Genomic DNA, 125,295 nt, shown 5'->3' with positions numbered 1-125,295 from the left:
ACCATTACAACCAAGAGTAACAGGAGACATGACAACTAAATGTAATGTGGTATCTTGCATGAAATCTTAGAAAAAGGACATTAGACAAAAACAATGGAAATCTGAATAAACTATGGTCTCCAATTAACAATGGGCCTCTCAGGTGGCTCAGGGGTAAAGAATCTGCCTGCCAATGCAAGAGATGCAGGAGACGGGTTCTATCCCTGGGTTGGGAAGATTCCCTGGAGGAAATGTAACCCACTCCAGTATTCTTGTCTGGAAAATCAAATGGACTGAGGAGACTGGCAGGATACAGGCCATGGGGTCTCAGAGTTGGACATGACAGCATGCATACATGCTAGTTAATAGTAATATAACTATACTGATTCATTAACTGTAACAGATGTACTACACTAACATGTTAATAATAAGAGAAGCAAGGTATACAGCATATAACTCCAAGTGTACTACCCTCAGTTTTTACGTAATTCTAGTATTGTTCTAAAAAGTTTTTTTTTTAAAAGACAATCACAATTAAATATACTAAAACTTTCAGCAGTGAACATTTGTAAGGCGTTAAAAATGAAAATACTGAATACTGATTTAACCAAAAACTTTACACTGGGAGACGAGTGTTATGAAGCAGACGGATGGTAGCATAAAAGAAAAACTCTCATTTGCCATAAAAAAGATGTGGCTGATGTCTAAAAGTGATGATTCCAACATTCTACTTAGAAATGTGAAGGTATTTAAATGGCAGAAGAAACAGTGTAGAAAGAGGTTATCTTTGAGGAAAAGGACCAGGGAAATCGTGGTTTGTGGGGCAGGGCACCACTGTGTTTTATGTGTTTCCGATGCTAGTTTGGTTTTCAGACTATGTACATGGAGTGATTTGATGAGATAGACATTAACTTAAAATTCAAAAGACTAAAGTCAATTTTTATCTGCTGACATGCAAAAAGCTTTCAATACTTTAGCAAACCAAAAAGTAAATTTGAAGAACCCACAGAAATAACCTTTGCCGCACTATGAGCTCTATGCTTTGCAGTAAGAGCTCTATGCAGCTGTCATATTGAAGTTATTCTTTTAAAAAGGTGGCAATACACCAATTAATGTCGTTTCTTAAACGCAGGTTTCCTTTGACTGCTTTCTTGACTTGTTTCGTCTTACCAAACTATTCTTTCACCTCATCATAGCTACGTTCCCCAATCTGTGCCTGTCACCTCACTTACCTTCATCTTTTTGGTCTTTAATCATTCAAAATCCTCCCCCACTTCGCTTTCTTACATACACCAACAATCCCTAATCTTGAATAAATCAGACTTTGTCTTGCTTTCTCATGGCTTAAAAAAATGGATATTTTGGTTGACTCCATTTTAAATTCATGATTTCCAAACTTATTTGAAAGTGGGTACTCTTCCATAGCTCTGACTCTTCTCGGTTTCTGTTTTCTAGCCACCTACCACTTTCCTGTGCCCCGTGCCCACTCCCCCACCCTTTTCTTTGGCTTTTCTGCTGGTATTCCCTAATGATGGTTTAATTTTCTATTTCACTGAGAAAATAAAAGCATTCAGGCATTATTTCCCAATAATGGAAATGCCTTCTTTCCCTTCCTTTTTGTTCAGAGGAAGAAACTCCCCCTTTTTTCTGAGGCTCTTTGCACTTACCTGACTTACTCACCTCCATTCTTCCCTTAGATGTTACTTGTATGTGATATTTTGTCCTCAGCAAAGGCATTCATTAATAATCATGGTTTTAAGGAACAGAGCATGTTCACATTCTACCTTGATGACACAACATCTAGTCCTGACTTATGTTTTCATGTATTTTCATCTTGGATGCCCAAAGGTACATCAAAAACATGGTGGGTGGGACAGGGATGGATTGGGAGCCTGAGGTTAGCAGATGCAAACTATTACATGCAGAATGGATACACACAGTCCTACTGCATGTACAGCACAGGGAACTCTATCACTATCCTGTGATAAACTATGGTGGAAACAATATAACATGCCTAGAACTCTCCCATACTATCTCAGTTATTCAAAGCAGAAGTATCCTAAGTCATCAAAGCCAGAAATCAAGGCATCATTCTAGACAACCTTCTTGTTCTTCCCGGATAACCAATCCATTACTTCCGTGCCTGATACAGCAGAGACTGAACAAATACTACATAAGTGAATGAGTGATGCTGGCCCCTTACCATCCCCCTATCTCCCTTATGGCTACCACTGCAGTGTCATGCCCTCACCAGGTGTCTGTATGATTACTGTTCCAACAACTGCTGTCAAGATCTTTTCTCTCCTTTTTTCTCCATTGATTACTACTTCCCTTAATCTACAACATATTTAAGGTTCTTCTATGTGTTTCTGTGTGGAAACAAACTCTCCCTAAGCAACTGCCCCACTTCTCTCTCACCCTTCATTTGTCCCCAAGCTTCTTTAAAAGTCTCTAGTTTTCTGACAAGATTCATTTAACTACAGCATCTTTGTAGTGGGGGTAGATCTAAGCTTTTGCTGGCTGAAAAAAGAAAAAAAACGGATTTTGTCTGCAAGCCTTCTTCCCCTCCATCCCTGATCCTTAGCCTCAGGGCTCTAAGAGCAGATCTTAGGGACAGATTATTCTGTCCCTAAGGACCCTGTTGGGTAAGCCCATTTAGATCCTAGTCAAGCGTACACCCATTGTTTTAAAGCAGCAGTAAAGACTGGTAAAATAGTCAAAATGCAGGTCATTTTGTTCAGACTGAGATTAAATATTCAGTAAACATTTATTGGATGCATAAGAGCTAATATTTATTAAGTACATGCTATTGCTGAGAAAGTCACACAAATTATCTTAAACCCCTGAAGGAGCACCTGAACAGGTACTATTATTACTTTCCATTTTACAAATAAGGAAACTTTAAGTTTTAGAGAAAAATAACTTTCTCTAAGTCAATGATGTAGATTCTTGAACCAGGGTTCAAACAGGCAGACTGGATGCATAATTGTATTTTTCATCACCCCATTACCCTCCCTTGATTGTACCATACTAGGTTCTAGAAGAAACAACAAGCACATAGTCGTTCTTCAAGAAGCGCACAGACTACTCAAAGTAGAAAGACTGCTATAATGCAAGGTAAACATCAGTAAACACAATCTGAAAGGTGCAGAATGTTACCAGAGTCCTGCTAAGAGATCCAGAAGTTCTCTGCTTCCTTCTAGTTAGAAGACTAAAAAGGATATATGGAGGATGTGGACTTCATAGAACACTGAGTAGGATTTAATGAGTTGCTGGTAAAGAGGAAAAAGTTAACTCAGACAAGGCAACATCAACAGCACTGACCCATAAAAGGATAGCGCATTCTCACAAGACGATGATTCTCACAATCATCATTTGATTAAAGCAAAAGGTGGGTGAAAGCACGGAGCAAGATCAAGACAGGAAAAGTGGTTTGAAACTACGTTCTGGATAATTTGGACTTTATCAAGGTCACAAGATCTTGTGAGGAGAAAGAGAAGAAATGAGAAGCGAACAGATTTTGGAACTAGAATCAACTCAAATTGGTCTTAGCAAAAAAAAATCTCAGCTATGTAAATGAAAACATAAGCATTTTGTGCCTCAGTTGCAAGAAGATAAGCACTTTTAACTGAAATTTAGCAGCAAGTGTTGGTTAAAAAGCCTCCTCTCATGCATGCACATGCACATTCATGTACACACACAAGTCCACACACACTTACACATATACTGAGAACCACCTGAAATAAAGATCTAGGAAATACGTATAGGTTAAAATCAAGATAACTCAAGACTTGATTATGGAAGCAACAAGAAGGCAATTTATTGTTCAGTTTTGTTAGATTCTGTCTGACTTTAGTTTTATTAAACAGTTACATATATAAATTTAAAATAGAATTCTTTCCCTCAAAGCAGTCCCTTAAATCAGTTTAATCCCATTAACTGATGTTAATAAAAAAAGAAAAATTTCTGTGTATTAACAAGCGGGCAGCTTCACCTTGTCTTTAATTACAAAGTTTCCATTTGACTCAGTTTATTAAGAAAAATACTTATTCAATTTCTTGAGAATTAAAGTATGTGACAAGAGGAAGGAAGATGAAGATTTTTAATTTTTTCATGTGCATTAAAAGATCAGATAGCAAGCCACAGTTTTCCTGTTTTGTACCATCTTCTATTCTTAGCCACTTCTGAAGTAACAGTATGAAGAAATAAATTCTCTGTATACCAAAGGACTATCTAGAATTCAATGTTTATGATTAGAAGAAGAATTGCTAATATATCTTTTTCCATACAGTTTCAAGGAAGAATGTTTACCTTCAACAGATTTAAGAAAAATCAGTTCAAGATAACGATTTAGATTCTGGGTTTGTTTATCTGTAAAATAAGGAAGTTGTACTAGAGTCTCTAACTTTCCACTTGTGGAATGGTACGAGCGCTCACTACTTGCAAAGCACTGCGCCACCAAGTCTTATACCTGAACTGTATTTGCTTTTGAGAGCAACACCAACAAGTCCCTTTCATTTAGCTTTTAACACTTCACTGGATTTGGAGTGGTAAACAAAAAAAATCGCTGTTGGACATAACTCTCCTTTTCCAGTTTCATGCAATTATCTAAATCTGAACTGCCCAGAGTCACAGCCACTAGCCACATGTGACAACCAATCACTTAACATGTGGCTAGTCTGAATGCATATACAATCAAAGTGTGAAACAGGGGATATAGAACACTTAGCACAAAAAACAGAATGTAAAACATCACAGTAATTTTTAATATACTGGATTGCATGCTAAAATATTTCAGAGCTACTCAGTTAAAAATTAACTTTACCTGTTTCATTTACTCTTTAAAATATGGGTAAAGAAAACTGAAAATTATGTATGTGGCTCACATCGTATTTCTATTGGTCTGTTAACACTAAGGACCTCATCCACAGATCACCGTGACCTCTCCTCATGGCCTTGATTACAAAGGTGGAGTAATCAACAATTCTGATACAACTCCTGTTGTAATTTCTTCCCTCTTCTTGCTATTTCTGTGTCTGGCCAATCGTTTATCTTATTACTTGAAACCATATCCTTCACTGTGAGGATTAGAAATGAAACCTGTTTGATTCTGGATTTTATTCTTTTTTCAATACTTTGAAACAGATTATATCACAGATATGGTAACATATACATTTCCTGCTGGTGGATATGGAAATGTGTCCAAAGATCTCAAGTCAGTGACTGCACTTCCTTTTCACAGCTGTTGTCTTCCCTCCTACCAGTGACCTTCCTTCCTCTAAAACAGGATGACGTTCGCTCCTTCTATCTATAGTCTTGAGTCTTGTTATTCACATGACTGCCCATGCAGGGAGCCATAACAAGAAAGTGAAGTAGACACTTGGCTTCATAACTAGTCACATGCTATAGGACAGAAAAATGAAAATCTCTGTAACTTCCTTAGACATCAAGAAATATTTTTTTAAAGGATTATAATCTTCCATTTTTACTCATCTGATTTCCCTCCTTTAAAGAAACCTGATTTGTTAAGAGACTTATTTTATATTTAAAAGCCACTTATGAAACAATCTACACAAGAAATTGGTAAAACTTTGCTATATCTGAATAATAAAAAGGTTAAAGAGTAGCCAACAATGAAACAAGGGTATGAGATTAATATATATATATATATATGTATAAAAAAGGTGGATAGTTGAAATTACTCATCAAAAATACAATAAAAAACTTATGTTTTAGAAATATTTTAGAAATAATATTTTTATACACATTTATTTTGCTTTAGCCTTGCTTTTACGTTATTAATAGAAGGTGATTTTGATTAGAATTTGACTCTCTAATAGAATAATGTTTATGCTAAAGCTTGGTAAACAACATATTTTAAAGTAGAAAGGCACTTTAGGAATCAGTTTTATACCCTTGTTTTATAGATGGGTCACACAGCTACTGAGTATGTTGACTCCAAGTTCGGTTTGTTCTGCTGTATTATGCTGCTTTAGTCCTTCTTTATCTTTTATCTGGTTAAAGAAAAAAAAATTAAACTCGTATGTTCATAACTAAAAGATTATATTAATGCTCTTGCTGTTCTATTTACTTGGAATCAAAGTATTTTAGTAAGATGTGAAGACTGATGGCTAAAGATGACTGTAGTGCTGAAGAAATTAAATCCTGTATCAGAGGCTCACATAATTTATTTGAAATTTCCAATACTCTCTTTATGTTTTAATAAAAAGATTGTTAAGGGGAATGGAATCTGGAATGGACTCAGGTCTGTTACTCTCTTCAGCTTAAATCCGAAAATATTTATTATTTTATTTGGTGGTCCTGGAGGTTGTTATAAATATATCAGAGCAGAATTGAAGATTTCTGCTTGAATAACTAAGTTACTATCCTATGTGTAAACTGAATATTTGGAAGTAACAAAACTATATACCTAATACTAAAACCTCATTATAGTGGAACTGTTCCCAGTAAGCCTATATTTTGCTCAGTATTAACAAGACAACAAGATAGGATCTGATATATATTAATATGAATTACTCATTTCTTAAAAGTATCTAAGTCACCTCCAAGAGAAGCAACAACAGAAGACTGTACTGTTTCCGATTCAGTTTCTCCTTGTTCTTAAGACGGCAAACATTATTTTGCATCGTCCGGGATTTTTTTTTTTTCTGTTCAATTCATCAAGTCTTTATTATTAACCTATAAGTGTCAGGTATTCTTCTAGGTTCTAGGATTATAAATATGAACAATACCTACAAGAGGCTAAAAATTTCAACTAAAAGAAGTGCACAAACATCGCCTGAGGAGACTCTGCTACGTTAACTGTGTTCAGTAAGCTGTTAGAAAAGACTCAGTTACACATACATCTTACCCTTCCAGAAGGGAGACACAACTGAGGAGCATCTTTAAGAAAAGTCTGATGCTAGTCACAACTTAAATTTTCATCAACATCAAGGATTATATAACTGCCATGTAAACATGATACAGAAATAGGTGAGATGGTTGCCAAAGACAAATTTCACTTTACTTCAAATTTGCTTTGTACCATCATTGGCTATTCATCAAATCACTGGGTATTTTAGCACAGCACTTTTCTCTGTCAACGATGACCACAGATGATCTTTTAGCTTAAAACAACAAAAAAAAGGCAAGGTAAGGAATAAATTAAATATATGCAAAGTCTTAGACTTTGAAGGTAATAGAAGATGAGCAAAATCCATAGGACCTGTAACAGAAACAGATAAATATTTTTTTAATTGTTAAATTGGGCACTTATAATAGGAAAGGATAAAAAACAAGACAACTATTTACTCCTTTACTCAAGACAAAAAGCATCTCTCAAAGATGAACCAAGAGATAAATGTTCTTTGGTTTATGATGATTTTGCAAAAACAAAACTTAATTAACCTTCATTTAGTGACTTAGTAATGAAAGAGTTCAGCTTTTTTGGTCAATTAAAAAATTAATGATCATAGCATCACCTAAATACATCTAAAAGAAAAAGTTTCTTTGTATTAAAATGCTTTCAAAAGACTTCTAATATGTTTACATACCCAAATAATTTGTTACTAATACTTCACAAGGAATATAATTTTATTACTGTAATCACAAAATCATAATTTCTGTACAGGAATGTATAAGTGAACATTAATCAATGCATTGATAATTCACTTCATAAAGAGGGTGAACACACTACAGAACATACTGTAAAGAAAAAATATTGTAAAATTTTCTGGCCTCGCAGTGCACTTTTTAGTGCAAGTATTTAAGACACAATAGTGTTCAATTCAGCAAAGTATTGCAGAATGTCATGCCACAGTCCACTTAATTCAAAGACGGTCAGGACATGCAGCTTGTAATAAAATGTCAGAATATATATTTATAAAAAACCACATGTAATTCATAAAATATATAGTGGTTTATTTAGATGGTTTTTAATGATTTCACTATGGAATTCTGCATAACTGGAACAAGCATCCAAGATCTTCTTAACAGGAATAATCTTCTTGCTAGGCAATGGCTTTGGCCTCAGGTAGGAATGCCTCCCAGTATTTTATCAGCTGTGGATGATAATAAAACATATTCTTATAATCTGTCATATATATATTTCATGAAGCATTAAAAAAATCTAACTAATAATAAATAACATTTACTAAAGTCTGATTCTTAAAGGGACCATCTAAATTCCCTTATACAGCTTATCAATATAATTAGTTTATAAATTACTTAAAAATATTAACTATTCATGGCTAATTTCAATTTCTGTAATAAAAAACACAATTTAAAAAATACCTAAAAAGTTACAATTTATGCAAAACTGTATATATAAAAAGTTTTGCTAGTGTAAACTATATAAGATTACCTTAAATAATAAAACTGCAAAGAGCTTTTCCAATATAAAGTGATAACATCTCCTAATTCAGAGAATATTCACATTTTATGTTATTGCCAGCCAAAAAGAGTGATAAAGAAGGAAGAAAAGAAAACATCCAAGCAAGAAAGCGAAAAAGACACTGGAAAGAATTAGCTGTTGGTCTTTTCTGGATAGTCCAGAAAATAGTACAGATTGACATAAAAAGTAACATTAAGTTTAAAACAATTCTTTTAAAGACAAGCTTATATAAACTAATTTTTCCATTTAAAAAATCTGATTTTATGAACTAAGTACTTAAAATATATTAAAAAAATTGAAGATACAATGTTATCACCTAATTTAAAATTTTATTATATAGTTTTAAAAGAACTGGGGGAAGAAATCCTTCTGTTCAAGATATTAAATAATTTGACATACTACTCAAAGTTACATTAAAGTACACAGGGGAAAAAAATCTCTATTATCTTGTTACAGACTTTTCTTTACTATAACGAAAACCCATGGTTTTCTCTATTTAAGGAGACAAATGCCACTTGTGGTATACAATCAACATGAAACCCAAACTAAAGCAAAAACAATATTCTTTAAAAAACCTTCAAAACTTAGTTTTTAGTTTAAGTTCTAGCTAGTATGAAAGAGAACTTACTATAAGAATATATTTAAACATCTGCAATCAATAGAGAAATAAAACTGGGAAGACAGAGAAAAAAGGAAAAATAGTACAGCATGTTTCTCTAAAGTCTAAAATTGAGAAACCTCTCTCTCTCCTAGGGGTTAGGAGTAGAGGCAAAAAGAACTTCAAAGTGAGTGTTAAGTTGCTCAGTCATGGCCCACTCTCTGTGACCCCATGGTCTGTCCATGGGATTCTCCAGGCAACAATACTGGAGTGGATTGCCATTTCCTTCTCCAGGGGATCTTCCCGATTCAGAATCGAACCTGCATCTCCTGCATTGCAGACTGTTTACCACCTAAGCTACCAGGGGAGCCCCAAGAAGGACTTGAGGATTTCCAGTTACTTTTACTGTACCATTTTATTTTCCCTTTGCTAGCTTTGGTTTTTTCTACTCCATTTATTGCTTCTCAAGTTTAAAAGCTCATTTCATTGGTTATCATCTTTAAAATAAAAAAGTATATCAAAAACAAGTTCTAGAAGTCTGTAAGTTATAAAAAAAAAAAAAATTACCTTACCTGTTGTTGTGTTTGTACTAATGATTCTAAGTACTTGATAATAACAGTTTTAAAATCTTTCACTCGTTCTTTCTGTTGAAATATAATAAATGGGGAAAAAAGCTCCATTAGTACAAAACTAAATTTGATTTTACCACAGTATCACAGCAAAATGTGACCCCGTTGTTAAGAAAAGTGTAAAATTATTATACTTGCCTCAAATCTTCCCACTTCTTTTCGAATTGTTTTAGAGATCTGTTCAAAATCTCTTTCTCCTTGTTGTACTTTTGCCTCCCACTGACAAAAACAAAAGATAAGATTTTTAACTCTTGCCTGGGAAGAATCATTAGAACTAGCTGTTATGACCACTCATTTAATTTATGCCTAAAAATCCTGAAAGCTCACCACTGGCAAGACCCAGTTTGGCATCACTCAAACTTGTATCTAACTTTCCAGTACTGGAAGTGCATTATCAGCTTAATTTCCATTAATATTTTACTATCAGATATACTCAAGATCAGGATATTATAGTGCTTAATGAATTATAATCTCCACATCTTAATTTAGATGAAAAGATTTTGAATATAAAGTTCACCATCAAATAATTCAGCAATGCTAAGAGTATAATCCTCTCATTTCTTTATACAACTTTAAATTATTTCAAAATATATCAATAATATTTGCCTAATTTCAAGAAAACATGTTCACAATTTATATGCCCATGGAAATAATTAGAAAAATTATATGACATACATTTAGAAAACATTTTTGTAATGGTGTAATGTCCAGATTAAAAAAAAAATGCAATTATGGTCTATTGAAGAGCTATTAGTAAACATTAAACTCACTACAGAAACAATGAACGTTGTGATTAGTGACCAATGGAACAGCTAAAAATAAAATAAATCAAGATTTAAGCAATGGAATGATATTTTCCCACTATGTAACCGAAACATTGGTACATACTCTTCAAAGAGCAGGTACATTTACTTTAAGTAATATAAAGGTTGTCCTACCTCTTCAATTTCCTTATTGAAGCATGGCAAAAGAAGTGTATAAATTATAATAAACTTATACAAATTTACTAAAATACCATATATAATACATATATATGGGGGATAATATATAAGTAATTATCTGAAATCAAATTATCTCAAAAGAAAGGTTAATTTAAATGTTTTCCTTGTATGCTTCTTTATCCATTCCATAATTATGTGAAAGTAACAAAGGCTGCTGGAGATTTTTACGATGATCAAAATGTTAAAGTAATTCTAAAACAGTTTACAAATTATGAAAAAAACTGCTAAGTGTTGAATGGTTCAGAAAAAAATTCATGAAAAATTATGCATATATGAATGACTTAATGGAAAACTTGGGTAAAAGAGATAAGTAAAAGCATTTTGTATTAATCACCTCTCTTATTTCATTTTTAGCTTGCTGTATTTTATCTGGTTTGTTAGCAACCATCATTTTTGCTTCAGTTTCACGTTTTTTGAGCAAAGTAATTTGGGCATCTTCCCATTTCTGCCAGCATTTCACTCGATGGTCAAATACACCCTATAAGTGAATGACATAATAATTATTAACTGGGAGCTAACACTGAAATTCTTTCAAAATACCAGAAGTGCTACATACTGAAAACAATAAAACCAAGTATTTATATGCTATTCTTTATACTAAGATACTGAAAATAAACATGCTAATATCAAAAGAAGTAGATTTCCATACTCATTTACATAAAAATAAAAACCCACCCATAACTGGACGAAATATACAAAATCCATTTCACTAGCCTTTAGGGTTTAAAATCTGGCCTATAACAAGGTTTCTAACAGAGTTTTATGCTTTGAAGAAAGACTTTTTAATAGGAAAATGCTGGTATCCATATCTACAATTGAAAGTTTTCCTACTAAAATATCAAAAGCAGATTTAAGTTTTGGAAATATGTCAGAAAATTGAAAATAGGAAATTGGAAAAGCTGTAAGATAACAAAGTAAAGTAAAAATGTGGTGGAAGACATTATCAATAGCAAATAAAAGAAAAGCCAAACAATTTAAAGGTATAACAAAATGGGGAATGGGGGAAAGAGAGAGAGTCTTATGAAAAGGGCAAATGGATGTGCATATCTAGTATGCAGAACCTAATGAAGAAATAGACAAAAAAAAAAAAAAAAAAAGAACAGAAAAATCCAACCAACTCCATGACTTCTTTCAAGGGGTTTGGCAGAGCAAGAACAAGTTACTAGAAGACAGTAATTAGAGATTTCTTTAAAAAAAACAAAAAACAAAAAGCTGATGGACAGGATGGAATACAACAGTAATCCCTTTTCTAACTTGATGTTGAGGATATATTCATATTTTTTTAGTATTTATTAATTGAATAAATGAATCAAACATTAATAGGTGAAACAGTTATCTTCATTTATTCCAAGATAAAGTGTTCTGGATCAAGAAACAGTAAATTAATAAATGTTCTTATAAGAACTTGATGAAGAAGAAAGCACCTAGATTGTGTATTTTCAAAATGAAGGCTTTGGAAAAAATGAAATTTGGATTCGAACACTAGTTTTGTCGCTTAAAACTTTGAGTAAATTCCCAAAATACCCAAAAAATTGGGTAAATTACCCAAAGTCACTTGACTTTGGGTAAATTCATTTAATTTCTATAATCCACAGTTCTCTCAAATATAAAAGAGGAAAATGAGATCTAGATTTATGCACTGGAAATAAAATGAAAAAAGTATATAGCATGCACAGTGACTTAACCTACCAGATGTTTAATAATTAGAAGATACTATTACAGCTTACATATAGTAACATACACACATAAATGTAGTTGATTAGATATCTACTAGAAGTGCACATAATAATAATTTAGTAGGGAAAAAATAATTGGACTGTATTCAGAAAAATACTAGTTCTGTATTTGTGTATTATAAAAATGTGGGCAATAATATTAAAAATTCCAAGTCAACAGATAGTTCTTAAAGACAATACACATTTTAATTAACCAGGACAAGAGACATACTAGACAAGTGGGGTCGCACAGAGTCAGACACGACTGAAGCGACTTAGCAGCAGACAAGTAAGTTAAAAACACTCTTATCTATAGGCATTGAAATCCTTTTACTAGATTTGTCATCTCATATCATTTCTCTTCTCTCAGTAGTGAGTCCTAGTGTCCTCTTTGCTTTTCCTGTTTAAAAGACCATATTAGCCTTAAAACATTTCTCATTATGAATTAATTTTGCTTCAGCCAAATTAAAGTGGGCCAAAATCACAAAAGTAACAAATCTAACACAAATACATTCCCAAAGTCACTATCCTTTAAAAGAAGCAATCCCTGTGCCTTACCATATACACAAATTTTAAAAGTAATTTAAGATTTTTAGGCCTAGTTTCCCTTTAAATGGACAGAGCCATATCAGCTCTTTATTTATAAATTCCTCTGTTCAATAACTAAATTTATTATTTAAAATATTTACCAATACAGGGCAGAAACGAACTAAAATGCCCTTTAATTTTAATATTTGCTTAAGTTCTTAACATGTATCAACGGGCCTTTTCAGTGACATACTACCTGAAACTAATTTGGTCTCTGCCCAGTTTATTTCATAATATTCCAGAACCATCACATGTTTACTGTGGTACAGATACAGGAACAATTTTAAAGGCAAAATGATAAAAGTCTGGTTATGTTAGAAAAAAAAATTAATCTTAACTCCATAAAAATTAACTTTTTCTTCATTTGTCTTTCTACCCTTGTAACACTAGAATATAAAGAGAAAATCAGAACCACACTTAATCTTCTAAAAATGTGATCTTAAAAATCAAATTATTGTTGAGGTTTGACAGAAACCAACAAAATTCTGTAAAGCAATTATCCTTCAATTAAAAAAAATCAAATTATAATGTAATGTAAGCCTCTGCATGGCAAGATACTAATCCACTCTGGTATAAACAGTTTCATCTGTAAGAGGGAAACATTTAGACTGGTGATTCACTTTAGACTCCATACCCCTGGCGATTTTGTGGTACCTATCTGTATGCAAGCTAGTCTAAATTAGATAAGGCTGCAGTTGTAGAGCAGTTTTCCTAGCCAACCAGGAAATTTGAGGCTATAATTTTAATTTTTTCCTATTGTAATTTAATTAATACCATATTCTACTTCAGTGAATCTGAAAGTATGTGGCCCAGATTCCTGGAATCCTGAAAGAATGCTGATTATACAGACAGACAATGAAGATGCTAAACTTCTTGGGGAATCCATCTATTGATTTTTTTAAAAAATCACATTTTATATATTTTATACATTTACTTTCAGAGCAAGAATTCCTTATAAAGAATTCTAGTGCTGAAAACACTGAAAACTACTACCTCAATTCCTGACCCTACTCAAGAGGTTCATAGGAGGCCAACACATGAAAATGTATGTAACGAGTTTACCATTTAATACATGTCAGTTAACAGTACTACCCAAAATGTGGAGTCCCAGATGTCAGAGGCTGTACAAAAGAGGAAAACAGAAATTTTCTGGCTTAAAGGCCAGAACTGGGGAGTATTTTGAGCAGGTGAACTTTTATCTTTTTCTTTAAGACCCCAATTTCTCCTGTTCTCAGCACCCTCACTTTAAGCTAGTTCTCAAAGTACTTTAGCTTCAAAATTACCATCATTTTGAAAAACACTCTCCATATGGATAGAACAAAGGGCTAAATAGTATTAAACAGCTATTAGAAATCAGTAAGACAAAAAAAATTAAAGAAAACTGGGCAAAGGACATAAACAGTTCATAGAAAAAAGAAATACAAAAGGTTTACCGTTTGTAAAAATGCTTACATTCACAATAACTAAAGAAATTAAAACTTATACCTCTTCAGAGAGTAACATGGCAGTGTTCATGGGTATTTAAAATTCATATATCCACTGGTCAAGTAATTCTACTTCTAGGGATTTTATGCCCAAAGAGTTATTATCAAAATACTTAATATTTAATATTAGACTGATCAAATAATTCAAGGTCTATCTATATGATAAATGATGGAATATGATTAACCATTTAAAAGATTACAACATATCTTTACATAAACTGATAAACAGATCTCTTAGAAATGGAGTGGGTAAAAAAGCAGGCAAAGAACTGTGCATATAGTATGCTCCTTTTTGAAGAAGGAAGAGATGAATGGAGAGAAAAAGGTGGTTAAGAAAAAGAGATAGAAAGAAGGAAAAAAAAGAAAATTAGTTTCATACACATGCATGGCTAATTCTGTAAAGACACCTCACAGTATCTGACTGAGGGAAGAGAGATTAGAGGTCTTGGGTAGAAAAGAAATTTACCTTTTAGGGCTGCTAGAATTATTCTATGCATGTATTACTTATTCAAATACAAACAGTTTAAATTTAAAAACAAAAAATAAAGACCATAAAAATGTCATATAAATGTCATTTATAATTTCTCAATTCCTTTATGAAATTGAGTTGGGCTAGGTTTCAGTAGAAAATCAATCTGAAACAGCTTAATGCATCTTAACGTATAACCTGACCACAGACCATACTGATTTAGTATTTCCCAAAGGGTGTTCCATATATGTGCGAGGACATTAAGTGGACAAGGACAGGGATATCACAAACATTATCTCAAAGACTTAGTTGACTGTGGTACATTTTTCAGTGTCAGTGTTCTGTAGGAAACATTCTAGGATGTGAATATAACTGTAACTTCATGAGATGCAAAAATACAGTAAGAAGGTAGAGGCAGTATGAGAAAAGCTGTTTTTGAAGGATGAGCATCCATCACACAGGAAGATTAACACTGAGAGGGAGTCTTCTCCTAGGTTAGCTCTTCTCAGCACGTACTACCTCTCACACAGTGCCAAGTGTCCCTTTTTGAACCCACAGGTTTTTTCTGGAGGTGTTATTCTTTTTAACAGCAGCTCTCATGCTAGTGGGAGTTCTGGAATGAGGTGAGAGCAGGTGGCAGAGAAACAGGAACCATTATCTATAAACTGGACTTCGGTGTATCACTAGTTGCCTGTTTAAAATGAAGTATAAGATCATGGCATCCAGTCCCATCACTTCATGGGAAATAGATGGGGAAACTGTGGAAACAGTGTCAGATTTTATGTTTTTGGGCTCCAAAATCACAGCAGATGGTGACTGCAGCCATGAAATTAAAAGATGCTTACTCCTTGGAAGGAAAGTTATGACCAACCTAGATAGCACATTGAAAAGCAGAGACATTACTTTGCCAACAAAGGTCCATCTAGTCAAGGCTATGGTTTTTCCAGTGGTCATGTACGGATGTGAGAGTTGGACTGTGAAGAAGGCTGAGTGCCAAAGAATTGATACTTTTGAACTGTGGTGTTGGAGAAGACTCTTGAGAGTCCCTTGGACTGCAAGGAGATCCAACCAGTCCATTCTGAAGGAGATCAGTTCTGGGTGTTCTTTGGAAGTAATGATGCTAAAGCTGAAACTCCAGTACTTTGGCCACCTCATGCGAAAAGTTGACTCATTGGAAAAGACTCTGATGCTGGGAGGGATTGGGGGCAGGAGGAGAAGGGGACGACAGAGGATGAGATGGCTGGATGGCATCACGGACTCGATGGACGTGAGTCTGAGTGAACTCCGGGAGTTGGTGATAGACAGGGAGGCCTGGCATGCTGAGATTCATGGGGTCGCAAAGAGTCGGACACGACTGAGTGACTGAGCTGAACTGAATACTCTAACTATCTATATTAACATCTTTAAATAGCTGAAGAGAGAAATTAACCACCAGGATAAAGAGTGACATCTAAGAGTAAATACAAACAAAATTGATAATTTAGCCTAAACCTAAGGAGCCTCTATAAAGTGCTAAGAACCCTCCAGCAATAAACTGTCACTAGCCTGAGAACGGAATCATTTAAAAGATGCATCAGTGTTCTGATTACAGATGAATATCAATTTGATCAGACTTAAGCTGAAAAAATTTTGTGTAAGAAAGCAAGGAACAAGGTTGCATTAACTTTCTAGATGTTTGAATTCAAAGTAAACTTCCAGTTCCCCTTATTCCATAAACTAATGTTCATAACAATACTTCAAAGACACCATAAGATCTTAAAAAGTATATTCCAAAACATGTAACAGACAAAATAACAGTTCAATTATCTGAATATTAGAGATATCTGTAAAAGACTAATTTTTATTAGTTAATAGGTTTACTTTCTCAATTATTCAGAAACTTAAGACTGCTCATCCTCAACCATTACAACTTGAAAACACAGTTCTTTATCTAATCTAGTCCCATGTCATCTATAAATACGTGATGACCACACCAAATGTTTTATCATCTAAATTCACGCTAAAGTCACCGTTAAATGTATTCACGCAACAGTCAGTCAGTTCTGGTTTCGTCTGATTTGTTATAACTTTACTAATGAGAACAGAGTCCAGTGGTAATGTCAGCTCATACTAGAAAGAGTAAACTAATGCTATCAGTTAGTTGCAAACTTCTATATGTAAATATGTAAGTAAGTATGTATTGGTTTTACCGTATTTGGCATCTTTAGATCCCTTAAAAAAAAAATCAATTCTGTCTATGGTATTAAGTCATGGGGAAGAGAATATTAAGTTATGAATAATCATCTTGAAATCATTTTATACATACTAGTATAGTATGTAATTTACATACTTAAATGCATGCCTAATAGGAAACCATATTCTTCTTATAAGCAAAACAGTGAAGTATGAAAAATTCAAGGAAGATTACAAAATAAGGCTTACTTTCACTGCAGCAATAAGACGAATGTAGTCACTAAGTAGTTCTGAAAACATATAAAAGTCAGCAAAAGCTTGTTCTTGATGTAACTGGTCTATCTTCTCCTCAACCTCTGCAAGCTGAGACAAAGCTCTAGATAGAGCAGTATGATCTTCAGAATTACCTAACATGGCAGCACTTTTAGCAAAGGCAGCTGTGTTGGCTGAAAGTTCTGAAATAGAAAAGCATTCATTTTTAGTGTTCACTAGTGAAGTTCTTAAATATTGCATTGATATTTTACATTCTCTTTAAATTTTATCTATTTACAAGCTGCTCAAATATTTTAAAATAACACTGTAAAGCAATATGCTCCAATTAAAAAATAAGAAAAATATTTAAAAATAATAAAAACAGTCATTAAAATGCCTTGGGCATATAAACGTCAACTGTTCAGAGCTCTACTGAAAATTTAGAAGTACACTGCCTATACGCCTAGGGTATAAACTATGTTTAAAAATTTGATATAATAATCTCCCTTCCCATTCTCCTCCTAAGTGCTTCTCTGTCTAGTCCTAAAAAAGACAAAAAATAAATATTTTTATATGAAAAGCACTGGGAACACTCACAATTGATTTGTATTACATTATCTGGCCTTTAAACATGTATTTATCATTGAAAATAACAATTTTTATGAGATTATTATTTAGCACACAGGAAGAAAACAAGGCAAAACTGTATATATAATTCACATAAATCTTATTCTTTTTTCCTTTGTGTGCAACACCAAAGCTTAGTGAAATATTAAGAATTTTTGAATGTGATCATTTTAAACACATCAAACAGAAAAACAGATGTCAAGAACTAACGATTACTTTGCCTGGATTTGCTCTGTTGCTCTGCATTTCATAAAGTTCTCTTAAAGAACCATAAAATGTTCCCTAAGAGAGAATATAAATAGGAAAAACTGTTATAAACCACTTTCAATGAGAAATATATTAGTAGATTTTTGTAATTACTTTTTTTTGCAATGTATTACTGATAATGGCACTTACAAGTAATAAATTATTTACTAAGTGGTTTAGAACGTGTTCTAGAAAGATAATTACTTACTAAGTGTTTCAGAAAGGTAATTCTAGAAGTCATGTATTCTTTAAAAATAAAACCAAAAACACCTCACAATGGAATAAAAAATTAGAACTCAAATTTTTAATGAATTTTAAATACTCCCCTTTCTGGGTTTTTTAATACTGTGGTTGAAAAATGAAGCAAATGCTTCACAGTTCTTTAGGAAATATAGGCACAAAACTACATTTTAAAGACAAATTTCAAGTATCAATTTTTGAATTTCATTCTTTAATTATTAAGAGTTACCAATAAGACATCTTCATTCATTCAGTATATGCTTAACAAAGAGTTAATTATCAAGCAGTTTTAATCTAAAATTCAAAATATACAAACCTAAGATTTTTCTCCTAAACTAGAAGATTAAAATACAAGAAAAAATATTAAGTAACAAAGTTGAAACAGAAAACATCCTCCTAAAACTATTCATTTCACAACTTTAATCATTTTTAATAAAATAAAATATCTGAATTAACTTACAGTGTTAAACATATAAATAACAAGACAAACAAACCTTTTCTATGACAGACCAAGGCTTCCACACTGGCATGAAGTTTCCTAAGTTGCTGATCCAGATTTTCAAATTGCTGCTGCTTTTCTTCAAACCACTAAGAGAAAAATGAAAAATGGAGCTAATTTAGCCACAACAAACCAGTGTAAATTAGGTTACCAATAGCAAGCTACATTCCTTGTTTTAAAGCAACGAATTAACCATGTATAACCATGGTGGTCAACTGATGTGCTGGGAACTACACTCAATAAGCAAATTAATATCCTATTTTCTACTTGTACAGCTTTAAAATGCAATTGTTGGGCTCATTAATTCATCTCATTATTCAAGTCGAAAAATCAGCTCTTACTGCATCCGATTCATTCATCTTGATTGTCATTTTGTTGACAGCGTCGGCAGCCTTGTTCACCATCCTCAATATTCCTGCTCCACTCAGAGCCTGTGTATTAACTGCTCTAGGCAGCTGGAATTGAATGACAAATAAGGGCAAACAAACCGGTTAAAAGCCTAGAGGCTTAACTGGCCACAAAAGGGACTGCCCCCACATAACACCCCCGAAAAAAAAAAAAGAAAAAAAGGAGGTTGTATTTTCTTCACTCTCATACATTTCAATAGTGAGATCTAATTTCTCAAATACACTACTTGTACATTCTCAAAGGAAAACTTAAAAAATAGACTTTCCATTTGTTTTTCTTCTGCACGTTTACATTTAGATAGAACAACACTCTGTTTGTCAAAATATATTAAGAAATTGCCAAGCACTTTAACACTGGCCACCTGTTTGCTAGCAGATATAAACTGTTTAAAAGGAAAAAAGGAGAAAGTCTTGAGAAAAATCTCCTTATGCTTAGTCAGGGCTGTGAGATTTGGAATTTTTTTTTTTTTAACAACTCTGGAGTTCAAGTAGATTAAAAAAAAAGTCTCATATGGTAACAATTAGAGGATAAAATGTGCCAAATATAAAGATCAGCATGTTTATAATTAAAGTTCTTTCAAATCACACATTTCCCTTTCAAAACCTTAATAAGACTATTAGAATGTAGACATACAAACCCACATTCAACTATCTTTAAAATGAGGTCTGAATAAACTTATTTAATGCCTAAGCAATGACTTAGGGTATTCAGAATTAGACTATTTGTAAGCTGTTCTTTTAAATCTGGTTTTAATATATTTCAAGAAAGGGAATAATCATCCTACAATTATTGATATGAAGATATTCTACTATGAATTTAGTTAATTAAAGCTAATTAAAGCACTAAGCAAAAAAACAAAACACAACATATTGTTTTATTCCATTTATTAATGCAGCTGTTTACTGAACACATATACTTATACTTATACCTATACTTATATAAATTACTGATAATCATAAATGAGAACATTTACATATAAAAATTTAAAGCAGAAATAGTACCTCCGAACTTTCTAAGAACTGCCTTAAATCAGGATCCTGTAGTAAAGTTGGATGCTTTACTGTTCTTTGAAGATACCTAGATTTAAGAATAAAATGCTCCTTTATTTATCAGTAGCATCTTATTTTAAATCTTATTTCAACAAAAGAATATTTAAAAATTAAAAAAGATGCCTTCTGTTTGCTTCCTATCAGTTTGCTTTCACTCTGATTATGTAGAATTTTACAGTAATTTAATATTAATAAGCTTTGCATTCATCTTTTGAAAATTCATAATTACATAAAAAGAAAAATTCATAATTATGTAAAAAGAGGCACAGTAGGGGGGTAGGGGCAGGAATGGAGAGAGGTTAAATTACTTACCAAACTTCTCACTGCAAAATATTAGAGTTAGGGTACATATGTAAGTTTGTGAAACAACTCTATCTTTTGGCACGTCAGTATGTCCCCAGTCATTATTATCTATATTCTAGTAATATATATATTACTAATTAGTCCAAACTATTTAATTGTCATCATTACCAAAATGGAGAACAGCCTACCAATTTTTTCCCCCTTGGCAGTAGATTTAAATTATCAAATCAGTTTTGATCCTCATTTGACAAGGACTAAATTTTTTTCAACATTTCTATTTCCAAGGTTTTGCTATTTTTGATGTTTTCCTTATACAACATCACATAAAATAAAAAGTAAAGAGAAAAATCACTACTTAAATCACTATCAGCTTACTTTAGTAATTTTTCTTTACGAGAAAAGGTCAAACCCTGACAGTTACAATACATTACCAATCCTTCTTTCATAAGAAAAAAAATTCCACTATTTCAATCACTGCTACTTATCTAATCCCATTTTTAAAAAATTGCTCTTTCCCCAGATTAATAATTACATGCAGTAATGTTTCTATTATTTTTTTAAATTTTATTTTATTTTTAAACTTTACAACATTGTATTAGTTTTGCCCAACATATAATAATTAATATGCCTTTATTCTATTTATACAGAACAGATTATAGAATATGCCTAAGAGTTTCTGGGAAAAAAAAAAGCTCAAACGTTAACATTTATATATTTTTATATATTTAAATAAAATATTTACCATATATATTTTCACCATATATATATATATACCATAAAAATATTTTTATATATTTAAATAAAATATTTACCATATTAAACTTCATTTTAAGTCATCAGCTCATGTAAGAGGTCATTATAATAGAAGTGGTATTTAATAGATATGTACAGTACAATCTACACTGTGGTTTTAAAAATTATTTATTTGCTGCTTAGTTTATGAAACTAAAAAAAAGTACAGCAGGAACGCTAATCCTGTAAGTTTGAGAAATGCTGGTATTTTTCCACTGGAATTTTACTTAAACACTTTTAACACTGAAGTTGTCCAGTACTACTCTAGCTGAGTTATTAAGTCCAGTACTCTTCCCTGGAAAATCCCATGGACGGAGGAGCCTGGTGGGCTGCAGTCCATGGGGTGCTAAGAGTCGGGCACGACTGAGCAACTTCACTTTCACTTTTCACTTTCATGCACTGGAGAAGGAAACGGCAGCCCACTCCAGTGTTCTTGCCTGGAGAATCCCAGGGATGGGGAAGCCTAGCGGGCTGCCGTCTATGGGGTCGCACAGAGTCGGACACAACTGAAGCGACTTAGCAGCAGCAGCAGCAGGACTGTGTACTGTTTAAGAGCAGTTTGCATAAGTTGTTCATCTGAGTGCACACAACAGCAGATAAACAGCAAGCACTTAAGACATTCATAAAATGAACAAGCAAGGAAGTACACAACCTTTAAGAAAAACTGCAGTACTTCAAACATAAATGGAAATAGCTAATACTACTTATATTCTAAAATAACTTTTTAAAGTGAGTTCTAGTGAGAATTTTTGAGTGAGTTCTATTAAGTGAGAACACTAGTCTCATGCAATATTCCAAGAAAAAGAGTGTTTCTATAACCAAGAAAGTTTGAAATATATTACATACATATTCCTTTAAGATTCATAGTGAATAGCAGCATATTAAATGCTGTGAGAAGTACTGCAGGAAAAAGATCTGGTTTAACTTTGTTAAAGCTTACATTAATAAACCTCAACTGACAGTAAATTTCTTTTTTTCACCTTAAAACATACTAGCATTTTGAGGAATCAACGTTGAAAAAGACAATAAAAAAAGACAATAAAAAGACAATACTGTCTTTTTCTACGTTCTAGAAAAAGACAATAAAACTTTCTTAAGAGTCACATGAAAATAAAGAGTAATCAACCACTTTAAAAAAGTATTAAACTTACATAATGTTAAAATTAAGAAAAGAAACATAAAACGGATTTTTAATTGATTATTTGTAACTATACACCAATTCAGAATTAAGGTCAGAGAAGGTTATAGATACGTAGAAGAAAGATAAAGAACAAAAACAAATGTAGGAAGAATACACTGAAAATACAACGCAAAGAGGTATTGGGGGGAAGAACAAACACTGAAAGAAGACATAAATGAAAGACGCTAGGAACTGATGAAAAGTAAGTATCAGACTCTGCAAGAAGTGGTCAGCAGTTAGTTAAGATTTGTGCTAAGGAAAGGTCATCAGTATATTTACAATCACTAAGGGCTTTCAACTGCTTCCCTGGTGGCTGAGATGGTAAAGAATCTGCCTGCAATACAGGAGACCTGGGTTTGATGCCTGGATCTGGGAGATCCCTTGGCACCCCACTCCAGCATTCTTGCCTGGAGAATTCCATGGACAGAGAAGCCTGGAGGGCTATAGTCCATGGGGTCGCTTTCAAATTTCTACTTACTTACCAACACAAAATAAAGCAGGTTATACAAAATGCTTGAGAGAAACAGAGTTAAAGATATTTCTCTTGCTTTAGACTCAAAGATATGTGCTAACAAAGAGAGACCAAGAAGGCAAAAAGAACCTGTGTCTCTGATGACATTCATTTGATGATGATGAATATCTGATGATATTCAACAAACATATCTTGAGCATTTACTACACATCAGTTACTGTTCTGAGTACTCAGAATGTATCAATGAACAAAAGAGAACAAGATTCCTTTCCTACTAAAGCTTATATTAGAAAAAGAAGACAGACAACAAATCATAAAAATAATGTATGAGATAAGATGGCAAATGCTGTGGAGAAATGAAAGGACAAGTAGAGAAAGGACAAGTAAATGGGATTGGTGAAAGTGAAAGTTGCTCAGTCGTGTCCGACTCTTTGCAACCCCATAGACTATACAGTCCATGGAATTCTCCAGGCCAGAATACTGGAGTGGGTAGCCTATCCCTTCTCCAGGGGATCTTCCCCACTCAAGAATCAAACTGGGGTCTCCTGCATTGCAGGCGGATTCTTTACCAACTGAGCTTACTACGGAAGCCCAATGGGATCAGCGGTTGATGGCAATTTAAATAGAATAGGTCAGAAAAGGTGATACCTGAATGCCTGAATTTTAAACAGGTAATGGAATTAGCCATGCGGATACCCCAGGAGCAAAAGCTTTATAGGCAGTGCCACAGAGGGTAGGGGAGTGAAAACCCAGGTGAGAAAATGCCTGGGATCTATGAGGGGCAGCAAAAAGGTGAGTGTGGCCTAGAGCAAAGTGATCAAGGAAGATATGATATCAAGTACGTAACAGAGTGAGCAGTGCATGTCATGGAAGATTTTATAGATCATTATAAGGATTATGGCTTTTACTGAGTGAAATTAGATGCGTGTATGAGTGGGGATGATGCATAACCACCAGATGACACTGGCGGTTATATTAAAAAAAGAGTAGAGGTACGAGGATGGAAACAGGGAGATCAACGTGGAGTCTACTGGAGTTAATTCCAACGTTTCAACTGGTAGTGAACGGAAGAAAAAACTGTTGTCCAGATATCAAAAGGAAACAACAGGATTTCCTGATGAACTTGATAACATTAAACATCTGCCTACCTCCAAACCTTCTGACATGAGTGGGTTAATCAATCTACACTAACTGTTGAGGCTTTGCCAGCTGGGTTTGCAGGTACTTATTATGATACACTTACATTTTTAGAGAAAAGGAACAATGAATTTAGGTTAAATAACTGGTCCAAGACCTCACAGATAGTGTGCAGTGCATAATGGAGTGCAGGTTTCAACAGAGAAAGGATTCTAAAACCCTATACAGTACTTCATGCTACTTTACATTTCTCAGTTTATATTTACAGAAGTGTATCAGAGAATCCCAGGGATGGTGGAGCCTGGTGGGCTGCTGTCTCTGGGGTCACACAGAGTCAGACACGACTGAAGCGACTTAGCAGCAGTAGCAGCAGCATCCTTACTATAAAACAAACTCAATATGCTCATAAGGTAACACATGAAGCACTCATAAGAAAATCAAGTGAGCTATCTTTAGGATACTTAGAAGATGTAGTTTCTGCTTACTGAGTGTGGCACAGGAGGAATGTTTGGGTTCTTAACCACTCCCTTTCTCTTCTCATATTTTAATACCAGATATTAATCCTTTTGCTCAAGACAGTCATCTGGATTCTCAAAGTTCAACGAATAAATAACTATGTAAATGACTACTAGACCATATATGAAGAAATACATCCTTGACCTGCCGGATCCAACTAGGTCATGTATCCCATAGAAATGCCTAAATATTTAAATTTTAAGAAATGCCACAGAAAACTCACAATAAAAATCATTCCAGTTCCTCTGCTTCTGTACCTTTACACCTGTATTTTCTTTAGTTATCTTTTCTAATGTAGAATGAACTCATAATACGCTTTATCACTACTGCAAATTCTACTAAGGTACTGATAGTATTTAACAAATAATATTTACTAGTCAAGAAACTACCTTCACAAATATACTAGGTCAAGCTTCAATACTTCTGTAAAACTCTCCTCAGTGTTACATAGTGAATGAAGGTACGGTTTAAGTACTATGCAATGCATTCAAGTTAAAAGAAAAGGTGAGTGGAGAACCAAATATGTCCTTGGTACAATAAATCTTCATTAAGTTTCTTATCAAAGATGTCATCCAAAATATTTCAAATTTACTCACAGAAAAACAGGACTGGAAAGGCTTCTCAAAAGGTCATGGTTATACTTTCAGGAAGAACTAAGTGAAATCAAGGCAGTACATTATCTGTCTTTATTCTTAAACAAACTCAGTCTATGACTTCTTTTACCACAGAATCAATTCTAATGCCTAAATTAAACTTCTATTGATGCAATTTAAATCTTTTTCCAGAGTGACTGCTAGTCTCACAGACACAATCTCATCTTTTAAGTCTTCTCTAACATAAGATTTTAAGTTGCACACTAGCTTTTCTTATTATGAATTGTTCAAACCTGACTTTACTGTGGCATTTTTTTAAAACTGAAATAATTTATTACTAAAATCCAGAAATATGTTGTCTCAAAAAGAGTTTTAAAAACTAATTTATATCCTGTAGATATAATATGCTATTTCCTAAAAACTGTCCTTATCTACTCTAACCACTAATTTTAAGCCAAGAGAGAAAATAAAACAAATAAGCAAATTTGATTAAAATTAAAAACAAAAAAAACCTATGAAAGTAGCAAGTACTTTAAATCTAGGTAATTACCAACTATAAGGTGAACTTTAAGATAGTTTTGAACTTGTTTTCTCACATTTTCAGCATAGAAAGGAAGAAATGTTAAGATTCTGGGAGTAGATTCCTCCCATCCATTTCTCTTTGAGTTGGCCACAATGAACACGTCTTCAAAGCTATAGGAAATGTGTCAGGTCAAGAAGTATAAAAGAAGGTACAACATATATATCTATCAACCTTTATTTAACTATACAGTCAGTTCAAGCACTGACTAACCCTTTTGTACTCTCAAGTCACAATCAACTATAAAGAATTGAAGGAGGGAGCATAAACCTAATTTTTCATTGCATTTAATAATATTTCAATATCACTAACTATTCAAAAGAAAAATTAATGTAGATGAAAACAAGTATCACTTTGTTATGAGAATAGAAATGGAACAAGGATACAGTACCATATTTTTTAATGAACCAATTTTCTTTAAAAAAGCTTATAGCACTCTTAAGAGTAATCGAGCAGTACTTCAGAATTTTCATACTTAATAATATACTTGTGCCACTTAGTGGAATCAGACTTATATTACTGAAGTAAAAACATAAGAGTAATAAACATAGCTGATCAGAATTACCTTTCAAGAGCTGCTCTCCGTTTTTCTACAAATTCTGTGGATGATGAATCTTCTTTACCCACCTTGACCTTGGTCATGCCTTTGAAAAAATTGAATGAGATTCATGATTTTCTACTACCGAGAAACATTCTTCTAAAATAATTTCTGCATAATTTGGCTTCCCTGGTGGCTCAGAGATGGTAAAGAATCTACCTGCAATGCAGGAGACCCAGGTTCAATCCCTAGGTTGGGAAGGTCCCCTGGAGAAGGGAATGGCTACCCATGCCAGTATTCTTGCCTGGAGAATTCCACAGACAGAGGAGTCTGGCAGGCTACACAGCTCATGGGGTCACAGAGTCAGACGCAACTGAGTAATTAACACTTTGACTTTCTGAATAATTTAAAATATATTTGAACTTGACAAAAAAGTGTCAAAAATTGTAACTAGTATCCTATGTTTAACAGATTAATATATATACTGGGGCAAGTACTTTTAATGTAAACCATAAAAGAGTACAGCTAAAGCAGAAGTTGAGCTATGTCTGTAGCTTTCCAGTTTGGAATCCTTATTTTACTTGATATATATTATACTCCTGGTAAATTAAAATGTGTTTGATTGCAATATGCATAATGGAGTTCAAATTCATGAGTTTAAGCTCACTTGATATTTTTATCTCTTATGAGCAATAATTAAGTCTTTACTTTTGGTACTAGAAAAATAAGTGTAATCTGTGAATATGCTAAGTATTTCCTCTGCCACAGATTTTAAGAACATGCTCTTGTTTGTTTATCATATCTGGTTTTATAACAGCTGAAATAATGAGCTCTTTCACAGAACCTCTCTGAATTTAAAAAATAAAGTCATATGCAAATTTTTTCTTAGTTAATGTATTCATTTTTAAAAACTGATGGACAACATGAAATTTTAAAAATGACTACTTCTCTACTTGATTTTCTGCCAAGAACTTCACAGAACAACTTGTTATCCACCTTTAATAATTGCTCAAACTTTATGCACACATTTAGAGGAAACTAACTTGACTTTATCTTTTATTTAACTACATTTATTTTTCCTGCTAATCTCTTTACTTGTATCTTTTTTAAGATATAAGTAAAGGCATTTTATATGGTTGCCTCAAATTCTTCCAATCTTTTCAATCCTTTTAATCTAATAATTGGTGGAAGGTTGAAGACTATTAGAGGAAAATATTAGTTTGAAACACAGTAAACTTGGCATGAAAATTGAGTTTTAATTTTTTTTTCCCCCTGGCTCAATGTTTAAAGACTAGTGAATCTAGTCACCAAAATGAGAAAAATTATTTTGTTTTTCCTCTTTTGATATATTAAAAATGGTTGTACAACTTAAAGCTAAAGAAAAAAGGATATTAATAATTAATTTATGATAAATGAAACAAGTTCACTACACAGATAATGGGAGGCCGAAGGATACCACTGCAACAGTTTAGAGAAATAAAATTATTAACTAGACTAGCAGTTCACAAAGCATGGTTAGAATATCTGGAAGCATTTTGAGACCTTTCTGAGGAGTGGCAGGGGATGTGTACAAAAACCTATCTTCATAATATACCATGCTGTTATTTTTGTAATTTTTACTTTCATTCTTTAATGAGAACTCAGTGGAGCTTTCCTAAAGTTATATGATGTGTTGTATTACAAAAGATAGAGTGCAGAAGCAGATGTGAAAATAAAGCTATTTTCTATGAAGTCAGAGATTAAAGATTTTGCAAAACTGTAAAAAAACAAAAAAGCCAAGCCATTCTTATCATTATTTTTTTGCCTTACAAAAATAATTTTTCACAAAAACCTTATTTGTTAATAACAGGTTATGAGTTTATTATTTTTGAGTCAATTAATAAATACAATTTAAAAATTCTCACATGTAAGTATCAAGAGGTATAGCTCCAAAAGCAAAAGCTCTTTAAAGGCCCTTCAATATATCTGAATACACAAGGGGTCTTGAGACCAAAAAGCTGAAGAACTATACTAGATCTTTGAATTTTAAAAATGAGGAAGAATATAAAAATGCTTTTGACTATATCAAGATTTCAAAATCATAAAAGATACAGATAAAACTGCTTTTCAAATCAAATGTTTAAAGAGGAAAAAACAGTAACTTAGAATAAAACTTATTTCAAATATATTTCAGAATAACAATCTTATATATATAAAAAATTGATTAAATAAAAACCTATGACTGGGAAACTGGTTCAAATGGTGGAGAAGGAGGATGTGCACTCAACTTCTCCTGAGAGAACACCAAAAATCTATGACTGAAAAGAAAGAGTGGAAAAAATACTATAAAATTTTAATGGTGGGACAATAGAGGTTTTCCTCTTTTGTAATATTCTTCATATTCTTAACTCAGTAAGGCTTTATTACCTGTAAAAGTGAAATGTTTTTAAATGTTAAATTGAGGTATGTAATAAAATAAGATGAGTTTAAATAGCTCCTTTGTGAGCAAGGCTAAATCAAATCTTTTTGTACAATGTATAGCTGAGCATGGAACATCTCCAAGTCCTCAGAAAAATGTTAATATGCTAATAATATTAAATATTCTCTAAATGTTACTCAGTAATAAGGTTCTAATAACCCTAAAAGGGTTTTTAATTGCTTCCATCTTGCTAAATTCCAACTTAATATTTACAATCATCACATTGTATAAATCAAAATCCTTAGGTATTAGAAAATAAAATTTTTAGCTATACACTCTTCAGTTGATAAATGACTATCACAAATAGAATATTTAAATTCAGTATCTCTTAAGACATTGATATGTCATGATAGTGAGTGATTATGGAATACACAAATCCATACAATTAAAATTGAACGAGTACCAGTAACAAAAATCCATTTTTAAAGATTCATACTTACCTACTATACTCTTTTCTGGAGCTGGTGGCACAATATAACCAACATGTAAATACTTGCTTGCTAATTTGCTATGCAAACCGAGAAAGTCACTAAATCTTCTTTTAACTGAAAATTCACTTTTGCTGAACATGGAAAGAGAAGTCTGCAAGTGAAGAAGAGGTATTTCAAATTTTGAATACTGAACAATTATTTAAAAATTAATGTAATACATAATTGTGAATATGCATACACACACACAGAGGTCTACATAGCAAAAAAAATAGCTAACTATTGTGAAACAAAGATTTCTAACAACTGAAAAAACCCCAAATCACAGTTGTTGCTGGTTTGTTTGTTTTTTTTTACAGAAAACACCTGCTTTATTCTACACTTAACTCATCTCACCGACTCTACCTGTATTTACGCTAATGATTCTTGACCTCTGATCTTTACCTCTAGCCTAGATCTCCACTGGGCTTCAGTCTGATACATAGTCCAAGGGAAAACCTCCATTTAAATTGCACTGCCACCTCAATTTCACCATATTTTCCCCTGCTGGAAAAGTGAAGGGAACTTCTCTGTATTGTTTACTATTCTAGCTTTTGGAAGACAGCCTGACTCCAAGGTACATAAATAAGTATCTGTTTAATGAATTAACAGATTTCACTCCATACTGCGTTCCTCTCTTTGTATTGCCTTTTCTCCAGGATCATTCCAACAACCACAGAGTTCCTCTAGACAAAGACTCAGGTTTCCCTCTTTCCTCACTTCTTACATCCAAGCTCTACTGATCACAGCTCCTATATAACTCAAGAAACCATTTTCTTCACTCATCCCCAAAACCAATTCCTTAGTATTAACTATCACTTCTCACAATAGGACTGCTGCAGACCCCCTGTCTTTAAGATTTGAAGGTCTACAATCCCTTTAAGAATTGCAACTGCCTCAAACTGCCTCAACTAGAGATCCTGACCTTTCTTTTTATCTTGGCCGCACTGTGCAGCACGTGGAATCTTAGTTCCCTGACCAGGGACTGAACTCACACACTCCCCAGCAGTGGAAGCACAGAGTCTTAACCAGTGTTCCACCAGGGAAGTTCCCTGACACTTTTATCCTCCCAATCCAAACTGAGTCAGAGAGAGCTTTCTAGAACAAAAATCTCATTGTGCCACACTCTTGTTTGAACTTCAATGGTTTTCCATCATACAATTCCTAATGTGGCTATTCATAATAAAGGCAGGCTTACTGCCAAACAATTTAACCTGGCACTACTTCCTGCAGGTCCTAGAAAGCACAATGTTTTCTTATTTCTGGCTTTTACACAAGCAAATCCCTTTGCCCCCTCTCCCACCCGCAACACTTCTACTTTGCCTAGATTAGATCCCTTCCTGCATAGCCTCCCAGAACTCTCTCTCTACCAAACCACTCACGACTCACTGTGACTGTTTATATGCAACTTTTACTGGATGATAACCTTGTAAAGACAGTGATCACGTACACTTTAATCACTGTAGTATCCTCATACTACACAGTGAGGGCTCAGTATTTTTTTAGAGGAGCAAAAGGCTTACCTTTGTCGTTACTCTATAAGCCATGTAAGCATTCATGCCATCACCTATAAGAAAAGCCAAGCTATTAAAAATCATAAGCTTAACACACAAGGTAACTATGGAGGTAATATATTAACTTGATTGTGGCAATCATTTCATAAAATATTAAGCTATCACATTATGATAATTGTGATGTGTATAACATCCTAAATACACAAAATTTTTATTTGTCAATTATTTCTCAATAAAGCTGGGAGACAATACAAACCACCAAGCTGCCACAAATTTAAAAATTAGAAGCACCAATTTTAATATTGTAACAATGCATGTAGTTAGGAAAAACAGCACATTAACAACCAAGTTAATTATCAAAAAGTAGCAAGTACAAAATATAATAAATGTTGACTCACCAACTTTCTCTGGATCTGATACACCAATTTCTATATCAAAAACATCTCCATTTGCTTCTTCTTCAATCTAGGAAAATTTTTTTGGTATTAAAGATTCCAATTTGTATTATCATCATAACAGTAGTAAGTATAACTTTTACCATCTATCTTTTATTAGGATCACTGCCACATCAAACAATTTGAGAGTCACTCAGCACTCCATTTCTGAAAATCAATGAAAGCTCTTACATTTCCTGTCTATGTGAAAAATACACACACACAAAAAGACAATAGGAAAAGGATAATTGAGAGAAGCAACAGAAAATCTTGTGTTCCTCTGAGTCCTCAGATGTAAAGAAAACTTCTGGAGGAATACTGTGGAATATTTTTGTTCAATCTTCAGATGCAGATTATGAAAATAATTCCTTAATTATTTTTAGTATTACTATTTTTCAAAGCTGTATCTCTCCTCTTTAAAAACCAGGAAGCAGCCATTACTTTTGCCAGTAGAATCCTACATACTTGCAGAAATTATGATAAGCAACTTGAGCATCATGATCTCTCTAATTACCTAGTAAACACATGTTCTTCTTGAAGCCAATAAAAGCACTACAAAGCTCACTGAGGAAAGAAGCAGGAAAAATGATAAACCTATGAGACTACAGAGAAGCACTTCTTATGCCGTTGTAAGTAAGCAATCCCTGTTAACAGTAGTTCTGAGGGAAAGGTTTGTTATTTTCAAGAAAAAAACACAGGAACTGTTCAATCTTTCAAAATTTAAAAGCAACATTAATATTCTAAGACTTCAGAAAAGTATGTTTTTCTAATGATAATTTTTTTCAAAGTTGCCCTACTGCACAGATTTTTGAAAAGTAAGCCTTATCTGAACTGTAACATATATAAAGCATATAAATCCTAGGTATACAGCTCAATAACTTTTACAAAGTAAACACATCTCTGTAACCAGAACCAAGATCAAGAAAAAACACCATCATTACACCCTAGAAGGCCCTCATGCTTCCTCTCCACTCAGAACACATCCCCTGCTCTGCCAACACAGTGTCAGTCGCTCAGTCCTGTCCGACTCTGCGACCATATGAACTGTAGCCAGCCAGGTGCCCAAGTCCATGGGACTATTACGGTAAGATCACAAATGACAAACTGCCTGACTTGAGAAGGAAAGTGATGTACTCAAGTTATTGGGTTAAAAAGTGTGGGGATAAATTTAGAAACCAAATCACCCAACCTCTTTAGTGTTCTTTTTGGAAATGTCTAAAAGGCTTTGATTACAAATGACGGACAGGAGAGAAACACTGGGTGGGGAACAAAAAAAAGTTATTATTTACATATTAATTTAGAATATAAACATTTTTCCATACCTCATCCCTGGATCTATCAAAGATCACAGGAGCAGACATACTCTTTGATTCAATTCTGGGAGCAATGAGTGTTGTGGGGGTCACAGGTGTGACTGCAGGAGAAGGTTCTGAGGAGAGTATAGGTTCCCTTTCTGGACTGTCCAGAGAAACTTCCTCTGTAGCTTCTAGATATAAATTAAACAAGTTAGTTGAGGATACTGGTAACAAGTAGAGCAGGCAATGAATTATGAAACATTTTTATATAACCCATAATATCAAAATATTATTTTAAAATAATTGTTATAAATAATTTATGAATCCATCCTTAGTGGTTTATTTAAAACTTTAAAACCAACAGTGATTTTGTTGATTTTAGGAAGAATTCCAGTAAGTCAACATAGTTATCTATTCTAGTGGTATAAAGCTAGTAGGAAAGCAATGATGTGAATAATTCCACATTCATTTGTGTTTGGATCTATAATATATCTAATACTTGTGGTAACTTACCTTCCAAAATCTTGTATTCAGGCTAACATTATGATTCTTTTATACACAAACACAAACTTTATAGCGGAAAGCTGCTCAGAACTATCCCAAATGGGATTAAAAATCCGTTATGGGAAGTCCACAAAGTTAGTAATCTAAAGCAATTAACTGCTAAAGATTACTGGATATTAGCTGAATACACAAATATACACAAAGAAATAGGTGTTTAGGTTTGCATTTAAAGTACTTGTTCACTTGAAAAATCTAAAACTAAATATATTTATAAACAAAACAAATCAATAAACTGAGTGTCTAAAAGCTATGTAACATTGTGCTAAATGCAATGAAGAAACACAAAAAGATGTAAAGTACCATACCTGCCCTCAGGGAGTTTATAATCTAGTCAGGAAAATAAGACACAAGCATGTGGAATGTTAAATAATAAAAGACAAATAACAGCCAAGAGAACAATATAAAGAGCATAACAAAACATTTACCTGCTATATGAACTATAGAACAAACCATAATTTGAGTTGAGATGGGAGAGAATAAGCTAGGCTGAGGAAAATAGGGAATATTTTATGAAACTGAACTGAAAAGATCTGAATGGATTTAGAGAAAAAAATGAGGGAAGCATTCCACAAAAGTGAAACACAGTTGACCCTTGAACAACATGGGGGTTAGGGCCACCAACCCTCTACACAGTCAAAACTCTGAGTATAACTTATATCCGGGCCTTCCATATACATGGCTCCTCTGTTTTAGAGGTTCCACATTCTTGGATTCAATCAACCTCCGATTAAGGTGTACTGTAGTATTTATTAATTTTTAAAAATGCGTATTAGTGGACCTGAGCATTTCAAATCCATATTGTTCAGGAATCAGTCATAACTGAGTAAGTTAAAAGCAAAGCCAGAAAAGTAAAATTTATAATCAGTGGCCAAAATAATAACCACAGTTCTGCTGGTTTATAGAACTGATACCAAGAAAAGGCAGGCAGGACTAGATCAGTGAATGAAACAGGACTAGATCAGTGATTTCTAACCTGAGGTTCTTAGATTCTACAAAGTTTGAGAAAGTAGTAACAACAGACAGTAAGCCATTTTAATACCTCAAAAAGTATATCAGTAATAACATGTTATTTACTTGAAGCAGTAAGATATCTCTTGAATTTCTGAGGTATTAAAAATGTCTACTTTGAATTAAAGAGGTACAAACTACTATGCATAAAATAAATAATCTACAAAGATATATTGTACATCACAGAGATTACAGCCAACATTTTAAAACTATAAGTGGAGTATAAACTTGAAAAACTGTAAATCACTATATTGTACACCTGAAACTTACGATACTATGTATCAACTATACCTCAATAAAAAAATAAGTCAAAGTTTTTCTTTTTATACAGAAAAAAGTCCCATATATACTAAGTATAAAGATTAACATTTCCTTGAGAGAGACACTTTGAAGGTAAGTGTAAATTGATTATGTCAATGTCAGCTAAGTAACAGTTCACTCATACCACAGACACCAGAGAATTTTTCAAACAAAGGAATACTTGTTAAACTTTGGATTTGGTATAATCTGCTGAAAAGAGTAAGTAAAATATACTAACTACCCTGGCAGAACCAAGTTCTAAAAGTCTAGGACAATTTCAACACTGGCAACTTGTTCACTCTCACTTACTCCTCTAGGACCGTTTCCTACAATGTGTTCAGTGAAGCTTAGCGCAGGATGGTACTGATGGTGGAAAGGGGCTCTCTAGTTACCCATGTTTGGTGAACATCCTGTAAGTAAGCTAGTAACAGTAACAAAGTCATGCTTGAACTTTTTCTGACGCCACTTCTGACATAATAATAGTATTTGAGATGCTACCCAAAGTATATTGGCATACATACCAATTACAATCTAATCTCATAATGGTTTTAAAATCAGAATGGCTAAGTCACTAGACCAATACCTATAGTTTCTTCTCTTATACAGGTCTTAGGAAACCTAATGATGTCATTATGAAATGTAGCTGAGTTTAAGATAAAAGATAAAGCATAAAAAGTGTCTGCAGATAACAAAAGAAACAGATGGATATTTTTATTGCTTCATCTCTGTTTCTCCTTAAAAACAAAAACACTGACACTGACCATGGATCAATCACTATGTTTAGTATACTCTGCACTAGGTACACTAACACAAAAAAGATTTTTCCAGTTGAGCCTCGTGGGCAAATATTACTGCACAGCCCTGACGTGGCAAACTGTTTGATCAGCAGGGCACACTGTAAACAAGAAAACCATCTTTCCTAGGCAGAGATACAGAGTTCTGCTTTAGAGTTTCAGCACACTCATTAACATAGAATTCTGAGACTTAGAGACTCTTCAATACAATGGATAATCCAAATGTTCTATTTATGACCCTCTACTATTAGAGGAATAACCACAATTTTAGATTAGCAGCTACTTTTGTCATCTTTCAGATTAAAACATAAATGCCATGAAGAAACTTCTAAGGATCTCCTAGGAAAAAGTCAAGGAAAGAAAAGAAAAAGGAGTATTACAATTTTGGTTAACTGTCATACTCTAAGTTGTTAGGTAGCTACAGAACAGGGGAGGGGGTGGCTGGGTAAATGATTGTCTTCACATTTTAATTTTCTGACACGAATTCATAAAATACATGAATTCATCTGCAGTGAAAATTTTTCACACATTAAACAGGAAATTATATGGACCTCTGTCATAGAGGACTGTATTTTTAAATATACTTATATTAAAAAAATACAGGATGGTTTCAATATTCAGCCACTATAAAAGCTGAGGGAGGATACATTATCAAGTTTACATTATCAAGTTTTAACTCAAAGAAAGCCAGTTTAGGTAAATTAAGCTCTCAAACACACAAAGACTTACTATTGCAATTATTTGTGCCATTAATTCTAAGGCAGATGCTGCTTTTTAATAGCCAAACATTAATTTGTATTTAAATTTTAATCTTAAAGCAGGTAATTGTTTTGAAGAGGGTCCAATTTTTTAAAGGTAGAAAGAGACTACACCAAATCCTGCCCCCATATCAAAAATAAATTCCTGAAGCATCAATTTATTCACTTAAAATTGAATCAAAATGGAACCCATGGTAAATACTAAAACATTTTTAAAACAGATTTCAAATATATATAGATTATGAATAAAGTAATTCTTAAGTTCAGAGTTTAATTTTGCTTTGTGAAAAATTGTAAGTAAGAAAGAATATAATCATTGCTATTTCTCAAAGTCTGAATGCCACAACCATTAGTTTGTGTCCAAGTACTGCTCGAAATAATCAAATTATTCATGTGACTTATTTCCAAACGCTTAAAACCAGAAAGGATCACATTCGTGCTTCTCACAACAGTCTTTATTTTTCACAAAGCAAAGTAACTAAAATTTCCTATCCTCCTAAGTCGTTAACAAGAAAAGCCATCAATAGTACTTCACAGAAAATGTTAGTTTTAAGAGAATATTTTGATAGGATATATGCTACAATTGACAATTACTTAAAAAAAGAATAAAGCTATTTACAATTACCTGCAAAAAGATCTTCTCTGTCATCATCTAGCGCAACTTCTGCAGGTTTTGGACCATTGGAGTTTGTACTAATATCTTCTGCAAGAAAGCTAGCTGGATCCGGAGATGATGGACTTGACTGTTAAAAAAATAATTGATAATGGATTGCCATGTTTGTCTGTTATAATTATGTCTCCAGGTACTACAGAAATAGAACATTCTCCTGATAAGCAGAGAAAAAGAATAAGAACATCTATTTACAGTTCCTCCTCTGAGGGTAAGAAATAACCAAAAACACACTTTCACTCACCTCCTTTCTTAACAAGTCACTTAAGATTTAAAACAGAAAATCTTTTCCAGTCACCCAGTTAGCTATACTAATCTGTCAAGTTTAGTTATAATTAACAAAAACAAATTTTAATGTTTTATACAGTATATATAATAGTAAAAATCAGACCTTGCAAATATGTTGCATGAATAAGAAGTTCAAATTAATACTTTAAGAAAAAGGTTTAGCAGTAGTTGACTTAAGACTACAATTATTCTAAAATTTCTGTATTTTCAAACTAAAAAATTCCCAATTATTTACATTTCAACTAAGCTAAAGGAATATTTTTATATTTCTGAAAGTACAAAAATCAGCAAAATGGAATCAACACTGTAAAGCTTTTAGATTTATCACAGTTTCCTTATAATGTTTAAAACCAGTACTTAAAAAAAATACATAACATAAAAAGGAAGCTGTATATAGCACAAGTGCACAGCTATATATTTTCAAAACCCAACACACCTGTGTAGTCAGCACCCAGATCAAGAAAGAGAACATTATCACATCGAGAAGCTCCACTCGTGCTCCCCCCCATTCTTTACCCTCTCCCAACCTAGGCTTCCACCAACAAGGATTCGTTTTTCCTGTTTTTGCTCTTCACAGAACTAGAATCATCCAAAACACATTTTTTTTTTCTGTTTTGTTTTTCTGATCTTAATGCTCTGTATACAAGACTCTTATATTGTCGCATGTAATAATAGAACACTCATCTTTGTTGATGTAAATATTCCACTGTGTAAATACACCACAACTGATCCATTCTGCTGCTGATGAGCACCTAGGTTTTCAAATTTCATTACCAGTTTTTTACCACTACCAGCAGTGCTGTATGAACTGTCCAGCACATGTATCTTTTAGCAAACAGTGAACAAATTTCTGTTTGTTATGTACCTAGGAGTGGAATACCTGAATCACAGGATAGGTAAATGTTCTGCTTTAGAAGATATCGCTAAAAATCTTCTAAAGCAGTTATATAATTTACACTCCCCCCAGTAATATAGGACTTCCCTGTAGCTCAACGGTAAAGGATCTGCCTGCAATGCAGGAGACCAGGGTTCGATCCCTGGGTCAGAAGATCCTCTGGAGAAGGGAATGGCAATGCACTCCAGTATTCCAGCCTGTAGAATCCAATGGACAGAGAAACCCGGAGGGCTACAGTCCATGGGGTTAGAGTTGGACACGACCGTGTGACTAATACACACACACCAGTAATATACAGAGCTTCCAGCTGCTTTATATCCTGTCAACACTTAAATATATTTCATGTTTTCACTTAAGCTATTATGGAGAGTATAAAGTGCACATTACTGTGATCTGAATTGGCATTTTCCTGATGAGTAACGATGGCGAGCAGTTTTTCATATGTTTAACAGACATGTGGATATCTTCCTTTGTGAAGGGTCTCTTTAAGTATTTTCCCTATTTTTCTATTGTTGTTATTCATTTGTAGGAGTTCTTTACATAGTCTAGATAGAAGTTCTAGATATGTATCACATATGTATGGAGAATAAAATTTTCTCCCAGTTTGTACTCTTGCCTTTCCACTTACTTAATGGTACATATTAATGAATAAAGTTATTAATTCAGTTCAGTTCAGTCACTCAGTCATGTCTTCTGAAAGCCCATGAATCGCAGCACGCCAGGCCTCCCTGTCCATCACCAACTCCTGGAGTCCACCCAAACCCATGTCCATTGAGTCGGTGATGCCATCCAGCCATCTCATCCTCTGTCGTCCCCTTCTCCTCCCGCCTTCAATCTTTTCCAGCATCAGGGTCTTTTCAAATGAGTCAGCTCTTCACATCAGGTGGCCAAAGCACTGGAGTTTCAGCTTCAACATCAGTCCTTCCGATCAACACCCAGGACTGATCTCCTTTAGGATGGACTGGTTGGATCTCCTTGCAGTCCAAGGGACTCTCAAGAGTCTTCTCCAACACCACAGTTCAAAAGCATCAATTCTTCAGTGTTCAGCTTTCTTTATAGTCCGACTCTCACATCCAGACATGACCACTGGAAAAACCATAGCCTTGACTAGATGGACCTTTGTTGACAAAGTAATATCTCTGCTTTTTAACATGCTGTCTAGGTTGGTCGTAACTTTCCTTCCAAGGAGTAAGCACCTTTTAATCTCATGGCTGCAATCACCACCTGCAGTGATTTTGGAGCCCCCCAAAATAAAGTCTGACACTGTTTCCACTGTTTCCCCATCTATTTGCCATGAAGTGATGGGACCAGATGCCATGATCTTAGTTTTCTGAATGTTGAGTTTTAAGCCAACTTTTTCACTCTCCTCTTTCACTTTCATCAAGAGGCTCTTCAGTTCTTTTTCACTTTCTGGCATAAGTTATTAAGTAGTAAGGGTAAATTATCAATTTTACTTTAAGGCCATTTCTAATTAATAACATTTGTCTGATCAGTTTTTTGAGTAACGATCCCCTACGGCATAAGGACATTTCTTTACAGCTTTCAAAAACAGTTTAAATTCCTTATGGGAAAATTTTAAAAAGCAGTTTTCTTTTCTCTCAGGAGCTCATTACTACATCTCCAAACTCTCACAAAGGTAGGCGTCAACTCACCTTAGCATGTTTTTCTTGAAGGAACTTAAAAACAAATAAGCTTTTCCTACAAGCTTTTTCCAGAAGATGTTCCTGACAACCCTCTAATTGAGTATGGTTGAGTGGTATATATGCTTCCAATGCATATCTGTTTCTTTTGTCATAATTTCTCTATTACCATTATTATCTATTTATAGACTAACAACTCTGTATGGAAAGAAGAATGTCTTATTTTCTTTCTTTTTACCAGGTTCCTGGCAGCGAACACTCAATGACTATCTGTTAACTCAACTCTAAGAAAATAACTATGAATGTGTGTAAGAAATGACAGTAAGTCTGTCAACCAGACTGTCTACAATAAAGTTTGAAATGCCTTTAAGTATATATACATAAAAATAGCAGAGTGGCTCCAGCACCCATTCACAGAAGAGGAATTGCTGCAATTTGAGGAATAGCTAAAAAAAACATCTACCCCGAACATTACATTTAAAGAAAAACTAAGGGCTTTCTCACTAAGAGCAAGAACAAGGTAAGGATGTCTGCTGTCATTACTGCTTGTCAACATAACGCTGCAAGTCCAAGCTAATGCAGTAAAGATAAAAAAGGAAATAAAATCCAGAAGAACTGACAAAGGCTTCCAGAACTAATAAACAATTATAGCAAGGTTGCAGGATACAACGTTAACCTACAGAAGCTAATTACTTCTATATACCATCAACAAATAGAATTTGAAATTTAAAAAGAAAAAAATACCATTTACATCAGCACCCAAAACAACTAAACACTTAGGAAGAAATCTAACAAAATATGCACAAAATCCCTATGAGTAAAACTAAACAATTCTAATGAACAAAATTAAAGAACTAAATAAATGGAGAGATATTCCATATTCATGAATAGGAAGACTCAATACTGTCAAGATGTCCATTCTTCCTGACTTTGAACCACAGGTTCAATGCAATACCAATCAAAATTCCAGCAAGCTATTTTGTGGGTATCGACAGAATGATGACAAAGTTTACACGAGAAGCACAAAACCCAGAAGAGACAGTACATTACTGAACGAGAAGAACATAGTGGGAGGACTGCAGCTCCTGACCTCAAGACTCACCATGAGGCCACAGGAACTGACACAGCATGGGACAGGTAAAAGAGCAAACAGACCAGTGGGACAGACAGAGAACCTAGAGATAGACTCACTCACTATCAGCAAGTCCTTCACGGATGGCAGTCTTGTGGCCAAGGGGCTTGCATAACTCAATGAAGCCATGAGCCATGCCATGCAGGGCCACCCAAGAAGGACGGGTCATGGTGGAGAGCTCTGACAAAACATGGTCCACTGGAGGAGGGAATGGCAAACCATTCCATTACTCCTGCCTTGAGAACTCTGTGGACATTATGAAAAGTCAAAAAGATATGACACTGGAAGATGAGCCCTTCGGGTCAGAGGGTGTCATATGCTACTGGGGAAGAGTGGAGAAATAGCTCCAAAAAGAAGGAAGAGGCTGGGCCAAAGTGGAAACAACACTCAGTTGTGGGTGTATCTGGTGTTGAGAGGTAAGTCTGATGCTGTAAAGAAGAATAAAGTATAGGACCTGGAATGTTAGGTACATGAATTAAGGTGAACTAGACATGGTCAAGCATGAGATGGTAAGAGTAAACACTGACAACTTAGAAACCAGTGAACTAAAATGGATGGGAATGGGTGAATTTAATTCAGATGACCATCAGGTTTACTTCGGTGGGCAAGAATTCCTCAGAAGACATGGAGTAGCCCTCATTATCAACAAGAGTCTGAAACGCAGTTGGGTACAATCTCAACGACAGAATGATCTCAGTTTGTTTCCAAGGGAAATCACTGAACATCACAGTAATTCAAGTCTATGTCCCAACCACTAATGCTGAAGAAGCTGAAGTTGAACAGTTCTATAAAGACCTACAAGACCTTTTAGAATTAACACCAAAAAGAGATACTTTTTTCATCATATGGGGATTGGAACGCAAAAGTTGGAAGTCAAGAGATACCTGGAGTTAAGAGGCAAGTTTGGCCTTGAAAATGAAGCTGGGCAAAGGCCAACAGAATTTTGTCAAGAGAGCACACCTGTCATAGCAAACGCCCTCTTCCAAAAACAGAAGTGACAACTCTAGACAAGGACATCACCAGAGGGTCAATACTGAAATCAGTCTGATTATATTCTTTGCAGCTGAAGATGGAGACGCTCTCTACAGTCAGCAAAAACAAGACCTGGAGCTGACTGTGACTCAGATCATGAGCTTCATATGGCAAAATTCAGACTTATTAAGAAAGTAGGGAAAACCACTTAGCAGTTTAGGTATAATCTTAATTAACCCCTTCTGACTGTACAGTGGAGGTAACGAATAATTCAAGGGATTAGATCTGATACACAGAGTGCCTGAAAAACTATGGATGGAGGTCAGTAATTACACAGAAAGTGGTGACCAAAAACCAGCCTAAAGAAAAAGAAATTCAAGAAGGCAAAGTGGTTGTCTAAGGAGACGATACAAATAGCAAAGGAAAGAAGAGAAGTGAAAGGCAAGGGAGAAAGGGAAAGAGTTCCACAGAACAGCAAGGAGAGATAAGAAAGCCTTTTTAAGAGAACAATGCAAAGTAATAGAGGAAAACAACAGAATGGAATAGTTTAGAGATCTCTTGAAGAAAATTGGAGATATCAAGCGAACATTTCATGCAAGGATGGGTAGGATAAAGGACAGAAATGGTAAGGACCTAACAGAAGCAGAAGAGATTAAGAAGACATGGCAAGAATACACAGAAGAACTATACAAAAAAAGTCTTAATGACCCAGATAACCACAATGGTGTGGTCACTCACGGAGAGCCAGACCTCCTGGAGTATGAAGTCAAGTGGGCCTTAGGAAGCATTCAGTTCAGTTCAGTTGCTTAGTTGTGTACGACTTTTTTGCATCCCCATGGACTGCAGCACGTCAGGCTTCCTTATCTATTACCAACTCCCAGAGCTTACTTACACTCATCTCCATTGAGTTGGTGATGCCATCCAACCATGTCATCCTCTGTCGTTCCTTCTCCTCCTGCCATCAATCTTTCCCACCATCAGGGTCTTTTCAAATGAGTCAGTTCTTCACATCAGGTGGCCAAAGTACTGGAATTTCAGCTTCAGCATGGGTCCTTCCAATGAACATTCAGGACTGATTTCCTCTAGCATGAACTGGTTGGATCTCCTTGTAGTCCAAGGGACTCTCAAGAGTCTTCTCCAACACCACAATTCAAAAGCATCAATTCTTCAGTGCTCAGCTTTCTTCACAGTCCAATTCTCACATCCATACATGACTACTGGAAAAAACAGAGCTGACTAGATGGACCTTTGCTGGCAAAGTAATGTCTCTGTTTTTTAATATGCTATCTAGGTTGGTCATAACTGTTCTTCCAAGGAGCAAGCGTCTTTAATTTCATGGCTGCAATCACCATCTGCAGTGATTTTGGAGCCCCCAAAAATGAAGTCTGTCACTATTTCCATTATTTTCCCATCTATTTGCCATGAAGTGATGGGACCAGAGGCCATGATCTTAGTTTTCTGAATGTTGAGCTTTTAGCCAACTCTTTCACTTTAATCAAGAGGCTCTTTGGTTCTTCGCTTTCTGCCATATATGAGGCTATTGATATTTCTCCTGGCAATCTTTATTTCAGCTTGTGATTCAACCACCAGCATTTCTCATGATGTACTCTGCATATAAGTTGAATAAGCAGGGTGACAATATATAGCCTTGACGTACTCCTTTCCTCATTTGGAATCAGTCTGTTATTCCATGTCCAGTTCTAACTGTTGCTTCTTGACCTGCATACAGATTTCTCAGAAGGCAAGTCAGGTGGTCTGGTATTCCCATCTCTTCAAGAATTTTCAATTTATTGTGATCCACACAGTCAAAGGCTTTGGCATAGTCAATAAAGCAAAAATAGAAGTTTTTCTTCAACTCTCTTGCTTTTTCGATGATCCAACAGATGTTGGCAATTTGATCTCTGGTTCCTCTGCCTTTTCTAAAACCAGCTTGAAAATCTGAAGTTCACAATTCACGTATTGTTGAAGCCTGGCTTGGAGAATTTTGAGCATTACTTTGCTAGTGTGTGAGATGAGTACAATTGTGTGGTAGTTTGAGCATTCTTTGGCACTGCCTTTCTTTGGGGTGAGAATGAAAACTGACCTTTTCCAGTCCTGTGGCCACTGCTGAGTTTTCCAGATTTGCTAGCATATTGAGTGCAGCACTTTCACAGCATCATCTTTTAGGATTTGAAATAGTTCAACTGGAATTCCATCACCTCCACTAGCTTTGTTCATAGTGATGCTTCTTAAGGCCCACTTGACTTCGCATTCCAGGATGTCTGGCTTAGGTGAGTGATCACACCATCATGGTTATCTGGGTCCTGAAGATCTTTTTTTGTACAGTTTTCCTCTGTATTCTTGCCACCTCTTCTTAATATCTTCTGCTTCTGTTATGTCCATACCATTTCTGTCCTTTATTGAGCCCATCTTTGCATGAAATGTTCCCTTCATATCTCTAATTTTCTTGAAGAGATCTCTAGTCTTTCCCATTCTGTTGTTTTCCTCTATTTCTCTGCACTGATCACTGAAGAAGGCTTTCTTATCTCTCCTTGATATTCTTTGGAAATGGGAATATCTTTCCTTTCCTCCTTTGTCTTTAGCTTCTCTTTTCTCGAGAAGAAAAGCTGTTGTCTGAAGGCCTCCTCAGACAACAATTTTGCCGTTTTGCATTTCTTTTTCTTGGGGATGGTCTTGATCACTGCCTTCTGTACAATGTCACAAACCTCTGTCCATAGTTCTTCACGCACTCTATCTATCAGATCTAATCCCCAGAATGTGTTTGTCACTTCCACTGTATAATTGTAGGGGATTTGATTTAAGTCATACCTGAATGGTCTAGTGGTTTTCCCTACTTTCTTCAATTTAAGTCTGAATTTGGCAATAAGGAGTTCATGGTCTGAGCCACAGTCAGCTCCCAGTCTTGTTTTTGCTGACTGTATAGAGCTTTTCCATCTTTGGCTGCAAAGAATGTAATCAATCTGATTACAGTATTGACCATCTGTGATGTCCGTGTATGGAATCTTCTCTTGTATTGTTGGAAGAGGGTGTTTGCTATGACCAGTGTGTTCTCTTGGCAAAATTATATTAGTCTTTGCCCTGCTTCATTCTGTACTCCAAGGCCAAATCTGCCTGTGACTCCAGGTATCTCTTGACTTCCTACTTTTGCATTCCAGTCCCCTATAATGAAAAGGACATCTTTTTTGAGTATTAGTTCTAGAAGGTCTTATAGGTCTTCATAGAACTGTTCAATTTTAGCTTCTTCAGCATACTGGTTGGGGCACAGATTTGGATTACTGTGATATTGAATGCAAGCATTACTACCAAAGTTAGTGGAGGTGATGGAATTCCAACTGAGCTACTTAAAATCCTGAAGGATAATGCCGTTAAAGTGCTACACTCCATATGCCAGTAAATTTGGAAAAGAAAGCAGTGGCTACAGGACTGGAAAAAGTCAGTTTTCATTTCAATCTCAAAGAAGATCAATGTCAAAGAATTTTCAAATTATCACCCAATTGGGCTCATTTTTCACATGCTAGCAAGGTAATGCTCATAATCCTTCAAGCTAGGCTTCAGCATTACGTGAACCAAGAAATTCCAGATGTACAAGCTGGATTTAGAAAGGCAGAGGAACCAGATATCAAATTACCAACATTCGTTGTATCACAGAGAAAGCATGGGAATTCCAGAAGAACATCTACTTCCACTTCATTGACTATGCCAAAGTGTTTGACTGTGTGGATCACAACAAACTGTGGAAAATTCTTAAAGAAACAGGAATACCAGACCACCCTAACTGTCACCTGAGAAGCCTGTATTCGAGTCAAGGAGCAACAGTTAGAACTAAACATGGAACAACATTGACATTGACACTGAAGTCGCTCAGTCGTGTCTGACTCTCTGCAATCCCATGGGCTGTAGCCTACCAGGCTTCTCCGTCTAAGGAATTTTCCAGGCAAGAGTACTAGAATGGGTTGCCATTTCCTTCTCCAGGAGATCTTCCCGACCCAGGGATCGAACCAGGTCTCAGACGCTTTACTGTCTGAGCCACCGATTAGTTCAAAATTGGAAAAGGACTGCATCAAGGCTGTATATTGTCACCCCGCTAATTTAGCTTATATGCAGAGTACATTATGTGAAATGCTGGGCTGGGTGAATCACAAGCTGGAATCAAAATTGATAGGAGAAATATCAACAACCATCACTCTTGGCAGAGAGCGAAAAGAAACTAAAGAGCCTCTGGAAGAGGGTTAAAGAGAAGAGTGAAAAGGCTGGCTTAAAACTCAACATGTAAAAAACTAAGATCATTGTGTTTGGTCCCATCACTTCATGGCAAATAGAAAGGGAAAAAGTGGAAACAGTGACAGAGTTTACTTTCTCAGGCTCCAAAATCACTGCAGATGGTGACTGCAGCCAAGAAGTTAAAAGACACTTGCTCCTTGGAAGGAAAGCTATGATACATATAGACAGCATATTAAAAAGCAGAGACATCACTTTGCTGACAAAGGTCCTTATAGTCAATGCTATGGTTTTTCCAGTAGTAATGTACAGATGTGAGAGCTGGACAATAAATAATGCTGAGCGTCAAACAATTGATATTTCTGAGTTACGATGTTGAAGAAGACTCTTCAGAGTCCTTTGGATTTCAAGGAGATCAAATCAATCAATTCTAAAGGAAATCAACCCTGATCATATACTGAAAGGACTAATGGTGATTCGACTCATTAGAAAAGACCCTGATGCTGGGAAAGACTGAGGGTAGGCGGAGAAGGGGGCAAGAGAGCATGAGATGGTTGGATGGCACTGCCAACTCAATGGACGGGAGTCTGAACAAACTCTGGAAGATAGTGAAGAACACAGAAGCGTGGCATGTTGCAGTCCATGGGACTGCAGAGTCAGGCATGACTTAGTGACTGAAAAACAACAGAACAGCCAAATGATTCTCAACAAATGAGCAAAGGCAACATAATGTGGAAAAATTAGTCTCTTCAACAAACTGCTGCAACAACTGAAAATCTACATGTAAGAAAAGCATCTAGAAACAGAACTTACAGCATTCACAAAAATCAACTCAAAATGGATCATTGACCTAAAGATAGAGCACTAAAGTATAAAGTGTCTCGAAGATAACTCAAGAGGAAATCTAGATGACCTCATGTTTCATAGTAAGTTTTTAGATATAACAGAGGCACAATCCATGAAAAAAACATTTGATAAAGCAGACTTCACCAAAATTAAAATAAAAACTACTCTGCAAAGGACAATGTCAAGAAAATGGAAAAACAAGCTGCAGACTGGGAGAAAATATTTTCAAAAGACACAGCTGATAAAGCTTTATTATGCAAAGCATACAAAGAACTCTTAAAACTCAACAATTAGAAAATGAACAACCCAATTTAATAAAAGGCCAAAGACCGTAACAGATACTTCACCAAAGATAAACATATGGCAGATAACCGTAAGAAAAGATGTCCCACATCATATGTTATCAGGGAAATGCAAACTGAAACAACAGTGAGACACACTACACCTCACAGTGGAGTCACTCCAGACACCTATTAAAGTGATCAAAATTTCGAACACTGATACCACCAAATGCTGATGAGGATGTGAAGCAAGAGGAACTCTCATTCACTGCTGGTGGGAATGCAAAGTGGTACAACCACTATGGAAGACCATTTTGGCAGTACATTTATAAGATAAGCATACTCTTATGTGTTCCAGCAACTGTGATCTTTAGTAGTCATCCAGGGGAGCTGAAAACATACCCACACAAAAACATGCACATAATGTTAACAGTAGCTTTAATTATAATTGCTAAAATTTGGAAGCAATGAAGATGTTCTTCAGTAGGTGCCTGGGTAAGCAAACTACAGTACATCCAGACAATACAGTTTGCATTGTATTATTCAGACCAAAAGGAAATGAAGCAGCTAACCATGAAAAGACATAGAGGAAACTTAAATGTGAAAGAAGCCAGCCTGAAAGACCTACATATTATATATTTACAACTATACTGCACTGTTGAAAAGGCAGAACTATGGAGATAGTAAAGACTAGTGGATTGGGGGAAGGGTGGGATGAACAAGCAGAGCAGAGAGGAATTTCAGGACAGTGAAACTACTCTGTAATATATTGTAACAGTGGACACATGTCATTATACATTTGCCCAAACCCAGAGAACTTACAACACCAAGGGTGAACCCTAATGTAAACTACGGATCTTGGGTGATTGTGATTTGTCAGTGTAGTTTTACCAATTGTAGCAAAGGTACCACTATGGTGGAGGATATTGATAATGCAGAAAAACGCATGTGTAGGCACATTATATGGGAAATCTTATACTTTCCACTCAATTTTGCTATGAACTTAAAACTGCTCTAAAAGGTAAAGTCTATTTTTCAAAAGACATAGCAGCAGAGTGGCATTTGGTTTCACAGAAAAATGCTTCGAATATGCCACTATATAAAAGAAATGGTTACCTATGAGTACGACCCAGTTTCCTGACACTACTCATTAAAAATAAACGCTGCTGGGCTTCCCTGGAGGCTCAGTGGTAAAGAATCTATAGGCTCAGTGGTAAAGAATCTATCTGCCAATGCAGGAGACACGGGTTCAGTCCCTGATCCAGGAAGATCCCACATGCCGCCAGCAACTAAACCTGTGCACCTAAACTACTGGGCCTGTGCTCTAGAGCCTGGGAGCCACAGTTACTGAGCCCACGGGCCACAACTAATAAAGCCTGCGTACCCCAGAGCCCATGCTCCCCAACAAGAGAGCCACCACGATGAGAAGCCTGTGTATCACAACCAAAGAGTAGTCCCTGCTTGCAACAATTAGAGAAAAGCCCTGCAGCAATGAATGCCCAGCACAGTCATAAAAAAAATTATAAAAAAAAGAATAAACACATACTCTTTAAAAACCAACCAATCAATACACAAATAAATATTGTTTTTTGCAGCTGGTCCTCTCTTTGTGGGGGTCCAACAGATTCAATCAACTGCAGATTGAAAATATTTTTTTTTAATTTCAGAGAGATTCAATAAAGTGGATTTTGCCACACACCAGCTTGTGGCTCAGCTGGTAAAGAACCTGCCTGCAATGTGGGAGACCTGGGTTTGATCCCTGGGTTGGGAAGATCCCCGGGAGAAGAGAAAGGCTACCCACTCCAGTATTCTGGCTGGAGAATTCCACGGACTATATAGTCCATGGGGTCTCAAAGAGTCAGACACGACTGAGCGACCTTCAGGGCTTCCCTGATAGCTCAGTTGGTAAAGAATCTGCCTGCAATGCAGGAGACCCTGGTTTGTTTCCTGGGTCGGGAAGATCAGCTGGAGAAGGGATAGGCTACCTACTCCAGTATTCTTGGGCTTCCCTGGTGGCTCAGCTGGTAAAGAATCTGCCTGCAATGGGGGAGACCTGAATTCGATCTCTGGGTTGGGAAAATCCCCTGGAGAAGGGAAGGGTTACCCACTCCCGTATTCTGGCCTTGAGAATTCCACAGACTGTATAGTCCATGGGGTCACAAAAAGTAGGACACTACTGAGCAACTTTCACTTTCACTCCAGCAACCAATTGCACAGCTGCTGCCACTAAGTCACGTCAGTCGTGTCCGACTCTGTGCAACCCCATAGACGGCAGCCCACCAGGCTCCCATCCTGGGTTTCTCCAGGCAAGAACACTGGAGTGGGTTGCCTTTTCCTTCTCCAGTGCATGAAAGTGAAAAGTGAAAGTGAAGTCACCCAGTCATGTCCACGACTCTTCACAACCCCATGGACTGTAGCCTACCAGGCTCCTCCGTCCATGGGATTTCCTAGACAAGAGTACTGGAGTGGGTTGCTGTTGCATTTACATTGTATTTACTATTTATAAGCATTTACACTGACATAAGTATTATAAGAAAATTTGAGATAATTTTAAAGTATATGGGAGGATGTGTATAGGTTATATGGAACACTATGCCATTTTAAATAAGAGACTTCCCAAAAGGGATTTTGGTGTCTGTAGTGTGTCCTAAAACCAATGCTGTATGGATACTGAGGGAGATTATACTTGATTTGAGTAAGAAACAGGCATTAAGGGCCTATATAATAGACCTGGGTACTCAACTTGATTATTAAGAAGAGATTTTTATTTTTAAAATGTCAAAATTTCCTGGGGATCAAAGTTCTGGATTTTAGTTTTGCCTGCACACGAACTTGTCTAGGGTTACATAAATTTCCTTGCTGTTGTTGTTCAGTCACTAAGTCGTGTCCAACTCTTTGCAACCCCACGAACTACAGCACACCAGGCTACCCTGTCTTTCACTATCTCCCAAAATTTGTTCAAACTTATAAGAAGTACATCAGAATTGCTATAATGGTGCTTCCCCCCCCCCTTTTTTTTGACTACCCACTTTACTATTTTACAATTTCTAAATCTAGAGTCATCTAACTTGATTTCTTTCTGCATTTCTTAACTTTGCTTGATAATAACTCTGAAAAACACCAAAATTTGTAAAAATTACATGCAATCTCAAAAACAGTCAATCTCAACTCAAGGCTATTATTTAGTGCTTGTGTAATAAACCTGTGATCAAATTTCAAGAGAAAAGACAATCAACAGATCCTAACCCCCAAACAGATATTGCAGTATTAGCCAAGAAAACTTTTCCAAGGTTTTCGAGCTATGCTCCATGAGATAACGGTAAATATATCTGAAGTGAATAAAAAAATGAATGTTTGCAGCAAAGAAACAGAACCTACTAAAACAAACAAAACAGAGAAAGAAAAGAAAGAAAAAAGGAAAACTCCAAAACTAAAATCAAAGTATCTAAAAAAGTTACAGACTGGGTTCAATAAAAGAATGTAGATGACACAAAAGTATCAGTGAACTTGAAAACAAATCCATATGAAGTATCCAATATGAATAATCATGAAAAAAAGTTGAATAAAATGAACAAGACCTCAGAGATCTGTGGGATATTAGAAGGTCTAACATTTATGTCACTGAAGTCACTGGAGAGATGAAAAATTTCTGCAGAAATATATACAGAAAAAAAATGTTGAAAATTCTTGAAGCTGAAGGATATAAATGTATAGGAGCAAACTTCAAGGAGGATAAAACCAGAGAAAACTATGACTACAACATATTATCACATTGCTAAAAATAAAACTATTAGGGGAAAAAATGAAAGTAATGAGAGAAAAAACCCACCATTTTCACAGGGACATATCAATTTTAATGACTGTAGATTTCTCATCAGAAATCATAAGACTAAAACAGTCTAAGAATAGTTTCTGAGTGATGGAAAAAAAACTACCCAAAACAGCAAAAATATCCTTCAGGAATAATGGTAAAATAGTTTTCAGATGAAGTACAAATAAGATAATTCATCATCAATAGACCTGGTCTAAAAAAAAATGCTAAAAGAAATTCTTTAAGCTTAAGAAAAATTTATACAAAAGGAAACAATGAAAGAAGGAAACATAACAGGAATGCTAAATATCCAAATAACAAAAACTACTTTTTCCATCTTCAATTTGTTAAAATAGATACGACAATTCAAAGTAAAAACTGTAATACAGGATACAATTATAACACACGCAGACTATTAATAACCTAGGATGTATTCTTATCATAAATAAACGTTCACACTATGCTAATATCTTGGATATTCATAGTTCTGTGACATCAAAGTCACAGAGAAAGAAAAACTAGAATGTTTATGTAACAGAAAGGACTGTTTCCTACCATTAGTTAATACCTGGGAGTGGAGAACAAGATGGGAATGGTGTGGACCGTGAACAACTCCAGTAATGGCTGGGTGGCAGCAGGCACCCCTCTGTGGGCAGGCTATGAGGTGTGCACTTTATATCAGTGCCCATCCATCAGCAACACAGTGCCCTGCTGCTCTGCTCACTGAGCAGTCACTTGGTAAACGCTCTCAGGACTCACTTGCCTCTGCCTCCGCCTCTCCATGTCTCTTTCAGTTTCCAAGTGGGTGCAGGAAGAGCTGTTCTCAGCTGGACAGAAAGGAGTATGAAGAGAGTGGCCACTGAATGAGGAAGTGATGGTAGAAGAGTAGTGTAACAGCTTCTGGGTGATCAGAATTATCCAAGACAGGTTATTCCACACAGGTATTGAGGAAACATATTTAACCTCTTTCTCCCCAAAAGATTAGGTCTGTTTAATATCCAGTATAATAAAGACTAGACTTCCCTGGTGGCTCGATGGGAAAGAATCCAGCTGCAATGCGGGAGATGCAGATTTGATCCCTTGGTTGGGAAGATCCCCTGGAGAAGGAAATGGCAACCCACTGCAGTATTCTTGCTTAGGAAACCCATGGACAAAGGAGCCTGGCAGGCTACAGTCCGTTGGGGTCATAGAGGAGTCAGACATGGTTTGGCAATTAAACAACAACAATAAAGATACTGTATTTTCTAGAGCAAAGAGCAGGGAGACATTGTCCATTATAAATGATTTAGGTTCTGTAAACTCAAGTTTCTCAGCTATGACACAAACCAAAGGCTGGTGCAACGTTGGTCTGGGCCCCTCTGTCTTATCATGCTGGCAAGAGAGGGGCAAGGCAGGTCACAAAGACACTTCTGCTATTTGCTATGTGCTGAGTATAAAATCCTTTATTATGTCAACTTCTAGCAACCTTAAAAGAAATTAATCTGTCAGCTTACCAGGGAAGTAAAATTTACCCTTTACAGTTCTTAAAAGAAAAAGTCAGTGATCTTGAAGATAAGTCTTAGGAAATATTCAATCTGAGTAATAGGGAAAAAGAAATGAAGAAAATGAACAAAATCCTAAGGATCTGTGAAACAATATAAAATGTTCAACAATCACATTACTGAAGCCCTCAAAAAGAGCAGCACAAAAAGTTTTTTCAAGAAGTTATGGCTAATTCTCCAAACCTGGTGCAAGACATTACTTTACAGATCCAGCAACATGAGAACTCCAAACAGGACTACTTCAGAGAAAACTAGATAGAGTCTCATCATTAAAAATGGCTGAAACCTAAACATTAAAACTAAAAACTTGAAGCAGCTAAGGAAAAACAAACAAAAATTACACTTAAAGAAACAGAAGAACTGAATATTTCTCATCAGAAATCAGAGACCAGAAACAGTAGCACAAAATCTTTAAAGTGCTGAAAGAAATGCCAATGCAGAATTCTATATCCAGCAAAAACACCCTTCAGGAATGACGGTGCAATAAAGTTATTCTCAGATTAAAGAAAACTATAGGACTCTGCCATCACTAGATCAGCTTTTTTTTTTTTTATAAAAAGTGCTAAGTTCTTTGGCCTGAAGATACATAATACAAAAAATGTAAATACACTAGTTATAATATAGAGGTGGCCAGATTGTGTATAAAAGTAACAACTCACAACAATACACTGCCTACAAAGCCCTACTTTAAAGATGTAAGTTAAAACTGAAAGAATGGAAAAAACATGCTATGCTACCAAACAAGAGCTGGAGTGTTACATTAACAGTAGATAAACTTAAGAATATCATCGGCAGTAAAGAGGGGTTTGTTGCTGTTGTTTAGTCGCTAAATTGTGTCTGACTCTGAGACACCATGGACTATAGCCCGCCAGGCTCCTCTGTCCATGATATTTCCTGGAGCAAGAATACTAGAGTGGGTTGCCATTTCCTTCTCCAGGGGATCTTCCCAACCCAGTGACTGAATCAGTGTCTCCTGCTTGGCAGGTGTATTCTTTACCACTGAGCCACCTGGGAAGCCCAATAAAGGAGCAGTATCATATGATAAAAGGATCAACGTGCCAAAAATTGCAATAATACTAAATTGTAGTAATTAATACAATAAATACAGATAATAAGAGAAGATAGAGAACACCTGGAAAATACTAGAACACCTGGAAAATACTATCAGTCAACTTCACTTTTAGAGAATATTTCAACAATAACATCAGGACTTCCCTGGTGGCTCAGACGGTAAATCATCTGTCGACAATGTGGGAGACCTGGGTTTGATCCCTGGGTTGGGAAGATTCCCTGGAGAAGGAAACAGCGACCCACTCCAGTACTCTTGCCTAGAAAATCCCATGGACAGAGGAGCTTGGTGCAGGCTACTGTCCATGGGGTCGCAAAGAGTCGGGCACGTCCGAGCGACTTCACTTCATTTCACACATGTTTTTCAAGTATGCACAGACTATTCACTATAAGAGGTCACATTCTAGGCCATCAGACAAACCTTAACAAATGTAAAAGAACTGAAATCATAAAACATTCTCTGACAATAATCAAATAAACAGCTATCAGTAACAGAAAGCTATCTAGAAAATCCTCAAATTTTGGAAATTAACACTTCTAAATAACCTGTAAGTTAAAAAGGATGTCACAAGGGAAACTGGAAAACAGTTCAAACTCAATGAAGACAAAAACAATATTAAAGCTTGTGGGAGACAGCTACAACAATGCTTCAGAGAAATACATAACTAAATACTGGTACTCAAAAAAAGCCTTTTATCAATAATCAAAGCTTTTATTTGACAAAACAGAAAAGCAAACCAAACAGCAAGCAGAAGAAATTAATAAAATTAAAAAGAAAATAAAAAACAGAAATCAAGAAACCAAAAACTTACTCTGAAAAAGAAAAAATCCCAATAAAATGACAAAGCTTTTGCAAGATTAAAACAAAACAATAAAAAGCAAACAAAGAGATGACATAAATTACCAATATAAGGAATAGAAAGGGAGGGGCATCACCCATAGACTCCATGGATACAGCAGTAAGTATGGAGTATTCTGAAAAACTTCTGCCCATAAATTTCACAACTTACACGGAAAGGACAAATTCCTTTAAAGTTCATATACCACCAAAGTTCATCAAGAAGAAATACTTTCATAACTATCAGAGACACTGAATTTGTAGTTAAAAATCTTCTAACAAACAAAACTACATGTTCAAATGATTTCACTAGCAAGTTCTGCCAACAATTAAGGCAAACATAAGACTAATTTCACACAAACTCCTCAAGAATACAGAAGAGGAGAAAACACTCTCCAGTTCATTAATGAGGTAAGCATTTCTGATATCCAAAATCAGACATTACAAGTAAAATAAAACAACATCCAAGTATCTGTTACAAACACAGACACAACAGCAGCAAAACACTAGCAAACTGAGTGCAGCAATAAATAAAAAAAAAATAAACACATTATGACTGTGTGGGAATTCAAGGTTTACTCAACATTTGAATATCGATCAATACCTCTATCAATAAACTAGAGAATCACATGAGTATATTAGATGCAGGAAAAGCATTTGCCAAAATCAATATCCATTCATAGATACAAAATTCAGAAAACTAGGAATAGAAGGGAAATTCTTTAATCCAATAAAAGCCATCTACCAAGACAATACTCTAGAAAGAAAGAAAAAATGAGCATTTTCCTCCTATGAGCATGAAGCGGGAAAAGATACCCACCATCACCACTTCTATTCAATATTACACTGGTGGATTCAGCTAGTGCATTAAGGCAAGAAAAAGACATAAAGATTAGAAAGAAATAAAACTCACATCACAGTCAACATGACTGTCTACATAGAACATTTCAGACTCTAAAACTCTACTAGAACTAGTGTCTAGCAACAGTTGCAGAAAACAGAGAAAATGTGCTATTAATGAGTGAATGTAAAAGATATAAAAGCACCAAAAAGCCATAAAATAGGTATAATGAAATGTGCACTAGATCTGTATGCTGAAAAGTAGAAACACGAATGAAAAAAACCAAGTAAGACCTAAAAGGAAAAAAAAGAGAGAGAGAGAGAAATAGTATACTTATGGCTTAAAGGCTCTCAATAGTATTAAGATGCTAATTCTCCCCCAAACTAATCAACAGGTTCATCGTTATCTCAATTAAAATCTCAGCAGGAATTTTTGATAGAAAGCAATAAATAGGTTCTAAAGTTGTACGGGCAGGCAAAAGAACAAGAATAGTCAAAAAACAATTTTGAAAAGAACAAAGTCACTAGATTCACACTATTTGATTTCAAGACTCAGTTAATTAAGACAACATACAACTGGCAGAAAGACAGTCAAAAGACCAACTACACACAATCCAGAGACAGACCCACACGTAAATGTTCTATGGATTTTTCGATCAACATTCAAAGAAAACCCAAGGAAGGATTTTTTTTTTTAAGTTCAGCTTCTTTATCTTAATACAAATCTTAAATCTACTTATGTTGTTTCATGTACTGAAAAACATAGTCAACTAACTTAGGGTTTATAGAGCATTCTGCTCAATATCAAACTAAATATATTCTTTTCAAGTACACACATACTGTTTACCACAAAAGACCATATTCTGAGCCATAAACCAAACTATAACATGACTATCTTTCAATAATTGAGATTTTATATGCAAAAAAATGAACCTCAACTCATAAGAAAATTAACTCAAAATCAACCAAGTCTAAATATAAATAAGCTAAAACTTTAAAACTTTTAGAAAAAACATAGGAAAAACTTTTGTGACCTTGGACAATGTTACCCAAGGATTTCATATGCAACATATAAGGCATTATCAATCAAAAATGGATAAAACAAGTCAGACTGGGAAAAAAATACCTACAAAACATATCTGATGAAGGATTTATATTCAGAATACATGAAAAAATTCTCAAAACTCAATAAGGAAACCTATTTTAAATGGGAAAAAGATATGAAAGAAAACTAAAGACAACTTTCAGATGGTGAATATGTAAGCAAAAAAGTACTCACCATCATTAATCATTAGGGACTGTATACTGAAATCACAATGAGGTAACACTACATATCTCTTAGAATAATTAAAAAGCAGTGGTATGCTGGTATATATTTAGCAATCAGGTCTTTGGGAAAGAAGACCCTGAATTTTAGCTTTCGCTGATTTCTGTGGCATAAACAATTCCCTCTGTGGCTGATTACTCCTTACTGAAAATGGAGCTAGTAAGATACTTTACACCACACAGATACAATAGACACATTAATTCATGAGCTCAAAAACTAGTAAAACACAGTAAAGAAATAAACAAGTGACAAGTTGTAAATATTTACTGCCTTTTATAATATAATTTATGTCTACGTAACTTTTAACAATGGCTGTTTACTAAGCAGCTTACAAAATTCCTGAAAATTTAAAGATCAGTTCTTTCAAGCCAGCATAAGTCAGATGTGTGGATCACAACAAACTGTGGAAAACTCTTAAAAAGATGGGAATACCAGACCACCTGACCTGCCTCCTGAGAAATCTGTATGCAAGTCAAGAGGCAACAGTTAGAACTGGACATGGAAAAACAGACTGGTTCCAAATTGGGAAAGGAGTACATCAAGTCTGTATACTACCACCCTGCTTATTTAACTTACATGCAGAGTACATCATGTGAAATGCCGAGCTGGATGACTCACAAGCTGTAATCAAGATTGCTGGGAGAAATAGCAACAATCTCATATGCAGATGATACCACTTAAACAGCAGAAAGTCAAGAGGAACTAAAGAGCCTCTTGATGAATGTGAAACAGGAGACTGAAAGAGCTGGCTTAAAACTCAACATTCAAAAAACAAAAATAATGGGATTGGTACCATCAGTTGATGGCAAATAGATGGGGGAAAAGTGGAAAACAGTGACAGAATTTATTTTCTTGGGCTCCAAAATCACTACAGATGGTGACTACAGCCATTAAATTAAAAGACGCCTGCATGTTCCTTGGAAGAAAAGCTATGACAAACCTAGACAGTATATTAAAAAGCAGAGACATCACTTTGCCGACAAAGGTCCATACAGTCAAAGCTATGGTTTTTCCAGTAGTCGTGTACAGATGTGACAGTTGGACCAAAAAGAAGGCCGAGTGCCGAAGAACTGATGCTTTCGAATTGTGCTGGAGAAGACTCTTGAGAGTCCCTTGGGCTGCAAGGAGATCAAACCAGTCAATACTAAAGGAAATATATCAGTACTGAATATTCATTGGAAGGACTGATGCCAAAGCTAAAGCTCCAATACTTTGGCCATCTTATGTGAAGAACTGACTCATTGGAAAAGACTCTGATGCTGGGAAAGATTGAAGGCAGGAGGAGAAGAGGCGACAGGGGATGAGATGGTTGGACGGCATCAATGACTCAATAGACATGACTTTGGGCAAACTCCGTGAGATGGTGAAGGACAGGGAAGCCTGGTGTGCTGCAGTCCATGGGGTTTTAAAGAGTTGGACAAGACTTAAGAGACTGAACAACAAAGCATGCCACTGCCTGAAACAGAACTGATACTAACAAATAGTGACAAGGATGTGGAACAACTGAATTCTCAGCCATTGAAGGGATTTCCCTGGTGGACCAGAGTGGCTAAGATTCAAGCTGCCAATGCAGGGGACCCATGTTTGATCCCCAGTCCGGGAACTAGATACCATATGCTGCAACTAAGAGTTCGCATGTCATATTAAAGATCCCGCATGCTACAACAAAGATCGAAGATCCCAAGCACCTCAACTGAGACCCACTGCAGCCAAATAAATAAATATATATATATATTTTTAATGGCTCAAAACACCATTGAAACCTGTCTCTTTTTCTTCTTTCTCAGAATGTTTTATAGTGTTATTAGATTTCAGAGATAAAATGAATGAAAACCTGAACAGATATTAAAACAGGCAAAACCAGCTGCACCTAAGGTTCCTTCAGGCGATTCTTCAGGATTCAAACACTCAGTAAATATACACAAAGCTCTCTAAGTAGGAATAAGCTTTCAATATTAAGGCAACTTTTATGATGGGAGGAACATACCATAACATGCTTTTGTCTTGAAGAATCACGCTTTTGTTTATCAGTTTTTTAAAGAGTAATTTTATTTGTTTCTTTTTGGCTAGGCTGAGTCTTCCCTGCCGTGCAGGCTCTTCTCCCGTTGCTGTGCTTGGGCTTCTCACTGAGGTGGCTTCTCTCATTGCAGGGCGCAGGTTCTAGGGCACCTGCGCTTCAGCAGCTGGGGCATATGGGCTCAGGAGTTGTGGCACACGGGATTCGTTGCTCCAGAGCATATCATGATTTTGTTTTAGTGAAACCATATACTATTAGTTCTCAGACTTGGAGAACTCTGTCTTAATGGACATGGTCTTGAGTTATATTGAGCTGGCCAAAAAGTTCACTCACTTTTTTCAAATGAACTTTTTGGCCAACCCAATATTATTACTACAGATACCTATTATAATTTGAGTTATATTATTAAAGAGCCATCAACCTGTAAGACTAAAAATAAATAACTTCATCTCCCTTTGCCTTATGCCCCCACCCCAAACCTTTCTAGCCGAAAGTTTGGCAGTTTCTTAGAAAGTTAAACATGTATTTACCACAAAACCAGCCATCCTACTTTTAAGTATTTTCCCAAAGGAGAGGAAAACTGTGTTCATACAAAAATCTGTACATATATGTTTATGTCATCTCTATTCATTAATGTCCCAAAACTGTAAACAACAGAAATGTTCTTCAACAACAAAAAACTGTGATGCATAATACAATGCAATACTAAATTCAGCAATAAAAATGAATGACTCTTGATACATGCAACATCCATAAATATCAGATACTTTAGGTTAAGTTAAAGAAGCCTTATTCAGAAAGTTTCACACAGTTTTGTTTGTACAAAATATAATTCCATTTATATGATTCTATTTATATGAAATTCTGGAAAAGACAAAACTACAGGCAAATACAGATCAGTGAGTGCCAGAGGCTGGGAATGGGTGGAATTAACTACATGAGAGAATTTTTAGAAGGTGATAGACATGTCATGCATCTTCAATGAAGTGGTAGTGAACTTTACTGAGGTAAATTTTATCACAACTAAAAACTATCATCACAGGGAAAAAACACAAGAGTTCAATTTTATAGTAAAGTGCACATTCAAAAAATTAACATTAAAGACAAATTTTAGGAGTTCCCTGGTCGTCCAGTAGTTAGGACTCCATGTTTTTACTGCCAAGGGCCTGGGTTCAATCCCTGGTCGGGAAACTAAGATCCTACAAGCCATGTAGCATGGCAAAGGAAAAAAAAAAAAAAATTATTCTATTTCAGGAAAAAAATGAAAAAAGTGAGCACCTCTGCCTCAAGCAACTACAGAGTAACATTTTTTTTTTTTTTATAGGCACTAGAAGTAGTTCAGTCCTTATATTTAATAGTTTCCAGGGCAAGTGGTCAACTGGTTATACCTTGTCATAAATCGCTTTCTAGTATTTCCCATGCAGTGGTCTTTAAATACCTGGTCACAAAATGTCTCTCCTCTGAAACAGGTAATTCATAATGACATTTTAAAAAAAACTTTTTAAAGATGGATGCTGACCTAAAGATTAGAACTAGGAAAACAAGATACATGCTTTTACTACCTGTTGTGCTGAAACAATAAATACTCAACTTCAGTTCTTTATCAAAAGACTCTTTAGTTTTTCTCTACTTGCTCTCTGTTGATGCCCTCTACTTTTCAAGGTTTCAAAGATCACTTCTACACAATTAAGTCACTCCAGGTTTCTATACTATTTCTGCTGCTGTTGTTTGCTATGCCGTGTCTTACTCTTTGTGACCCCATGGACTGAAGGACGCCAGTGACAGGCCTTCACTATCTTCTGGAGTTTACTCAAATTCATGTGCACAGAGTCAGTACTGCTATCCAATCATCTCCTCCTCACAGTACCTGGTACTGTTTGTGTGCCACGCACATATTTCAGTTACACACATTATCACCTGGTATTGCAGGTGTTTTTTCACAAAGCTGTGTTTATCATGCTGACTCCTGTTCACTCATATACTCCATGAGGACAAGGACTAGATTTCCACAGTTCAATTTAGTGTCACCAGTCAATAAATTGTATTGAATCTGTATCTCTACTCCATCTGGGATTTCTAGCAGTCTGATAGTCTCTTCATTGATGTAACTTATTCCCAAATGAAATAAATTTATAACTCCTTCCCCAAGACATTCAAAGCGTTAAGATGGCCATCTTTTACTCTTGTTACTGTATCAACTTCCTTCTCTCCTTTATTGATCACACTATTCCTCTTGAGGTCTTTAACCTTAGACTTAAAATAACCTCCAGCTCATCAACCTACCAATGATACCTCCTACAAATTTATCCCCCAAACTGCCAGAACATTAAGCTTCCAAGGCAATCATATTACTGCCCTGAAGGTCTTGTAGGGCTCTAATGCACCTATGTAACAATTTCAAAGCTCTGCACAGTCTCATCATATAAACCTGTAACATCCTATATAGAGCCACTCAAAATTATTTATGGTTCCTTACAATACAGACTGAACCGTAAGTGACATTTGCTATTTTCCCACGTTGAAAATTTCATTCCACCCTTTAAAGTCTCTCTTAAATATTACCATCTCAGTGGCTGTTCCTAGCCAGTAGAAACATTTATGTTCATCTACCATGTGTCAGGAATGCTGATAGGAGTTAGCAATCTCCCCCAGTCCACTGGGACTTTCAGTGAAAATAGGTGTGTTTTCAGAACATAGTCACAATCTCTTTGGATCTGAGTTTTCTGTACTTCTCTTTCTTCTTCACCAGAGATGTTCTTTCCTCAAAGATCTGCTGATATCTAGTTGATCTTTGTACTCCCACTATCATCTAAAAAATACAGCAGAGAGTAAATAGTCAAGTATTTACTGAAATCAACCAAGTACAGCATCTACGGAGCAGGCATGGGGTTACATGGTGGGGAAGGAATTCTAAGACCTGTGAACCTCCCATCTGGAAATTTCATTTGAAATATTCTATAAACTCTATCATGCGACAGTGTTAGGGAAACTGTGGTACTCAGCTTAACTTCAGTTGACCTTAAGATGAGAGGCTAGTACAAGAACCAACTGTAAACATCTACAGTCAACCAATTTTCAGAAAGAGTGTCAAGATCATTCAATGGACAGTTTTTCAGCAAATGATGCTGTGACAACTGGATTGCCACAAGCAAAAAAAAAAAAAAGAGTTTATCTCACATCATATACAAATACTCAAAACAAATCAAGCCGAAACTATAAAACTCTTAGAGGAAACCTTCATGATTCTGGATTGGGCGGGAGATTCTTATATATGATACTGAAAGCATGAGCAACAAAATAAAAAGTAGATGAACTGAACTTCATCAAATTTTTAAAAAACTTTGTGCTTCAGAGGACACCATTAAGAAATGAAAAGACAATTCATGGAATGGGAGAACATTTGCAAATCATGTATCTGACAAGGAACTTGCATCTAGAATACACAAAAAAATTCTTATAAATAAAAAGACAACCCAACTAAAAAGTGAGCAAAGGCTCTGAATAGACATTTCTTCATAATGTACAAATGGCCAACAAGAACATGAAAAGAAAATATAATCTTTAAGAACATCTAATATAGTCTTAAGTCTTAAGAAAGACTTAATTTAGTCTTTAAGAAAATATAATTAATCTTACTGTTGATATATGTATGTTCTGGTATACAGATGTCATTTTTGTTATCACAGCACTACAGTGAAACACACAAATAAAAACTTAAATTCATAAAAAAAGAAAATATAATCAAAACCACACTAAGATACCATTTCTCAAGCATTATGATGGACAGAATAAAAAAGTCAAATTACAACAAGTATTGGTGAGGATGTGGAAAAATTGGTTCCCTCATACATGGCTGGTGGGTATGTAAAACAGTGTGGCCATTTTGAGAAACTACTCCAGCAATTCCTCAATTGATTAAAAGCAGAGTCATCATATGTTCTAGCAATAATAATGATATGCAAAATGTGGAAACAATGCAAATGTCCAACAAATGACAAAATGGATAAACAAAATAAGGTATATAAGGTATAGCCACACAATGGACTGTTTTTCAGGGATAGAAAGGAATACATACACAGACTCTGAAAACATCAGGTTAAGTGAAAAAAGTCAGTCACAAAAGACCACATATTACATGATTTCATTCATATGAGGTCCAGAATAGGGAATATATAGATAGAAAATCAATTAGTAGTTGCCTAAGGTTGAGGGCAGGGGGGTTTAGGGAATGGGGATGGGGGTGATAGTTAAAGGGTACAGGGTTTCTTTCTGAGGTGATAAAAATGTTGCAATATCTGTGAATATACCAAAGCCCACAAAATTGTACATATTACATGGGTGAACTGCATGGTTTATGAACTAAAAAATGAACAACATTGCAAATCAACTATTAATTCACTCCAACAAAAATTTAAAAAAAAAAAAAAAAAAAAAGGAACAGGGCTTCCCTGGTGGCTCAGTGGATACGAATCACCTGCCAGTGCAGGAGACATGGGTTCAATCCCTGATCCAGGAAGATTCCACGTGCTGTGAAGCAACTAAGCCTGTGTGCCATAACCTAGTGGTTATAGACCTGTGCTCTAGAGCCTGGGAGCCGCAAACACTGAAGCCCGCATCTAGAGATTACTACCTGGAGAGCAGCCCCCGCTCTCACAACTAGAGAACGCCCTCGCATAGCAACAAAGACCCAGGGCAACTGAAAAAAAGAAAAGAACAGGCATGTAACACATAAATTTCCTGTCTTACTACTTCATGCTACTTTAGGGCAAGCACCTCTTAACCTTAGAGCTGTATCATCTTTTTTTGTTTGTTTTAAGGCAGCATTGCAAAACCATCTAAAGCCTCTCAGTTACCAAAAACAAAACAAAACAAAACAAGCTTTTGCCAGATTTTTTTCCCTTCTCATTTCTTTCCATGTCCCCTATGCCAGCCCTTTACCACTTTGTTTCACAGTCACAACAGAAACACAACTAGATGTTTCAAATATGCTTTAACTACTGAACATGGCTTTATGTGACTGTTCTTCATTTTGAAAAGAAAGGATTTTAATACTGGGATTAAAATATACTCACAGCATACATATACACTAAGTTGTACAGTCACTACAAGGTTAACAATTATGATATTGAAGCTGTGTATAATTTTTTACTTATATGGATTTCAATTGACTTTTTTACTCCTAATGCCCTCAAAGGAGAAAGTTCCTACATGAACATTTTTAAAACTCTTTTTTTAAAATAGATGTTAATTTTTATGTCTATTATACTTTATAGCTTAGGTAATAACTATTCAAAGCAGATGACCTGCATCAGAATCACCTGGAGCTTTGCAACTCATCCCTGTCTATGGACTAGCAGCAATGTCACAATGAGAGTTTGTTAAAAATGCGGAACACTGGCTTATCCCAGCCCAACAGAATCAAAATTTGCACTTTAACAAGATCTCCAGGTAACTGACATATGAAGTTTGAAAAGCAATGATAGAGAACACTCAGGAAACATGCAGATTCTAGTGAGGCAAAGGTACCTGCATTTTAAACAAGAATCCTGTAGTTTCTCCTCCACACTGAAGTTTGAGAAGCACTATTCTATTCAAAAGAAAAGTGACATGCTGAAAAAATATTCCTTTACAGCAGCTTTGGTATACTAATAAGTACTGCTATGTACCCTTCCCAAAAATAGCTTGAAAAGCAAAAAATAATAATTCTGAATTTATAAGCTTCACAGTTATACTACTTGAAAATATCCTGAGTCTCATGAAATAAAGGGTTTAGATGACTAATCAAAACCAACATTTTAGAAAGCTTTCATAATGCACTAACCACAATACATGTATTCATACTCAGAACTCTATAGACTTTAACTGGGGGGAAAACACACACACACACACACACTTACACACACAACCTTATTAAACAGGCCCATCCAGATGGGAAAAAGAAACTGTAGTTCCTTTTACTCCACTTTACAAAGATCTCAATTAAACAGAATGCTTAGTGTTCACAATATTCTAGTTTACACTATGTTAAGTTTATTCTGATCCTTGTTGGTGGAAAATCTTTGTAGTCCCACAGGGAATCCAGGTCTTACAATCCTGCATAGACATTACCTTTCAAAACATGTTAAGTAGCTGTAAAGTATAAAGGACTACAAGGATACTACCCCCAAAAGGTAATTTGCTGTGCAAGACAATTTTTATTAAATCTTAGGAGATGCTGGTTTTGACAATTCATTCAACAAATATTTGTAAAATGCAAATGTTCGAGATTTTGTGAGGAACACAAAGATGAAAAAGGTACTACCCCTAGCCCCCAAAAGCCTATAATCTTGAGGAGAGGTGAGGTTTGGCCAGGAACACGCATATACAATTAGCAGAATATGGTCAGTACTGAAAACGGTCAGGGAAGTTACCAGTTCCATGTAACTGAAAGCTAAATAAAGGATATGCTACAATAATTTTCAATTAATTTGGTGCAGAGTGGATCAAGCTAGGGAAGCTTATTAAAAAAGCACTTTATAAGGAAGTACAGTCTAAGGTCAGACGGTTAAGCGTCTGTCTACAATGTGGGAGACCCGGGTTCAATCCCTGGGTCGGGAAGATCCCCTGGAGAAGGAAATGGCAATCCACTCCAGTACTACTGCCTGGAAAATCCCATGGACAGAGGAGCCTGGTAGGCTACAGTCCATGGGGTCGCAGAGAGTCGGACACGACTGAGCGACTTCACTTTCACAGTCTAAGGTAAACAACTCTTTGGGAAATTTGCTTGTATTTTAATACACATACACACACTTAAAGTTCGGCTATCAGGTGTGTGTGCTCTCATCAAAGGCAAAGCAACTGAAACATGAACTAGATTCAGGAGGCCCAATACAGTTAAGTTCATAGAGGGCGTTTCCTTTGACAAAAACAGGAACACGTAGCTTCAGAGATCGCTGATCATGCGAGAAAAGAGGAAAAAGGAGTGAGGATCTGTTATTTCTCCCCTGTTAACTTAAAAAAAAAAAAAAAACTTCCCCCAGTGCCTAGCAGTTTCCTGGACTACTCCCTGCCTTCAACTTTGTATTTTATCAACACTATGATCCTTAAAAGGCTTAGAAACTAAAGACAAACAAAACCGGCCAAATTCATTTACCTATTTAACAGTCTAAAACAGAGGTACGTCCCTCAAGGGGAACTAGCAGTCCTTGAAGGTCCAGGACCGGGAAAAGTGCACCCACACGGTCCCTCCAGCGCCCCGGCCACTCAGAGCGCTCTCTTCACTGCTCTCCCTTTTCAGAGGCACACCCTCCCTTGGGAAGGGAAAAGCAAGCACCTCTTCAAAGAGGCTGCGGGGGTTGCCCCGCAGCGCCAGGAGGTGTGCTGAGACCCAAGGCAAGACCTTCAGAGCTCTGGAAGGAAAGGCGCAAGTGACACCGCGGAGGGCCAGCTGAGCGGGGAAAGGACACTCGATGCTCTGTCCGGTCCTGGCCCTCAGGGGATCAGGTCGGCCCCCGGCCCCGCAGTTCGCTCTCCTAAGCAGGCCTGGCCGCCCAGGCCAACTCCAGCCCAATGACAGGTACGCGAGGTGGGGCCCGCGTCACAGGTGTCGCCCCAACCAGGTCCTTGCAAACCTGGGGGTTGGGGGGTGACGCGGAGGGTCAAGTCGAGGCAGGGCAAGCACCAAAAGGTGAGATGCGCGGCAGCAACGGAGCGAAGCACCCACGGCGACGCGGTCTCACCTCCAGGGTGGAGACAGTGCTGGTGAACAGGTCCTCTCCGTCCTCCAGCTCTTCAAAGTCGGTGGGCTTCCCGTCCCCTAGCGGAGGAGGCTCCCTCTCGGCCGCCATCTTCGCTCGCCCAGACGACTGCGCGAGCGGGACCTCGCGGACCTGTCACGTGAGCACGCACGGCTAGGCTAGCGCGCCGGCCGCCGGGCTCCCCCTCCTCCCTGGCCCGCCGCGCGCGGCCCCGCCCAGCGGCGCGCGGCCCCGCCCCCGGCCTCATGCAGGCGTCAGTCCGAGCGCGCGGCGCTCATCCCCGCCCCTTTGCCTCTTCTTCCACCCCCACGTCTGGTCCCGGCTAGTTTTTTACCGCCCACTTGCTCTACTGACTGTTGTGGAAGAATCTTGGTGTTCTGTTGCCGTGTCCCCTTCTTAGCGGGACTAGGCCAAACGACTTTTGTTGTCGTTACCAGTTTTAAATCTTCTTTAGGAAGTGGAAGAGCTTGGGGACCAATCTTTGGGTTTGGGTTATGCACAGACTGAGGCCAAGATTGAGGATTGGCAGGAGAGAGAGACATCTCTCTTAGATCTGTGGGCTATCCTGTAGAACTTTCTGACATGATGGTAATGTTCTGTCTCAGTACTGTCCACCAGGGCTTCCCTCGTGGCTCAGCGGTAAAAGAATCCTCTTGCAATGCAGGTGTAGGTTCCATGCCTGGGTTGAGAAGATTCCCTGGAGAAAAACGGCAACCCATTCCGATATTCTTGTCTGGGAAATCCCATGGACGAAGGAGCCTGGCGGGCTACAGTCCATGTGGTTGCGAGAGTTGGACACAACTTAGCGACCAAACCACTACCACCATTGTCTACTAGAGTAACCGATGGGCTTTGCAGATAGCAACCTGAGGTTAGTATTTTGCTGGAGAAGAAACCTTCACAGGGATTCTTTACAAATTAAGTATATAGAAGCCTTTAGCCCTCAATGGCCGGGGAGTTAGAAGTCCTGGGTTTTACTGGCTATGTACAAGACTTACTTAGCATCACTGTAATTATTATTGTCTTTTGAAGTGCATTGAGCAGAATGTTTTCCTAGTCGCTAGGATTTCTTCCACCCCTATTTCTTAATTTTTAAGATCATTGTCAAGAAGCATCAACCCAAACCACAACTAATTTAAATAAGTATATCAAGGTCCAAATGTTGCTTGGGTGAGCTGGATGCATGGGCCAGTTGTCACTATCATGCCACATCACCATCACCACTGCCGCCGGCCTGTCTGGAATAATCAGCTGTTGAGGCACATTTCCCCGCCTGCATTCCACCACTTATAGACAGTCTGTGGTCTGTCACTGATCAGAAACTTTAATCTCTTTTGAAAGTTCACAGTCTGGCTCGAAGTGATTTTTCTCTGTATCCTGTTTATCTGTGCCTCTGTTTATTGCTTGCTGCTTTCTGTCTTATGCTATGGTCATTTATATTCCCAGCATATCTTTTTTTACTGGACATCTGAATTAGTTGAAAGGTAGGTCCAGTCACTTGTAACAGAGAACCACATTAAAAGAGGCTTTTTAAAAACTGTAGTTTAATTATTCCTCATGTAGGATGACAAAGGATCCATGACATCATCCAGGGATTACAAACTCCTCCTGTTGTTCTGCCCTCCCTAGGAATAGAATGTCTTCCTTATGGTTCAAGTTGGCTCACCACCACAACCATATTCGAGCAGACAGAAAAGGAATAAAGGGAAATGGAATGACATCCCATTCCCTTTAAGAACATGGTCCAGAAATGGCACACACACTTCTGTCCATATCCCTTTGATCAGCTTATTAGTTGCATGGCCATTCCTAGCTGCAGGAGACTAGGAAATACTATCATTATGTGCCTCCCCCACCCCTAAAAACTAGGGGTTCTCTTACTCTGGAAGAAATGAACACTACTGTAGGAAACCAGAGGTCTCTGCTATAAAGCATCCATTCACTCTTCTCATGGTAGAAAACCTGAATTTCCTTCTGCATAATCATTCTTTCCCACTCTCAGCTAGAAGTCTCCTCCAACTCAGGACTGGAGTATATGACCTAGGCTTAAGTCAAACCTAGCACTGACTCCCTTGGCCCTAGTGATTGGTAGGAGGTCAGATTTGGTGACATTTCCCCAAACTCTTGGCCGCTTTGATTGTCTTACTTTCTCTATCCAATCTAAACTCCACTGGGACTATAAGAATTGTCTTGCTCTTTTTCTTCCTCAGTCCTTTGCTTTTCTGTTTTATCTTCTCTGAGATCCCAAATCCAATCATCAACTTCTGTAATCTTATATACATATTGCCAAGAACATTTTAAAAAAGTAAACCCTAGTCTCAACTGGAGATTCTGCAAGTCCATGATTCTTAACCCAACTCCTCACTGCCTAGATATCATCACTGGCTTCTTTCATAAATCTTTCAACTATTCTTTCCAGTAGAGGTTCTAGAAATTCATTTTCTCATCAGGTATCCCATCACCATTTCTCCTCATTTTGATCAAATGACTTAGCCTGCTCATTCAATGACAAAAATAAAATCTGCCAGTTAAAACCTTCAGTCTTCAAGTAGGATGGAAATTCTCTTCTCTCTGTGCTCCCATCACTCACTGTGTATGTTTCTATAACATCTATTATACTATAGTGTGATCATAGCCACTTTTCTATCACCCTTGATAGTCTACAGGATTGTTGCATGTCAGGGCTCTTCCTTATTTGACTTTGAATCCTGGGTAGTCCTCTTGTTGAGTCACTCAGTTGTGTCTGACTCTGGAACCCCATGGACTGTAGCACATGAGGCTTCCCTGTCCTTCACCATCTCCTGGAGTTTGCTTAAACGCATGTCCATTGAGTCAGTGATAGCATCCAGTCATCTCATCCTCTGTTGTCTCCTTCTCCTCCTGCCTTCAGTCTTTCCCAGCATCAGGGTCTTTTCCAGTGAGTCAGCTCTTCATGTCACGTAGCCAAAGTATTGGAGCTTCAGCTTCAGTCCTTCCAATGAATATTCCTTTCCTTAGGGTTGATTTCCTTTAGGATTGACTGGTTTGATCTCCCTGCTGTCCAAGGGATTCTCAGGAGTCTTCTCCAGCACCTAAGTTCAAAAGCATCAATTTTTTGGCATTCAGCCTTCTTTATTGTCCAACTCTCACATCCATACATGCCTACTGAAAATACCATAGCTTTGACTAGACAGACCTTTGTTGGCAAAGTAATGTCTCTGCTTTTTAATATGCTGTCTAGGTCTGTCATTACTTTTCTTCCAAGGAGCAAGTGTCTTTTAATTTCATGGGGGTAGTCACCATCCACAGTGATTCAGAGCCCAACAGTCTATCACTGTTTCCAATGTTTCCCCATCTATTTGCCATGAAGTAATGACTGGATACCATGATCGTCGCTTTTTGAATGTTGAGTTTTAAGCCACCTTTTTTCACTCTCCTCTTTCACCTTCATCAAGAGCGCTTTAGTTCCTCTTTGCTTTCTGCCATTAGGATGGTGTCATCTGCATATCTGAGGTTACTGATATTTCTCCTGGCAATCTTGATTCCAGCTTGCTTTGTCTAGCCTGGCATTTCTCGTGATGTACTCTGCATATAAGTAAAATAAGCAGTGTGACCCTGACCTAGAGAACAGGGTAGTCCTCTACTAGTCATCAATCACTGTAAACCAAATTATACCAAACTTAGCAGCCTAAAATCACAAATATTTATTTTCTCATAATTTCTGTGGGTCAAAAATCTAGGTGCAACTTAGCTGAGTGCCTCTGACTCAGGGTTTCTCACAGGACTGCAGTAAAGGTATCTAGCAGAGTGGCAATCAATTCAAGCAAGACTCAACTGGGAGAGGACCTGCTTCTAGGCTCACTCATGTGACTGGTGGCAGGTCTCAGGTCCCTGCTGGCTGTTGTCTGGCGACCGAGTTCCTTTGCATACAAGCCTCTACATAAAGCTTTTGTTTTGTTTTTATTTATTTTTAATTGGAGGATAATTGTTTTACAATATTATGTTGGTTTCTGCCATACATCAACATGAATCAGCCATAGGTATACATACGTCCCCTCCCTCTTGAACCTCCCTCCCACTTTCCACCCCATCCCACCTCTCTGGGTTGTCACAGAGCACCAGATTTGAGCTCCCTGCCTCATACAACAAATTCCCACTGACTATCTATAAACCACAAGGTTTTTCAAACAGCATGTCAGCTTGCTTCCCCTACATGAGGACTCTAAGAAAGACAGAGTGAGCCTGGGAAGGACAGGAGAGGTGAACAAGACAGAAGCCAGAGTCTTTTTGTGACCTAATCTCAGAAGTGGCATCTCATCACTTTTGCTGTGTTCTGTTCTTTAGAAGCTCACATTACAGGGAAGGGATTAAATGGGGGATATGACTAACAGGAGGCAGGGATCTTGGGGGTCATTTTAGAGGTTGTCACACACCCCAATAGGGTTTAAGTACTCAATAAAATATATAGCATGCTGTTAATACCTTCTGTGAATAAATGAATGAATATATGAAACTCAGAAGAGAGGGCTAAATGGAAGATATAAATTTGGTAGTTAATACCACTAGTATATGATATGACCCAGGTAGTCTGGGAAGCACAACCCTCAGGATCGTGAAAGAAGCAGGTAAAGGAAGAGTGGCATAAAGAAAACTAAAGAGCAGCAAATAGATAGAAAGCAAGGTAGGAAGGAGGCAAAAGGAAGTAAAGGAACAAAAGAAAAGAGTGTTTGGCAGTATCCATTGCCTTGGGTACATTAATAAGGTGGTAACTGAAAAGGCGAATGATTAATGAGTACAAAAAATGAAGACAGCAAGTTATAATGGCTAATTTTATGTGTTCCTTTGGCTGGACCACGGTGCCCAGATATTGGTGAAGTATTACACGGATGTTTCTGTGAAAGTGTTTTTGGGATGAGATGAACATGTAAATCGGTGGCCTTTTAGTAACAGATTACTCACCGTTATGTGGCTGGGCCTCATCCAATCAGGTAAAGGCCTTGATAGACCAAAGACTGACCTCCCCCCAAGCAAGAAGCAATTTTGCCAACACACCTCTGCCTTTGGGGTTGAACTGCAACTCTTCGCTGAGTCTCCAGCCCACTGACCTACCTTATCAGATTTTAGACTCACTAAAGGCTTTCCTTATTGATGAGATGGCTAGAGGACATCACTGATGCAGTGAACATGAGCTTGGGCAAACTCCAGGAGATGGTGAGGGACAGGAAGGCCTGGCATGCTGCAGTCCATGGGGTCACAAAGAGTTCGCGTGACTGGGCAACTGAACAACATCAAAGGGCTTCCCAGGTGGCGCTAGTAGTAAAGAACCCACCTGCCAGTGCAGGAGACATAAGAGACCTGGGTTCCATCCTTGTGTTGGAAAGATTCCCTGGAGGAGGGCGTGGCAACCCACTCTAGTTTTCTTGCCTGGAGAATCCCAAGGACAGGAGCCTGGCAGGCTACAGTTCATGGGTGGCAAAGAGTCAGACATGACTGAAGCAACTTAGCACGCATGTATGCCAGCCTCTATAATTGCATAAGTCAGTTCCTTAAAATAAATCTCTCTCTATATGTAACACATCCTGTTGGTTCTGTTTCTATGGCAAATCCAGACAAATGCACATGTATAGACTATTCTTTTAAAATATATAAATGGAAGCAATAATAGAATAGGTCAGTAACTTGCTGAAGACACAGGCTTACTTTTTTGTGTGTATGTTTTATTTTAATTAGATTTAAACATGTTTGTATATTATGGAAAGAGGTGAAAAGACAACAATAAGATGAGAATATAAGAATAGAGAAATAATTGGAATGGTTGAGATCTGAAAGCATACAGGCAGGAATAGGATAAAAGCAAGTAGAAGACTGTGCCTTAAGAAAGAGAAGGTTTACTTCATCCTTTTGTATGGAGAAAGAGACATTTAGAGCCTGTATTAGCTTTTGCGCATAACAAATCATTCCAAATCTTAGTCACTGAAAACAACAATCATTTCTTATTTCTCATGAGTCTGCAGGTCTACAACTTAGCTCTGCTGGATCAGATGTGGCGAATCTTATCATAAGGTTTGTTCATTTATCTGTGGTCAGCTGAGGGATAAGTCTAGGGGCTGGCTAACAAGGCTGCTTTGGGATAGGACAGTTTAGCTCTGCTCTATGTGCTCTCATACTCTTAGACTGGGCTTCTTTTCTCTTTTATTTCTCTCACTCTCTCTCTCTCTTTTTTTTTGTTTTGTTTTGTATTTTTAGTCTGGCTTCTTTGCAAGGCTATGATAGGATTTCAAAAAAGAAGGTAGAGACATACAGGTACTTTGTAATCCTTCACAATAGAAAGTCACATAGCCAAGCCTAGGATCAGAATGAGAAGTGACTACAAAATTATAGGGCAAAGGGTGTGGAAAAAGGAAGTCATTAATTTGGTTCATTAATGCAATCAGTTTACCACAGGGTGGATGCAGTTACAGACTTGTTAATAAGTAGAGCGGCTGCTGCTGCTGCTGCTAAGTTGTTTCAGTCGTGTCCGACTCTGTGCGACCCCATAGATGGCAGCCCACCAGGCTCCCCCGTCCCGGGGATTCTCCAGGCAAGAACACTGGAGTGGGGTGCCATTTCCTTCTCCAATGCATGAAAGTGAAAAGTGAAAGTGAAGTTGCTCAGTCGTGTCCAACTCTTAGTGACCCCATGGACTGCAGCCTACCAGGCTCCTCCGTCCATGGGATTTTCCAGGCAAGAGTACTGGGTGGGGTGCCATTGCCTTCTCCAAAATAGAGGGACAGGAAATGAAAAAGTCCACACCCAACTTTATTTATAAGACTAGAGATCTCTTCAAGAAAATTAGAGATACCAAGGGAACATTTCATGCAAAGATGGGCACAATAAAGGACAGAAAGGGTATGGATCTAACAGAGGCAGAAGATATTAAGAAGAGGTGGCAAAAATACACAGAAGAACTATACAGAAAAGATCTTCATGACCCAGCTAACCATGATGGTGTGATCACTCACCTAGAGCCAGACATCCTGGAATGTGAAGTCAAATGGGTCTTAGGAAGCATCACTATGAACAAAGCTAGTGGAGTTGGTGGAATTCCTGTTGAGCTATTTCAAATTCTAAAAGATGATGCTGTGGTAAAGTGCTGCACTCCATATGCCAGCAAATTTGCAAAACTCATCAGTGGCCACAGGACTGGAAAATGTCGGTTTTAATTCCAATCCCAAAGTTAGGCAATGCTAAGGAATGTTCAAACTATTGCACAGTTACACTCATCTCACATGCTAGCAAAGTAATGCTCAAAATTCTCCAAGCCAGGCTTCAGCAGTATGTGAACCATGAACTTCCAGATGTTTAAACTGATTTAGAAAAGGCAGAGGAACCAGAGATCAAATTGCCAGCATCTGTTGGATCATTGAAAAAGCAAGAGAGTTCCACAAAAATATTGATTTCTGCTTTATTGACTATGCCAAAGCCTTTGACTGTGTGGATCACAACAAACTGTGGAAAATTCTGAAAGAGATGAGAATACCAGATCACCTGACCTGCTTCCTGAGAAATTTGTATGCAGGTAAAGAAGCAACAGTTAGAACTGGACATGGAACAACAGACTGGTTCCAAATGGGAAAAGGAGTATGTCAAGGCTGTATATTGTCACCCTGCTTATTTAACTTATATGCAGAGTACATCATGAGAAATGTGGGGCTGGAAGAAGCACAAGCTGGTATCAGGATTGCTGGGAGAAATATCAATAACCTCAGATATGCAGATGACACCACCCTTATGGCAGAAAGTGAAGAGGAACTAAAGAGCCTCTTGATGAAAGTGAAAGAGGAGAGTGAAAAAGTTGGCTTAAAACTCAACATTCAGAAAACGAAGACCATGGCATCTGGTCCCATCACTTCATGGCAAATAGATGGGGAAACAGTGGAAATAGTGACTGACTTTCTTTTGGGGGGCTCCAAAATCACTGGGGTTTGGTGACTGCAACCATGAAATTAAAAGACACTTGCTCCTTGGAAGAAAAGTCATGGCCAACCTAGACAGCATATTAAAAAGCAGAGACATTCCTTTGGTAATGATGGACAAAGGTCCGTGTAGTCAAAGCTATGGTTTTTCCAATAGTATTCTTGCCTGGAGAATCCCATGGATGGAGGAGCCTGGTAGGCTACAGTCCACGGGGTTGCAAAGAGTCAGACACAACTGAGTGACTTCACTTCACTTCACTTCACGTATGGATGTGAGAGTCGGACTATAAACAAAACTGAGTGCCGAAGAATTGATGCTTTTGAACTGTGGTGTTGGAGGAGACTTCTTGAGAGTCCCTTGGACAGCAAGGAGATCCAACCAGTCCATCCTAAAGGAAATCAGTCCTGAATATTCATTGGAAGGACTGATGCTGAAGATGAAACTCCAATACTTTGGCCATCTGATGCGAAGAACTGACTCATTTGAAAAGACCCTGATGCTGGGAAAGATTGAAGGTGGGAGAAGAAGGGGACAACAGAGGATGAGATGGTTGGATGGCATCACCAACTTGATGGACATGAGTTTGAGTAAGCTCTAGGAGTTGGTGATGGACAGGGAGGCCTGGCATGCTGCAGTCCATGGGGTCACAAAGTTGGACACGACGGAGCGACTGAACTGAACTGATGAAAGTTAAAGTTGCTCAGTCGTGTCTTACTCTTTGTGACTCCATGGACTGTATAGTTCTCCAGACCAGAATACTGGAGTGGGTAACCTTTCCCTTCTCTAGGGTATCTTTCCAAATCAGGGATTGAACCCAGGTCTCCTGCATTGCAGGCAGATTCTTTACCAGCTGGGCCACAAGGGAAGCCCAAGAATACTGGAGTGGGTAGTCTATCCCTTCTCCAGCAATTCTTCCTGACCCAGGAATCGAACTGAGATCTCCTGCATTGCAGGTGGATTCTTTACCGACTGAGCTATGAGGGAAGCCCACGTATAAAATATATTTATTTATTGGGATAGGAAAGGTTAATATATAAGCAAAAAGAAGTCAGTACCAGCATAGATGGCAATTCCAAATATTTTCAGTAGATCTTGTGAAGATTTGATGAGACCATTCACTAGGGACATATGGGGAAGTGGCGAATACTACTGGAAGCCTATGGAGGCTGTATGTTTCTGGCAGCAATAATCCCAACACTTATGTGATTTTCTCCTATAGTCTGGCCCTGGAGGTGAAGGAGTGAGGTGGATGATAAGGCTGATTCAAGGCTAGATATTTTGGGGATGAGCTTGGTGGGGAGAAAAGGCAGCTAAGAATTTTGAGGTTTCCTCAACAGGGAGGAGTGACCAGAATCAGATGGTTTCCAATGACAAGGAGGGACAGCAAGTTGCATGAATCTCCAAGAAGAAGAGACTTTTTCCAGAGGGGATTAAAAATTGATAGTATTAAAGTGATATTTAGGTCTTCACTGGTGGTTCAGCAGTAAAGAATCTGCCTGCAATGCAGGAGCCACAGGAGACCTGGGTTCAATCCCTGCAATGGGAAGATCCCCTGCAGGAGGGCATGGCAGCCCACTCTAGTATTCCTGCATGGAGAATCCCGTGGACAGAGAAGCCTAGCGGGCTACAGTCCTTAGGGTCGCAAAGAGTTGGACACGACACGACTGAAGTGACTTAGCACATACATAAAGTGATATTTCGGAGAAGGCAATGGCACCCCACTCCAGTACTCCTGCCTGGAAAATCCCATGGGCAGAGGAGCCTGGTAGGCTGCAGTCCATGGGGTCGCTAAGAGTGGGACACGACTGAGCGACTTCACTTTCACTTTTCACTTTCATGCATTGGAGAAGGAAATGGCAACCCACTCTAGTGTTCTTGCCTGAAGAATCCCAGGGATGGAGCCTGGTGGGCTGCCATCTATGGGGTCCCACAGAATCGGACACGACTGAAGCGACTTAGTAGTAGCGGTAAAGTCATATTTAGAACCTATATGAACTATATTTTTGGTGAAAAGTGACATATTACTCCAGGCAAGGAGGCTGAAGGAACTTTCTGGGCAGAGAATGATGATGTAAGAGCATTTGGATGGGAATTGGGAGTCTGGAGGCATAGAGAAAAGAGTGAAGATGGTAGGCAGCCACGGACAGACAAGTGTGTAGGAGGTAATGGGGAACAAGTTGAGAAGACCTAAGCAGATCTTGTCCTTGAACATAGCTTCTGGTGAGTGAAGTGGCATACAGGGTAGCAGTTATGAAGAATCAAGATTCATTATGATCTTCTTTCCAATTGTATCGGGAAAGTAATCATTTGGTTGCTTAACTTTAATGATAATTAAGTGAAAATATTTAAGCTTCTTACTGGAAGATAATGAAAGACTTCACATTTGTTAAAGGAAGGAAGGAAGTCAGTGAAGCATCATGTTTTCTTTATCACAGGTCATCAATGCCAACAAACTGCCATGACTCTGAAAATTTCAGCAATCCCCTAAATAGTGAGATTGCTACTAACTCTAAAATGATATATAGTTATGACCCCCATATCTCTCACTCCCTGAATGGCACAGACTCTTACAGAATAAAACAACCTTTCAAAATAACTGTTTCTTCATTTCCATTTCTTCTTTTTTAAAATAATTAATTTAAAATTTTAATTCAAGTATAGTTAATTTATAATGTTTTAGGTATGCAGCAAAGTTACACATATATACATGTATATGTATTTTTTTCAGATTCTTTCCCATTATAGGCTATTATATGATATTAAATATATTTCCCTGTGCTATATGGTAGGTTCTTATTATTTTTTATGTACAGTCCATGTACATACATGTCAGCATAGACAGCATATTAAAAAAGCAGAGACATTACTTTTCCAACAAAGGTCCGTCTAGTCAAAGCTATGGTTTTTCCAGTAGTCATGTATGGGTGTAAGAGTTGGACTATAAAGAAAGCTGAGCACCAAAGAATCGATGCTTTTGGACTGTGGTGTTGGAGGAGACTCCTGAGAGTCCCTTGGACTGCAAGGAGATCAAACCAGTCAATCCTAAAGGAAATCAGTCGTGAATATTCATTGGAAGGACTGATGCTGAAGCTGAAACTCCAAAACTTTGGCCACCTGCTGCAAAGAACTGACTCACTGGAAAAGACCCTGATGCTGGGAAGGATTGAAAGTGGAAGGAGAAGGGGACCAGAGAGAATGAGATGGTTGGATGGCATCACCGACTCAATGGACATGAGTTTGAGTAAACTCTGGGAGTTGGTGATAGACAGGGAGGCCTGGCGTGCTTCAGTCCATGGGGTCACAAAGAGTTGGACACAGCTGAGTGACTGAGCTGAACTGAATTGATGTACATGTCAATCCCAAATTCCAGATTTATCCCTCCCCTTCTTTCCCCTTTGGTGACCATAAATTTTTCTCTGTCTGTGAGTCTATTTCTGTCCTGTAAATAAGTTCATTTGTATCATTATTTTCAATTTCACGTGTAAGTGATACAATATGATATTTGTCTTTCTCTGTATCACTTAGCTTCACTTAGTATGATTATCTCTAGGTTTATCCTCTTCACTTCTATTTTCTTTTTCCTTTTTTTTTTTTTTTTCAGTTCTATTTCTTGAAAACCCTAAAGGGAGACATGAAGACTATAACACTCCAAACAAGAAGTCTTTAACCTTTCCATTCCCTCCCTTTGCTCATACTATAAACGACCTCTGTACTTCTCTCACCCCAATATGCCCCTGAAAAAAATACCTCATCCCATGTCTCTGGGCCATGTTTTCCTGCTACCAGCATTCCAGCAAACTTTTCTGGCTCCAAATGTCCACAGGTCCACAACCACAGTCGTGGCCAACTTCATGGCCCTGAGAGCTTTGTAGCCAACGTAGCACCCTGCACTCAGAAGCACCTCATGCTTAGTTTAATGCTTTGACATCAATGTCTTGAAATTCTTTACAAGTCTAAACTCTGGTCCCTGCAAATTATATAGCAGGTCCTGACTCCAGTCTGCCAGTTATGACAGCACCAGAGGACAGTGGGAGGATTGGGCATCCTGGGTCTTCCAGGGCAGGTCAAGAGAACTGCCTGAGTGGTACTGGTGGCTTTTCCATGTCTCTCACCTACTGGGAGGAGCAGTAGCGAATGTTGTAGACACTTACATATTAGTCATATTAATAAGTTTTGTCCTATCACACATTCTTCTGAGGATAAAAAGTTCAGATATAAATTATATCATACAAGTGTATATGGTTAAACTTACAAGGATGAGAGCATGTAAAGAAAGTCTTAAAGCAATTTTTCAGTAGAATAGAACACTGCCAACAAAATAAGGAAGAGACTATTTGATATTTCTAAGAGATGCATTTATAAATACATACTTTGAGGGATGGAATTATTTGCTTGGTTGAACTGAAGTGGGAATGGAAACTATTAAAACTGGGGAAAAGATCAAAGGAAATAAGATACGGTGTTGGGGGTCAGGTAAAGAAACTGGGTCAAAACCAAAAGGAAATAAAACTAAAAATGAGTTACTGCAACCTCTTGTTTAAAAAATTCTAGTCATGAACCCTGTCTCCTATATCAGAGACTGCCTTGTTCCAATGAAAGATTACATCTTTTTGTCTTTCATTGGCCTTAACATGGTACCATACACATTGTACTCCTCAGTCAGTATGTTGTTTAATTGAAAATAAAGCTAAAAAAGAAACAAAACCAGTTCTTTTAGATCAAAGGAAGCAAACTGTCAGTCTGAGGCCTTGGCACAGATGGGTTTTATTTGGCCCACGCCATTTTTAAAAAATATTTTAATCAACTGGTAATTAAAAATCAAGAAATTTCACATAAAAATCCAGTGTCCTGGCTTCTCTTTAAAAAATTAAAAGATCTGGCTACATTCGGCCCAGACCTTTATGGACATATGCTATCCTTTCCTTCATAGTCCTGAGTTCACCCTGCTGTCCTCTCAGCATGGATGAACCACCCCCCGCCCCGGACCCCCTCTGAGCAGAGACTGTGTGCTGATCCCCTAAATCCAAATCTAATCATACCCTATTCTTCCTTCATAATAAGCATCAGACTTCAGCAAGCATCGTGATAATTCAGAATAAAGAGAACTTTTCCTCCTCCCTTATAGGCAGGGGTGCCCATGTAACTAAGTTCTGGCCATCCTATATAGTGTAAGACTTCCCTGGTGGCTCAGACGGTAAAGCGTCTGCCTACAATGCGGGAGACTCATATAATGTAAACAGTTTTATGTACAAACTTCTTTATTTAAAAAAAAAAAAAAGGAGATATGCCCTTTCCCCACCCACTATTTCTGCTGGCTGTAGAAGTTGTATGTAATCACATATAATCGCTGGCACTCCAACAGCCATTTGGGACCATAAGTAAACTTGGGACCAGTAGAGCAATCAAGTAGAGGGGGCCTGAGTCCCTGATTCAGAATCTGCTGTATCAGCTCCAGGCTTTTACATCACACAGAAACGAACTCCTGTTTTGTTTAAGCCATCATTGTTTGGGAATTTTTGTCACACATAGTCAACCTAATCCTAAATAATACAACTACAAAATCATCTCAGATAACAGGATTTTTCTTCTTTATCATGACTACTATTACTGTAAGGCAAGTATTATGAAAAATCATAGTCTTTGGAAAGAAGGATCTGTGCAGTAGATTCCATAATTTGGGAGCGATACTTGTACATTTCATGAATACAAACTGGTTGAGGCACCTCTGTCTCTGCTATTGTGTGGTAGTGAAGCGTGCAGGCTTTGGAGTTTCTGAGTAAAAATAGGAACTTCCTTAATGGCTTTTTACAAAGATCAGATGAGATAAAGCACTTAGTGTGTAGTGTTAGTCACTCAGTTGTGTCTGACTCTTTGCAACCCTATGGACTATAGCCCGCCAGGCTCCTCTGTCCATGGAATTCGCCAGGCAAGAATACTGGAGTGGGTAGCCATTCCCTTCTGAAGGGGATCTTCCCAACCCAGGGATTGAACTTGTGTCTCCAGCATTACAGGCAGATTCTTTACCATCTGAGCCATTACTTAATGACTTTTTGGATGAAATGACTTTTTGGAATGAAAAGTCTCATTCCTTAAATTCTAGGCAGATGACAGAATGATGGCCTGGGGGTGGCAGGGCATATGGGGCTAAAGAGAGGCACATTTTACTTCCTGTTCACTCTACTCTTCTGACATTAAGGAGTATTAAAGATGGTGGGATCTTGGGACTGATAGTGAAAAGTTTTCATCTGACCATGAAAGAGCTCAGTGTATTGTTACTTCAAGCCAGCATATATATGATCTATTTAAAATTAAGACTAATGAGGAAATCTCAGATACTAATATTGTTATATCACACTTAAATCATCCCTAACAGTGGGGAATCTGATGATATTTGAGTGGGAATTATATTTTCTTAATCAAAGCACCATTATTAGACAAGTATTAATAAACTCTTAAAAGAGTCCTGAGTTTACCAAGAAACTTAATTCCTGCTGTTGGAGTGAGCTGCTGGTCAGAATACTTCTCAGGAACTCAGAACAATGTACATACAGAACACACAGACAACTCTTCTTGTATCAACAGAGCTATTTTTATATATTTGCATAATATCTATGTATTTTTGGAAACCAAACCAGTAAACTAGAATCAGAAGAAATTCCATCCATTTGGGAGTTTTTATTAAATTAAATTTTTTCTTATTTTAGTATCTAACTCTCTTCTTAAACAATATCCAGTGAAGGCTGAGACTTCAAAAATATCTTGAGTTAAAAGTAAACATACAGCTTAGAAGAAATAAAGAAGGTGGTGCCATTTTAAGGAAGTAATTTAAAAGTGGTTTTATCTTGGCACATAGAGTATAAATGGAAAATATTTGCATAGATAGAAAAAGAATACTATTCATAGAGTCAATATGTTATTTACATAGAGTTGGACTATGACATTTTTATTCATTACTCATAAAAGTGTCCACAGTGAAAACATCTTATTCTTCAGTGTATTTTATATTAAAGTTGTCATTTTACCAGTGAAAAAGCAGTCCTCTATGTTTAAAGGTATATTCTAATTTAAAAATCCTAAATCTTCTTTGTATTTAATTGTGATATAATGATTAATGAATTAGTTATACAAGATGGCCCTAAAAAGGATCTGAGAAACCATATTGTAACTGGGAGAGATTATACTAATAATTTTTTCCAATGATTTTTAAAACCTCTATGAAGATGCAATTGTGGGGACATTTAAAAAAAATTATAGTTGTCAGTTGGATTTTGTGAGAATTCCCTAGGATAATCCTTTAGGATGGGGCCAAGGACCCTCCAGGTCAGCACCAATTATAAATGAGGCTTTCTATTTTTGATGTCAGATTCTCAAAATATTTGAAGCCTTTAGATTAATCTTTAGATTTAAATCTAAAGTTAAATTAAATCTTAAGATTTAAATCTAGATAGGCTTTAGATTTAAAATAGACTGATGTAATACAATTAAATACCGCAGTTTAAGTTGAGGTACTAAAGTTCTATCTGAATTTTAGTGTGTAATTGGCTTTGGAATATATGTTTTCAAAGGCTTGGAGTGTCCCTTTCGCCTGGCAGCCCCATCCCTAGATGCCTGGCTTCCCTTGATGTAACTGAACCATCCTGTCCCTGTTTCTGTCAATAAGAGGACACATCCAGCCAGCCCAGTGGGAGGGAGGGAATGATAACATCTCTCTGGACAGTATAATGCAACAGAGCACACACCCAGATCATGCTGCCAGTGTCACAGCTACTTGCTAATTTAACTTGACCTTGTTTACTGGGGCAAAGTCAGACTCAATTTCCTTGAAGACTTGTTGGCTATCTCAATGCCTCCATCCACCCATCTCTTCCACCTGCCTAAATGGCTAGAGAAACTAACTCTTGGCTACAAACCACGAAAGCTCATTTCCTTTCTCCCCCATCTGGTCATGAGACCATGGTGAGATGACAATCTGTTTATGCTTTTTTCATACTCTGTGGGACTATGCCCTTCTGTTAAAGTTGACTTATAGAAAGCAGTGATTCTCAAGTTCTAGTGTGCCTCAGAATCCTCTGGAAGGCTTGAGAAAACAGATTTCTGGGCTTCCCCCTAAGCATCTCTGAATCAAAGGGTCTGAGGTGGGACCAAGAATTTGCTTTTCTAAACAGTACTCCATAAAGCTAATGCTGCTGCTGCTGTTGCTGCTGCTAAGTCGCTTCAGTTGTGTCTGACTCTGTGCTACTCCATAGATGGCAGCCCACCAGGCTCCCCCGCCTCTGGGATTCTCCAGGCAAGAACACTGGAGTGGGTTGCCATTTCCTTCTCCAATGCATGAAAGTGAAAAGTGAAAGTGAAGTCACTCAGTCGTGTCCGACTCTTAGTGACCGCATGGACTGCAGCCTACCAGGCCCCTCTGTCCATGGGATTTTCCAGGCAAGAGTACTGGAGTGGGGTACCATTGGTTGGAATATCAGACTTTGAGAATCACTGATCTAGAGGATAAAACCCTGTGGTTCTGGCTCTGTAACAAGAAAGTTAGTTCTTTAATCAACTGATATGTAGCTTTATGTCTATCAGATCTTTCAGTATTTAAGTGTGTTGTCATATACATCCTGCGTACATGCTAAGTCACTTCAGTCGTGTCTGGTTTTTTTGTAACCCCATGGACTGTAGCCTGCCAGGCCCCTCTGTCCATGGGATTCTCCAGGCAAGAATACTGGAGTGGGTTACCATGCCCTCCTCCAGGGGATTTTCCTGACCCAGGGATCGAATCCTCATCTCCTACGTCTCCTGCATTTGCAGGCAGGTTCTTTACATATACATCTTAGGGATTCTTATTGTGTTATTCAAATAAGTGGTCTTTGATGATGTTCAAAACCTAAGGCTGTGGATAGAAACCCGAGTTTACATAGAAGGGGAGCAAACAGCCTCCTTCATGATTTGCCTCCGTTTTCATTTTGTTCTCATTTGGTTCTTCAGCCAATGTGACCTGAAATATCTACAGTCACTTTCTAGTTTTAATAATGAATGTCAGAACACTGTCTCCGGAATGATATGGTTAAAAAGAAAGGAAGCTAGAAAAAAGAAAAGGATGGATGACAGGAGGAAAGCAAAGAAGGAAGGAGGGGGCAAGGGAGGCAAGAAGGGAAGAAAGAAAGCTTCAATTTTTTGTTTGTTTCTTGTTTTTTTTTTTTTTTTACTTACTTTTTAAAAAATTTATTTTAATTGGAGGCTAATTAGTTTATAATATTGTGGTCGTTTTTGCCATACATTCACATGAATCAGCCATGGGTGTACATGTGTTAAAACAGGTTTTTAAGATGATACTTTTAGAGAATGTGTGGAAGGAACTATATTGACTTAATAATAATTAAAATAATAATGGCAACTAAAATTTGTATCCAGTGCGTACTCATGAGAGGTAACTACTACTTTATACGTTGTATCATTTCATTTTACAAAAGTCCCATGAAGGCTGTCTCCATTGAAAATGTTTTAAGTGATGTTGAATCACATTTAGAACCAGATTTTAATGAAAAAAATTTAATGCATTAAATCACAGGGTAAGGAATGTTTACATTTCATATAAGCTGAATACCCAGAACCATAACACTAAACAAATAGCTTGTTTCCTGGTCTTGCTTTTCTCTTGCAGTGTTTCCACTCCTGCTTTGAACACCTTTTCCATTCCTTTCCCCCAGAGCTGAAATTCTGCCCACTCTCCTGGTCAAATTCAAGCGACACCTCCTCTGTGTTCTCTGTTCTCACTTCATTTTCTTTTGAACAAACACATATTAATGAAGAGGTGAATGTATTTGGATATGCAATAGCAGGTGTTCATTTTTATTTTTGCCACATATTGGCTTTGGAATTTTGGGCAATTAATATCGCTGTTTCTCTGCTTGAAAAGTGGGATGAATAATATGCTAGTATGTTGTTGTCCAGTCGCTAAGCTGTGTCCAGCTCTTTGTGACCTCATGGACTGCAGCACACTAGGCTCCCCTGTCCTTCACAATCTCCTGGAGTTTGCTCAAATTCATGTCCATTGAGTCGATGATGCTATCTAACCATCTCATCCTCTGCCGCCCTCTTTTCCTTTACCTACAGTCTTTCGCAACATCAGGGTCTTTTCCAATGAGTTGGCTTTAGCATCAGGTGGTCACAATATTGGAGCTTCAGCCTCAGCATCAGTCCTTCCTATGAGTATTCAGAGTTGATTTCCTTTAGGGTTGACTCTCAAGAGTCTTCTCCAGCACCACAATTCTAGTATATGCACCCCAATATTAGTATACTGGCCTGTTTTTATCTTATGAATTTATGAATCAGTAATTAATTGAGTGTTCTCTGTATTGTCTTCTAGAAAGCTCAGGGATTAATTGGCAAGCCCTCTCTAGGAAATGTCCTGGATCTCATTAGTAGTAGTATAGAGACTGGCATTTTGTCTCTGTACTACTACTTTGTACCATTTTCCTTTAGACTTTCCTGAAAATAATAACTTAAAAACTAATTTACAAAGGTAATTCAACTCTGCGCATACAAATTAGAAGATATAGCGTCTCCACCTCCACTCATTGAGGAATAATAACTTCTAATATACACAGTTTCATTCATATCCATCTATCATCTGCCTATCTGTACCAGTTTAAAATGATATTCTACTATGCATAGAATGTGAATACTATGCATAGAATGCAAAGAACTGACTCATTGGAATAGACTCTAATGCTGGGAAAGATTGAGGGCAGGAGGAGAAGGGTTAATAGGGGATGAGATGGCTGGATGGCATCATCGACTCAATGGACATGAGTTTGAGCGAACTCTGGGGGATAGTAAAGGACAGGTAAGTCGGGTATGCTGCAGTCCATGGGGTCACAAAGAGTCAGACATGACTGAGTGACATGCATATTGTTGTATAGACTGATTTTTTAGTTTTAGGAGTATATTGTGAACATTTTCCCACCTCAGTGGGAAATGTAAATATTCACATGAATATTTATTACTTATGGAGTTTTCCACCCTAGGCCTCCACCATGATTACTTAAAATTTGAGCAGGTGGAACCCAACACAGAGAAGAAACATTCCTCCCATTTTAATGGGAAGAAAGGGCATATGCAGATAAAGGTAGATTATATAAATATACAATTTATATTATATGGGCTTCCCTTGTGGCCCACATGGTAAAGAATCTGCCTGCAATGGGGGAGACCTGAATTTAATCCTGGGGTCAGAAAGATCCCCTGGAGAAGGGAACAGCAACCCACTCCAGTATTCTTGTCTGGAGACTCCCATGGACAGAGGAGCCTGAAAATATACAGTATATAATATATATAAATAGGTCTATCTAGTCAACGCTATAGTTTTTCCAGTAGTCATGTATGGATGTGTGAGAGTTGGACTATAAAGAAAGCTGCGTGCCAAAGAATTGATGCTTTTGAACTCTGGTGTTGGAGAAGACTCTTGAAGTCCCTTGGGCTTCAAGGCGATCAAACCAGTCCATCCTAAAGGAAATCAGCCCTGAATACTCTTTGGAAGGACTGATGCTGAAGCTGAAACTCCAATACTTTGGCCACCTGATGTGAAGAACTGACTTATTGGAAAAGACCCTGATGGCTGGGAAGGCTTGAAGGTGGGAGGAGAAGGGACGACAGATGATGAGATAGTTGGATGGCATCACTGACTCAATGGACATGAGTTTGAGTAAGCTCTGGGAGTTGGTGATGGACAGGGAGGCCTGGTGTGCTGCAGTCCACAGGGTTACAAAGAGTCGGACACGACTGAGTGACTGATCTTAATTTTATATATATATATAGTTTTCCCCCTTAGACCATATAGTAAGAAGAAGCATGGATATGGTGAACTGAAAGCAGAAGGCAATAAAATCTCTACTGCCAGAGTTCAAAGAAAAAAAATGGCAGCAACTTGAACAGAATTTTGTGGCCAGAGAACTGCTTGGCCTCCTTATGCCCAGATCTTCAGGGCTCATGTTTGTCCCTTACTATTCCCCACAGGGGAAATTCACCTTAAACACCTGCTACCCAGCTTTCTGTGTTATTCTTGTCATCCATTTCCTGGGAACTGGGCCCTGATCTACCTGTTTCACATGGTGTATTTTTGCACTGACTTCTCTGGCTCTCTGTGACCTTCCAGTATCCTCACTGCAAACCCTTGAAGGCATGCCTTTTATCTAATCCTAGATCAGACCCTTTGCTCCCTACCTTTTCATTAGCTTCCCAATTATCTGCCTACCTTGAGGTCTCTCCAGCCACTCCCACACCACGACAGGACATTTTCCTAAAAGATCATGAGACTCTGTCTAACTTGCTAGCAAAAACTGTTGTTGTTGTTTAGTTGCTAAATTGTGTCCCCCTCTTTGTGACCCCATGGACTGCATCATGCCGGGACCCTTCACTATCTCCCGGAGTCTGCTCAAATTCATGTCCATTGAGTCAGCGATGCTATCTAACCTGTTCATGGATCACAGCCTTGTCGTGGCCAAGGGGCTTGCATAACTCAGTGAAGCCAGGAGCCATGATGTAAGGGGCCACCCAAGACAGACAGGTCATACATGGTGAAGAGTTCTGACAAAATGTGGTCCACTGGAGAAGGAAATGGCAACCCACTCCAGTATTCTTGCCTGGCAAACCCCATGAGCAGTATGAAAAGGCAAAAAGATAGAATGCCAGAAAAGGAGCCCCCTAAGTCGGAAGATGTCCAATACGCTACTAGCGAAGAGTGGAGGGTAATTACTCATAGCTCCAATAAGAATGAAGCAGCTGGGCTGGCACAAATATGAAGTAGGAAATAATCCCTGGAGCATAAACCTAGAAACTCATCAGTACAAAGAAGAAAACATGATACATATCAGATTAGTTTAGTTCACACAACAAACAGAAGCCACTATGATCACTTTTCACCAGGAAAATCTATTCGGAAGCACTGAACACAGTGCAGTGATGTATGAAACACAGTGTTGTTGAGTCAATTCAGAGATGAAGATGAAACTGTTTACATTTATGCAAAATACAGTTTATTCAGGTTAATATTTAAACAACAAAAAAATTTCTAGCTGAGTGACTGAAATCTACAATAAAAAAATGTAGTCACCTTCTGTTTCTGTAACAGCCTGTGCTCTGGGTAAATTCTTTCTGCAGATAACATCTACATTATTTGCTTATTTGAGTTTACAATTACCAGCTCTCAAGTGTAAACATGTGAGATAAACAGTCACATGGTTAAGAGATCTGAACAATTTAATCCTCTAATGCCAATAGGTTTGTTAAATGTTACAATAAAAAAAAAAAATCAAAATCAACTAACAGATAGATATTGATGCAAAAAGTCAATGTTTCTATGTTTGTATGTGCCAGTCCCTAACTAAATGAGTTTATTTCCTTACAAAAGGTTTATTTTTGATATGTAGAAATGTGTAGAAAGCTCATCAGCTTAATGAGATAAAGGCTTGTCCAGGAAGGTTTGGGGAGAAAAAATGATAGGAGAGGGATGGGGGAAGGAGTCAGCAAAAGCCTTAAGGGTGACAGAGGGAAAAATGATATTCATAAACTCACATTAGCAGTAAGGACACTAGCTAAGTAGGCAAAAGCAAGTTAATATGTATTTATCTGAGTCACAAGACCTGAGTCACAGGACCCAGGGGTTGGGTTTATATCTGAGTGAGAATGAGAATTTTAAAAGAGCCCAAAGGTCAAGTGGCAAGACCAAAGAAGGATCACAGCCCTTCTCTGGCGTTCTCTAGTATCCAGAAAACACGTTACATTTCTCCGAATGTCACTACTTCATTAAGTTCAGTAACCAAGTCAATGTTGGCAGTATGACTATGGCTGATAAGACTGTTCAAGGAAAATTTTATAATGATTGTGTTGATGGTGTGATTTTGGGGTTAAAAAAGGAAGCACAAATTTCACTTAGTACCCATCATCCCACACCATTTCTAATAAGAAAGAGTGGGCAAGAGGCAAGTGGACAACATAGCCATCAATATGTGTACCGTGTGGGTCTCAGTGGACCTCTTATAGGCAAAGAATGAAGAAAAGGGTAGCAAATTCTTCCTGGATGTTCTCAGGTAAGGGATAATTTCACCTCCCACTCATTTCTTACTGTGAGACCTTGATAGATCAAACTAGGAATCTGACCCTAAGTCATGTTTTTCCTGTTCCTCCAGAATGTGCAGAGGAGGTTGGAACTGTGCACCCTGTTATCTTAATACAAGGCAATTTTCCCTCCTTGTGTCTTTTCCAATTCCCTTTGATGGTCAGGGTCAGGGAGAAGTATCTTACATGTGAACGTGTGCTCAGTTGTTTAGTCGTGTCCGACTCTTTGTGACCCCATGGACTGTAGCCCGCCAGGTTCCTCTGTCCTTGGGGGTTCTCCAGGCAAGAATGCTGGAGTGGGTTGCCATGCCCTCCTCCAGGGGATATTCCCAAGCCGGGGATCGAACCTAGGTCTCCTGCATTGCAGGTGGATTCTTTACTATCTGAGCCACTAGGGATGCCCACAGCACAGCATAAAGGACTAAAATCAACTACATGCACACATAGATAGTGCAATTACAAATAATGAGATACAAACAGGCTACAAAGCAAATGCCATTCTTGCAGTGAATGGAGGGTGCTGCGCATGATCTTTGCACACAGCACCACCAAGGGGGTGCAGAGACCACTGAAGCCACCGCCTCCTCCCAACCTCACTCCATTTAAGGAACCAGCCTGCCCTCCTCAGAGAGTGAGCAAGAGCATCTCTTTCTTATTTTTGATCTCATGGTGCAGCAATAAAATACTAATAAAGCCTTGCTTAAATTCCTTGTCTGGCCTTTTATCAATTTCTGTTGATTAAAGAGTCCAAGGATCTGAATTGGTAACAGCATAGTAGCAATATACTTCATTTCCACTGATCACATTCCATTGGTCAGAACTAATTACATGTCCCAAATTACATGTGAAGGGGCTTTGAGATGAGATCCTTGGTTGAAATGAAGTCTCTGACTCCTTCCTCTCAGACCCTGGGAGCATCCTGGGTAATCTCTCCTTAAAATTCCATTAGATTGGGCTTCCCTGGTGGCTCAGTGGTAAAGAACCCACCTGCCAATGCAGGAGATGCGTGTTTGATCCTTGATCCAGGAAGATTCCCACATGCCTCGGAGCAACTAAGTCTCTGTGCTACAATGTTGAGCCTGGGCTCCAGAGCCTGGGCGCCGCAACTACTGAGCCCACACACTGCAACTACTGAAGCCCGCATGCCATAGAGCCCATGCTCCCTAACATGAGCATGTTACGGAGAAGCCACCACAATGAGAAGCACACGTGCGGCAACTTAAGAGTAGCCCCTGCTCACCGCAACTAGAGAAGAGCCCGTGCAGCAATGAAGACCCAGCACAGCCAGATATAAATAAAATTTTAAAAAAAGTTTTCATTAAAAAAAAAAAATTCATCAGGTTGTTGGCTGAACTGGGCCTCACACAAATTTTATGTGGCCCATATAGCATTGGTTAGGAAAATACAGAGCCAGAGGAGGTGGCTCAGACGGTAAAGAATGTGCCTGAAATGCAGGAGACCCAGGTTGGATCCCTGAGTTGGGAAGATCCCCTGGAGGCAGCCCATTCAGTATCCTTGCCTGGAGAATTCCATGGACAGAGTAGCCTGGTAGGCTATAGTCCGTGGGGTCGCAAAGAGTCGGACACAACTGAGTAACATTTTCACTTTCAGGACTATATAGAGACCTTTCAGTTAGTTATCAATATTTTAAAATAGGAAGCTTTCTATATTAAAAAGTCTACATCTTGGGTTTCTCTTTAAAGAGTCAGATCCTCTGGCGAAGCTAGGCCTACAGTTATGCATGGTAACATGACTAGAGCTAGATCCTGTCCCCTTTAACAATTCCATTTAGCCCTTCCAGGTAGTTCCACTGCTTTGGATTACTTGCCTTGGCACTGCTGGCGTTTGAACTTGTGTTTCTGGAGCAGAAACACAAATTATGTTGTGGTTGGGCCGGAGGTGGAGGAGAGCGTCTTGTTTTGCTATATGTAGTAGTTTGCTGGCACTATTGTAGCAAAGCACCAAAAACTGGTTGACTTAAACAACAGAGATTCAATATCTCAGTTCTGGAGGCTGGAGGCTTCATATCAAGGTGTTGGCAGGGTTTTTTCTTTCTGGGCTATGAGGGAAAATAGTGTTCTAGGCCTATGTCCCTGGCTTGTAGATAGCCATCTTCATTTTCACATGGCACTTTCTCTGTACGTGGATCCCTGGGTCCAAATTTCCTCTTCTTATGAGGACATCAATCATATGGAATTAGGACCTGCCTACCTTAATGAGCTCACTTTAACTTGATTACCTCTGCAAGGATCCTGTCTTCACACAAGGTCACATTCTGAGGAACTGGGAGTACGCACTTCAACATATGAGTTTGGACAGCACACAATTCAACTCGTAATACTGTATTCACTCACCTGGCTTCATGTGCGTTTCACGATTACATAAAGAAAGGAAAGGGACTTCTTCCCTGGTGGCCCAGTGATTAAGAATCCACCTTGAAATCAGGGGACACAGGTTCGAGGCCTGGTGGGGGAACTAAGATCCCACTGCCGAGGAGCAACTAAGCCTGTGTGCTGCAACTACTGGGCCTGTGCATCACAACTAGAGAGTCTGTGCACCACGATGATAGGTCCTGCGCGACACGCAGATTCCACGCACTGCAACCAAGACCCAGACCTGATGCAGCCAAATGAATTAACTTTTTTAAAAAAGAGGAAAAAAATTCTCAAAATAATCTCAGCCAGAAAACTGATCATGTTATACCACTGTGTTGAAAAAAAAAAAGGGCATATTTTACAGAAGAGTTGAGATGCAATATCAAAAGTAATCTCTATTCTTTGCCAAGAATATCACATAATTGGTTTTCACTGTGCAGCTGACATGGTCTGTTCTGAAGCCCAGAAGAATCCTTCCATCCCATGGGGAAAGGCTTTTTCTCATGGGAAGGGGGCAGTGCAAAGGCTGCTGTTGTGAATTAAAAAGGTTGCTGGCCATATCAGTAAACAAAGGATGTTGCAGCCACTAAGCCAGCAGCCCTGGAAGCCACCCCCAACTATGCACTGGGGATTCAGGGTGAGGAAAGCAGAATACTGACCCTAGACCATTAAGATGCATATTAAAGGAATGACTTCAGTGAGCCCCGATTCTTGCATCTCCCTATGTACAGAAAACCACTAAAACATGTTAACTTGAGATGTCTGGTTTTCTTTAATTAATAGTAATCTTTTGATGGGGCTTCCCAGGTGGTATTAGTGGTAAAGAACCCTCCTATCAATGCAGGAGGGTTCATAAGAGATGCAGATTCGATCCCTGCGTTGGGAAGATCCCCTGGAGAAGGGAATGGCAACCCACTCCAGTATTCTTGCTTGGAAAATCCTATGGACAGAGGAGCCTGGTAGACTGGATTGTAGAGTTGGACACAACTGAAGCAACTTCAGTACAATCTTTTGATGTTCTGACTACCTGGTTTTGTTGCAAAAACTCCCTTACCTCTTCAGAGAAATCCCTCAGAGCTATCTGAGAGGCTGCCTTCTGGGCTTGAATCCTCAGAAAGTCTGCCAAGTAAAACATAATTCTTAACTTTTAGGTTGTGCATTTTTTTTCAGTTGACACCATGTTCCTTGACAAAAGAATAGCTCTGCTCAATCTTGCATGAACTTTTCTTCTCTCCCAGGCAGAAAAGTATGTTCCTTTTCATGTAATTGTCCACCCACATCTGCTATCTGCAAAGCAGTTGTGAAGTTACCACACAGATCCAGCGGGCTGACAAGTCTTTCAGTAACAGAAAGCCTCCCCACAGAGCAAGCTATGAAATGTCACCAAAGTTCAGCTGTGGTAAATCAAACTGTTTACTGAGGTGCAGAGGAAGAGTTCCTAACTGCCACTCGCATTCTTTCAACTTCTTTCACCAAAGCATTCACTGACTTCTCTGAGGGGGTGTGGGGGCCTTTGTTGGGGAGGTAGCTGCCTGGGACAGCCAGGACAGGCTATGGTGGCTTGAATGAAAAAATTCCCAGCAGCTGAGTGCCACAGCACAAAGCACAGCACCCTTTGCTAATAAAACAGTGAAGGGAAGTTTGTTGTTGTTCCGTCACTAACTAGGATCTGACTCTCTGCGACCCCATGAACTGCAGCATGCCTGGTTTCCTTGTCCACCACCATCTCCCAGAGTTTGCTCAAGTTCGTGTCCGTCAAGTCGGTGATGCCACACAGCCATCTCATCCTCTGCCACCCTCTTCTCCTTTTACCTTCCATCTTTCCCAGAAAGGAAGTATAGTAGCTCTGAGTTCTCAAAACTCTGTTGGTGATACACTTGGGAAGTCAAAGAGCCAAACCCAAGTGAACTGATATAAAGGGCTACTGAATCATCATTAAAAGTGGGGAAAATGCCCAATGTTTGAGTTTTCAAGAAGGCAAGTAGTTTGCTTAACTGTGTGTGTGTTTGAATTTTTTGTTTTTATGTTAGCCAATGACTTGACTCACTTCAAACAGATCAGCTGTTTGGAGACACATAAGCACTGCTGCTGCTACTGCTGCTGCTACTGCTGCTGCTAAGTCGCTTCAGTCGTGTCTGACTCTGTGCAACCCCATAGACGGAAGCCCACCAGGCTCCCCTGTCCCTGGGATTCTCCAGGCAAGAACACTGGAGTGGGTTGCCATTTCCTTCTCCAATGCATAAAAGTGAAAAGTGAAAGGGAAGTTGCTCAGTTGTGTCCGATTCTTAGTGACCCTGTGGACTGCAGCCTACCAGGCTCCTCCATCCATGGGATTTTCCAAGCAAGAGTACTGGAGTGGGGTGCCATTGCCTTCTCCACACATAAGCACAGTCCCACATAAAAGGCTATTTAAAAACCTTTAGCGATAGTTAGGGAGTTTGGGATGGACATGCACACACTGCTACATTTAAAATGGATAACCAACAAGGACCTACTTTAGAGCACATGGAACTCTGTTTAATGTTACATAGCAACCTGAATGGGATGAGACTTCGGGGTAGAGTGGGTATGTGTTTACGTATGGCTGTGTTGCCCTGCTGTCCACCTGAAACTATCACAACTTTGCTAATCAGCTTATACTCAATATAATAATAAAAAGTTAAAAAATAAAATTTCTAATGTCAAATCGGAGGGTTATGAAGATAAACAAACAACCCCAAAGAAAATATTAGCAAAATATTCTCCTTACTTAGAAAAATCAAGATTCAGAATTCTTGGAGTTACTGAGACAGTTCAAGAACACTTGGTGCCATAGCACTCATGATTCACTTCCTTCCTCATGATATGAGAATATGAGAGGCTGACATTTTCTTCCATTAGCATTGGTTGAAAAAGAGGATCGGGGAAGTCCTCTCTGGCTGCAGAGGTGCTGAGTAGCTAAATGTAAATGTAGAATTTTGTCACTCTGCACAAATGAGATAGTCTATTATTTGATCCTAGGAACAATGACAGGAAATAACTCATCATCTCTTCTCTGGAGAAGAGTTTTCCTTAAAAAACCATGTGACTACATCCTTCTTTAACCTAAGCCTCTGCTGCCTGGTAATTCCCTAACCTTTAGTCTTTCTGGAATCACCCTTTTCTTTAATAATCAAATAACATGCCCAAGCCACCATCTCATCCCTGTAGCCTGGTATCCTAAAGATGCCCTAATACACCCTCCTGAAGAAAGGAATGCCCAGGCTACTTCTGCTTTCACTACCACTCCTGTCTCTCCCTACAGAGCCAACTGCATCCTTACATTACTCTTGGCTGTTTGCTGTCATATGTATATGTTTCAAATATAAGACAATTAGATTTCTGCTGAAGCTGGGAGGCAACAGAGGGTAATTGCAACTCAGGGTATTAGATATTCCTGTCCTAAAATTTGTCAGCTGCTTTCCCTACATAAAATGTCTTATCAAATAACTTTCTCTCCCACCTCTGCCTGCCACCATACAGCTTGGGTCCCTCTTTCTTTCAGGTTATCCCAACCTTCCTTCCTTCAGCTGCTACGAAGACACCAATACCCAAGTCTCTTGATACAGGGTCTGTAAAAGTAGGCTTAGCTTGTTGCTCAAGGTTATGAGAAAAGTTGTTTTGAGTGTCTCTTATTCTAGCTCTCAAACCCTGGCCAGAATCTTTTGTTGATAAGTGACTTCACCTAGCAGAAAAAAATATTTCTTCAAACTTGCTCTACAAGAGCAAATCACAAATTATATTACAACTTTTTTTTTAGTGGGCAGATGTATTTCTATCTCTAGAAGAAATTGGAATTAAATATGCAAGTGATGAAGTAGATAATCCATATTATTAGTGTATTTTTCTTTTTTTATATTTTTTTATTTATTTATTTTATTTTATTTTTAAACTTTACAATATTGTATTGGTTCTGCCATTATCAAAGTGAATCCGCCATAGGCATACACGTGTTCCCCGTCCTGAACCCTCCTCCTTCCTCCCTCCCCATACTATCCCTTTGGGTCGTCCAAGTGCACCAGCCCCAAGCATCCAGTATCATGCATCGAACCTGGACTCGTTTCATATATGATATTATACATATTTCAATGCCATTCTCCCAAATCATCCCACCCTCTCCCTCTCCCACAGAGTCCAAAAGACTGTTCTATACATCAGTGTCTCTTTTGCTGTCTTGTATACAGGGTTATTGTTACCATCTTTCTAAATTCCATATATATGCGTTAGTATACTGTATTGGTGTTTTTCTTTCTGGCTTACTTCACTCTGAATAATAGGCTCCAGTTTCATCCACCTCATTAGAACTGATTCAAATGTATTCTTTTTAATGGCTGAGTAATACTCCATTGTGTATATGTACCACAGCTTTCTTATCCATTCATCTGCTGATGGACATCTAGGTTGCTTCCATGTCCTGGCTATTATAAACAGTGCTGCAATGAACATTGGGGTACACGTGTCTCTTTCAATTCTGGTTTTCTCAGTGTGTATGCCCAGCAGTGGGATTGCTGGATCATAAGGCAGTTCTATTTCCAGTTTTTTAAGGAATCTCCACACTGTTCTCCATAGTGGCTGTACTAGTTTGCATTCCCATCAACAGTGTAAGAGGGTTCCCTTTTCTCCACACCCTCTCCAGCATTAATTGCTTGTAGACTTTTGGATCGCAGCCATTCTGACTGGCATGAAATGGTACCTCATAGTGGTTTTGATTTGCATTTCTCTGATAATGAGTGATGTTGAGCATCTTTTCATGTGTTTGTTAGCCATCTGTATGTCTTCTTTGAAGAAATGTCTATTTAATTCTTTGGCCCATTTTTTGATTGGGTCATTTATTTTTCTGGAATTGAGCTGTAGGAGTTGCTTATATATTTTTGAGATTAGTTGTTTATCAGTTGCTTCATTTGCTATTATTTTCTCCCATTCTGAAGTCTGTCTTTTCACCTTGCTTATAGTTTCCTTTGTTGTGCAGAAGCTTTTAAGTTTAATTACATCCCATTTGTTTATTTTTGCTTTTATTTCCAATATTCTGGGAGGTGGGTCATAGAGGATCCTGCTGTGATGTATGTCAGAGATGTTTTGCCTATGTTCTCTTCTAGGAGTTTTATAGTTTCTGGTCTTATGTTTAGATCTTTAATCCATTTTGAGTTTATTTTTGTGTATGGTGTTAGAAAGTGGTCTAGTTTCATTTTTTAACAAGTGGTTGACCAGTTTTCCCATCACCACTTGTTAAAGAGATTGTCTTTAATTCATTGTATATTCTTGCCTCCTTTGTCAAAGACAAGGTGTCCATATGTGCGTGGATTTATCTCTGGGCTTTCTATTTTGTTCCATTGATCTATATTTCTGTCTTTGTGCCAGTACCGTATTGTCTTGATGACTGTGGCTTTGTAGTAGAACCTGAAGTCAGGCAGGTTGATTCCTCCAGTTCCATTCTTTTTTCTCAAGATCGCTTTGGCTATTCGAGGTTTTTTGTATTTCCATACAAATTGTGAAATTATTTGTTCTAGCTCTGTGAAGAATACCGTTGGTAGCTTGATAGGGATTGCATTGAATCTATAAATTGCTTTGGGTAGTATACTCATTTTCACTATATTGATTCTTCCAATCCATGAACATGGTATATTTCTCCATCTATTAGTGTCCTCTTTGATTTATTTCACCAGTGTTTTATAGTTTTCTATGTATAGGTCTTTAGTTTCTTTAGGTAGATATATTCCTAAGTATTTTATTCTTTCCGTTGTAATGGTGAATGGAATTGTTTCCTTAATTTCTCTTTCTGTTTTCTCATTATTAGTGTATAGGAATGTAAGGGATTTCTGTGTGTTGATTTTACATCCTGCAACTTTACTATGATCATTGATTAGTTCCAGTAATTTTCTGGTGGAGTCTTTAGGGTTTTCTATGTAGAGGATCATGTCATCTGCAAACAGTGAGAGTTTTACTTCTTCTTTTCCAATTTGGATTCCTTTTATTTCTTTTTCTGCTCTGATTGCTGTGGCCAAAACTTCCAAAACTATGTTGAATAGTAATGGTGAAAGTGGGCACCCTTGTCTTGTTCCTGACTTTAGAGGAAATGCTTTCAATTTTTCACCATTGAGGATAATGTTTGCTGTGGGTTTGTCATATATAGCTTTTATTATGTTGAAGTATGTTCCTTCTATTCCTGCTTTCTGGAGAGTTTTTATCATAAATGGATGTTGAATTTTGTCAAAGGCTTTCTCTGCATCTATTGAGATAATAGTATGGTTTTTATTTTTCAATTTGTTAATGTGGTGTATTACATTGATTAATTAGTGGATATTGAAGAATCCTTGCATCCCTGTGATAAAGCCCACTTGGTCATGGTGTATGATCTCTTTAATGTGTTGTTGGATTCTGATTGCTAGAATTTTGTTAAGGATTTTTGCATCTATGTTCATCAGTGATATTGGCCTGTAGTTTTCTTTTTTTGTGGCATCTTTGTCAGGTTTTGGTATTAGGGTGATGGTCGTATTAGAATGAGTTTGGAAGTTTACCTTCCTCTGCAATTTTCTGGAAGAGTTTGAGTAGGATAGGTGTTAGCGCTTCTCTAAATTTTTGGTAGAATTCAGCTGTGAAGCCGTCTGGACCTGGGCTTTTGTTTGTTGGAAGATTTTTTATTACAGTTTCAATTTCTGTGCTTGTGATGGGTCTGTTAAGATTTTCTTTCTTCCTGGTTCAGTTTTGGAAAGTTGTACTTCTCTAAGAATTTGTCCATTTCTTCCACGTTGTCCATTTTATTGGCATATAATTGCTGATAGTAGTCTCTTATGATCCTTTGTATTTCTGTGTTGTCTGTTGTGATCTCTCCATTTTCATTTCTAATTTTATTGATTTGATTTTTCTCCCTTTGTTTCTTGATGAGTCTGGCTAATGGTTTGTCAATTTTATTTATCCTTTCAAAGAACCAGATTTTGGCTTTGTTGATTTTTGCTATGGTCTCTTTTGTTTCTTTTGCATTTATTTCTGCCCTAATTTTTAAGATTTTTTTCCTTCTACTAAACCTGGGGTTCTTCATTTCTTCCTTTTCTAGTTGCTTTAGGTGTAGAGTTAGGTTGTTTGACTTTTTTCTTGTTTCTCAAGGTATGCCTGTATTGCTATGAACTTTCCCCTTAGGACTGCTTTTACAGTGTCCCACAGGTTTTGGGTTGTTGTGTTTTCATTTTCATTCATTTCTATGCAAATTTTGATTTCTTTTTTGATTTCTTCTGTGATTTGTTGGTTATTCAGCAGCGTGTTGTTCAGCCTCCATATGTTGGAATTTTTTAATAGTTTTTTTTCCTGTTATTGAGATCTAATCTTACTGCATTGTGGTCAGAAAAGATGCTTGGAATGATTTCAATTTTTTTTGAATTTACCAAGGCTAGATTTATGGCCCAGGATGTGATCTATCCTGGAGAAGGTTCCATGTGCACTTGAGAAAAAGGTGAAATTCATTGTTTGGGGGTGAAATGTCCTATAGATATCAATTAGGTCTAACTGGTCTATTGTATCGTTTAAAGTTTGTGTTTCCTTGTTAATTTTCTGTTTAGTTGATCTATTCATAGGTGTGAGTGGGGTATTAAAGTCTCCCACTATTATTGTGTTATTGTTAATTTCTCCTTTCATACTTGTTAGCATTTGCCTTACATATTGCGGTGCTCCCGTGTTGGGTGCATATATATTTATAATTGTTATATCTTCTTCTTGGATTGATCCTTTGATCATTATGTAGTGACCATCTTTGTCTCTTTTCACAGCCTTTGTTTTAAAGTCTATTTTGTCTGATATGAGTATTGCTACTCCTGCTTTCTTTTGGTTCCTATTTGCATGGAAAATATTTTTCCAGCCCTTCACTTTCAGTCTGTATGTGTCCCCTGTTTTGAGGTGGGTCTCTTGTAGACAGCATATGTAGGGGTCTTGTTTTTGTATCCATTCAGCCAGTCTTTGTCTTTTGGTTGGGGCATTCAACCCATTTACGTTTAAGGTAATTATTGATAAGTATGATCCCATTGCCATTTACTTTATTGTTTTGGGTTCGAATTTATACACCGTTTTGTGTTTCCTGTCTAGAGAATATCCTTTAGTATTTGTTGGAGAGCTGGTTTGGTGGTGCTGAATTCTCTCAGCTTTTGCTTGTCTGTAAAGCTTTTGATTTCTCCTTCATACTTGAATTAGATCCTTGCTGGGTACAACAATCTGGGCTGTAGGTTATTTTCTTTCATCACTTTAAGTATGTCTTGCCATTCCCTCCTGGCTTGGAGAGTTTCTATTGAAAGATCAGCTGTTATCCTTATGGGAATTCCCTTGTGTGTTATTTGTTGTTTTTCCCTTGCTGCTTTTAATATTTGTTCTTTGTGTTTGATCTTTGTTAATTTGATTAATATGTGTCTTGGGGTGTTTCGCCTTGGGTTTATCCTGTTTGGGACTCTCTGAGTTTCTTGGACTTGAGTGATTATTTCCTTCCCCATTTTAGGGAAGTTTTCAACTATTATCTCCTCAAGTATTTTCTGATGGTCTTTCTTTTTGTCTTGTTCTTCTGGGACCCCTATGATTCAAATGTTGTAGCATTTTAATATTGTCCTGGAGGTCTCTGAGATTGTCCTCATTTCTTTTAATTCGTTTTTCTGTTTTCCTCTCTGATTCATTTATTTCTACCATTCTATCTTCATATCACTAATCCTATCTTCTGCCTCTGTTATTCTACTATTTGTTGCCTCCAGAGTGTTTTTAATTTCATTTATTGCATTATTCATTATATATTGACTCTTTTTTATTTCTTCTAGGTCCTTGTTAAACCTTTCTTGCATCTTCTCAATCCTTGTCTCCAGGCTATTAATCTGTGATTCCATTTTGATTTCAAGATTTTGGATCAATTTCACTATCATTATTCGGAATTCTTTATCAGGTAGATTCCCTATATCTTCCTCTTTTGTTTGATTTGGTGGGCATTTATCCTGTTCCTTTACCTGCTGGGTATTCCTCTGTCTCTTCATCTTGTTTAAATTGCTGAGTTTGGGGTGTCCTTTCTGTATTCTGGCGGTTTGTGGAGTTCTCTTTATTGTGGTGTTTCCTCGCTGTGTATGGGTTTGTACAGGTGGCTTGTCAAGGTTTCTTGGTTAGGGAAGCTTGTGTCGGTGTTCTGGTGGGTGGAGCTGTATTTCTTCTCTCTGGAGTGCAATGAAGTGTCCAGTAGTGAGTTATGAGATGTCTGTGGTTTGGGGGTGACTTTGGGCAGCCTGTATCTTGGAGCTCAGGGCTGTGTTCCTGTGTTGCTGGAGAATTTGCTTGGTATGTCTTGCCCTGGAATTTGTTGGCCCTTGTGTGGTGCTTGGTTTCAGTGTAGGTATGGAGGCGTTTGATGAGTTTCTGTCAATTAATGTTCCCTGGAGTCAGGAGTTCCCTGGAGTTAGGGTTTGGACTTAAGCCTCCTGCTTCCAGTTATCGATCTTATTTTTACAGTAGTTTCAAAACTTCTCCTTCTATACAGCACCATTGATAAAACATCTACATTAAAGATGAAAAGTTTCTCCACCGTGAGGGCCACCCAGAGAGGTTCACAGCGTTACATGGAGAAGAGAAGAGGGAGGAGGGAGTTAGAGCTGACCCAAATGAGAGGAGGTGGAATCAATAGAGGAGAGAGCAGGCTAGCCAGTAATCACTTCCTTATGTGCACTCCACAAATGGACCGCTCAGGATGTTCACAGAATTATACAGAGAAGAGAAGAAGGAGGAAGGAGACAGAGGTGGCCAGGAGGATAAAAGGGGGAATGAAAAGGAGGGAGACAGATCCAGCCAGTAATCAGTTCCCTAAGTGTTCTCCACTGTCTGGAACACACAGAAATTCGTAGAGTTGCATAGAGTAGAGAGGGGTTAGGGAGGAGACACAGGCGACCTGGTGGAGAAAAGGAGAGTCCAAAGAGGGAGAGAGCAGTCAAGCCAGTAATCTCGCTCCCTAGTGAAAAATGGGTACTGAAGATTGGGTTCTTAAAGGTACAAAATTGGTAACAAATACATAAAAGCAAAAATTAAAAATCTAGAGTAGAGCCTGGAATTTCAAAAATAAAATGTTTAAAAAAAGAAGAAAAGAAAGAGAGAAAAAATAAACAAACAAAAACAAACAAAGTCGCAAAAATTATAAAGAAAATATAGGTACAAAATTGATAACAAATACCAAAAAGCATAAATTAAAAATCTAGAGTAGAGTTTGGAATTTCAGATATACAATGTTATATAAAAGAAGAAGAGAAAGAAAGAGAGAGAAAAAAAAAGTCACAAAATTATAAAAAAAAATATATATATATAGGTATAAAATTGATAACAAATATCAAAAAGCTAAAATTAAAAATCTAGAGTAAATTTCAAAAATACAATGTTAAAGAAAAGAAAAAAAAACAAGGTCACAAAAATTATAAAAAATATATATATGAAGTTTGCTTTAAAAAAAAATAGGGTCTTTTTTTTTTTGCAAAGTAATAGTAGGTTATAAAAGTGAAAATTAAAGGAATAATAGAGGACTTAAAATTTTTAAAAAAATAAAAAAAAAGTAAGAATGATCATTAAAATAGTAAAAATATATCTAGGACTTTCTCTGGTTTTGTTTTGGGTATTGTGGGGTCAGTTCATTTTCAGCTAGTTCCTTGGTCCGACTTATATTTCTCAAGATCTATAGGCCCCTTCCTATGTATTCAGTTCTAACCACAGGGTTTTAATCTATTGCCTGTAGCTTCCAAGGCGGTTCCCTCTGTTATAGCTTCTTCTGTTTGCTGGTCTCTTCAGTGTCTGGTTTCCGCCCTGACACAAAGGGGATGGTGGTGGACACTTTTTTTTTTTTTTAGGCTCACTTGTTCAGTCGCGCTGTGGGGAGGGAGGGACGCTGCAAACAAATAACATTGGCGTGTGCTCTCAGTGCCTCAGCCACACTGGGCCTGCCTCCGCTCACGGCGCATGTGGCCTCCCTGCCCACACTGCTCAGGCTCTAGGCTGCTCTGCCAGGAACCATCCGTGGCTGGCCCTGGACTGCTCGCACCTCCCAGGTCTAAGCCGCTCAGGTTCAGGCACTTGGGTAGTCCTCAGAGGCGCAGACTCGGTTGGGCCAGCGTTTTGTGCCCTTCCCAGGTCCAGACTTGGTTGGGCCAGCGTTTTGTGCCCTTCCTGGTCCGAGCAGCTCAGGTGATGAGGTGTTTCGTGAGCCCGATTGCTGCGACTTACCGCCTCCCTGCTGCTCGGTTATCTAGGTGTACAACTGGCACACCTTCTCAGGCAGATGTTGACTGTCCAGACCCCCAAGAAGTTTTAGTTAGCAAAGAAGCCTGCTTACAGTTTTGTAGATAATGTCTCTCTGGGGCTGTGATTGCCCCCTTCCGGCTCTGGCTGCCTGTCACCAGAGGGGATCGGTCTGCAGTCGGCTATCTCTGTACAGTCCTTTGTTCCATGCGCGGGCCTGGCGGTGTCTTAGGTTAGGGCTGGCTTTTCGCGTGGTAGATATCCCACAGTCTGGTTTGCTAGCCCAAATTATTTCGCTCAGATAGCGCTCGGGGTATTCAGGCCAGATCCTTATTCTAAGCGATGCAGCCCGCGCCGCGCCTCCCTGCCCAGCCCCCACTTGCTAGCGGTGTGTGCAGGCATCTGCGCTGCTTCTCTGCTGGGGGAGTTACTGAAGGGCTCGTAATCTGTGGGTTTTAATTGTTTATTTATTTTCCTTCCCTGTCATGTTGCCCTCTGTGCTTCCAAGGCTCGGCACAGATTCAGCAGTGAGAAGGTTTCCTGGTGTTTGGAAACTTCTCTCTTTTTAAGACTCCCTTCCCAGGATGGAGCTCTGTCCCTCCCTCTTTTGTCTCTTTTTTTGTCTTATATATTTTTTCCTACCTCCTTTCGAAGACATGGGTGCCTGATGTCCTCTGCCAGCATTCAGAAGTTGTTTTGTGGAATTTACTTGGCGTTTAAATATTCTTTTGATGAATTTGTGGGGGAGAAAGTGTTCTCCCTGTCCTACTCCTCCGCCATCTTAGCTCCTCCCTTAGTATATTTTTCTTAAGGAATAATCTATCTTCAGATATTTATATTTTAGACAATTTGGCCTGTTAGAAGGGTTCCATCATTCCAATTTAAAGTGAGTAATTGAATAACTGTTTTACATTTGTGATATTAAGTTAAACTCTAAGTTTATAACAAACACATGAAAAGATGTTCAATATCATCATTATTAGAGAAATGCAAATCAAAACTACAATGAGGTATTACTTCATATTTGGTCAGAATGGCCATCATCAAAAAATCTACAAACAATAAATGCTGGAGAGGGTGTGGAAAAAAGGGAGCCCTCTTGCTCTGTTGGTGGGAATGTAGATTGATACAGCCACTAGGGAGAACAGTATGGAGATTACTTAAAAAGCTATGAATAAAACTACCATGTGCTGTGCTGTGCTGAGTCGCTTCAGTCATGTCTGACTCTTGCCACCCCGTGGACTGTAGACTGCCAGGCTCCTCCATCCATGGGATTCTCCAGGCAAGAATACTGGAGTGGGTTGCCATGCCCTCCTCCAGGGGATCTTCCTGTCCCAGGTATCCAACCCTTGTCTCCTGCATTACAGGCGGATTCTTTCCCACTGAGCCACCAAGGAAGCCCCTAAAACTACCACATGACCCAGCAATTCCACTAGTGGCCACGTTCCCTAAGAAAACTGTAATTCAAAAAGACATACATACCCCAGTGTTCACTGAAGAACTATTTACAATAATCAGAACATGGAAGCAGCCTAAATGTCCATCGACAGTTGAAGGGATAAAGATGTGATACATATATACAGTGCAATACTCTCAGTCATAAAAAGAACAAAATTGGGTCATTTGTACTCATGTATATGAACCTAGAGCCTGTCAAATAGAGTGAAGTAAATCAGAAAGAGAAAAACAAATATTGTATATTAACGCATATATATAGAATCTAGAAAAATGGTACTGATGAACCTATTTGCAGGGCAGGAATAGAGATGCAGGTGACTCTTTGCGGCCCCATGGACTGTAGCCCACCAGGCTCCTCTGCCCATGGAATTTCCCAGGCAAGAATACTGGAGTGGGTTGCCATTTCCTTCAGGGGATCTTCCTGACCTAGGGATCGATACTGCATCTCTTGCATCTCCTGCACTGGCAGGTGGGTTCTTTACCACTAGGCTTTCCTAGAGGTAAGACTGGCTCAGGCAGTAAAGAATCTGCTTGCAGTATGGGAGACCTGGGTTCAATCCTTGGATCAGGAAGATACCCTGGAGAAGGGAATGGCAATCCATTCCAGTATTCTTGCCAGGAAAATCCCATGGACAGAGAAGCCTGGTGGGCTGCAGTCCGAGGGTCGCAAAGAGTCAGACACAACTGAAGTGACTGAGCCCACCTGCACTCCCATGTTGTAAAATAGATAGCAAGTGGGAAGCTGCTGTATAGCCCTGGGAGCTCAGCTCCGTGCTCTGTGATGACCTACAGGGGTGGGATGGTGGGTGGGAGAGAGGTTCAAGAGGGAGGGAAATATATGTATACCTATAGTCAATTCACACTGATGTACAGCACAAACAGAAAAAACACTGTAAAGCAATATACTCCAATTAAAAAATATGTTTATAAACCATATGATTAGAGCAATTAAGAGAATTTACGATTCATCTTACTATAAATTTAACTTATTTGATTTATAAGAATTGCTAGATTATGGAGGTTTCTTTATGGTGTGATGGAAATAGTCTAAGGTTGATTATGGTGGTGGCTGTACACCTCTATGGATACATTGAACTATACACTTTAAATTGTACATTTCTTGTACTCTTTAAATGGGTGAACTGTATGGCATATGACTTATATCTAGTAAAGCTGTTAAGAAAAGAATCATTTGACTTCTTGAGAATGTGAGGCTATTGTAATACTGAAAAAATACAGTACACTTATAAATTCAGTATCAGAATTTTTTTCCCGGTTTATACATCAGAGTATTTAAAAACATTAGATTAAATTATAAAAGCTTCCTTAGGGCTTCCTTGATGGCTCAGTGGTAAGGAATCCACCTGCCAAACCAAGAAACGTGGGTTCAGTCCTTGGATTGGGAAGGAGAAGGAAATGACAACCCACTCCAGTATTCTTGCCTGGGAAATCCCATGGAACAAGGAGCCTGCTGCTGCTGCTAAGTCACTGCAGTTGGTTCCAACTCTGTGCGACCCCATAGACGGCAGCCCGCCAGGCTCCCCCGTCCCTGGGATTCTCCAGGCAAGAACACTGGAGTGGATTGCCACTTCCTTCTCCAATGCATGAAAGTGAAAAGTGAAAGTGAAGTCGCTCAGTCGTGTCCCACTCTTAGCGACCCCATGGACTGCAGCCTACCAGGCTCCTCCATCCATGGGATTTTCCAGGCAAGAGTACTGGAGTGGGGTGCCATTGCCTTCTTTGATATATAGTCCATAGGGTTGCAAAAGAGTTGGACATGACTTAGTGACTGAACAGCAACAAAGTCTTCCTTAAAACTGATTGTGAAAATCTGCCAAATAAAATAAGAGGATTTATAAATTATAATTAAAGTTTAAGGCAAAAATAGATTTTTAAAATTTAATCTTAATAAATTGAATACTAATAAAAATAGAATATTTTATGCATGCTTAGGGCTTCCTTATGGAGCAAAGGGGATGAGGCTTATACAATATAGTTAGTCATTACAATATAAATTAGCAGTCTTGAGATCCCTGAATGATGGAGTAACAAAAATTCCTATGAAATTGAGCTTGAAGAAACTAGTTATTCTGAAATTAGAGTTAACACCTTTAACTGGTACCAGCTCTGGCTGGTTATATTTTACAGAATGGAAGTTGATGAAAGGAGAGCTTTATCTGTTTTCTTCACTGTGAAACAGAGAAAGAAAACTACCTACCTCCTATGACTGTTGTGAACATTAAATAAAGTAGTCCGTGTAAATGGCTGAGTCATTGGCACAGAGAAGGTGCTGCCTAAGTCTTACCTGCTGTCATTAGCTGGTCAGTATCAGAACATTCCAGGTAATGCACAGAGCAGACATCTGATGCTCTGCTGTTATTTTTGGCTAGCTAGTGTCCATTCTCCCTTTCCAAGTCTTGATTTCCTTTTTGAGAAGTTATCCATTTCTAAATGTGTGGTATCCCTGGTGGAACTACCTAGGCACTTGTCTTCTTGGGCTGGCAGGTAATCCAGGTTAGACTGACTGGAGCCCCAGGCTCAGCATCTGGGGAATTTGATTCTTGAGTGAAGTGGTGCAAGAAGGGAAAACGCCTTCACGCCTTCACCCAGTCACGCAGTGCGTGGTGAGCCTGGGGCCATGCTTGGTCAGCAAGGCCGACAGACATGAGCAGGACTCAGCACAGGGGACAGTGAGGACGAGCTAGGGCCTGCTGCGCGCCTCTGCATCTGTCCATGACTGCATCTGACAAGCTCCCGAGAGGTTCTTCTTTGCTCAGCTTTAACTTGGAACAGTACAGAGAAGGGGATTCTGAGAAAGAGAGCTCCTAATAAATCAAGTTGACAACTCTACGTTCCAGCATAGTTCTTAAGGAAATAAATGGAGATGAGTTACATGAACATGTCAGTGCAGGGCCTGGCCCACAGTTTACTAAAAGCTCATTTGTTTGTCATTGTGTTGGTAAATCAAGTGACCTGTGCTAATATTATTGAGACTTGACGTCATTGTTTATGACCGTTTTAAACATGTGAAAAGCTGGCACCCCTGATGTTAGAGTGAATAGCATTGCTGGTACCCTGTATCTCTTCATATGAACATATTTGCAAACTGTTTATATGAATGCAATGACCAAATTTGGTTAAATGTCAAAAACAGTAAATACAAGTTGTGTATTTCCTGTGATCAGATTTATTTTCACTAGCCTTGTATCTTTAGTTTTAAGAATAATGATCTTTTTCTCATTTTCCTATCAAATGTGTGATTTGTATTTGTTAGAGTAAGACCTTTTTATTATGCTATGCTTCCTTCATCCTAATTTTTTTCTTTCAGCTTTCCAGCATAGACTTCATTATTTATTAAACTATTCCAATTTACTGCCTGTGTTCTTCTTGCCTGAACTTTTCTTACAAAGAGAGATAGCTAATTAGCTCTTAGATAAGAATCTCCATAAGTGTAATTGTATCTGAAGGGTTCTATTAGGAAACAGAAAGCATGCTTAGCCAGGATTTAGGAGAGAATTTATTGAAGGAGCCATTTACAGAGGTGAAGGTAGGGCTACAGGAATGAACGAGAAATGTCGAAGCACCCAGGAACCAGCCACGACTGAAAGCTACTATGACTGCTCTGAAGGGATCAGGAAAAGAAATGGCCTGGCAGATGCTGGCACCAAGCCAGAGAAGTTGGCCAACAGGAGCCTAGGGATGAAGCGTCCTCCGGAACTTTCTACTGAAGCAAAGCAGGAGTGCAGGAAGAAATGTCCAGCTTTTCTCCTGTTCACTGATGTCCCGTCAGTGCCCTCCCATTAGCTAAGCCCCATTAGCAGTAAGGGGACAATGGCATGTAGGTGGTGCAGCCCACAGAGGGTGGCTCCCTTCGGGGGCAGAGGACTCACACATGTGCAATTATGTGTGTGTAAGCACTAAGTGGATTCTATGGACACCTCTGGGACAGTGTCTCAGAAACCCCAGAATAGGGAGCAAGAGGTACTTGGACAGGCTGAGGTGAGGTGCTGTCCCCAACAGGCTGAACAGGAAGCTGGTGGAACTGTCACTATATCTTAGCCAGGATATTTAACCTCCTTCAAATCCTTTTAAAGCCTGAGGAGGAAATAGCAATGCCTGACTTAGAGTCGTGGAAGAATGAAGTGACAGTACAATGTAGAGTTCTGAGTGTACTGGCTGGCATGTGTGAGGCACTTCATAAATGGTTGATGCTTTTACAATGAGACCTGAAAGTCAGCATTGATAACTTTAATTTCCCCCCTTTTATTTATCAAGTCAGAGTATGTTCAAAAATGAAAACCTGACCTAGGACCTGTACACACCCTATACTTGTCAGCATCCCCATCCTTTTGAAACTGCAGAAGAAAGCAGAATACAAGACTGTTACTGCCTTGAAAATTATCACATTCTGCTGCCTGATTATATAACCTTTCCTTACTCACCAGGGAGAAGTGCTCCCCCTTTGCCTGGCAAAGTAATAAAGCCACTCTTTCTTTCTTCTCCATTAAAAAAAGAAAAGAAAACCTGGAGAATAGAAGGGGGAAAATCTTCCTCTAAATCATACCACCCAGAAAAAATTACCGTGAACACTTTGGTATTATTCGTATTCAGATATATCAGAACACTATTATAGTTTCTATATTGCCACGTGGCCTACTTTTTCATTTTGTGTTCTGTCATGAACATTTTTACAAATAAATATTATTTCACACAATTATGTTTACTGGCTGCACACTATTCCAAGTAATAAACAGCATAATTATTTTAAACAATTACTTATATAGACATAAAATAATTCCCTCCTAACTAGTTCTCTGATTTTGGACTTTTAGGTTATCTCCAATTTTCTTATTTTATAGACTATTCTGAACTCAGTAGTTCACTAATAAATGTATCCATGTTTGACTTTTTTCAGGACAAATTTTGAGAAACTGGGTTGTTCTGTCAGAGAGTATAAAAAAAAAAAACAATGTTAATTTACTTTGAAATAGTTACCTAATGTTAAAATGCCTCTCATATGCAGTATATCTCACTAGTAACAGTTTGTGCTCTAGGAAGACAAGGATTTGGGTCTGTAGTGTTCATAATTGTATCCTAGGTGTGTAGAGCAGTGTGAATGAAAAAAATTGCTTTTCAGTGAAGGAAACAAAACAATACTGTGAGTACATACTAGCATGAACCAAGGTCAGTGAGATGATTTTAAAAGATTTCTACTAATAATACAAAAATGTATCAAAAAAAAAAAAGAACAAGTGTTATTTATTTTTTTAAAGGAGACTACAATATCTTAACTATTCCAGAAGAAGGCATCTGGATAAAATGAGGATTTTTTTATAAAGGTGGAAAAAATGGAGTGGCTGTTGGGTAGGCAGCCAACAATGTCTGCTGCACAGCTAAAAACACAGCTTTTCTAAGTCTTGAATTATAATGAACATGTTAAGTTTGTAGCAATGTTCTTGATTGCTGTATTAGAATGTAGCAGGAAAATTATTTTTGAAAGAACTAAGATTTTTAGCCTTCATGTTGATGTATGGCAAAAGCAATACAATATTGTAAAGTAAAAAAAAATAATAATAAAAAAATTTAAAAAAATACACACACACACACACACACACACATATTTGTGGAGAGTCCAGCTGGGTGTTTAAGGGGTAGATTCTGGGAACCTTTTGATCTTAAAAAGAGATTCGGGGAAAAAGGGGTCTTTCCTTTTCTCTTCTTTTATGTCTCTAATACTGTATTCATTTCTGAAATGACCCATGGAGGGACTTAGTCTAATGAGGCTGATGTGCTGAGAAGGCAAAACAGAAGGACGGAAAGAGTTAGGGTCCTTGGACATGACTTCGGGCTGCTAACTTTACCAGTGTTGAATTCATCCTATCTCAAGGCTTCCTACACATGAGAATCAGTTTTCCTGTTGTTTCAGACATTAAGACAAGGCCTTCTGTTCCCAGAAATGGAAAGCATTCTAATTATAAAATATATCACAGGTATCATTCCAAATATTTTGGAGTAAGCCATGTGTGTAGTACATTTACAGTCATTTGATAATTCTTAGAGCATGAGTTTTAATGACAATAGAGGTATATAGCTATATATTTAGCATATATGGTATACAGTTGGTTATAACATTTATAAAATACTGATAATATGGCAGGCATTAGCCTCAGCTTTGGGAATCCAAGGGAAAGTAAAACAAGGCCCTTTCCCTCTGGGAGGAAAACATGATTATTTCCTAATAATTTTTATTTTTAGCATATGTCTCTAGGAATGAAAAAATGAGCTTTGTTTAATGTAGTTTACCTCTTTTTAAAAGATCTTTAATGTGATCATAAAGAAATTATGCTATTTTAACACCCTAAAAGAGAACTAAGAACATATGTGTAAGGCTCAAAGACAATTTCTTATTTATGAGCTTTGCTATATATGTGTGTGTGTGTTTTCTGAAGTTCTGTACACAAATCCTACTTTTGAAAAGTCCAAAGGAAGCATATTGTTTTGGATTCATAGCACATCCCACTAGAGAGGTAAATCTGTATATTAATGTCCTTATAAATTTTTAGCACATATTTTATGAGAAAGGTGAAATATTATAATATTTTTGACAGCTAATCAATAAGGTAGGCATTTAGTTTTACTACTTTCTGGGTTATTAGGCTGCTGAGTGAAAGCAATATAGCTAGTTAAGGGAGGTATCCATTTCATAAAAGGCATGGAGAATATTAATTGGTCTTTAAGATATATGCCATGTCCCTAACTGCCTTCTCTGATTTCCTTAGCTTGACATTTAAAAAAATTAAGTTCCAAAGTTCCCAGGTACCTTTCTCCTTCCCTTATTGATCTTCCTTTATATCTGTCACTGACTAAGATTTAAACATAACACATAAATCATACATATAAAGTTATAAGGCTAAAAGAGTAATATAACAAGGAACAAGATAAACCTGTAAGACCCTGGTTAAAAACCTTTTTATGTGAGGGAGTTGTTTTCCAGCGACTGGTGCTGTATTAGGAGTCTAGTCCATGAATTCACACCCCCTTGCATTAGGCCATGAAGCATGCTATCACAAGAACTGAGTCTTTATTTCAGCATTTCTATGCCTCCCATCTAGTGGGAAATGTTGGCAACTCCAGGTCACCAATCCAAAGAACCGACCAATAATATTTTACAAGGTCTTTCAGGGCCTTGGGGCTTCCCCCCAGCTCAGTGGTAAAGAATCCACATACAATCCAGGAGCTTACTCTTTCTGTTTTGATCATGTCACAAATGACTCTAAGTGGAAGATTCTTGCCGTTCAGGTTGTTTCTGATATGTCTGAGATAATCTCAGGACTCACTGCAGTCATTCCAGTTAAACTATGATCCTTTTTACAGGTATGGAAGTTCTGTTCAACTGTTCTGAGATAGGTTAGTGGACCCTGCCGGGATCCACTGCATGCATACAATGTAGAGACCAAGTAGTTTGTGAAAGATAGTTTAGGGGATAGAGAGAGAAGCCGGAGAGCCAGTCCCTGCTCTCACTTGGTGACGTGAAAGCTTCACGTGCCATTCTGGGTTCATTCCATATGCTTTCCAACCTGCTGTCTGCCCCAGAAAGCTGACTGGCAGGAATTCCATCCTGTGGTTCCTGGCTCCTGGATGGGGTCAGCTACTGGGCTGTCCTGATAAGAAATTAGAGAAAGGGAGGAGAAACAGGTCAGGGTATGTGTGGCCCTTGTGACCTCCCTATGAAGACACCTTAAGTTGGCTGCTACAGAAAGTCTCAGCTCCTCCCATGGAGGCTCCCTGTTTACAACTCTCTCTCCTTCTGGTATCCACTTCCTCTCTGTTGTTACGGCAGGGACAACACCCCTTAGCTAGCCTGGATTCCTAGACAATCTCGTGGTTTCTCTATATAGTGCCCGATCCATATAACAAGTTTACTGCAAATTATTCCAGTGTGTGTGTCTGATATCAGTGTAATGTTGGGATCCTGTTATCATAGGTTTGTGAGATATACATACAGAAATTCATAAAGAGATCAATTGTACAAATGAACCAACGTAATATGATTCTATAAAAAGGAGCAGTTCAAGCTACCATTGGGTGACGGAGTTTTCCTCAAAGAGGGGGCTTTGTACAAGGGGCAGAGGAAAATGAAGCATTGATCTGTTTCTCATGATCATGTTTGAGCACAGGTCTCCACCAGCTGTGTACATTTGGAGAAAAGAGTGGAAGATAAGGCAAGATGTTAAAGATAGTTATCAGTAGCAGCCAGGTACATTTATCAAGTGCCTACTTTAATGTGAGAAATCTGGTGATAAGCATTCCCTTTTTACATGAACAAACTCTTATCTTCACCATTCCATGTATTACCTGAAAGATGCTAAAAAACACCTTTTTGCTCCTTCACTATTTTCTATAAATTTGCTCTCTGTTCCGAGGGGATAGAGAATGGAAATAAGTTATAGCCCATTAGTTCTTAAGCAGTCTCACTACTATGCAGGTGGTGAATTTATCATCTATGCCTCTAATGCTCATTTGCTACAGTTAGAAAATCCGTCTGTGGTTGTCCCATAGACCAATAATCATGATCACAGATCTATTCAGATATTCATCAGAATGCTTACATGATTCATTTAGCCAGCAAATAGATACTCAGGGCCTACTATGTGCCAGGCACTCTCCTGGGCTGCAGGCAGAGAAGAGTGAACAAATAAAACCCTTGCCAACATGAAGCTCACATTTAGGTGGAGCAAGCCTGACAGTAAGCAAAACAAAAAGTCAAACGTATAGAATGTTAGTGCTTGGAGAAAAATGTTGCAGAGGGGAAGGATAGTACGTGCAGGAGGCTGTACTGGGTGATTTTGGACTGAGTAATCATCGAAAGGGTGGTGGATTTGTAATGTGACTCAGCTAGGACTTTTCCTTTCCGTGTATGTTTCTTGTTAATATTCAGAGGGGAGAAATGAAGCAGCTACCATGTTGTTTTTATGCTTGCAAGGTCCATAAGGTGTTATTGTTTTGCTTGAAGTATTGAATAAATGTGTGGCAAAATAGAAAAAAATCAGATAGCAAATCTAGACAATGCTCTTGGGAATTTTCCTGTCATTAATATTGACTTGTAACCACAGTCAAGGTATACTTAAAACACAACCAATCATTTGAATCTTACAGACACTTTCATTAAAGGATCAATGATATTTTCTTTACTTTTTGTTCGTATGTATGCCTCTCCTCCTAGCCAACTAGCTCCCAGAGAGGGGAATCTGTTTTTCATATCTTCTTTTTCTTACCAAGCATGATGAAAGAAAGAAAAGTTTATTGAATAATAACTATCTTTCATTAAGTGTTTCTTTGAGTTAAATGGTTTGTCTATTTCTACAGAGTTCTTGGAAATATTTAAGAGTTCAAGTAGGCATGGTTTTCATATGATCATAGCAGTCACAGAACATATCAGTATCTAGAGATTAGGTGAAAAGTCTATTTAAATAAATGTTGCTAGTCACAGATGGATAGTAACTCTTTTAAAAGTATTTTATGATTTTTTTTAGATCAGAATAAGAGAGCAAAAGCATAGTCAGAGATGAATTCAAAAATTAAAGGAGGAGTGTTAGTTTGTATATTCTTTAGGAAAGTAAAATTTTAGAATGATTTATTTATATCTTTAAACTTTTTATCTTGATATAGGATGAAGAAGTGAAGTCGCTCAGTTGTGTCCAACTCTTTGTGACCCCATGGACTGTAGCCTAACGGGATCCTCAATCCATGGGATTTTCCAGGCAAGAGTACTGGAATGGGTTGCCATTTCCTTCTCCAGGGGATTTTCCAGACCCAGGGATCGAACCCAGGTCTCCCGCATTGTAGGCAGACTCTTTACTGTCTAAGTCACCAGGGAAGTCCTGATATAGGACAGGAAATGTATATAAGTATTACTTGTAGTCTGACATCTTATTTCCTTAACCCAAGAAAATTTTAAGAAGTATAAACGTAGCTAAATTGTGTTATTAAAAGTCTGAGGTACCTAGAAGAAAGAGTAATTATTAGAGAAGAGATCCAAATAACACAAAGTAAACACAAAAATTAAAATGAGGGACACATTAAGATATTATAGAGCTAAAGAAACACAAATCATGTTGCCTTTATCAACGTAGATATACCTAACGTGTGTGCTAAGCGCTAAGTCATTTCAGTCACGTCTGACTCTTTGTTGCCCTACGGACCGCAGCCCGCCAGGCTCCCCTGTCCCTGGGATTCCCCAGGCAAGAATACTGGAGTGGATTGCCATGTCCTCCTCCAGGGGATCTTCCCGACCCAGGGATGAGCCTGTGTCTCTGTGTCTCCTACACTGGAAGGCAGGTTCTTTACCACTAGCACCCTCTGGGAAGCCAATATTTATTATGAGTACTGCAATGCCATGTATTGAGATTGCTATGGCCTGAACTATGTCTCCCCAAAATTTGTCTGTTGAAACCCTAAGTCTTAAAGTGACCGTATTTGGAGACAGGAGCCTTTAACAGATAATTAACATTAAATGAGGTCAGAGGGGGGCATTCCTTATCTGATGGGATTGTTATTCGTATAAAAGAAGAAGCTATACTGGAGAGCTCTCTACCATGTGAGGATACATGAAAAGCTGGCTGTCCCCAAGTCAAGAAGAGAGTCCTCACCAGAAACTGAACCCTGCTGGAACCTTCATCTTAGACTTCCAGCCTCTAGAACTGTGAGAAAATAATATTCTATTGTTTAAGCCACCCAGAATCAGTACATTTTTATGGCAGCCCAAGCAGACTAAGACAGGGGTGGTGGCTTAGTTGTGAAGTTGTGTCTGATTTTTTGTGACCCCATGTTCTGTACCCTACCAGCCTCCTCTGTCCATGGGTTTTCCCAGGCAGGAATACTGGAGTGGGTTGCCATTCCCTTTGCCACGGGATCTTCCTGACCCAAGAATCGAACCTGGGTCTCCTGAATTGCAGGCAGATTCTTTACCAAGTGAGTCACCAGGGAAGCCCGGGGACAATAGTTAAAAATGGAAAAGATACAGTATTACTTTTATTAATATATGGAAAAATCCCAGAGCCCTTACAATGGAATACATTTAATTTCATTTAATCTTCAAATGAATTCTTTGAGAAAGGGATTGTGATTCCCGTATTAGTACAGCTAGTAAGTGGAGGAGTCAAGCTGCATACTTCCTTCTGCTAAGTCACTTCAGTCGTGTCCGACTCTGTGTGATCCCACAGACAGCAGCCCACCAGGCTCCCCCATCCCTGGGATTCTCCAGGCAAGAACACTGGAGTGGGTTGCCATTTCCTTCTCCAATGCATGAAAGTGAAAAGTGAAAGGGAAGTCACTCAGTCGTGTCCGACTCTTAGCGACCCCATGGACTGCAGCCTAGCAGGCTCCTCCATCCATGGGATTTTCGAGGCAAGAGTACTGGAGTGGGGTGCCACTGCCTTCTCCAGCATACTTCCTTCATTTGGTATCAAAAGACAGGTTCTTAGCCATTCACTTTATTCATTCTCCAAAAAGTACTTGAGTTTTTACTATGCGGGAGGAACTAGAGTGGATGTAGACACAATTCTGGACCTGTTCCCTGCCCTAGGGGGACTTCCAGTTTGAGGAGCTAGGGTCTACACCAGGATGCTATCTATATTTGATATTCTAAAAGCCTAGACAGACATGGAGAGGAAAAATCTCTGAGACTGAAACAGAAACATCTGGTGGTAAGATTTGAAGTGAAAGGTGAGAATAGAAATTAGAAGCATTCTCATGAATTCTAGAGCAGTGCTTCTCAAAATATACCATTCCTATCAATCACCTAGGGATCCTGTCAAAACATAGTTTCTGACTCAGTAGGTATTGGGTGGGGCCTGAAAGTCAGCCTATGTGACAAGCTGCCAGCCAATACAGAACATTCTGTGGACCACATTGGAAGTATCAAGAGAGAGGTGCATTACTGACTGCAGCCCAGAAAGAACTCAGCCACTGTTCTTGCTTGAACACACACATTTAGCTTACTAATGGGTTAGGAAACAGGGCCACTTTGGTGAGAAAACATGTACTGTTTTACTTAATTATTCCTTATTGAACACTGTATTTTAATTAAATCAGGATATATAGTGCTACATAACCCCAAGTGATCAGTTTGACAGAATTTTAAATTTCAAAACTAACATATTTTTTATTTTTCATTAGAGGCCTGGGTTTTGACTTTTTTATTTGAAATTACTGTGACATCCTTACATAGAGGGTATAGAAAGAAATTAAACAAATTCCCTAAACAAAAGCATTATATATATATATATATATATACACACACACACACTCACAATGAAATGTTTTTATATGTTCTAAACAGTTGGCCATGTAATTAACTTTATTTTAGTTATGGAAACTGAAGCTTGCTACCTTTGTTCTTTCTTTCTTTCTCTCTCCCAGGTTTATTGAGATATAATTGACTACCTCTCCTCTTTTTTAACCACCATTTCCAAAGACATATCACATTTGAACTGACCGTCCAAAAGACTGTTTTTCTGATCCATAAATAGCTATGGAATTCTATACTATTTTGGGATAAAATACCACCTTTTACTAGCAAGGTTTTCATAAGACGATTTCTGTGATGATTTGAGTCTGAGGCTTCCATTCCCCTGTACAATATTCTTTTTTTCATGAATTTAGAGTTTTCTAATTGCTAATGTTTCCATTCAGGAAAGGCCCGGAAAGATATAAACATTTTAAATAACCTTCTAAAATCAGCCCCGAGCCCTTTCATTTAAGTTAAATACAGATATGTTAAAAATATGTGGATTAAAAATAGTGATAAGAAATAAAAGTCTTTCTTAGTCTTTTTTTGTGACACCCAATTAATCACTTGATATTTATATAGTGGCTTTCTCCAAGTTTCTGAATATAATCAAACACAGAAATAGTGTCATCATATTCCTATGAGAAATTTAGATTGAAAAGAAGAGCAAAATCAACTATTACCGTCTCACCCTGAAAACAAATCTTAAACTGTAAACAGAGCAAAACCTTTTGTAGAGGTTAGGGAAATTTGAGTTGAAATGATAAGAAATTTATCATTTCAGAGAGGGGAATTACACAGGAAACAGTGGTGATTAGACAGGAAGCAACTGCAGATTATCCTAGGATGTGGCCACCCACGAGTGCAGGATTTTTCCTTCCTTTCTGGTCTTACTGTCACTTCCCTAGAAGCAACGGTTAGCACCATTACGTGCATACTTTTGCACTGACTCTGACATGACTGCCTACCTCTTCCACCCTGCCCTTACCTCCTAGTCTATCTCTTCTCATGCCACAGACTTCAAGATAGATCATAGAAGGGGAGAACCACAGCTGTAGCCCCACCCCATCTTCTAATGCAGCTGCTAAGTCGCTTCAGTCATGTCCGACTCTGTGCGACCCCATAGATGGCAGCCCACCAGGCTTCCCCGTCCCTGGGATTCTCCAGGCAAGAACACTGGAGTGGGTTGCCATTTCCTTCTCCAATGCATGAAAGTGAAAAGTGAAAGTGAAGTCACTCAGTTGTGTCTGACTCTAGCGACCCCATGGACTGCAGCCTACCAGGCTTCTCCATCCATGGGATTTTCTAGGCAAAAGTACTGGAGTGGGATGCCATTGCCTTCTCCATCTAATGCAGCTAAAACCCTCCAATCCCTCTTTGGCTATCCTTTAGGTAATGCCATTTGCTGTAATTAACCCCAAATTTCCAGTAGCTTAAAACTATACAGATTTTTCAAACATACTCAGAACTACAGAAAGTAGTAAAATGAGCTTCCATAACTATATAAGTTAGTGTTTAGAAATTTTCTTTTTTTTTTTTTTGCCAGTCTTGTTCTAATGTATCCCCATAACTCTTGATTACTTTTGTTATATTATTTATACACACTTTTATATTTACAATGGATAAGCAACAAGGATCTAATGTATAGCACAGGAAGCTCTGATCAATATTCTGTGATAACCTAAATGGGAAAAGAATTTGAAAAAGAATATGTATGTGGATATGTATTTTTGCCAACAAAGATCCATATAGTTATGTTTGGAAGTGAGAGGTGGATTATGAAGAAAGCTGAGTGCCAAAGAACTGGTAACTTTGAATTGTGGTATTGGAGAAGACTCTTGAGAGTTCCTTGGACAGCAAGGAGATGAAATCAGTCAATCCTAAAGGAAATCAGTCCTGAATATTCATTGGAGGACTGGTGCTGAAGCCAAAACTCCAATAATTTGGCCACCTGATATGAAGGGCCAACTCACTGGAAAGGACCCTGATGCTGGGAAGATAGAAGTCAAAAGGAGAAGAGGGTGGCAGAGGATGAGATGGTTGGATGGCATCCCCAACTCAATGGACATGAATCTGAGCAAACTGGGGAGATAGTGAAGGACAGGGAAGCCTGGCGTGCTGTAGGTCATGGGATTGCAAAGAATCGAACATGACTTAGGACTGAGCAGCAGCAACAACAACAACAGCTGAATGACTTAGTTGTACACTTGAAACTAACACAATATTATAAATCAACTATAGTTCAATATAGTCCATCCTAAAGGAAATCAGTCCTGAATATTCATAGGAAGGACTGATGCTGAAGCTAAAACTCCAATACTTTGGCCACCTGATGTGAAGAACTGACTCATTGGAAAAGACCCTGATGCTGGGAAAGGTTTAAGGCGTGAGGAGAAGGGGACGACAGAGGATGAGATGGTTGGATGGCATCACCAACTCGATGGACATGAGTTTGAGTAAGCTCCAGGAGTTGGTAATGGACAGGGAGGCCTGGTATGCTGCAGTCTATGGGGTCTCAAAGAGTCAGACACAACTGAGCGACTGAACTGAACTGAACTGAATAGTTCAATCTAAAAAGTAAAAAAAAAAAGAGATACCATAGCATTTCAATTGTAAATACTTTAGCATATAACTAGAATAAATAAGGGCATATATACACCCACCCACAATACCATTGTCCTACAGAATATGCCTAACAATAATTCTTTAATATCACCTAAACACTCATTCCTTGATATTTCACAACTATGAAAAATTTTTTTGTAATTGATACATCAAAATCATTATCATTTAGTCCTTAACATCTCTTGGTGGTGGTTTAGTCACTAAGTTGTGTCTGACTGCTGCGACCCCATGGGCTGTAGCATGCCAGGCTCCTCTGTCCATGGGATTTTCCAGGCAAGAAAACTGGAGTAGGTTGCTGTTTCCTTCTCCAGGGGATCTTCCCAACCCAGGAATCAAACCCCAGTCTCCTGCATTGCAGGCAGATTCTTTACTGACTGAGCTAACATCTCTTAAATCTCTTTTAATCTGTAACTGTCTCCCTACATTATATATTAACTGAAGAAATCAAATCTTGTTCTTTAGATTGTCCCACATTCTAGAATTGACTAATTGTTTCCTTCTTGTGTTGTTTAATGTGTTCCTCTACCCATTCCTTGGAGAAGAGCATGGCAACCCACTCCAGTATTCTTGCCTGGAGAATCCCATGGACAGAGGAGCCTGGTGGGCTACAGTCCATGGGGGTGCAAAGAGTCGAACATGACTGAAGTGACTTAACATGCATGCACCCATTCCTTCAGTTCAATTCTGTTCAGTCCCTCAGTTGTGTCCGACTCTTTGCAACCCCATGAACTGCAGCATGCCAGGCTTTCCTGTCCATCACTAACTCCTGGAGTTTACTCAAACTCATGTCCATCGATTTGGTGATGCCATCCAACCATCTCATCTTCTGTCGTCCCCTTCTCCTCCCACCTTCAATCTTTTCCACATCAGGGTCTTTTCCAATGAGTCAGTTCTTCACATCAGGTGGCCAAAGTACTGGAGTTTCAGCTTCAGCATCAGTCCTTCCAATGAATATTCAGGACTAATTTCCTTTAGGATGGACTGGTTTGATCTCCTTGCAGTCCAAGAAATTCTCAAGAGTCTTCTCCAACACCACAGTTCAAAAGCATCAATTCTTTGGTGCTCAGCTTTTTTATAGTCCAACTCTTACACCCATACATGACTACTGGAAAAACCATAGCTTTGACTAGACAGACCTTTGTTGGCAAAGCAATATCTCTGCTTTTTAATAAGCTGTCTAGGTTGGTCATAACTTTCCTTCCAAGGAGCAAGCGTCTTTTAATTTCATGGCTGCAGTCATCATCTGCAGTGATTTTGGAGCCCAAAAAAAGAAAGTCTGTCACTGTTTCCACTGTTTCCCCATTTATTTGCCATGAAGTAATGGGACCAGATGCCATGATCTTACTTTTCTGAATGTTGACCTTTAAGCCAACTTTTTCACTCTCTTCTTTCACCTTCATCAAGAGGTTCTTTGGTTCTTCACTTTCTGCCATAAGGGTGGTGTCATCTGCATATCTGAGGTTATTGATATTTCTCCCAGCAATCTTGATTCCAGCTTGTGGTTCATCCAGCCCAGCGTTTTTCATGATGTACTGTGCATATAAGTTAAATAAGCAGGGTGACAATATACAGCCTTGATGTACTCCTTTCCTGATTTGGAACCAGTCTGTTGTTTCATGTCTAGTTCTAACTGTTGCTTCCTGACCTGCATACAGATTTCTCAGGAGGCAGGTCAGGTGGTCTGGTATTCCCATCTCTTTCAGAATTTTCCACAGTTTATTGTGATCCACACAGTCAAAGGCTTTGGCATAGTCAATGAAACAGAAGTAGATGTTTTTCTGAAACTCTCTTGCTTTTTCGTTGATCCAGTGGATGTTGGCAATTTGATCTCTGGTTCCTCTGCCTTTTCTAAATCCAGCTTGAACATCTGAAAATTCATGGTTCATGTACTGTTGATGCCTGGCTTGGAGAATTTTGAGCATTGCTTTACTATCATGTGAGATGAGTGCAATTGTGTGGTTGATGCCTGGCTTGGAGAATTTTGAGCATTGCTTTACTATCATGTGAGATGAGTGCAATTGTGTGGTAGTTTGAGCATTCTTTGGCATTGCCTTTCTTTGGGATTGGAATGAAAACTGACCTTTTCCAGTCCTGTGGCCACTGCTGACCTCTTCCTAATTTTTTATATATTAGTAGTTAGACCTGTTTTTTATATATTAGTAGTTAGACATGTTTGATTCAATTCTGGATTGGTTTTACAGGAGAAGAGGCAAGAGTACTTTAGAAGATTGCTTCCCGTTTGTGGTAGCTGACCACCAATTGGCCTCTGTTGCCCCTCACTTTTTTTGTATTCATGTCCTCGTATAGTCAGTTCTCTCCCAAACTGAATAGAACTGACTTGTAAACCAATGGTACATACAGAAATATTGCTATGTGACATAAAAGGCTTTGTAGATTTTTCCTCTCTTTCTCTTGCATCACTCAATCTGGGGGCAGCCAGATGTTCTGGCAGATGCACACACTCAGTGGCCCTAGGGAGAAGGCCACATGATGGATTGAGGCTTCCTGCCAATAGTCATGTGAGTGAACCATTATGGAGGTGGACCCTCCAGCCTCAGGCAGGAACTCAAATGGTTGTTACTTTAGTTGATGTCTTGACTGCAACCTCAAGATTCCTTGAGCTAGAACTGCCCAGCTAAACCACTGTTGAATTTGTGAGCAGAGAAACCATGTGAAAGTATTAATATTTGTTTTAGGCCACTAAGCTTTGGAGTGATATGTTACACAGTAATAGAAGAAAAAAAATCACTAGTGTATCACAAACTGTTTTCTGGAAATACTTTTAATGATGCTAAGATTGATCAATGGTTTCAGGTGTTGTCAACCTGACCTATCCATTATACAGTTTTCCATGAACATTTCACCTAATGTTGTTAATAGCCACTGATGTTTACTGACTACATTTATTATTTTATTGGGGATTAAATATAATTTCTTCTGTTTTTATTAATTGAGATTCTTAAAAACTTGGAAGTTTTATGTAAGCTAAATTAAGAGACATTTTAAAAGTTTTATGTTGGTTTTATGTCTCCTTCATTGATTGGCCTAAATGAATTAAAAATTAGTATTTTCAAACTAGAACACTGAAAATTAAAATGACAATGTGGTTAAGGTGAGGGGATCTTTATAATGCTAAATAAACTAAAGGATGTTAAATAACTAATCTGTTCTGTTTTTCAAGGATGCAACTGGCTGCTTTGATGTTAAGTGGTAAATGAGATATGAAATTCAGAGGAAACATTGCTCACTGTAGTAGCCAGTGAGTGCTGATATTTACTGGATGAATAGTCTAACATGACTACCAGCATTTTCTGTTCCATTCAGCTTTAAAGAGTCTCCTGGGCTAAGTGTTTTGCAAAGTAGCAAACATTACTGCCTGTGTAGTTCTTATTGTAATCGTTTAAACACGATTTTATGTAATCACTTCTGGGCTATAATATAGTGCAATTCCCAAAGCTATAAGGTCATCTAAAATTATAGCTAAAATTGTATACAATAACTGCCCACAATTTCAGAAATTATTCCCAGCAAGCTCTAGTTATGAGAATGGATTTCCCTCACTCTTTAAAAAGATCACCTGTCACATATTATATTTTCTAAGTAAATAAATCTATTATAATGTTTTATTTCTTAGGATTGAGACTAGTTACACGCCAGTGTTTTGCTTTAAATGGTTTTCAACCATTTCTTCAGGGAAAGCTTTTCTATATGGTAAGATTTTATTTCACGTTTTGTGAAAACACACTTTTTGGGGGCAGGAGTCACATTTTAAATGTTCATCTTAGAAGTATGCATTCTTTACTCACATTAGCTTTGATCAGTTACCACCATCATTAGCTTCCTTTTAGGATTTGCCCTTCATTCAGTTAAGTTCTAGTTCCCAAACATTTACTGAATATCTTCTAGAGGCAAAGCTTTATGCTTATAAGATATAAATTGGTAGAGTGAGAAGTGCAAAAGAGTGAAGATACAGTGCCCAGTGTTCATTCAAAATGGTCAGTCGTCAAAAGGATATCTTCCATGGTCTGGAGAGTCAAAACTGGTGGGAAAATTGCAAATTTTAATTTACAAATTATAAGAACATTTAGGAGAAAGGATTATTATTTCTCAATTGCTTCATAGAGGAAACAATTATGAATAAGCCTCGGAAAAGGGAAATTTAGATAGCAAAGAATGAAGAGGTGAAGGGGACATTCCAGGTAGTAGAAATTTAGAAGATCAAGGTACTTGATCTTCTAATTTACTTTTGAAACAGTTAAGTGATCTCATCCTTGCCTGAAAAACTTAACTTTTCTTAGCTGGTGCTATAATGATCAGTGTGTGTGTGTGCATGCCAAGTTGCTTCAGTCATGTCTTACTCTGTGAGACCCTATGGACTGTAAGAAATCCAGATTAGCTGATTGGTGAGGCTGGAGCAAAGTTTGTGTGGACAATTCTTGTGCAAGATAAAGTTGGAAAGAACATAAACTGACTTAAAGAGAACCACAACCAGCATCTCACTAGGTATCCAAGTGCTTGGGCTTGATATTTTACCTGTTTGTATATGCTTCTACAACTAAGTGATTCTGCTTATTTTAAAAAATATAAACAATACTCATAATGTCTCTTACTAACATGTTATACCAGTACTATCATAGTGAACACAAGGCTGCTCAGTGTACGCTTCCACCCTATCTAGCATCTTCTTTGGGAAATCACTTCCTTTCGCCCAACCTTATTTGTATAGGAAGGACCATTTCCACTTCTCCTGTTCTATTATATTCTGGGAGATAACCTCAGGGTAAAGCCAAAACACATAAGAAGACAGAACTGATAATTGGAGATGAACTGAGCTTATAGAACATTGCATTTAGTCCTTGGAGCAAGTTATTCCTGAAGCTAGAATAGTCCTTGAGCCTGCAGATGAATGAACTGACAAATTATTTTTGTTAATTACGTTTGAGTTGGATTTTCCATAATTTGCAATGGAAAGAGTCCTACGCGTCCTTATTATCAATAACTTGCTTCCGAAGCTATTTTGATGGGCACCCTCTGCGGAAACACAGACCAGTCGCTCTGTCACCTGGTGAATTTTACATCTTTGTATGATTATAAGCTTCCTCAACCCTTCTTGGAATGTTTTCATTCACTTTGTTGATGAAGCCGAGTTTCTAATTTCCCTTCTGTTTTATCCATCTTTTCAGTGGACATTGTGTCAATTCTCCTCATTTACTGAAACTGCAGTTAGGACATAAAATGGTCAACTAAGACAGCTCATTGATTGATTCATGTTTGCCCCCTATTTGAGCAATATTATAAAATTCAAAAGCCGTGTTTACCATTTTAACAAATAGCACCATGTGACACGTTATATTGCACCTGCCATCTCTTCAGATTCCTAGCCAAAGTTTTGGGGGTATCACAAGAATTGAAAGGTGTGAGTCAAAGGCTACTTGGTTCATGGTTTCCTAAGGTTGTCCATGGTTCCACTGAATCTGTCTTTGGATTGGTAGGCCACAGAGTTGCTCTGGGATCTGAAACGGCACTCACTATTTTCACTCAGGAGAAAAGGATTTTCTTTAAATCATAAACATATTGTGGGTTTTAAAAAAATCAGATGATCCTCAACAAACAAGGAGGAATGAAGGGAAATTATTTTTCAACCAATTGTCACTTTACTTTGGACATTTTGGGGGAAGATTTACTACGAAATTGACTTTTGAAACAGTTAAGTGATGTCATCCTTGCCTTAAAAGCTAAACTTTTCAAAAAAAAAAAAAAAAAAGCTAAACTTTTCGTATCTGATGCTATAATGATCAGTGTGTGCGTGCATGCCAAGTTGCTTCAGTCGTGTCTGACTCTGTGAGACCTTATGGACTGTAGCCCGCCAGGCTCCTCTGTCCATGGGATTCTCCAGGCAAGAATACTGGAGTGTGTTGCCATTTCCTTCTCCAGGGGACCTTCCCAACCCAGGGACTGAATCCTCGTCTCTTATGTCTCCTGAATTGGTAGGCAGGTTCTTTACCACTAACGCCACCTGGGAAGCCATAATGGTCAGTAAAGAGTATTAAACAAGCTGATTAAAACAGCTTTATTGTAAAACCTAATCACTAAATATAATTATCTCCAGCATAACTATTTTCACTATCACTAATTTAAAAGAGCATTTATAGACCCAGTGTAAAAAGATACTTAAACATAGAAAATTAAATCTATAAAGCATCTTCAAATAGGTTAAAAAAAAAGGCCTAGGCATTCATAAAAATGTTCAATAGCTTACTAAAGAGTCTTTAGTTGCTCTCTTATGTACTATTAACTGTTAAAATAGTCATCATTTAAAAGAAATGATATGTTTAGATTTAAATATGTTGACCTTGAAGTAATACTTCAAGTAATCCTTTTTTGGAGAAAAGAGAGATGGGGTGGTCAGCAGTGTCACCACCGAGAATGAGGACAGGGAGAAGGGCATCCTGGACTTGGCACAAGAACACTTGAGATGCCTGGGAGGGCAGAATCAGGGAGCAGCAAAGAAATAAGTGGTGGAGTCCAAAGGAGGAAATAGCGGATGAAATTCTGTCAGTGGAGGTGTTTGAGAATTTTCACAGCATGTAATGCCAGGGCCAGGTAATTGAACTTTTTGGATCACTTGGAAAAATTATTTAATTACTCTAGCCTTAATTTTCTTATTCCAATTATCTTTCACTGAGGAACAAACCAGCTCCAAAGGTAGCAGTTTAAAACAATAATTTATTTTGCTCATAAATATGCAACTTAAGGAGGGGGTCTGTATTAGTTTTCTATGGCTGCTGTAACAAATTACCACAAATTTAGTGGCTTAAAACAACACAAATATACTGTCTCACAGTTCTGAAGGTTAGAAATGCAACACAGTTAACCACTAAGCTAAAATCAAGTGTTGCAAGGTTATACACCCTCCTGGAATCCCTAGGAGGGAATTGGTTTGTCTTTTTTTAGCTTCTAGAGGCTGTCTGCCTTCCTTGGCTCATGGATCCCTCTTCCATCTTCAAAGCCAGCAACAGCATGGCAAGCCATTCTTCCAATGAATCACTGTGACCTTCTCCTGCTTCTCTCTTTCAAAGATCCTTGTGATTGCAT

At 37.9% G+C, this 125,295-nt stretch overlaps 1 protein-coding gene across 2 annotated transcripts; it reads right to left on the bottom strand.

The window, feature by feature from the left end:
* Positions 1–3,777: 3,777 nt before the first annotated feature.
* SNX2 (sorting nexin 2) lies at positions 3,778–66,305 on the bottom strand. Of its 2 annotated transcripts, XM_027546972.1 has the most exons (16): positions 66,154–66,305; positions 36,677–36,794; positions 32,655–32,818; positions 31,297–31,363; positions 30,908–30,951; positions 29,358–29,499; positions 26,487–26,565; positions 20,301–20,376; positions 19,233–19,346; positions 18,887–18,980; positions 17,277–17,482; positions 10,934–11,077; positions 10,537–10,548; positions 9,737–9,817; positions 9,542–9,613; positions 3,778–8,039 (listed from the first exon to the last, which is right to left on the bottom strand). In XM_027546972.1, exons 1-16 carry the CDS (start codon positions 66,259–66,261, stop codon positions 7,989–7,991), a joined length of 1,572 nt encoding a protein of 523 aa, XP_027402773.1. In that variant the 5' UTR covers positions 66,262–66,305; the 3' UTR covers positions 3,778–7,988. The 2 variants fall into 2 exon arrangements, with proteins under 2 accessions (XP_027402773.1, XP_027402774.1); XM_027546973.1 differs by lacking the exon at positions 10,537–10,548 and having other exon boundaries at positions 7,282–8,039; positions 66,154–66,304.
* Positions 66,306–125,295: the final 58,990 nt, after the last annotated feature.

The sequence above is a fragment of the Bos indicus x Bos taurus genome, chromosome 7, assembly GCF_003369695.1.
Source record: "Bos indicus x Bos taurus breed Angus x Brahman F1 hybrid chromosome 7, Bos_hybrid_MaternalHap_v2.0, whole genome shotgun sequence".
Classification (NCBI taxonomy): Eukaryota; Metazoa; Chordata; class Mammalia; order Artiodactyla; family Bovidae; genus Bos; species Bos indicus x Bos taurus.
This window is presented reverse-complemented; position numbering and strand designations above follow the sequence as displayed.

Bases quoted from the DNA above. Each gene is read 5' to 3' on its own strand.
- SNX2 (XM_027546972.1), bottom strand. From the start codon at position 66,261: ATGGCGGCCGAGAGGGAGCCTCCTCCGCTAGGGGACGGGAAGCCCACC. The intron at 29,500-30,907 runs GTAAGCCTTTTG...CTTCACTTGCAG, and splicing joins CTTATAGAGTAACGACAAAG to ACTTCTCTTTCCATGTTCAG. The intron at 8,040-9,541 runs GTAAGGTAATTT...TATCATCCACAG, and splicing joins TAGTACAAACACAACAACAG to CTGATAAAATACTGGGAGGC.